Source organism: Lithobates pipiens, unplaced genomic scaffold (genome assembly GCF_037356315.1).
Source record: "Lithobates pipiens isolate NorthernLeopardFrog02 unplaced genomic scaffold, aLitPip1_a1.2 Scaffold_18, whole genome shotgun sequence".
Taxonomy (NCBI): Eukaryota; Metazoa; Chordata; class Amphibia; order Anura; family Ranidae; genus Lithobates; species Lithobates pipiens.
In genome coordinates, this window is record NW_027507758.1 from 551,840,853 (window position 1) to 551,985,031 (window position 144,179).

Consider the following 144,179-nt stretch of genomic DNA (forward strand, 5'->3'; position numbering starts at 1 on the left):
AGTTGCAGTGCACCGCAAAGCGTGAAAGACTAAAATTGAGCAACAAATCGGCACGTTTATTTGTTTTTGAAAGGTAAGCTTCCCCTATTCATATTCTTACAAAGGCCCATTTCTAACTGGTTCTGCTTAAAGTGGAATTCTGGGATAACCCTGACTACTCGTAAAACTGTTCCCCTTCTCCATTACCAACCTGCGTGAAAGAGATGAACATACTTACCTATTTTCAAGCCGCTCCAATCCGGTCTAGTGATCACCTCTACGCCAGCCAGCGCAAGCTGCAGGGGAGATGAAAGAGCACTTCAACGGCTGGTTGTCTTGTCACCTTTAGCCTTCAATGACCCATCTGTTGTGGTCACTCCCTCCTCTCCCCTGCAGCGGAGCTGGCTAACACCGGAGAATTGAATCATGTGACTTGACTGGAGTAGCCTGAAAATAGGAAAGTGAATAAATCTTTCCTACACAGGTTAGTATAGATGTTAGGAGGAAGGAGGGGACAGTATTAAGAGTAGTTAAGGTTATCCCAGAAGTTCACTTTAAATGTATATTTATTATATTATATTAAAACTGTAGAAAGGTGACATTTGATTGCTACAGGTTATGACCCTGTATGTATCTTGCATGGTTCTGCTCCCTTCCTTTCCTGCGGTGTAGCAGGGCTGCGCCATTCACAATGCTCAGAAGGAATAATGAAAAGGTAATTGATCTCTTCACAAGGGTTTGCTGAGGACAACATCTTTTAATAGAGAAACACAATGGCTTTCCACTGAAATGCTGTAATAGTTACCTTGATGTGAAATAAATCACAAGGCGAAGAATGCCATTATGTCCCAGCTCTCTACAATTTAAACATTTTACATAATTTACAATATGCAGCAAAAAACTGAGGGTTGGGATGCACACATGAAAACACACAATATCTCTGATGCTGGCAGAATATGTTCATAAATATTCTCAAAAATCACTTAAAATAGCTGCTAAAAATAGAGATCTTCCAGAAAAAAACCTGTGCTGTAACAAAAATATAATAATCTTAAAGTAGCTCTAAAACTTAAACTGCATTTAGTTTCGCTAAAATATGTGTAATAATCAATTGCCATGGTTTTTTTTTTTTTATTACAAAATGTATTGTTTTCACCTTTTTTCATCCTCACATCCCAATGATGCTGATCTCCTTCTGCCTATACTTATTCCAGCGTCAGTTGCATACCATAAACCAATGTGTGTTGGAATGACCATTTGTTGTCACAGGGGATGAGCTTTGAGATTGGCTTGAACATGGATGCAAAGTCAGTTCACAGTTCACGAACGTGCAAACAGTTTGGCCATGTCTGGCAGTTTGTCTGCCCCCCCCCCCCCAAACCTCTAGCTGGCCTCTGTAACACCCTGATGTTTAGGCAAGGTTGCTTCTAAATCTTCCTGCCAGGTGTAGTTACCTTGGCTTATGGTTAGGGATCAATTGGTTTCGCCCTAAATCTAGAATTGCTGCACTTCTCTTTTCTGTCACTAGATTGCCTGCTATCTGGTGGCATTAGATAAGAGATGGGCAAAGCAAGGACAGATTATGAGTATATGGGGGATTTCAGCCAATGGGCAGGGGTTTTCTTAAATCCCTTGGCCTGCTGGGAGAACCTATATATTTGGGTGGAGTTAGGTGATCAGGGTTCTGTGCCACCGGGACGGCTGTCTGGGTGGACATGTTTTGTATTGCCTGGGCTACTAGGCTGGAGTTTAGGCCTATCCCGGGCATATCTATATAAAACAAAGACAATTCCATAGCTCAACTCACCAACCAGTCTGCTGACCAACCAAATTAACCTGTCTAACCGTCTGTTAAAAGCCTTGGATTCCCGGGCATATCTAGCTCCTAGGCTGTCTGAAGGCCTATCCAGAAGCAAGTGAGCAGCGTAGGGTGTAGACTACGGCTTGCAGTCCAACCAGAAGTGACGGTTCTGCCGGCCGGAGAACCTGTCGTGGTCAGAGGTAGAGGGGAAGCTGTTGCCGTTAAGGGACCATCCACCTTGTTACCAGGGACCACAGTGAGTAGCTGAAGCAAGTATTCTCACCAACCGAGGACGGTGAAGAATGGGGAAACCGAGGCAGGCATCAAACCAGGGACCCAGCCAGCGGAGGTGACGCTTGCAGAGCAGCCTTGTGTGGCAAGCCAGGGACCAAGCAGGCCAGTGGGGTGAAGGTTGAGAAGTATCTGGAGTGCCAAGCTAGGGACCCAGCAGGGAAGCGGGGGTGACACATTTAAGGAAGATACTACAGTGAACATTGGAAGAGCTCAAGGGATCGTTGGTAGTGAATCAGCAAGTCTAGTGAGAGAGACTGGGAGCTCAGTGGGTTGAGAACCTACAAGAAGTAATTGTAAAGAAAGTGAAGGAGTTTGTTACAATTTGTGTTAGGAACTGTTCTAAGACTGTTGCCATAGGAGACAGAATTCCTACACATGCAAATGTGGTGTCTTGCTGGATGCCTTTGCCTGCATGGTTGTCTACCTGTGGAAGACTCAAGTCTGCTAATTAACACTGCATCTACCTTAAGGGTGTCCTGGCCCTAAACTCTCTCTCCTACAGTTCTGTTCAAAAGAAATAAAATCTCTTTGCATTCAAGAAGTGTCTGGCGCCCATGAATCTACACTACACCCACTATGCCTTAAAACCCACGCTATACAGAAGGATGTCAGCAACTCTTGATTCAGGAGGTTCTTATTAGACTAAAGGCAGGGCCGTCTTAAAGGCAGGGCAAAAGGGGCAGCTGCTTTGGGCCCTGTCATTGTTGTGGGGCCCAAAGCAGCTTCCTCATACTTGCCAACTATCCCAGTTTACATTCCCTTGTCCCTTGAAGTTTTAGTCCTGTGCTGCTACTAATGCTGCCCAGCTCTGCCCTATTGTGTACAGATGACTCACCTGCTAACCCTGTGTTTACATGTAAATACTGGCATTCATATGTAAATAGCAGTAACATGCATATGTAAATAGCTGAGGCCAACTGCATTGATATGTAAATAAATGCAGCATTCATAGGTATATCATGCCCCCCTGCAGTGAGGAGAAGATGTGTTGTAACCTATAGCAACCAGTGAGCAGTATTACTGTGCAGCAATCTCTACCAGCCAATCAACAAGCAGAAATGTGCTGTAACCTCTAGCAACCAGTCAGTAAGCAGTAATGATATGCTGTAACCTCTGGCAACCAATCACTGCCTGATCTGATACAGTAAACTGATTTTAAGTCTATAACACTGGATACACACTTCAAAATACGCCAACTATGTGTATCATCACTGCGCCAAATTCAAACCCTCCCCCAGCCGCCACTTAAATATATAACTAAATAAACAAGAAGGTGAATATAAATTTATTAATGAAAATTACTACATAAAACCACCTTGTAGCGCTAAACTTGTGTAGAAAATAACCATTAATTTTACCCCTCAACCAGGATACCGTGTTTCTCCCGACAATCTATATAGTTCCACATGTACAAATTCAATTACTCAAACATGTACAATTCCTTATAAGAAATTTGTGAAAAAAACATTTGTGAATAATAGACTGAATATAGTTATCATAAAACAGCAAAATATAAATACAAGTGTTTATATTCTTAAATCAAAAAGAGGAAAACAAAATAGTCCATAGGAAATAAAAAATCCTCAGATCAAAAGTCTTTCCTTCTGCAGATATTAATCAGTGTCCATATAATAAAAGCCTTCACCACACCCTTGGTGTTCGTGACCCCCCTCGTTGGAGCACTCACCAGCTACGGTGCCCAGCACTCTCGCGCCAAGCTGAATAGGCGTTAAATCTCTTAAATGGTGTTAGCAGATGTTCAGCAATCAATCACTATACAATCTCCCTTAAGGTATCAATGGAGCTATCCTTCAAATCACCTCAAAGAAAAAGAGAGACCTTCCATAGTGCAACACTGTAAAAAATCTTTAATTTCAATAAAATCCACTCATTAATGCACTCACATGAACACAACTTGAACGAAAGCACTTCAAAATCATTTCAATCCTCAGCAACAGTGCACTCTACTCCAAGGCATTGGTGGTCACAATAGATACTGGTTAGAATAGCAGCACAAATACTGTCTCTCACCCTTACTTTCTGCTGTTTGGTACCTAACAGCGAAGCACACAGTTTGAATCCAGCGCCACAATCCCCCAGTACTATCTCTCGTGTTAGACACCTCCTTCCGCCTCGGCTGCAGTGCTCAGTGTGTCAAAGATAGTTGCCAGATAGCCATGCCCCCGACATGTTTCGTCATAGGACTTAATCATGGGATTGGCTATCTGGCTCCCAGTTCCGCCTTTTTATTCGAATGGCATCCATCCCATAATATTACTAAGGCTAACCACGCCTGCGCCACCGCAGACTATTGGAAGCCTGCATAATCTAGTTAGCCAATCAGCGCTTAATATACCCCGCCCACGTCTGCGTAGGTCCACTCACTGAACGTATACACTGCAATGGACCAGCGAAACGCCCAGGAACTTGCCGCTGATCACCTGTCCCCCTTCCGCACGTCTCACCCGGCCGCGCATGCGCAGTTTCCCATTCACAATCCACAGCACCCAATGCGTCCCATATTGCGCAAGCGCCATCCCCTTCATTGTACTACCTAAGGCCAGCGTGACGTGACAGAGCACTCAGCTCTATCCCTACCATCGCCAACCCCGTTCGGTCGCGCATGCGCTGTTCTCCATTAAACGTCAAGTATAGATGGCAGCGACACCCTCCAAGCACCCACCGCCAACCAGCCACACATCACAGATACACAAGCAAGCAGACCCTCCCTTTCCTAGAAGCGGCTCACCCAGCGGTAGCACACCTCACAGGTCCAACAGACATGAAAATCAATGTCAAAACAACCCTCCCCATGTATCCGTGGCCGTATAAGTCCCTATCGAATCCCATACATGAGAACATATATCTCCTTATTAAGTTAGCAATATGTAAAAGCTTATCATACTTATTACATTAAAGCCCCCATGTATGCAGACTCATACTGAGTGCTATTCAAAGGAATAGAACAGATTCCCATGTCCCCATCCATTAAAAAGGTAGCGTATCCCTGTGTCACCAATGCCTCAGAGTTTACATTAGCATATTTGACTAAAGGTATACAAATATAGTGGTGCATCTCAATATCTCAGGGATGCGCTTCATCCCAATAATCAATAAAACTAAACCTAAAAATAAAAATATTTTTGAGTAATTGAATTTGTACATGTGGAACTATATAGATTGTCGGGAGAAACACGGTATTCTGGTTGAGGGGTAGAATTAATGAGGTTATTTTCTACACAAGTTTAGCGCTACAAGGTGGTTTTATGTAGTAATTTTCATTTATAAATTTATATTCACCTTCTTGTTTATTTTGATTTTAAGTCTAGCTGCTATTTATGTATTGTCTCAGAGAAGGTGGAGAGCGAAATTGCATGGGGGAAGGGGGGCCCTAAGAAAATGTTTGCCCCGGGTCCAATCAATATTAAAGACGGCCCTGACTAAAGGAGGCCTGGGACCTTGCCACACTCAATAGGGTTTAGGTCTGGAGACATGCTTGGCCAGTCCATCACCTTTACCCTCAGCTTCTTTAGCAAGGCAGTGGTCGTCTTGGAGGTGTGTTTGGGGTCGTTATCGTGTTGGCATACTGCCCTGTGGCCCAGTCTCTAAAGGGAGGGGATCATAATCTTCTTCAGTATGTCACAGTACATGTTGGCATTCATGGTTCCCCCAATGAATTGGGCCCAATTTGGACATTTTCACTTAGGGGTGTACTCACTTTTGTTGCCAGCGTTTTATACATTAATGGCTGTGTGTTGAGTTATCAGCTCTGTGATGTCGTCATGGAGGAGTGGAAGAGGACTCCATTGGCAACCTGTGAAGCTCTGGTGAACTCCATGCCCAAGAGGGTTAAGGCAGTGCTAGAAAATAATGGTGGCCACACAAAATATTGACATTTTGGGCCCAATTTGGACATTTTCACTTAGTACTCGCTTTTGTTGCCAGCGGTTTAGACATTAGTGGCTGCGTGTTGCGTTATTTTGAGGGGACAGCACATTTATACACGCTGTACACTCACTACTTTACATTGTAGTAAAGTGTTATTTCTTCAGTGTTGTCACATGAAAAGATAAAATATTTACAAAAATGTGAGGGCTGCACTCACTTTTGTGAGATACTGTATGTATATATATGTGTGTGTGTGTGTATATATATATATATATATATATATATATATATATATATATATATTTATGATTTTTTTAAATAAAGTTTGGGCGTTTTTATTTACACGTTTCTGTTTGTTTGCTCTGTACCCCATAGTCATTCATGTAGGAAGTGGGATAGTTATCTGGGGGGCTCTCTTATTCTAAAAGGATCTTTAAGATTTCAACAAGTCCCCTCTGAAGACTCTCAAATCTCTTTTTGGGGGACAGTTGTGAGGATAAAGCCCTAGTCTCCATCAACATGTAAGGTACTTTCCCAATGTGGAGGACATGTGACCTGGTACTATATGTTGTGGAGGGGCTGTACGCTCACTGTCACCACCTTTCCTGGCCAGCTAGGCTGCATGCCTTGATAAGAGTATTTTATGAATTTTTAGGGGCCATTGCACCAATAAAAAGGTTTTTAAATTGTGTGGGGTCCTTTTAAAAATTCATACAAGACCCTTATCTAAGCATGCAGCCTGGCTGGCCAGGGAAGGGGGCAGTGAGCATGAACGATACCAGGCAACATGTCCTCAACATTGAGGGGGTACCTTGCGGGCTGGCACTGTAGCCTTTCTCCCTTTCATGGCACCTTGTCCCCGTGTTGATGTGTACTATTTTACTACCAAAGGTGTTATGATGCTCTAAACTTTTTATCCAACCTCTGTATTATTGCTTTTGTTATAATGAAAAAATAGAGGTCAAAATAGCACTTGCATTGTTTTGCCAATAATTTTCTGAATTTTAGATCTTTGTGTAATCAGGGCCACGGCCATGGCTAATATATAATAATTAAAGTATATTTCTGTGGGGACCGAGTTGAGTTTTTGGGTAATTAAACAAAATGAATCTTACCTCTGTATGTCATGTGCACAATGTTCTACCATGGAAAAAAGTTACTTCATCTGCCCCACAACTGTACCCCCCTTTCTTATCTGCCTCACTGCTGTACGCCCTTCTTTTCTGCACCACCACTGTACTCCCTTTCTCATCTGCCCCACTGGTGTACCCCTATGCTTATCTGTTCCACTGCTGTACTTCCTTCTCTTCTGCCCCACTGCTCTAACCCCTTTACCATCTGCTCCACTGCTGTACCCCACTTCTTATCTGCCCCACTGCTGTACCCTACTTCTCATCGGCCCCACCACTGTTCCCAACTTCTCATCTGTCCCACTGCTGTGCTTCCTTTCTCTTTTGTCCCATCACTGTACCCCCCCCCCCTCTACTGCCCCACTGTTATACTCTCTGCTCATCTACTCTACTGTTGTACCCACTTCTCATGTGCTCCGCCGCTGTAAATTTTGTTTATCTGCCCCACCACTGTACCCCACTACTCATCTGTACCTGGCACTGTACCTCTTGCTTATCCACCCACATCACTATACCCTGTTTCTTATCTGTGCCCGACACTGCACCTCCCATTCATCTGTTTCGGGCACTGCATCTATTGGTTGCTTGTATCTCGTACTGCACCTCCCGGTCATCTATATCTAACAATGAGCCTCCTTCTCTTTTTTTTCCTGCCACTGTTCTCTCTGAGCAGCTGTCGCTTCCAGCATTTCCTGACAGGATGTGGCTGTGCTCTCTGGGGGCAAGAGCTGGATGTCTGGGGCAATACTGAGACTCCATGCACACTAGCTTTTTTTAAGCTCCTACAAGCTGTTATTTAAATTTTTTCTGCTCCTAGAAGCTAAAATAGTGTTTCCAACCACACTACCTTAAGTTATTAGCATTTTTTTAAGCTTCAGCATCTAGGAGCAGAAAAAAATGTTTTTTGTAGAGCTTTTAGAGTGTTTTTCCAGCAGAAAAAAAAATATGAATGCTCCTAACTACTTCTTAAATGCTACTAAAATGCTACTAGAATCTGGCATAAAAATACTAGTATTAGCATTTTTCATCCAGCGTTTTTTTCTAGCTTTTTTTGGGATGATGAAAAATGCTAGCGTGCATGGAGCCTTAAGAGACAGGTACTGTGCTAGGTCAGTGGAACTGTCCAGGAAGCTAACGTGTGAAGGCAGCACGTGCCATCTGAGGCACATATGCCGGGGGTTACCAACACCTGAACCAGGTTATAACAAGCTTGATACTAATATCATCAATTGTATATATGTTTCGTCTTTTATTGTGATGGGTGGTATAATGATACCATCTATATATGAAATTCTGTATGTAAAAATATTTTTCAATAAAATCAGATTAAACGTAATATTGTAGCTTGATACAAAAGAGACACATAATTATAAAGTCACTAGAAAATTCAATAACAAAATAAAGAAAAAAATCCCAAAAGAAAAAAATAAGAAACACAATAAAAAATGAAACACTTAATAAACCTTTAAAAAAAACAAAATTCATTATACATATACATACTGTATATACAGTATATTTTTTGGCAGTAATGAAATATTTATTGCTTTAACATTACTCTGTCCTGCTGTAAACTATTGATCTATATTGGCAACGTTCCATCAGTGTCAGACACATACAGTATTTTGCTCCTGCTGTTTATTCTGTGGTCACCTAGGACACACCATTGTTCACAAGAAGCACTAGTTGTCAGGTTTGAATGGAGAGTCTGTTTACCACAACATGATGAGTGCGTTGGAGGTTGTGTACACAAGTTGGGGAAGTGCTGATCTCTCCCATAAAGACGAGCTGTGGAGGTCATGACAATGCTGCAGGACCCCCTATCCCATAAAGGTATGTTCATGGAATAATGGATTTACATTATGCCGATTCTTGCCATCTGCAGGTTTTAACAGTAAATACGAACAAGACTAAATATGAATAATCTTGAGCGTCGCAAAAAAATAAATAAAAATTGAATGTTTTGCGAATTACATTTTTTTATTTGCTATAGCATATACCACTTAAGGACCAGGCCTTTTTCTGACATTAAAAATCAGTATTGTTTGCCAGAAAATTACTTAGAACCCCAAAACATTATATATATTTGTTTGGCATAGACCCTACAGAATAAAGTAGCGGTGGTTGCAATATTTTATGTCACACCGTATTTGCGCAGCAGTCTTTCAAATGCAATTTTTTGCATTCAATTTTTTTCCCTGTGATTTAAAAAAAAAAAACATAAGTTATCCCAATTTTTTGTATAATATGAAAGATGATGTTATGCAAAGTAAATAGATACCTAACATGTCATGCTTAAAATTGCGCATGCTCGTGGAATGGCGACAATCTATCTCCATAGGCACGTCTCCCACTGCTGGAATCACTTTTATCTGAAAGCCGGCTGTCTAAGGGGAAAAACAATACTGGGGTTATGACATCTAGCTGCTGCCATAACAATGGTATTTAAGATCAAAAGCGTGACACATTCCCAGTTAGGTGGTCGGCAAGTATGTCGTATTTTTCTTTTATGTAAATCAGGTTTCTCCAGTTAGGCAGCAGTTGGGGGTCACATAGCTGTTTGTAGGTAAATCTTGTTCAGCACATATGTGTTAAAAAAAATGCATGGTAATGTAATGCACAATAATGTTCTGTATATGTAGATTGTGGTTCACAGTCTTAATGCCACCCACATGCTCATACATAAAATAAAAAGTATCCATAGTATTATAACACATCACAAAACAGGATATGATTGTTCTGTGTGGGGCACAACTTTTCAATAATAATCTTAGGCAAGTTTTTGTGCATTAGGAAGTATGGGCTGCCTTAAAAGTGGTTGTAAACCCACTTTGAAAAAACAAACAAAAAACGAACACCTGCAAGACAAAGGCATAACGAGCTAGTATGCATAGCATACTAACTCATTATGTAATACCTGAGATCGACGCCCTCGCTGCGGTGTTCGTACACAGCACTGGCCGGCAACATCACTCCCGAGGGTTACTTCCGGGTATCGCAGCTCCGGTGCTGTGATTGGCCGGAGCCGAGATGATGTCACTCCCGTACATGTGCTGGGGGGGGGGGGGGGGGGCTGCGGGCAATGGCACACTCACGGAAGCAAACAGCACGCATGTGCTTGTGTTTGCTTCAGTGCGCATGTGCCGATGACATCAGCACATGCGAATACAGGGGATATCTCGGAGATATCCAGGGAAGCTACAGGTAAGCCTTATTATAGGCTTACCTGTAGCAAAAAGTGTTGTGTAAGGGTTTACAACCACTTTAACTTTGCACACATTAACATGCATTTGTTACCATGTGAATGACTCATTAAAGAGACCCTGTCATCAACTTAAAAATTGCAGGTAAAAACACAGAAAAATCGAATACTTTAAATACTTACTTGCAGTGTTTCTTTCCTTTGTATAAATTATCTTTTATTCCCCATGTCATTGAATGTGAAAATGTGATTAATCCAGGAAAAGTAAATTTATAGACATGTGCAGAGTAAAATATTTTGTTTCGGAATTTCGTTTTCGTCCGAAAACTTAATTTATTTAGTTACTCCCGAAATTCGTTTTTATTTATTTGGTTTTTCGTTCAAAAATTGCATTCGTCCGAAAATCCACATGAACTACGGTCGAATCTGTCTTTGAAGGCTTATGGTGTCTGTCGAATATATAAAGAAGATTCGACGGAGCTAGTATATAGCATACTTTAGAACCCCTGTTAAAGTCTATGGGACTCCAACGTTCAAAATCTAAAGTGCTAATTTTAAAGACTAATTTGCAAGTTACTGTCCTAAAAAGTGTTTGGGGACCCGGGTCCTGCCCCAGGGGACATGTATCAATGCAAAAAAAAGTTTTAAAAACGGCCGTTTTTTCGGGAGCAGTGATTTTAATAATGATTAAAGTCAACCAATAAAAGTGTAATATTCCTTTAAATTTCGTAGGGGGGGGGGGGGGGTGTCTATAGTATGCCTGTGAAGGGGCTCATTTTTCTGGTGCTTAGAACTGTCCCTGCACAAAGTGTCATTTATGCAGGAAAAAAAGTCCTTTAAAATCACTCGCAGCTATTATGAATTGTCGGCTCCCGTAATGCAGAGAACACTCATTGAAAGTCATTGATAAAAAAATAAATTAAAAAAAAAAGCGTGGGGTTCTCCCTAAATATCCATAACCAGACCCTTCAGGTCTGGTATGGATATTAAGGGGAACCCCGCGTCAAATTAAAAAAAAATTGACGGGGTCCCCCTAAAAATCCATACCAGACCCTTTATCCGAGCATGCAACCTGGCAGGCCGCAGGAAAAGAGGGGGGGGGACGAGAGAGCGCCCCCCCCTCCCTCCTGAACCGTACCAGGCCACATGCCCTCAACATTGGGAGGATGCTTTGGGGGTCTGTGACCCCTCAAAGCACCTTGTCCCCATGTTGATGAGGACAAGGGCCTCATCCCCACAACCGTGGCCGGTGGTTGTGGAGGTCTGCGGGCGGGGGGCTTATCAGAATCTGGAAGTACCCTTTAACAAGGGGACCCCCAGATCCCGGCCCCCCCCTGTTTGAAATGGTAAGGGGGTACAAAAGTACCCCTACCATTTCACAAAGAAAGTGTAAAAAATAGTTAAATAAGACAAACACACTTTTGAAAAATTCCTTTCTTAAAAATAAAAAAAAGATTCCAGCGGCGGTAATCCACTCTTGCTATCCAGCGACGGACGGTCATCTCTCCAGCGATAACTCATCTCATCCAGCGCAGCGAATCCATCCTTCTTCTGTCTCCGTGGAGGAGACACTGCAAGGATTCCGACGGCCTGACGTTTCTTATATACGGAGGGCGGGGCCACCCGTCACCTGACACTGCCCCCCTCTGACGCAAGGGGAAACCCGGGGTTCCCTGTGACGTATGGGTGACCCCGCCCCCCTCTGATGTAACGGAAACCTGACTGTGTTACATCAGAGGGGTGCGAGGTCACTCATACGTCACAGGGAACCCCGGATTTCCCCTTGCGTCAGAGGGGGGCGGGGTCAGGTGACGGGTGGCCCCGCCCTCCGTATATAAGAAACGTCAGGCCGTCGGAATCCTTGCAGTGTCTCCTCCACGGAGACAGAAGAAGGATGGATTCGCTGCGCTGGATGAGATGAGCCATCGCTGGAGAGATGACCGTCCGTCGCTGGATAGCAAGAGTGGATTACCACCGCTGGAATCTTTTTTTTTTTTTTTTTTTTTTAATAAAGGAATTTTTCAAAAGTGTATCCTGAAGGGCCTGGTAATTGAATTTGGGGGATCCCCACGCTTTTTTTTAATTTTTTTATTTATTTATTTTTTATCAATGACTTTCAATGAGTGTTCTCTGTATTACGGGAGCCGACAATTCATAATAGCTGCGAGTGATTTTAAAGGACTTTTTTTCCTGCATAAATGACACTTTGTGCAGGGACAGTTCTAAGCACCAGAAACATGAGCCCCTTCACAGGCATACTATAGACAACCCCCCCCCCCCCCACAAAATTTAAAGGAATATTACACTTTTATTGTTTCACTTTAATCATTATTAAAATCACTGCTCCCGAAAAAAACGGCCGTTTTTAAAACTTTTTTTTGCATTGATACATGTCCCCTGGGGCAGGACCCGGGTCCCCAAACACTTTTCTCTCTGTCAAATCTTTTTTCTCTGTCGAATATTTTCTCTATATAATCTTGGACTAATAGAGGTAAGGTTAGGCACATTCGACCACAGGTTCTATAGACAGATTGTTATTGTCAGAGTCATGTCGAATCTCCTATTCTATATCGAACTGTTGTAACAATGAAAACGAAAATAAAGCATTTATTTATGTCGGATCTTTCGTTTTTCGGATTTTGTGCTTTCGTTATCGTTTGTCAAAATAAAAATAGCTGAAATTCGGACGAAAATGCATTCGGACGAAAACGAATGCACATGTCTATAAATTTATAATGTGGAAATAAATAAATTAGTAAATAAATATATGTGTATATATATATAGATATATATATATACACACACACACAATATTACCAAAAGTATTTGGACACCTGCCTTTACACGCACATGAACTTTAATGGCATCCCACTCTTAGTCTGTAGGGTTCAATATCGAGTTGTCCCACCCTTTGCAGCTATAACAGCTTCAACTCTTCTGGGAAGGCTGTCCAGAAGGTTTAGAAGTGTGCCTATGGGAATGTTTGACCATTCTTCCAGAAGCGCATTTGTGAGGTCAGGCACTGATGTTGGTCGAGAAGGCCTGGCTCGCAGTCTCCACTCTAATTCATCTCAAAAGTGTTCTATTAGGTTGAGGTCAGGACTCTGTGTAGGCCAGTCAAGTTCCTCCACCCCAAACTCGCTCATCTATGTCTTTATGGACCTTGCTTTGTGCACTGGGGCACAGTCATGTTGGAACAGGAAGGGGCGATCCCCAAACTACAAAGTTGGGACCATGAAATTGTCCAAAATGTCTTGTATGCTGACGCCTTAGGAGTTCCCTTCACTGAAACTAAGGGGCCAAGCCCAACCCTTGAAAAACAACCCCACACCATAATCCCCCCTCCACCATATTATTTGAACCAGTGCACAAAGCAAGGTCCATAAAGAGATAGATATAAAGACATTGGTGGAAATACCCCCAACTGGGAAACAAAAATAACAACTCAGCAATCTTCCTACTCAGGTTTTTTTTTTTTTATTCAGCTAGAACTTTGGTCCAGCACTGTACTATTTTTGTGGTAATCTGTATATATATAATCTGTATAATACAATATAGTTATTATCTTATAGGCTTGAGAAGTATTTTAGATCAGTTTACTTTGTGCACCTTTTTTATATCTTTTTCTATTGAATATTATGTTGTTTCTTTAGATTAAGAAAAGTGGTGTACATTTTTTTCAGATGAAGGGGAAGGCCATCCTAAAGAAAAGCCGAGTAAAGGAATCAGCTTACCTCTTATCCGCAACACTGCACTCTCTTATCCTAAGTAAGTTGTAACATATATATCCTATCCTTCTTCAAGGACTAGTTAAATGAGGTAACGTTCAATGCAACATACAGAGAAAAGACATTAGATATAAAGACATATCCTTGAGGAATTCCTTTTTATTAATCAGTTGACTAAAGTTTTCTTTTTATGTATGCCATGGTGTATATCCAGGGCTTACTATTATCATTTTGAGCCTACTTACACCCTATAGATGTGAATGAATGGAACCTGCCATTAACCGAATTTGCATGGAGATATCTGAATGATGCCTGCAGCTGCTCCTTTTTTCAGCCAGAAATTCCCAGCAAAGTAAGATCCCTCATCATAGAGCTGACTGTGGACCAGATGGTCCCCAGCCATCTCTATGACCCTCGGAAGCCAGAAGCAAGGTCAAGACCTCACTTCCGGCACTGGCGTTTTTATTTTTTATTTTGCTGGCAAGCCTGAGATCCTTTATTTTTTTTTTTATTTTTTTTTATCTCAGGCTTTTCAGCATAAGGGACTTATAAACCCCAGACCTCTCTGTAAAGAGGACCTGTCATGCCTAATTACAAGGGATGTGTACATTTAATAAAACTTTTTTTTAAAGCACCCCTGTCTCCTGTCTCCTCTTGCTTGCATGCAGAAGCGAATAGATACATAGGCCGCACCCGCATATGTACAGGGCCTTGCAAAAGTATTCATCCCCTTGGCTTTTTACCTATTTTGTTACATTACAGCCTTGTAATAGTTCAATGTTTTTTTTTAATCTGAATTATATGTGATGGATCAAGAACACAATAGTCTAAGTTGGTGAAGTAAAATTAGAAAATATATACTTAAAACTATTTTTCAGAAATAAAAAAAATTATAATTGACATGTGGATATGTATTCACCCCCTTTATTATGAAGCTCTGGTGCAACCAATTACCTACAGAAGTCACATAATTTGTGAAATTATGTCCACCTGTGTGCAATCTAAGGGGGTTATTTATGAAAGGCAAATCCACTTTGCACTGCAAGTGCACCTGAAACAGCACTGAAAGTGCTCTTGGAAGTGCAGTCACTCTAAATCTAAGGGGTAGATCTGAAATGAGTGGAAGCTCTGCTGATTTTATCATCCAATCATGTGCAAGTTAAAATGTGTTTTTTTATTTTCCTTGCATGTCCCTCTCAGATCTACAGCAACTTGAATTCCAAGTGCACTTTCAAGTGCACTCGCAGTGCAAAGTGTATTTTCCTTTAGTAAATAACCCCCTAAGTGTCACCTGATCTGTTATTACATAGACACACCTTTTTGAAAGGCCCCAGAGGCTGCAACACCTAGGCAAGAGGCACTACTAACCAGTCTTGCCAACTTACCAGATTGAAATTTACTGACAAACACCCAAAATTTACTGGCACAGCCAAGTTTTCACTGGCATTTCCAAAAGTTACAAAATTACAGTTTTAATTGCAAATGAGAGTATTTAGGCTACAAACTAATACAATGTGCAATTAGCAATATGATTTAAAGTAGATAAGGCAAAAAACATATTTCTTATTTTATTTTCAATATAGTAAGTAAGTAGCCCAGGGACAGGACTTAGGAGGACAAGAAATTAGAATGGACGCACACGCACATTAAATTGACTCTCACAGTGACACTGACAGCAGTGTGCAGCAGCACAGATGATGATGAGATCTCACTGACACAACACGTGCCCTCCTGAGTCACAGTGACAGTCTCTCTCCAAGCCAAGTGGTCCCTCCAGCCTAAACAGCACTGATGGTACTGGTCCCAGCCTGCCTTGTTCTCATACTGCAGATCTGCACACGAGGCTCTGGCCGCTCTCCTTGGCTCCATTGCACCATGACATCACATGACATGCACAGGCACCGCCTACGCCAGAGCCGCCCATCACTGTAGCAGGCACTGGGATGGTCTCAGCCCAAGCCGAGCATCAGAGCCATAATTTTTTTTATTGGCAACCTTTTACTTTTACTAGCAGGAGAAAATTTCCTGTTTTTTACTGGCTGCCAGTAAAAATACTGCCGGTTGGCATCACTGCCACTAACCAAACCCTGCCATGAAGACCAAGGAGCTCTCCAAACAAGTAAGGGACAATGTTGTTGAGAAGTACAAGTCAGGGTTAGGTTATAAAAAAATATCCAAATGTTTGATGATCCCTAATAGCACCATCAAATCTATCATAACCAAATGGAAACAATATGGCATAACAGCAAACCTGCCAAAAGACGGCTGCGCACCAAAACTCACGGACCGAGCAAGGAGGGCATTAATCAGAGAGGCAGCACAGAGACCTGAGTTTGCAAAAAAAAGGCATGTGGGAGACTCACAAAATGTATGGAGGAATGTATGGAGGAAGGTGCTGTGGTCTGATGAGACCAAATTTGAACATTTTGGCCAAACCATTGTCTGGCGCAAAAAACCCAGCACATCACATCATCCAAGGAACACCATCCCCACAGTGAAACATGGTGGTGTCAGCATCATGCTGTGGGGATGTTTTTCAGCAGCCGGGGCTGGGAAACTGGTCAGGGTTGAGGGAAAGATGGACGGTGCTAAATACAGGGATATTCTTGAGCAAAATCTGTACCACTCTGTGTGTGATTTGAGGCTAGGCCGGAGGTTCACCTTCTAGCAGGACAATGACCCCAACCACACTGCTAAAGCAACACTTGAGTGGTTTAAGCGGAAACATGTAAATGTTGGAATGGCCTAGTCAAAGCACAGACCTCAATCCAATAGAAAATCTGTGGTCAGACTTAAAGATTGCTGTTTCCAAGCTCAAACCATCCAACTTGAAGGAGCTGGAGCAGTTTTTCCAGGAGGAATGGGCAAAAATCCCAGTGGTAAGATGTGGCAATCCAAAACGACTCGGAGCTGTGAGAGCTACAAAAGGTGGCTCTACGAAAAATGCCGGGAGGGGGGGGATACTTTTGCAAGGCACTGTAAATGCTGCTCAAACCACCAATATGAGGTATCGCAGTGAACATTAGAGCAGGAGCAATAATTCCAGTGCTAAACCTCTTCTGTAACTCTAAATTGGTAACCTGTAAAAAGGGTTAATGCGTCGCCTATGTAAATTTTTAAGTACCAAAGTTTGGCGCCATTCCACCGGTGTGCGCAATTTCAAAGAGTGACATGTTTGAAAAATACCAGGTGACATAAAAAATTGCAACGGCCACTATTTTTTTCCCTAGGGTCTCTGCTAAAATATATATATAATGTTTGGGGGTTCTGAGTAATTTCCTAGCAAAAATCATGATTTTTACGTGTAGGAGAGGAATGCTAGAATTGGCACGGTATGGAATTGCCAGCATGGGTCAATTACAGTGAAAACACATATTTTATTAAAAGCCGGTTACATTTTACTGAAAACTGTATATTTTATACGTTAGTCAGCAAGCCAGTCAGCAAGTACTATACTGTACACTCTATAGTCTATTATGCCATCCTTTCTCAACCAGGGTTCTGTGGAATCCTGAGGTTTCTCCAGACATTGCTAAGGGTTCCTTGAGCTGTGAACAAACGGAATATATACAGAAAAGACAATACATGTAAATAATTATCTTAGGTAAGGCATTTCTTGTAGATGGTTACCAGATTTGCACACATTTCAGGAGGGATATTGGTCCACCCTTTTTTATTCCCTTATAGCAGATTAAACAACACAGTGTTTGTGCTGTCTAACCTGTCCCTCTCTAAGTTGTAAAAAAACTGGCTGATCCTGCCTGTTCCTGTGTTCCCCTTGGTGTGCTGACCACATTAATTATGGCTGCTGATCCCTGACTACCGTGGTCAGTTTACGTGCCTTGGCATCCGCTGCTATCCCCCCCCCCCACCTGTCAGCTCCTGTGTGTGAGCCATCTCTGCCCCTCCCCCTCATGCCACTATTAGTAGTAAAGTAAACTTAAAGTGGATGTAAACCCTCACATATACCCAGTGAAGTGAACAGCCTCAGATGATACACAGAGAAAAAACAAATCGTCCTACATAAGTTTTATTTGTATATTTGCTGCCTTCAGCTTATTACACTGTTTAGAAAGTGAACATCGTGTTAGAAATTTTTCTTCCTGTTCCACCACTGGGTGTGGAGGCATACACTGTGTGAGTGCTGATTGGAGGAGAGGCAAGGAAATAGCGGCGCTTTACCGCCAACGCATCTCCCATCCCAGTGTGAACGGGGCCTTAAGGCATCAGCATACCAAGACATTTTGGACAATTCCATGCTCCCAAATTTGTGGGAACAGTTTGGTAATGGCCCCTTCCTGTTCCAACATAACTGCGCACCAGTGCACAAAGCAAGGTCCATAAAGACATGGACTTAGCAAGGGTGGCAGAAAATTAACTTCAAGTGCAAAAATTCACATTATAATAGTAAGTAAACATATAGAATTAAATGTAACAACCTAAAAAATAAAAATTCCAAAGTGCTATAATGGTGTGAACCTCCCAACTAAAAAGTTGTTGCACTAGAAGATTGTATTGCAGTTACCTTTAGAGGGGTTTCCACCATCCCTGCTAAGTTTAAAAAAAAATGTTTTGTCTTATTATGATTTTGATTTTGTGTATTACATGTGAAATCACATATCACTGGAATTATTGCACTTGAAGTTAATCTGTATGGCAAATATCTATAGGTGGGGTTTCCACCATCCCTGCTAAGTTTAATTTTTTTAGGTGTTTTTTTCAGTTTGATTTGTATTATATGTGAAGTTACAGTACATATCACAGAGACCTGTATTGTGGAAATATTGAAGTTTATTGAGATTTCCATAGATTAGAGGATTTCACCATTATTGTTACGTTGTTGATTAGTAAGTTAGTGGTGCGCTTTTTATTTTTGTGGTGTGTGAACACATAACAGTGCTTAGCAGCAAGCCTTTTACTGATACTTTTTTATTTTACCTCCAGTAGTTTATTGTAAATAGTAATGATTACCTATTTTACTAAAGATTGGCATGTGGAATTAACCACTTCCCACCCGGCCAATGTACACATGCGGCCGGGTGGGAGCTCTCTTCCTGAACATCCTTCAGAAGTAGGGTGATCGCGTGCACGCTCAACGGCACAATCCCGATGCGCTCGTGTCACCCGGACACGACGCATCTCTGATCGGCAGGAGGGCTCTGCAATTGGCCTTCCTAATCACATGAAGGCCGTGTCCAATCACGGCCATGATGTGATGTAAACAAACAGCCGGTTGCTAGGCAATCGGCTCTCCTCACATGGAAGTCATCGCTGAGGAGAGGAGAGCGGATCGCTACAGCCGGCTGGTGATCAGTGAGTATGAGCTGTTTTTTACAGCTTTTTACTCACTGATCACCAGTCTAGTGAAAACACACAACACACCACACAGTATAAACATAGTCCCCACATATGTCCCCAAAACACACATGTCCCCAAATAATAAAAACACATGTCCCCAATAATAAAAACACATGTCCCCCACGTATGTCCCACTGAAATCACATGTCCCAATGATTATCTGCACACATATGTCCGTGATCACCTGCACACATATGTACATGATCATTTGCGTACATATGTCCAAGATCACACAAACCAATTATTATACACTTAACCAAAAATTTTTACCAAAGACATGTAGCAGAATACATTTTGGCTTAAATTTATGACAAAATTAGATTTTATTGGATTTCTTTTAAAATAGAAAGAAGAAAATAATGTTTTTTTTCCAAATTTCCGCTCTTTTTTTTTTTTGCTTATATCGCAAAAAATACAAAACGAAGTCATGAATAAATACCACCAAAATACAGCTCTATTTGTGCAAACAAAATTATACAAATTTCATTTGGGTACAGTGTAGCATGACCGCGCAATTGTCATTGAAATAGCGAGAACGATGAAATCTGAAAATTTGGCTGGGAAGGAAGGGGGCGAAAGTGCCCTGTATTGTTGTGATTAATAAACATTAACATATTTCAAATCTAATCTGGCAGAGGTATGCACTCAAAACAATTGATATGCTCACCTCTACTCCCAGCGCTCAAAGGGTGCAGTCAACTTACTCCCACCTGGGGATGGTTCTTAATACTTAGCTGCCATTATAAAATAAAACTTATCACGCATAAGTGGGGGGTCGGCCTGGTGGGGCAAAACTGAAATATGTTAATAAAAAACAAAAGAATTGGTTAACCTGAGGATTCAAATATAACCACTAACAGCGCTGATACCACATCTCCATATACAACAAACAATTTGTCTATGTTAAGCATGTAGTACTTTTTTAAAAAACCAGCAAGTCTTTTATCAAAATTGGTGTCCAAACACCAAGTATTAAAGAACCAGCAAGACTTTTTGTCAGGAATTAATGTCCATACACCAAGAGATCACACTCTATTCCTCATCAATGAGTGCAGTCCTTCATATTGATATTCATACAATCTTCTCAGATATCTGGGTGTGTATGGGTATGGTCCTACACCTTCACCATGTGCTGTTCCACCTCCGTGAATATGTATATAGATGGCTGCTTACCAGATTCCAATCACTTTAGAGCCTATCTCCACTATGTGGAACTCCTCTGTCTGGTTCTGTGTGTCCCGCTGATTGCTCTCACATTGGTAGTAGACATGCAAAAGATTCAAGGGGTCTCATATAGTGTGATACCTTTTATTTAGGATTGAAAAAATTCCTTTCCCCCCCTTACATAATATGCTTACATTTAAAACAACTTAAAACCAGCGTATAACATATGTGGTGTAAGTGCTGCCGCACGATCGTCTCACCGGTAGGCTGCAGATCTCATCCAACACAGTCTCCGTGTGTGGACCCGGGTCCTTGTCGGCTAACACTCACCCTCTTGCTCGTGTGATCACCGCTCTGACGCGTTTCGTGTTTTCACGTCTTCAGAGAGCGCTCTCTGAAGACGTGAAAACACGAAACGCGTCAGGGCGGTGATCACACGAGCAAGAGGGTGAGTGTTAGCCGACAAGGACCCGGGTCCACACACGGAGACTGTGTTGGATGAGATCTGCAGCCTACCGGTGAGACGATCGTGCGGCAGCACTTACACCACATATGTTATACGCTGGTTTTAAGTTGTTTTAAATGTAAGCATATTATGTAAGGGGGGGAAAGGAATTTTTTCAATCCTAAATAAAAGGTATCACACTATATGAGACCCCTTGAATCTTTTGCATGTCTACTACCAATGTGAGAGCAATCAGCGGGACACACAGAACCAGACAGAGGAGTTCCACATAGTGGAGATAGGCTCTAAAGTGATTGGAATCTGGTAAGCAGCCATCTATATACATATTCACGGAGGTGGAACAGCACATGGTGAAGGTGTAGGACCATACCCATACACACCCAGATATCTGAGAAGATTGTATGAATATGAATATGAAGGACTGCACTCATTGATGAGGAATAGAGTGTGATCTCTTGGTGTATGGACATTAATTCCTGACAAAAAGTCTTGCTGGTTCTTTAATACTTGGTGTTTGGACACCAATTTTGATAAAAGACTTGCTGGTTTTTTAAAAAAGTACTACATGCTTAACATAGACAAATTGTTTGTTGTATATGGAGATGTGGTATCAGCGCTGTTAGTGGTTATATTTGAATCCTCAGGTTAACCAATTCTTTTGTTTTTTATTAACATATTTCAGTTTTGCCCCACCAGGCCGACCCCCCATGGACAATGTGCCTGGCTGCTGAGTTCATGCTGATGGGCACTGATTGGCACTGATAGGCGGCACTGATTGCATTGGTTAGCACTGATTGGCAGCACTGATTGGCACTGACAGGTTGCATTGGTTGGCACTGATTGGAAATGAAAGGTGGCACTGATATGTGGCTTTGATTGGCACGGATTGCCACTGATAGGTGGCATTAATAGGTGTCATTGGTTGGCACCGACAGGTGGCCCTAATTGGCACTGATGGGTGGCATTGGTTGGCACTGATTGGCAAGGACATGTGGCACTGATTGGGTGCATTGATTGGCACTGACAGGTGACACTGATAGTTGGCACTGACAGGTGACACTGATAGTTGGTACTGATAGGTGGCATTGGTTGGCACTGATTTGTGGCATTGGTTGTCACTGACAGGTGGCACTGATAGGTGTCATTGATTGGTACTGACAGGTGGCATTGGTTGGCAGTGATTGGCACTGACAGTTGGCACTGATAGGTGGCATTGATTTGCATTGATTGGCACTGACAGGTAGCACTGATAGGTGGCATTGGTTGGCACTGATAGAGGCGAGGGGGAGCAGATTGCCAGGCTTGTAAGAGCCAGTAAGTGTGTTAAACTGTCATGTAATGTCACTTCCTGCAGAGACTAGCTGTCAAAACTCGGCAGTGATGTTGGGGGTGGGCGGGACAAAACAGCTATCATACAACAGCCAATGAGATAGCGGCCGGGTGCCCCTTTCTATCAGCTATCAAATACCAGCCAATGATTGGGCTGCTTTAAAAAGGGGGCGGAGCCACATGCACGAAGTGGCCCACCCAGCCCCTATCCTGTTGGCTTATGTTTGATAGGCTAGCTGTTTGGTCCTGCCCACCCCTGACATCACAGGTTTTGACAGCTAGTCTCTGCAAGCAGTGACAGTATATGATAGTTTAACGCACTTAGTGGCTCTTAGCCTGGCGATCTGCTCAATGTAAAAACGCTATACACTCTCTTACAGCATTTCACAGGAGAACCCGGGAGATGGCCGGTGTTCTATCAGATAGTGCCCACTATCGAGAAGTGACTGGGATGTACTGCGCATGCACTGTACGGAACAACACAACAGCTGATTTTACGATCAGCTGTTGTAACGGTGAGGCGGCACCTGCGCACAATAGCCGACGGAAGAAATCTCTGTCAGATTGTGGCTCACGCTGCCGAGGCGTGAACATGTCGGTGAAGGGCGGATTTGTACACGTTGGGGCCGGATGTTTAAATGATGGGCAGTGCTGCAAAGATGGAGGCATTCACTGTAATAATAGTATACACTCCATAGTTTTGGGAAAGCTAACCAGTGTGCAGCAGCTTATTTATTTATTTACCCAATAAGCCCTTGTACACACGGTCGAAGATTCCGTCGGAATGTGTCCGATCGGAGCGTTTTGTCAGATATTCTGATTGTGTGTGGTCTACATCGGACTGTTTCCGTTGGAATATCCGTTGGACCAACTTTTCCAACTTGCCGGAAATATTTTCCGACAAAATGCTCCTATCGGACATACTCCGATCATGTGTAGCCTACTCCGACAGACAAAGTGCCACGCATGCTCAGATCAAATTCCTAGACCAAAGCTATTGGCTACTAGCCTGAACGTAGTCCCGTCGTAACGAAATAACGTCATCACGTTATGTACAATCGGATTTTCCGACAACTGAGTCCGACCGTGTGTATGCAACATCACTTCTGGACCTCTTCTGGAATTAATCCGTGGGAATTACTCCGACGGATTTGGTTGTCGGAATCTTCGACCGTGTGTACAAGGGCTAAGAGTGTTAGCGCAGGAGTACCGCTTATTTATTTATTTTTTTACAATATTTTTAGGGGTTCCATTGAACAGACTGGACCCCCTAAAAAATCGGGAGATCCTAGAAGTAATTCTGAATGCTTCTGAATATTCCTGATCCCTCATATCGTATTTTATACAGTAAAGAAGAGGGATTCAGGATTCATAGGCTACACCTCTGTTTAGTTTGAATGCCCTTACTTGCAGTATGGTAATCTTGGCACCATTAATTGCAGAGTTGGCTTAGTCACACCAGGAATGTTGACACTAGGAGGCACCAGTGTTTCAAGACATGTTCTCATTCAGTTTCTCATGTACAAGTTTGAAGAATGAATGTGGTGACTACCAATTACATTTGTCATTTCAAAATGGACTGCAAGAAACTGACGAATTTCGTTGGGAGTCACCAATTTCAAACTGGTCCTGGAGCAACTGAAGTGTGGTTTATGTTTTTAGGTCATTGGTGCATTCTAGCTTCAGGATCCCTGGTCTGGATAGGCTAATGCCAGGTGATGCCAGGTTTGACACATTCATCTTTTCTGTTATTTTTACACGGCTACCCATAACATTCCAAATCCCTGGGCAGGTATGGATCTGACTGGTGGCTGAGGGGAAGTCTAGCTACTATTGAGAGCACACCGATGTACCAGAACTGTAGCTAAGGACTATATTGCCACTTTTTCATTACAGCTGTGATCTAGATTGGAAACCTTCTGTAAGATGGTTGCCCTCTCCAAGATACTCAGATGCTCCACTGCCACACATCAAAGAAAACAAGTTCCCGGATCGAATCAGACTTCAACGTTCTTATCCAAGTAAGTCTCCTTAATTCATTGGGATTATTTAGAATCTTAGAAAATTCAGTTGTTCAAAGCTTTTAGCTTTCATATTCTCTTCATATTTTAAAGTGTAACTCTAGCCATGGAGTAAGGAAGAGCAAGAACCTCTGTCTGAGATTAGATTTTTTTTTTAACAAGTAGAAAATGTTTATTAATAAAAATTAAATAGGAAAATACGAACAGGGCAGCAGGTTGTCTGAAAATTAATCAACAGGGGAGATGAGTATAGACAACCTTAAAGGGGTTGTAAAGGTTCGTTTTTTTATTTTCTAAATAGGTTCCTATAAGCTAGTGCATTGTTGGTTCACTTACCTTTTCCTTCGATTTCCCTTATAAATGTTTTTTTTCTTTGTTTTCTTTGTCTGAATTTCTCACTTCCTGCTCATCCTCAGTAAGCTGTTCAGTAAGCTGTTCTGGCTGACTAACCACCAGCTCGGATGATGGTGAGAAGTTTACTTAGGAGAAACAGGACGTGAGATATTCAGACAAAGAAAAAAAACATTTAGAAGGGAAATCGAAGGAAAAGGTAAGTGACCCAACAATGCACTAGCTTAGAGGAACCTATGTAGAAAATAAAAAACAAACCTTTACAACCCCTTTAAGCATATGCAGAATCCCCGGTAGATGGGCACATACCAAAAGACTGAAAAGGTATTCCAATCATGATAATAAGGACAATCTAATAAAAATCACATCAAATAAACCATACAAAAGCACAGGTCTAGAAAATGAGATCCGTGTGGAAGTCTATGGAAGACTGAAGTCAGCAGAGTTTCTGGGCACTGTGTATATGTAGGAAGGAGTGTTCATACTGTTAAGAACAAAGTATACAGCAAGAATCAGCAAGTGTAGCCCTCAAACAATGCCATTAAACATTTCTAAACTAAAACCAAACCTAAAAGACAGTTCTACCTATTTCTTTCACAGGCAGGTCAGACCAACATCTAGAGAAGAGAAAAAAAGAGGGCGACCCGGCCTTGTGCATTATCCTTTAGGTACCCGTTTATTGAAGAAATCAAACAGAAAACTACTCCCAAAGGATCGTATAAAATCTTGCAGTAAGACGGTAAAAGTAGTCATCGAATAGCAGCATCCCTTGATTCAGGGACTGTTGAAGGAGAGCCCACTACTGAGCTCTGAAGAAGAGGGATTGGTCCCCTCGAAATGCATCAGTGGGTGGTGAGTGGTGCAACCTCCGGAAAGTCCTGTTTGTCTAAGTACTAGATGCTGCTATTTGATGACTACTTTTACTGTCTTACTGCAAGATTTTATACGATTGTTTGTGAGTAGTTTTCTGTTTGATTTCTTCAATAAACACGTACCTAAAGGATAATGCACAAGGCCGGTGCACCGTCTTTTTTTTCTCTTCTCTTATTGACTTTTAGCGTTCCCCACCCTTGAGGGCAGAAAGGCTAGTGTCTGTTTTTCCATAGCCGGTCTGGTGTTCCTCTTATGCGCAGGAGTGTTTTCGTTTTGCTGTTGTCATACCAACATCTATCCTGAATCTGTCTACCAGTGACGGGGCATCCATAAGGGTGCACAGACGCCGCCCTCTCTCTCCTGCCACCCCCGCTAGCACCAATAGATAGATTCATGCATTGCATAAATCTATCTATGGCCACTGCTGCCACCCCCTATTCAGGCGTCTGGGCCCTTTTCGGGCGCAGGGTGCCTGAATTGCAGTGGCGGGGGGTGGTTTTGAAGCACCTGATTAGAGCCAAAGGCTCTAATAGGCATCAAAAAAAGGTGACCTCAGGTCACTCAGCTGTGTTAGAAAAGCAGATGAATATTCGCTTTCCTAACACTAAATTGCCTCTCTGCCAATCAGGTGCTCGGATCTGTTACCCATCACCTGATAGGCTGAAACGACAGGCGTTGTGATTGGACGCCAGGCATCCAATCATAAGCGAGAACGGGAGAGCTGTCCCACCGAGACAGGTAAGCGCAGCCGGCGGGCCGGCGGGGGGGGGCACACTGGCAGCATTTGATATGGCACAGTGGTTGCGTTTGATGGGGCACAGTGGGAGCAATTGATGGGCACAGTGGCGGCAAATGATGGGCACATTGGTGGCAATTGATGGGCATAGTGGTTGCAATTGATGGGCACAGTGGCTGCATTTGATTGCACAGTGGTGGCAATTGATGGGCATAGTGTCTGCATTTTATGGGGCACAGTGGCTGCATTTGATGGCACAGTGACGGCAATTGATGGGCACAGTGGCTGCGTTTGTTGGCACAGTGACTGCATTTGTTAGCACAGTTGCTGCGTTTGATGGGCACAGTGGTGGCAATTGATGGGCAGAGTGGCTGGATCTTATGGGGCACAGTGGCCGCGTTTGATGGCACAGTGAACGCGTTTGATGGACACAGTGGCTGTGTTTGATGGCACAGTGGCTGCGTTTGATGGCACAGTGGCGGCAATTGATTGACACAGTGGCTGCGTTTGATGGCATAGTGGTGCCAATTGATGGACACAGTGGCTGCGTTTGATGGGCACAGTGGTGGCAATTGATGGGCAGAGTGGCTGGATCTTATGGGGCACAGTGGCCGCGTTTGATGGCACAGTGGCTGCGTTTGATGGACACAGTGGCTGTGTTTGATGGCACAGTGGCTGCGTTTGATGGCACAGTGGCGGCAATTGATTGACACAGTGGCTGCGTTTGATGGCATAGTGGTGCCAATTGATGGACACAGTGGCTGCGTTTGATGGTACAGTGGCTGCGTTTGATGGGCACAGTGGCTGCGATTGATGGGCACAGTGGCTGCGATTGATGGCACGGTGGCGGCACTTGATGGGCAGAGTGGCTGCAATTGATGGCACAGTGAGGCTGCAATTAATGGGTTTTTTTTCTGAATTTTTCAGTTTGTTTGCACCCCCCCAAACATTTTGCGCACTATGTGCCACTGCTGTCTACATAAGCATACCTGAAATAACCTTATAAGCCTTTCAAGATTTCTCAAAGACAAGCGCTATTGGAGCTAACCCAGGGGTCCTGTAACCAGGGGTTCCATAGTTTAATACATTTAAAAGGGGTACCTTGGGATATGCCTTTCTTTGAGTAAGGTAGTACTTACTTTGGTGTGCCACTGTTTAAAAGTAGGGGGAGAGGTGCTATCCATTTCAACAGAATGCATTTACGAGCCAGGTACAGTAGGCGACAAATAGCAGTTGGGGCATGGGGCGTTAAGTAGTTCTTCATCAAGAAATCCCAGGATACAGATCAGGGGATCATTTTGAAGGGATGCCTGAAAAGCTTGATTAATGACTGAGATTATTTTGTTCCAGTAGCGTACAAGTTTGGGGCACCTCCAGAACATATGTAGGTGGTCAGCCGGAATACAATCTTTTTAATACTGATTCCCAATAAAATCCAAGGAAACAATTCTGTGTATGTATTCAAATTTGCAACCAAATTAAATCCCCGTCTATGCTGAAAAAATAATGTTTAATGCTTTAGAGTAGTCTACAAATGCTAAAAGGTATAATATGCATGAGGTATCATTGATATGAAAAACAAGCTCTGGGACTCAAGAGGATTTAGGAAGTAAAAGGCTTGAGAATTCAAGTGGGAATTCTCACAGCATGCATCAGCTACAATGTGTAATGTTCTATTGAAACCAGCAGATGGCACCATCTCACTCCTAATGAATTAATGGGACACTACAATTTTCTTGTTGGAGACTGTACAGTTTATGTAATTTGATCAAATCTGTAAATACAATCCTATGATTTTTTGTTTTTTTTAAAAAAAAGCTTGATTCTACTTTATAGTAGTTGAAATTATAATTAGGCCTCGTGCACACTGGACATTTTTAAAGCTGCTTTTAGGGGTGCCTAGCAGGGTTATTTTTCTGTCTCTAAATGCCCCTGAATGTTAGCCTGTGTCCAAGTGCATCCAGTAGAAGCAGTGCTTTGGCAAAAAAACAAACTTGACATGTGTAAACGTGTGTAAACAAACACTGACGCTAGGTGCGTTTAGCGCTTAATCGTTAATTCATTTCAATGGCCAGAATTATTATTCTGGCCAATTAAATAAATGAATGCCCAAGTACTTGATGCGCTTAAACGCATTACGCGTGTTTACAAGCATCAATCTTTTTTCTGTTAAAACACAGCTGCCAGGAGGAAAGGTGTCTAGGAGAGATGGCCAGAGATGGCCAAAGCATCCAGTGTGCATGAGACCTTATAATGTACATGAGTGCAGCTAGATTTATTCTTTACCTGCTGCTTATCAGTGCTACACATGGTTTGCATCTTTACTGCTCCAAGTCCAGCAGTCAGGTCTGACTGATTGGAAGAAATGCACTCATTCTCATGGCTCCAGTGAGTTGCAGTGCATTAAAACACGCATGTTTAATGTACAGTATTTTGCATTAACGCACATTGCTCTAAGGCAGCCTATTCATTTTGAAAGAATACGCAATTTTTTACAATATAGGATGCCACAAAGCACATTTTGTTCACGTGTGTTCATTGCAGTGCACTATATACTGTAGCATATGCATTGTGGTCACTGGCTAGGTCAACCCTTCTCAACTAGGGTTCCTCCAGACATTGCTAGGAGGTTTCTTGAGTTGTGGCTGATTGACCCCCCATCTGATAGTGCCCGCATAATTCTGGGTACAACACCACTTGATAGAGCCAACAGCTTGACACCAATTCGCTTTTTTAAGCAAGCTATAGGACACATCTGAATATGTATTACAACAGTGGAAATATGAGGCAGCAAACATGTAACATGTCTTAGCACAGTTCTCCATTACAATGAAACATTAAAATAACTTAGAACTCACTCCCACCAGCTGTGTTGGACAGAGTATTTCAATTTAGTCCCAAGAACATAGCAATTTAGCCTATGTCTTGTGATGCATGCTAAAAAAATAGGACATGTTGCATGCCTGCACTGTTGTGCATGGCAGCACACATTCCCATAGCACAGTAATGTACTGTAAATGAGCCTCAAAGATATGATTGCTGTCTATATACTATAGGTTTTCGAACCATGGCTGCCCTATAGCCAATTAGAGTAGAGTATGATTAAAATGGCCTATGATTGGAGCAGAGTATAATTATATTAGAGTATTATTAGAATAAAATATACTTTGAGTAGACCATGATTTGAGTAGACTATGACTGGAGTAGAATATGATTGGAGCAGCATTTGATTATAGTATAGTATGATCAGAGTAGAATATGATTGGAGTATAGTATGATTAGAGTAGAGTATGATTACTGTGGAGTATGATAGGAGTAGGGTATGATTAGAGTAGAGTATGATAACAGTGGAGTATGATTAGAGTATGATTGGAGTAAAGTATGGTTAGAGTAGAGCATGATTGGAGTAGAGTGTGATTAGAGTACAGTATAATTAGAATACAGTATGAGTCGAGTATGATAAAACTTAAGTGTGATTACAGTGAAGTATGATTGGAGTATGATTAGACTAGATTACAATTGTAGTAGGGTGCGATTGGAGTAGAGTATGATTGTAGTAGGGTATGATTGCAGTAGAGTATGATTGGAATGTTGGAATGGGTTATGATTGGTGTAGGCCATTGATGACGAACCTTGGCAACTTAATTTCCCATGATACTACACTGCAGAGTGCATGAGCATCATGGGAAATGTAAATCCAAAACATCTAGGGTTCCAAGGTTCGGAACCACTGGTGTATGGTATGATTAGAGTAGACTATGATTAGAGTAGAGTATGATTAAAGTAAAGTATGATTGGAGTAGAGTATGATTAGAGAAGGATATGATTGGAGCAGGGTATGTTTGGAGCAGGGTATGATTGGAGTAGGGTATGATTGGAGTAGGGTTTGATTGGAGTAGGGTATGATTGGAGTAGGATATGATTGGAGTAGGATATGATTGGAGTTGGGTATGACTGGAGTTGGGTATGACTGGAGTTATGGGTATGATTGGCGTTGGTTATGAGTAGAGCAAAGTATGAAAAGAGTAGATCAGGATGGATGAGTGCTGATAGACCAAGTGGAGTGAAGTTTTGGGAAATTTATAAAGCATTTTTATTCTGTATCTTTTAGGAAGCGGTTTAGCTGCTGGAGCTGAATGGAGCTTTTACCCCAACTTGGGATTCCCCTTCACTTATCACAACGGAAAACGCTGCATTATTGATGGAGTTCATCAAAGCAATCAGATGTCTTCACGTGTACAGTCATTACCAAGCTGCTTGGGACGGAAAAAGAAAGGTAATTTTCAGATCTTGTTATCGAGTATAGAAAACAAAATATACATTTAATTTAGTAGGGCAGACAGTACCTTCACTTTTACATCAGGACTGTGATGAGCGCCATTTACATTTGAAACCTGTTACTGCAGGCCGACTGTTCACATATACTGGTGCTCTATTAGTGTCTGCTATTCATTTGCTACTCATTTGCTTTCTGGAGCCCCTATTGTATTATGAATGCTATCAAAATACTTGAATGGCAAGTACATCCAATCAGATTTTCAGCTGACAATTTTCCGTCCAGCTCCTTCGAACTTTTAATCACTGGATATTAAAGGAGTAGTAAACCCTCATGTTTTTTCACCTTAATTCATCCTATGCATTAAGGTGAAAAAACTTCTGTCACTCAACACCTGAAAGTAGCCAGGGAGAAGATAACAGTAACCAGCTAGGGATGTAACTGCTGCATCACTGGAAGATGGAGGTGAGCATAAGTGTAGACCCCCATGTCCTAAACAGGAGTTACTACAGTGCCTTGAAAAGGTATTCATATCCCTTGAAATTTTCCACATTTTGTCATGTTACAACCAAAAACATCAATTTATTTTATTGGGATTTTATGTGATAGCCCAACACAAAGCGGCAGGAAAATAATAAATGGTTTTCAACATTTTTAACAAATAAATATGTGAAAAGTGTGGCGTGCATTTGTATTCAGCCCCAAATACTTTGGAGAACCACCTTTCACTGCAATTACAGCTGCAAGTCTTTTTTGCACATCTAGAGAGGGACATTTTTTTCCCATTCTTCTTTTCAAAATAGCTCAAGCTCTGTCAGATTGGATGGAGAGCTTCTGTGAACAGCAATTTTCAAGTCCTGCCTCAAATTCTCAATTGTATTTAGGTCTGGATTTTGACTGGGTCATTCTAACACATGGATATGCTTTGATCTAAACCATTCCATTTTCACTCTGGTTTTATGTTTAGGGTCGTTGTCCTGCTGGATGTCGAACCTCCACCCCAGTCTTTTGCAGACGCTAACAGGTTTTCTTGTAAGATTGCCCGGTATTTGGCTTCATCCATGTTCCCATAAACTCTGACCACTTCCCTGTCCCTTCTGAAGAAAAATAACCCCACAACATGATGCTGCCACCACCATGTTTCACAGTGGGGATGGTGTGTTCAGGGTGATGTGCAGTGTTAGTTTTCCACCACGTTTTGCTTTTAGGCCAAAAAGTTCAGTTTTGGTCGCATCTGACTAGAGCACCTTCTTCCACATGCTTGCTGTGTCCCCAATATGGCTTCTTACAAACTACAAACGGGACTTCTTATGGCTTTCTTTCAACAATGGCTTTCTTTTTGCCACTCTTCCATAAAGGCCAGATCTGTGGAGTGCCCGACGACTAATAGTTATCCTGTGGACAGATTCTCCCACCTGAGCTGTGGATATCTGCAGCTCCTCCAGAGTTAACATTGGCTTCTTGGCTGCTTCTCTGATTAATGCTCTCCTTGCCCGGCCTGTCTGTTTAGATGGACGGCCATGTCTTGGTAGGTTTGCAGTTGTGACATACTCTTTCCATGTTTGGATGATGGTTTGAACAGTGCTCCAATAGATGTTCAAAACTTGGGATATTATTTTATAACCTAACTCTGCTTTAAACTTCTCCACAACATTTTTCTTGACCTTTCTGGTGTGTTCCTTGACCTTCATGATGCCGTTTGTTCACTAATTTTCCCTAACACACCTTTGAGGGCTTCACAGAACAGCTGTATTTATACTGAGATTAAATTACACACAGGTGGACTCCATTTACTAATTAGGTGACTTCTGAAGGCAATTGGTTCCACTAGATTTTAGTTAGGGATATCAGAGTAAAAGGGGCTGAATACAAATGCATGCCACACTTTTAAATTATTTATTTGTAAAAAATGTTGAAAACCAGTTATCACTTTCCTTCCACTTCATAATTATGTGCCACTTTGTGTTGGTCTATCACATAAAATCCCATTAAAATACATTTGTGTTTTTGATTGTTACATGACAAAATGTGGAAAATGCCAAGGGGTAGGAACACTTTTTCAAGGCGCTGTATGTCAATTTAGTTTTTGGAAGGACTGTAGTAAGCTCAGACTGATTGTATAGTTTTTTTTTTACCTAGTTTCTCCAAGCTTAAGTTGGCTTGTGATTCTCACTGTCACCAGTGGATGTCACTGTATCAGTGGTCATAGTATTATATTTCACAAACAAAACTAAGTTACAAATATTTATATCTTGTTCAGCCAATCCAGTAAGAGGTTTATGCTACTAGTGCATACTGGTGGACTATATAATTATTTGGCACAGGCCATGTGCTCTCTCTTTTTCCCTGGGCTTAGGCTTAGGGGGGTGTTAATGGATAGAGCTCTGTTGTTAGGCTCAACAGATCAACAGAGGTTTTGGAGCCTAACGTGTGCTAAAGTGGTCCTGAAGCTGGCCTGCCTTGTTCAGAGGAAACTGTGCCAAGGAGGAGGCCCCCTGCTAGAGAGCCAGGAAGAAGGCTGGCCTCTCAAAAGGGCTTGATGACTGACTTGGAGGACTCACTGAAATTTGGTAACATGCTTACAGTGTTGCCAGGTCGGCTTAAAGGTTCTGACACTGCGCTGATGGACATTGGTCTAGATTTGGAGAGTGATCTGCTACGGTATCTGCTACCCCTAACCCTCACCTCCTTAACAATTTATGCAATAAAATGTTAAAAGACTAAAGTGACTGGCGCCCAATATCCTTTCTTTATCCCCCATTTTAGCCATGAACTCATCCCTGTGAGAGAAATGCTAGCGCAAGTAAAGAAATGTCACCATCACACCAAGTATTCCTCAAAATGGGTCCAAAGCTTTATTTTCACGGTCACATGGTAAACACAAGGCAACGTTTCGGAGCCATGCAGGACCCTTTAGTCAGGCAAGTGACCGACAAAGGGGTCCTGCGTTGCTCCGAAATGTTGTCTTTTGTTTACCATGTGACCACAAAAATAAAGCTTTGAACCCATTTTGAAAAATCCTTGGTGTGCTGGTGACATTTCTTTACTTGGATTGTCTACAGTTCCCAGCCTGTGGTCATTATAGCACCCAGCAATATTGAATAGCCATTTTCAGGAACGTGTGTGTGTGGGGAGTATTTTGAAGTGCTAATGCATCCCGGCCTCTGGAGGTGTCTTCCTGCCTTTTGGGTGTCAGAGGGGTGCTTCATATCTCAGCCCTTGTATACACGGTCTGAGATTCCGATGGAATGTGTCCTATAGGACCGTTTTGCCGGATATTCCGACTGTGTGTGGTCTCCATCGGACTGTTTCTGTCGGAATATCCGACGGACCAACTTTTCCAACTCGCCGGTAAAATTTTCAGACAAAATGCTCCGATCGGACATACTCCGATCATGTGTAGCCTACTCCGACGGACAAAGTGCCACTCATGCTCAGATCAAATTCCTAGACCAAAGCTATTGGCTACTAGCCTGAACATAGTCCAGTTGTAACGAAATAACGTCATCACGTTATGTACAATCAGATTTTCCGACAACTTAGTCCGACCGTGTGTATGCAACATCACTTCCGGACCTCTTCCGGAATTAATCCGTCGGAATTACTCAGACAGATTTGGTTGTCGGAATCTCCGACCGTGTGTACAAGGGCTCAGAGTTTAGTTTAATTTAAGGTCCTTATCTCTTATACATACACACACCTACTAGGGCCAGTTTAGATAGGAGCCAGCTGGCCTACCAGCATGTATTTTGAGTGAGAGAGGACACAATGCAATCACAGGGATAACATGCAAACTCCATGCAGGCTGTGTCCTGTTTTGATATTTGAACCAAAGACCCCAGTGCTGCAAGGCAGGACTGCTAGCCACTATGTCACCGTGCCGCCCCACCTGAACAGTTTGGTGTTTAAATAGACTTTAATAGGGATTTTTAGTTTAAATGGATAACATCTCATTTGCTTCCTATGTTTGAATGGCTGTGCTGCAATACATGTTTCTGCCAGGAGGTGGAAATGCTGTATTTATCACCATATAACACGCACAGGCGTATAACACGCACATTCATTTTAAGAGGGAAGTTTCAGGAAAAAAACTTACATTTTAAATAAAGAACTTTGAAGCAAAATAAGGGTCAGTGCCCATCTGCAGCCTGATCAATGCCCATCTGCAGCCTCACAAGTGCCATCAATGCAGCAGCCTCATCAGTCAATATCAATGCAGCTTCGCAATTGCCATCAATGCAGCAGCCTCGCAATTGCCATCAATGCAGCAGCCTCGCAATTGCCATCAATGTAGCAGCCTCACAAGTGCCATAAATGCAGCCTCACTATTGCCATCAATACAGCAGCCTCACCATTGCCTTTGCTATTAATGCATCAGCCTCACCATTGCCATCAATGCAGCAGCCTCCCCATTGCTATCAGTGCAGCCTGATCGATGCCCATCTGCAGCCCAGAGGGAACAGGGAGGGGGCGGGACGAGCGCTGGCGGATTATATACAGTGAGAATCTCCTATGATGGACAGAACAGTGGTCCAGTGGTGGCCCAGGAGACAGGACTTCCTATTACAGAGGCCGCCAAGTAAACAGGAGATTCTCGCTGTATGTAATCTGACGGCGCTCATCCCTCCCTGTCCCCTCAGAGGCAGCTAAAATTGAAGTATTGGTGTATAACATGCACATGCTATTTGCACCCGATTTTCAAGGTGAAAAAGTGAGTGTTATCAGCCAATAAATACAGTGTGTGTGTGTGTATATATATATATATATATATATATATATATATATTGGATGTGCAGCTGCCAGTCCTGTCAAAACTCAGAAGCCTCAGTGACTCATGATCTTATGGAGATTTTCCATTTAGAGTATAACATCGGTTTAAAAGCAGCTGCCTTGCATAACATAGTAGTGCACTTAGTTTATTACTTTTAGCAAATGCAGTCATTCCTCATCTTTAGAACTGCATGCATACATAATATAGTTATATAGTTCTAAGAGCCAAGAAAAATTCTTACAAAAATTAGCAAAAGTGTTAGAATTACAAGTAAAGAAAAAATCTGTGTATAAATCTTACAAACTGTCTGTTTCTTAAACGCAGGAGAAAAAAGTAATTACTGCCCACAGTACTCAATCAGGTTTCATCATTTATTTCTTTAGAAGATTAAAATAGGAATGTAAATGGTCTTTTTTCTTTTTGTTAATGTTTTTTATAAATGTTTGCAGTTGAAGAAAACTAGATGTACTAGCAGATTTAGATACACTAACAGATTAAAGCCCAACTCAAGCTCACCTTTTATAAACAGTTACAGCAAACTGTTTTTTTTTTCTTTTTGGTATGAAGGTTTTCCATAAATAAATGCTAATCATTGTAAGCACCCCTCTCAGTGGTAATTGGTTTGTCTCAACCCTGCAACTGTTACATCTACTGAAGAGCTTGTTCTGTTGAAAAAAAACAGACTTACTGGCCAGATCACCGGGTGAAAATAAAGGAAAGAAATCATAAAAAAGAAAACTGCTGCATCACATCTAAGAATTTGTAAGCTGCAATATAATGATTGCTTTTGGTTTTAATACCACTTTAACAATCATTTTCTACATTTTTTTTATCTTTTTATATAACTTTATTGCTTTCACATAGGGGGCTGGCAAGCCACATTGTACATTGGCATTGAAAGTGCCAGGTTCTCTTTAAGGACAAATTAGGGGTCTATTACACCTCTAATGTCACCTCACCACTATATTACAGCTAATCAAGCACATATCAGGTGCTTCTTCCCTGGCCACAGTGGCTGGGGAATGACAGCTCTGAAACTGGAAGTGAAGAAAAACTTGGGTATGCAATATAAAGGAAAACAGCTATTGGCCCTCAGTAAGCTGGATGGAGTGGGCATAAGGCAGAGCTTGGTCACTAGAACAAGTCTGTGTGGACAATAAGGTCCACCAAATAAAGTGACAGTCTCTGGAGGTATGAGAAAATTATATATATATATATATATATTACAGTGCAGCACAATTCATTTTTATATCTTCTAATATAATATAAAAGTTTCTTTTAGTCTCTTGGCTATAGAGGGCCTTATAGATGTATTCATATCCTTTGAAATTTTCCACATTTTGTCAGGTTACAACCAAAAACATAAATGGATTTTATTGGGATTTTATGTGATAGACTAAGGCCGCGTACACACGGGCGGACTGTCTGACGGACTTGGTCCGCTGAAACGTGTTTCAGCGGACAATCCGCTCGTGTGTGGGCTTCAGCTGACTTTTTCAGCGGACAGTCTGGCGGACTAAGTCTTTCGGAATTTCCGTAATATTGTCCGTCCAAACTTGGTTTCAGCGGACAGTCCGCTCGTGAGTAGGCTAGTTCGACGGACTAAGTATGGCGCATGCTCAGAAAGGATTTACACGGCCGAAGGTTGCATTGCAGTGTATTGGACGTCGAATTTCTAGTTCCGTCGTACGTACTGTACACTTCATCGCGCAAGCTTTCAGCGGACTGTCTGTTCGTCGTGTGTGGTCAAGTCTGTTCATTCAAAAGTAGGACGGACTGTCTGTCGGATTGTCTGACGGACTTAGTTGGACGGATATTCCGCCCGTGTGTACGCGGCCTAACACAAAGAAATGGAATGAAAATGATAAATGGTTTTCAATATTTTTTTTACAAATAAATATTGGAAAATTGTTGCGTGCATTTGTATTCAGTCCCCTTTACTCTGATACCCCTAACTAAAATCTAGTGGAACCAATTGCCTTCAGAAGTCACCTAATTAATAAATAGAGTCCACCTGTGTGTAATTTTATCTCAGTATAAATACAGCTGTTCTGTGAAGCCCTCAGAGGTTTGTTAGAGAACCTCAGTGAACAAACAACATCATGAAGGCCAAGGAACATGCCAGACAGGTCAGGGATAAAGTTGTGGAGAAGTTTAAAGCAGGATTAGGTTATAAAAAAAATATCCCAAGCTTTGAACATCTCAGGAATTACTGTTCAATCCATCATCCAATAATGGAAAGAGTATGGCACAACTACAAACCTAACATGGCCGTCCACCTAAACTTACAGGCTGGGCAAGGAGAGCATTAATCAGAGAAGCAGCCAAGAGGTCCATGTTAACTCTGGAGGAACAAAAAAGGAGGATACCAAATAGGTACCAACAGGTCGGACTTTTAAGACATGGAAACAAATGCGAAAGTAGCAAAAAAAGTTAATTCATGAAAAATGCATAGTATCATAACAGTGTTCAAAATAAATAAAAATCATATAAAATGATACATTTTGTACATTGAGCCCTTGACGCGACGCACAAGGGCTCAATGTACAAAATGTATCATTTTATATGATTTTTATCTATTTTGAACACTGTTATGATACTATATATACTACTTTTTCATGAATAAATGATTTTTTCGCTACTTTTGCATTTGTTTCCATGCCTTAAAAGTCTGGCCTGTTGGTACCTGTTTGGTAGCCTTCTTTTTTGTTTCCACTGATATATACAGATGTGGCACTGTGGGTGCTTTCCCTTTTTTTCCTAGTAACTCTGGAGGAGCTGCAGAGATCCACAGCTCAGATGGAAGAATCTGTCCACAGGACAACTATTAGTCGTGCACTCCACAAATCTGGCGGAAGAGTGGCAAAAAGAAAGTCATTGTTGAAAGAAAGCCATAAGAATTCCTGTTTGCGAGAAGCCATGTTGGGCACACACCAAATGTGGAGGTGCTCTGGTCAGATGAGATCAAAATGTAATTTTTTGGCCTAACAGAAAACACTATGTGTGGCAGAAAACTAACACTGTACATCACCCTGAACACACCATCCCCACCGTAAAACATGGTGGTGGCAGCATCATGTTGTGGGGATGCTTTTCTTCAGCAGGGCCAGGAAAGTTGGTCAGAGTTGTAGGGATGATGGATGGAACAAATACAGGGCAATCTTAAAAGAAAACCTGGTAGTCTGCAAAAAAACTGAAACTGGGGTGGAGGTTCACCTTCCAGCAGGACAACGACCCTAAACATACAGCCAGAGCTACAATAGAATGCTTTAGATCAAAGCATATTCATGTGTTAGAATGGCCCAGTCAAAGTCCAGACCTAAATCCAATAGAGAATCTGTGGCAAGACTTGAAAATTGCTGTTCACAGATGCCCTTCATCCAATCTGACAGAGCTATTTTGCAAAGGGGAATGGGCAAAAAATTCACTCTCTAGGTGTGCAAAGCTGGTAGAGACATACCCTTAAAGACTTGCAGCTGTAATTGCAACAAAAGGTTCTACAAAGTATTGACTCGGGGGGGGGGGGGGGGGGGGCTGAATACAAATGCACACCACACCTTTCACATGTTTATTTGTAAAAAATGTTGAAAACCATTTATTATTTTCCTTCCACTTCACAATTATGTGCCACTTTGAGTTGGTCTATCACAAAAAAAATTGAAAATATAATACATTTACATTTTTGGTTGTAACGTAACAAAATGTGGAATATATCAAGGGGTATGAATACTTTTTCAAGGTGTCCTCCCTTTTTGCACGTGTTCAACACGTGACAAGTGAAACAATCTTCTAAAACTGTCTTCAGTGAACCTCCACCACTATACCAAGTGCCCGCTCAACCCCTGCATCAGACCCCACTACAGAGTCTAATACACCTTATTCATTCCTCCTTTGCATGTCTCCGTATCTCTCCGCCTTCTTCTGGATCCAGATCTGAGTGGTCAGAGTTAACTTTTACTAATCCTGGACTATGTCTAGACTACTCCAAAACCTTTCAAGAGCATGTCGATGATCTTAGGCAAGTGCTTTGCAGAATCCATAAGAATGGCCTCAAACTCCGACCAGAGAAATGTGAACTTTTCAAACATCAGATTCGATACCTTGATCGGATGGTTTCACGAGAAGGCATCAAAATTGTATGTATTACAGCTCTTCAAAGGAACAGGGGTGTCACCATCTAAGTGCAGCAGAACAATTAGTTTATTGGGTGTGCAATGTAGCTTTCAGTCCAGGGAAGGTGGGAAGGAATGTACTTGTCAATCCAGGGAGTGTGGTGTAGGATGTACCTGTCAGTTTGAGGAGTGTGGAAAGGGCTGTAATTGTCAGTCAGGGGGACAGGCTCAACTAGTATTGGCAGTGGTAAACCATACACAACAGGAACACCTAGGAGCCCTTCAGGCATGTTTATCCTGCACTTTTATTAAAAAAAACAACAAATGGACAGGAAGTGGAGAGATTTTTTTTGGGGGGGAGGCATTTGTGCAGATGGGGGCAACCAATTGTGCTGGGAGGGGGATTTTCAGCAGGGGGCAGATTGGTACTGCTAGGAGAGGGAATTTATGTTTAGGGGTAAGCACGCAGATTAGTGGTCTTTTTTTAAAATTTCTTTTGCAGGGGGGGGGGGGGGGGGGGGTTGATGACACATACATCTTGGGGGGAGGGGGTGCAGAGTTAGGCATGCCTGCCCTGGGATCTAGATGACCTTGTCCCAGCACTGCCTACATTTACCACCATTTTGGATCCATGAAATCAGAATTTGGTGTTCCAGATTAGGTACAATTGATTAGAACCTCTTTAGGGAATAACTAGGTGAAACTTGTCTTATATAAGCCTCATATATGTAGGGTCTAGTGTTGTGGTGCCATCATTCCAGGATCAAAACAGCTCCCAAAGGTCATAAGAAATTTGTGGATGCCTATGAGTTTGAAAAGAGATTTTTAAAGGATGACCAAATTATTTTAAATGATCCATTACTCTGTAAGGAAAATAATCTCCAAGTGGTGTAAAGTTCAAAAGACTCGTAATGTTTCCAGCATTGGCCAACCCAGTAAATTTTTCCCAAGAACTGAATGTTTCATGCATATACAATCAGAAGGAAATTGCATGAATTTAACTTGCATGTGAGATGTATCAGGAAAAAAACCTTTGCTGTAAAAAAAAAAAAACACTAGTGCAAGACTACAGTTTGCCATTGAAACTATAGGAAAAGGCCTGGCTTTGTGGAAAATGTACTGTGGACTGATAAATCAAATATTATTATTATTATACACGATTTATATAGCGCCAACAGTTTACGCAGCGCTTTACAATGTATACGGGGCACAACACAATTACAGTACAGGTCAATACAAAAGGTACAGGAGGGCCCTGCTCGTAGAGCTTACATTCTAAAGGGAGGGGGTGGTACAAAAGGTAATAGCTGCAGATAATGATTTGATGGGGGTGGCTCGGGGACAGTTAGGTGGGTGTGGGTTAGGCTTCCCTGAATAAATGAGTTTTCAGGGATCTCATAAAGGAGGGTGGGAGTTAATCGGATATACTGGGGCAGGGAGTTCCAGAGGATGGGAGAGGCTCTGGAGAAGTCTTGAAGGCGAGCATGGGAGGAGGTAACAAGGGAGCTAGAGAGCAGGAGGTCCTGTGAGAAGCGTAGGGGGCGATTTGGGTGATATCTGCAGATGAGGTTGGTGATTTAGATGGGGGTGATGTTGTGAATGGCCTTGTATGTTATGGTTAGCATTTTGAATTTTACAGGGTGGGGTAGGGGGAGCCAGTGAAGGGATTGGCAGAGAGGAGCATTTCACATTTAGGGCACGCTCGTGTTCCGGTCGGGACCCCCGTGAGTCTGGTCGTATACCCACGATCGTCTCACGGGACGGCTGAATGGAGGAAATGCCGTGTAAACATTTCTCCATTCTGCCTAGCAACTAGTGACGCTGATCTCTGCTCTATGTGATTGGAGCAGAGATCATTGTTCACTAAATGAAAGCCCAACCCCCCACAGTTAGTAACACACCCCTAGGAACACTTAACCCCTACACTGCCACCCACTGGTTAACCCCTTCACTGCCAGTGTCATTTACACAGGAATCACTGCATTTATATAGCAGTGATTACTGTAGAAATGACAATGGTCCCAAAAAAGTGTCAAAAATGTCCGATGTGTCCGGCATAATGTCGCAGTCACAATAAAAACCGCTGATCGCCGCCATTACTAGTAAAAAAAAAATTATAAAAAATTATTAATAAAAATGCCATAAAACTATCCCTATTTTGTAAACGCTATAACTTTTGCGCAAACCTATCAATAATCGCTTATTGCGATTTTTTTTTACCAAAAATATGTAGAAGAATACGTACCGGCCTAAACTGAGGGAAAAAAATGTTTTTTTATATATTTTTGGGGGATATTTATTATAACAAAAGGTAAAAAATAATGCGTTTTTTCAAAATTGTCGCTCTATTTTTGTTTATAGCGCAAAAAATAAAAACCGCAGAGGTGATCAAATACCACCAAAAGAAAGCTCTATTTGTGGGAAAAAAAGGACGTCAATTTTGTTTGGGAGCCACGTCGCACGACTGAGCAATTGTCAGTTAAAGCGACGCAGTGCTGAATCGCAAAAAGTGGTCTGGTCTTTGACCAGCAAAATGGTCTGGTCTGTAAGTGGTTAAGGTAGGCCATTAAGGAGAGAGTTGCAGTAGTCAATGCCAGTCAAATATAGAATTGTTTGCCAACAGTAATAATAGCATTTCAGTATAATAATAAACCCTATGATAAAAGTGAAGCATGCTGGTAGAAATCTTATGGGAACACTTTTCTGATTCAGGGCCTGGGCAGCTTGTAGTCATCTAACCAGCTATGAATTCTGCATCATATAATGCTTGATGAGAATGAGAGGCAATCTGCTTGAAAGATTAATGCCGCGTACACATGGTCGAACTGTATGACGTACTTAGTCTGGCGTACTTTCCGCCAGACTGTCCGTCGGACTTTCCGAACGGGCTACTTGTCCACACACGGCACTTTTTGAGCGGACTAATACGGCGTACTAAGTCCGCCGTACTATCCGCCCTACTTTTGAAATGAACGGACTCGCCCACACACGCGGAGGAAAGTCCGCTCATTTCGAGCGCGTCTCCAGGTAGGCGGGGCCCGCGAAGGAGACGTCGCTGGCCCCGCCGCCTGTTATGGACTTAAAGGGGAACCTCAACGCCGAAAAAAACGGCGTGGGGGTCCCCCCAAGTCCACAGCAGACCCTTGTCCAAGCACGCTACCCGGCCGGCCAGGAAAGGGGGGCGAGCGAGCGCCCCCCCCTTCTGAGCCGTACCAGGCCGGGTGCCCTCAACATGGGCGGCCCCCCCACCCCAAAGCACCTTGTCCCCATGTTGATGAGGACAAGGGCCTCTTCCCGACAACCCTGGCCGTTGGTTGTCGGGGTCTGCGGGCGGGGGGCTTATCGGAATCCGGGAGCCCCCTTTAATAAGGGGTCCCCCGGATACCGGCCTCCCACCCTATGTGAATGAGTATGGGGTACAATGTACCCCTACCCATTCACCTGTAAAAAAAAAAGTACAAAAAAAAACACAACACACGAGATAAAATACTTTATTGCACAGCTCCGGGGGTCTTCCGTCTTCGGGGGTCTTCTCGCCGGACTCCTCCGCTATCTTCTTGTAGCTCTTTTGCTAGCGGAGGAGTCCGGCTTTCTTCCTCGCCGCCGGCCTCTTCTCCCGACTTCGGGGGTCTTGTCCCCCTCTTCGGTTCTTCTGCCGGGCCACCGCGCCTTCTTATAGCTCTTTTACAGGCGGTGGCCCGGTCTTCTGTCGCCGCCGCCGCCGCCTTCCATTCTTCTTCTTCTCCTTCTTCTCCAGGAGATGCTGACTCGACGTTCTCTCCGGCCACAATGCCAGGGACGGGCTGCGTGGCCACTTATATAGGGACAAGGGGCGGTGTCACATGGCTTTATGTTACATGGGTTGGTCACATGGGTTGATGTCACATGGGGACTGTGACATCGTAAGGGGGCGGGGTCACCATGTGACACCAACCCATGTGACATAAAGCCATGTGACACCGCCCCTTGTCCCTATATAAGTGGCCGCGCAGTGCGTCCCTGGCATTGTGGCCGGAGAGAGCGTCGAGTCAACATCTCCTGGAGAAGATGAAGAAGAAGAAGAACGGAAGGCGGCGGCGGCGACAGAAGACCGGGCCACCGCCTGTAAAAGAGCTATAAGAAGGCGCGGTGGCCCGGCAGAAGAACCAAAGAGGGGGACAAGACCCCCGAAGTTGGGAGAAGAGGCCGGCGGCGAGGAAGAAAGCCGGACTCCTCCGCTAGCAAAAGAGCTACAAGAAGATAGCGGAGGAGTCCAGCGAGAAGACCCCCGGAGCTGTGCAATAAAGTATTTTATCTCGTGTGTTGTGTTTTTTTTTTTGTACTTTTTTTTTTTACAGGTGAATGGGTAGGGGTACATTGTACCCCATACTCATTCACATAGGGTGGGGGGCCGGTATCCGGGGGCCCCCTTATTAAAGGGGGCTCCCGGATTCCGATAAGCCCCCCGCCCGCAGCCCCTGACAACCAACGGCCAGGGTTGTCGGGAAGAGGCCCTTGTCCTCATCAACATGGGGACAAGGTGCTTTGGGGTGGGGGGGGGCCGCGCGATTTTTTTCGGCGTTGGGGTTCCCCTTTAAGTTCATACCAGGCGGCAGGGCCAGCAACGTCTCCTTCGCGGGCCCCGCCTACCTGGAGACCCGCTCGAAATGAGCGGACTTTTCTCCGGGCGGGAAAAGTCCGCTCATTTCAAAAGTACGGTGGACTGGCATACACACGGCCGGATTGTCCGCCGAAATGCGAGTACGACGGACAGAATTTCGAAAAAAAAGAAATTCTTAGTACGTCGGACTGCACGCTGAAAAAGTCCGCTGAAGCCCACACACGAGCGGATTGTCCGCTGAAATGTGTTTCAACGGGCTAAGTATGCCATACAGTCCGCTCGTGTGTACGCGGCATAAGTTGAACCAGAAATAGATCTTTGAACATAATAATGAATTGAAGCACACAAAAAAAAAACACCAAGGAATTGCTCAAAAAGAAAAAATTAAGACTTATGAACTGGTCTAGTGAATACCCTTATTCATTCCCATTTAAATGTGGTGGTAGGATTTTTGGTCAAATCATTCAATGTAGGGTGACATAATTGACAATATTTGGTCAATGACATAACTCAGGATCCCTGGCCAGTTTGCAGATATTCAGCAGCCAGCCTTAGAGCTGGTATTTGTGAGGGGAGTTAATGGAATAGAATCGATGTAACGTGGGTCATTGGGGCAACGTTCATCTGATTTAAGATGGACTCTGTTTGCCATTGGATTTACACTGGTGGACAATGTTTATTATTTTTTTTAAAACAGGAATATTTTAAGTTATCTCTGTGTTTTTCTATATTTCTATTTTGTATGAGTAAAAAGGGGTACTATGTAGCCCTTTCTATTTACATAGGGGAGGGGATTGGATATCCGTGGCCCCCTAATCTTTAAGGAGATTCCAGATTCTGATAAGTCCTTCTTGCAGATTCCCACATCAACATACAGTAGGTACAAGGTGCCTTGCAAATTGGGCAGGTTCCTTCAAGGTTACACTCCAGATGTTGAGAGGGCATGTGGCCTGGTATGGTTCGGGGGGCTGCATGCTCATTGCCCCCCTCCCCCATCCTTTTCTGGTTAGCCAGGCTGCATATCTGAATAAGGGCCTAGTATGGGTTTTGGGGGAAACCCTTGCCATTTTTTGGGCTGGGGTCTCCCTCAAAATCAACACCAGTCTCTAAGGGTTTGGTATGAAATTTAAGGTGGTCCTCATGCAGTTTTTTTTTAAAAAAGACAGAACAAACAAGCAGGGAAATCCCTTTTGTGGGAGTACATCCTACAAGTATGCAACTTCATGTTCAAGTATAAGCTATCCCCCAAGCAAGTTATTTAAAGGGATTGTGTATTTTTATTTGGCACGTTAAAAGTCCCGCTCCCCACTGAACCCCCTATGGGAAAAAAACCCTATTTACTATGCCTTTTGAATTGCCTTGCAAAAAGACTAGAAAATAAGATTCAGTTGATTCTAGACTTCAACATGATTTGGATGCCATGTTTAGGGATTAGCAGATGTCCAACAAACTAAACTTTACTTTGTTTGCTCATTCCTAGTGGATAGTTTTGGCCAAGGGTATACTTACTTTTTAAATGGAACACCATTTTATCTCTAGATATTTTTTATGAAAAAGGCATATGTTCCTTGAATTAGTTAAGTTAACTTATACTAAGTTAAGTATATCACCTTTATTTGATCTAATGTTTGCTTCTTCAAATATGTTTAAAAGTTTACAGATTCCATGGAACATACTCACTTTTTCACTATCTACTGCATACAGAATTGCCAAGTAAAACGTTTATTGCCTGCAATGCTGCTATTCATCCTGAAGAGGGACCTTATGTGTTATAGTTGTACAGAAAGGGCCATATCATAAAAAGGCTATTTCATGAGAAAATCCGATAACCTTTCCACAGAAATCCTTGTGTACTTCATCCAGTAATGAATATTTCATGCTTCTTTTTATATCTCAAAAATTGAATGAGCCAGCAGAAAGAGAGAAAAACAGCCCAAGACATAAACACATTGCCCATTAAAACATAGCGCAAAATAGGATTGCTCTAAAAGTCAGAAGTCATCACTTTCGAACATGTGTGACCATACAAGATATATGATGTTCAATTATAAATGAATGGAAGATTCCTGGGCTGTGTTGGGAGAAGACATGCATGTGAATTTTCCATAGATATTACTTTTGGGAAATGAATGATAAGGAGAGATTGTAGACCAGCATTGCTCTGTATCATCTCTTTACCTCTGCAGGAATCGTTTTCCAACAGCTGGTCCTATGTCCCTTTTCTATTATTCTATTACTTTTTCATTTACCTAGTTCTGCATTAGAGCATTTTTTTAAATCTTTCTGTAAAAATCCTAATTTTTGACCATAAAATTACTTAAACCCACAGAAGATTATACATTTTCTAAAAGCAGAGACCCTGTAGAATAAAAAGATGATAATTAAATTTTTTTGTCACATAATATTTATGCAACTGTTTATAAAACTAAAATTTTCAGGAAAAATATGATAAAAGGAATTCTAGTGCAGAAACACAACCTAATACTATTTTTGTAAAATATAAAATCTGTGGTTGCTTTGAGTAAATAGATACCAAACATGTCAGGTCTTAAAATTGTGTGTGCCTGTGATATTGTATAAAATCTCTATGGGTGTTACATTAAAAGCCTTTACAGCTCACCAGTTTAGAGTTAGGCAGGAGCTCTTGTGCTAGAATTATTAGGCTGTATTTACACCAGAGATTGCAGCGGCTCACAGCAGGAGTCCGGTGCGTCTCCATTCACCATTTCAGGTCCAATTTCAGCCCTAATTTTGGACTGAAGTCGGACCTGAAATGGACCAAAAGATGCACAGGGCTCCTGTGCAATTCGTAGCGGAGCCACTGCGGCGATGTGTGAACCGGCTCCATAGCGGGCTGGTCACAATCTCCTGCTATGCGAATTGGAGGCAGGGAAACCTGCAGTGTGACCCCAGCCTTACTCTTAAGCCCCGTACACGCTATCAGATTGTCTGCTGAGTTTTTCCTTCAGATTTACCAAAACCATATAATATGAGGTCAAACCTTAGGAGTTTCAATGTGTATGCAATCAGGCAGGCCCTTCTACTACATGGTTTTGGTAAATCTGAAGGAAAAACTCAGCAGAAAATCTGATAGTGGGTATGGGGCTTTACTCTGATGTTCGAGGAGATAGATATGTGTGGTGCCACCGCGGTTTAAATACATGAGCGTACCTAGGGTCTGTGTTTGTGGGTGTGTGCAGAGCAAGTGGGGTTACGCTTGTTTTTTTATTTAATACTTTTTTTTATAATTTTTTTAACTTTTTTATTTTATTTATTTTTACATTAATACGACCACAAGGGGTTAGAAAATCCTTATGTGATAACATTGGGAAGGTGACAGGTACGCTTTAGAGCCCAATGTCTCCCCTGTTCTCCAGTGTAACACAAGCACACAAGCACAGATCCGCTTGGTTACATGTTCCCTGGTTGTACTGGCCAGGAATTGGTGGATCTGAAACTGGAAGTGACTAAATGATTATCACTCCCATTTTCTTTGTTTACAGAGTTGATAAAGGCATGTATGTGCCTCGGTCGCCCACCCCCTTTTTCCATCCTGAATCAGCTTGATGTGGTCCCAGGATCCCAGGAATTACACAGGGGTGCGCCAATGGTGGGGGGGGGGGACACTGTTCCTCCCCCTCTGTGAAAGTGATTGCCGTTGGATCACTTTCACATTTAGGGAGCCAGCTAAACAAAACAAGGACAGGCTAATGGCTGCAACCCTTCACCTCTTAACTCTTTACTCTTTGAACATACATAGTACCTCCAAATAACAAAATTGGTTAAAGTAGACTTGAACTTAAAGAAATAAAGATTGGCTATGTTATTGGGAACATCTAGAACAGAGGTCTCCAAACTGGCCGTGGGACACTATTGCTTCAACTGACACCAGAGAGGAGGCATTATTCCTCCCACTGACACCAACGATGTATGTTTTTTTACTCCCAATTGACCACCAAGTTTTCAGCATTGTTTACTCCCACCGATGCCAAGGCATTTTCTACTCCCACTGGCAACTAGATTTTAGTTGGAGGTATCAGAGTGAAGGGGGCTGAATACAAATGCACGCCATACTTTTCAGATATTTATTTGTAAAACATTTTGAAAACCATTTATAATTTTCCTTCCACTTCACAATTATGTGCCACTTTGTGTCGGTCTATCTCATAAAATCCCAATAAAATACATTTACGTTCTTGGTTGTAACATGACAAAATGTGGAAAATTTCATGAGGAATACTCAAGGCACTGTAATTCCTCTTTAAGCGATGACAACAACATTTCCTGTATACAACCTAAACTTTAGTGTCTCACCTCTCTTCACACCTACTCTATCCATTATGGTGCAGATTCCCCTTGTTGCCCTTCCCTTCAGCACTTCCAGCTTCCCTCCACTGTGGGCACACGGGGGATATTTCATGATGTAAAGCGGGGGGAAGGGGCTGGTAAATATGTTATTTTTTTGAATGAATACCCTGAGTGATTGGTAACGATCACTCACTGTGTTCATGCATAACTGAAGCATAGTATATTGTGTTACTATGCTTCAGTTAATGAATGAACAGGAAAACGCTCAGCACAAAGCTTTTTCCATTCACTGTCCAGTGCAGCCGAGGCTGCAGAGAAATGGAATGGGGAATTTCTGTCCTCAGCCCCTTCTCTGCCTCAAAAATGAGACATCAGGGGTCTGTTTAGACCCCTCATATTTAATCAAAGCCCCCCAACGCTGCTCCTAAAAAAATGTAAGAAAAAAAAATTATGATAAAATTGTAAGAAAAAATAAATATAATAAAAATAAATAACTACTGACACCATCCACTGCCCTACTTATTCTAACTCTGCCCTACTAATAAAGTCCACTGTCCTACTGACACCATCCCCTGCTCTACTGAATGACACCATCCAAAGCCCTTATGACAACCTCAGTACAAACAAATGACAACCAACCCAACCTATAACTGACCTTTGACACTTGGTTTGTATGTGAACTGTTCGGGTCAATTGAGTTTGTTGCAGTCTGACGGGTAAGTGAGCTGGGAATTATTTGTTTGTTGTTTTTTTTACATGCATTGCCCCTCCATATGCTCCTTGCTGCAAAGGCCAGTTATATGTTTGGGTAGTTGCCATTTGTTTTTACTGTTTGTAATTGATGAGGGGAAGGGAAAGCAATGGATACCTTCACTGCCATTGTGCTATTGCTGGGTGTCCAGTGCGTCCTGGCACCTTTAGGGAGAGGTGGGCTCCCCCCAGGCATACCTGCCCTTAATCTATCCATTCCTATATATGTGCTCCAACTCAGGAGCCTCTCAAAATGATAGGGTTAGGACTGCAGTACACTGAGGTGTGTGATGTGGCCGCTGCAGCTTACACATGTAATTGCAAATGTCTGCAAACCCTTTGTGATCTGCTAGGATGAATTCTGTTTGTTGCAGTTTGGCTGGTAAGTGGGTGGGAATTTTTTCTTTGATGTTTTATGACATTGCTTACACTTTCATGTCTTCTTTGCTGCAAAGGCCAGTCATAGGTTGGGGAGGTTGCCATTTGTTTGTACTGTTATTTGGTTAGGGGACACACTGGATAACATTTCTGCGAGTGTGCTATTGCTGAGCGTCCTGTGCTTCCCTATACCTTTAACCACTTAAGGACCGCCTCACACCGATATACATCGGCAGAATGGCATGGCTGGGCACAAGCACTACAGGTACGTTGCCCTTTAAGAGCCCAGCCATGGGTCGCGCGCACGCCGACAGCGGCGCGCTTGTGACCTGGTCCTGAGCTCCGTGACCGTGCCCGCAGGACCCGTGGACCCGATCGTCCCTGGTGTCCCACGATTGGGTCACAGAGCTGAAGAACGCAAAGAGGTAAGTGTAAACAAGCCTCTCCCCGTGCTTCCTAGTGAGCCTGCCACTGATCGTCTGTTCCCTGTCATAGGGAACGACGATCAGTGATGTCACACGCCAAGCCACGCCCCCAACAGTAAGAAACACACATTGGGTCACACTTAACCCCTTCACTGCCCCCTAGTGTTAACCACTTCACTGCCAGTGACATTTTTCATTTTTAATCGCACTGATCGCTGTATTAATGCCAATGGTCCCAAAAATGTGTCAAAATTGTCAGACGTGTCCGACATAATGTCACAGTCACAATAAAAATCGCTGATCGCCGCCATTATTAGTAAAAAAAAATTAATAAAAATGCCATAAAACCATCCCATATTTTATAGACACCATAACTGTTGCGCAAACCAATCAATAAACGCTTATTGCGATTTTTTTTTTTTTTACCAAACATATGTAGAAGAATACGTATGGGCCTAAACTGAGGGAAAAAATGCTTTGTTATATATTTTTTGGGGATATTTATTATAGCAAAAAGTTGAAAAGTTTCAAAATTGTCGCTCTATTTTTGTTTATAGTGCAAAAATTAAAAGCCGCAGAGGTGATCAATTACCACCAAAAGAAAGCTCTATTTGTGAGGAAAAAAAGGATGCCAATTTTGTTTGGGAGCCACATAGCACGACTGCACAATTGTGAGTTAAACCGACGCAGTGCTGAAAGGGGCCTGGTCCTTTAGCTGCAAAATGGTCCGGGGCTTAAGTGGTTAAGGAGGGATTGGTTCCCTCCAGGCCTACCTGCCTTAATTTATCCATTATTATATACCGTATGTCCTCCAACTCTGGAGAATTTTCCAACTCTGCAAATTTTAGAGTTAGGACTGCACTGCAGTACACTGGGGTGCTGTGACGTGGCCACCGCAGCTTACTCATGCATTTGCAAATGTGTGCATACGAAACCCCTTGGTTGTTAGACAGGGTCAATTCAGCTGGGAAGTGAGCTGGTAATTTTTTGTTTTTTGACACCAACCTCAGCCCTACTGACACGTCCACTGCTCTACTGACACTGTCCAACTAACACTGTTCATGTTTTAATACATTTTAAAATGTTTGTTTACAGATATGTATCTGCGTGTGTGTGTGTTTGTGTATATATATATATATATATATATATATATATATATATATATATATATATATACAGTATATCACAAAAGTGAGTACACCCCCTCAAAGTTTTGTAAATATTTTATTATATCTTTTCATGTGACAACACTGAAGAAATGACACTTTGCTACAATGTAAAGTAGTGAGTGTACAGCTTGTATAACAGTGTAAATTTGCTGTCCCCTCAAAATAACTCAACACACAGCCATTAATGTCTAAACGCTGGCAACAAAAATGAGTACACCCCTAAGTGAACATTTCCAAATTTGGCCCAATTAGCCATTTTCCCTCCCCGTGACTTGTTAGTGTTACAAGGTCTCAGGTGTGAATGGGGTGCAGGTGTGTTAAATTTGGTGTTATCACTCACTGAGCTGTCATCTACAGTATAAGGGAAGGGGCAGGGATAGTGGTGACATCAATGCTCAAATATGGGCATGTGGTCACATTTAGGCAATGATGTCACCATAGGATTCCTGGCCATGTACACAAATGGGGCTGTGTGATGCAGTGGTTGCTGAGGATGCCGTGGTGTAGGCACCTGCTGCATCCTTAGCAATCACTAACATCACCTGGTCTATTCACTTACACAGCCGAGGATTAATGTTTACCATGATTAAAGTGTAACTATGGTCAAAATGTAAAATCATATATTCATTTAGTCATTTCCAGATTGTATTTAAATTGTTTCAAGTTCCAAGATTGTAAGCTCTAAGGAGCAAGGCCCTCTGATTCCTCCTGTATTTAATTATATTTGTAACTATACTGTCTGCCCTCATGTTGTAAAGTGCTGAGCAAACTTCTGGTGCTAAATAAATCCTGTATAATAATAATAAGTCTACTTTTCTACTCAGGCTGGGGCTGTTTTTCAAAGAAAAAAAAGTGTAAAGGCCCCTATACGCGATCAGACTTTCTAACAGGAAATGTTCGATGACAGGCTGTTGGCGGACAATCCGACCGTGCGTACGCTCCATTGGACATTTTGTAAGATTTTCCACCAACAAATGTTGGCTAGCATGTTTTCAAATTTTCCGCCAACAAATGTGTGTTGCCAGACTTTTCCGATCGTGTGTACACAAGCCCGTCAGACAAAAGTCCAAAGTACAAACACGCATGATTCGGAATCAAGGACGAGTCAGAAGCTGTCAGTCTTGTAAACTAACATTCGTAATGGAGAATTAATATTCGTGACGCAGCAAATTATGAAATCTTAAAATGCAGCACACAATTCTCTTCTTCTTTAATGGGATAATAATGAAGCTGCTTTGCCGGTGATACTGATGGAGTTATTGCAAACAAATTTTCAAAGGCTTTTTTTTTCTAGTGATATCAAGAATAATATTATTATGTTTTATTTTTATTTTTGGGGCAAGTTACCACAACACCATTATCCTGTAGTTTTTAAGATCAAAGAAACAACTATGTTGGTGTCCCTTGTCAATTTTACATTGTATTTTTTTAAATGTAACTGCCTACTCCCAAACTGTCATTTGAAGTAAAAAACATAGCCAAGTATTATTCTCCACAATTTTTTCATTGTGCATTAAAAAATAAAAAGTGCATTCTATGAATCCAAAAATATAGAAAATATAACAAATCAAATCATTATTCAACCAAAAAATAATGTCAAAGCAATAACTCCAAGGCCAATAATAGATAACACGTTATCTCCTCCGATTCCGCAACATGTCTGGCTGACGAACGGCTATTCAGAAACGAACTGAAAGGCGTGAAATGAAAAGTGCAAAATGAAAAGCGCGAATCAACACTCACCAAACTTCTACTAACAGTAAATTAGCAGAAGGAGCCCAAAGGGTGGCGCTAAAGAGCTGAAAAAACATGTAGTACGTCTAGTACATGACTACGTTTGTAATTGTTGGCCAACATTTGTGTGACAGTCTGTATGCAAGACAAGTTTGAGACAACGCCCTTCGGACAAAGGTCTACGGTTTTGCTGGTGGAAAGTCCGATCGTGTGTACAAGGCATAAGATTTAAAACACCCTTTTACCACCTGCAATGCATTTAGATGAATTAGACTCAACATTCAGGCCAGGTTCACACTGGTATGACACGACAGTTGTACCACTTTAATTCTGACTTTGCCCTGCGACTTGAAGTCTGACATGCATCTGACTTCAACAAACAGGGATCCATCTTTGATCCCTGACTTCATCAGGAGTCACGTGACAGTGACGAACACGCGTCGGAAAGAGAGAGAGAGAGAGACACCGGAAGTGACGTCCGAATCTGCTGTCCGTCGTGTGTTTATACTTGATGCCTGTTTTGATCTTACCAAATGTGAGTAACCTGACAATTTTATTAAAAATTGGAATATCAAAATTACTACACTATTTGGTACCATCTCTTGCACTTTATGAGGTATACCTGCCTTAAGACAACGGGTACAAGAAGTGAGGAAATATCCATTGTGGCTAATATATGTTGCTATACGCTGTAACCTTACAGCGGTAAGGTAAGGGGACACCCATCCATTTATCCCACGGAGGGGAAAGAAGGAGTGTGACACTGAATTGCCTGCATGATCTGCATAGCACATTATGTTGGAAAGTCTTTTGTCTGAATGCTACATCAGGAACAGTTGCACTTATCCCACCATTTAGACTGTTTTTACTATTTGATTAATTGCTTGGATTTATTGGCACTAAGCACTTTATTTTTATGGATCTAATTTTTAGTTTTAATTATTTGGTTTGAATATTTTATATATATGGTGTGCGCACCATTCACTTTATTTGCTCATCTTTTTGCACTATTAAGCTTTAGCACTTGACGTTTTATTTTATAGTGAAACTATATGTTTAGCACAATTGCACTTTGATCTATATATGATAAGTCATATTGTTATTATTTGATTATTCACAACTTTGGTTGTTGCTATCATTATAATTGAAAATAGCAGGGTATACATGGCGGACTAATACCAGTCAAAATTCATGGTGTAGCACTTTATTTATTTGCTATCCCCCCACCCACCCCTAAACCCCTCCCCCCTTCCCTCCCCCTCACTTCCCCTATTCCTATAGGGCGCAGCACTATCATACACATATTATATTATTCTATTAGGGTAGGAGTTTTTTCCCTTAATCAGTGCATGCAGCAGTATCCCATGCTCCCCTTACATTGTACCAATTGGGCCAAGCGCAGAGGTACCACACACAAAATAATACATGCCAGACCCTTACCGGAGCACACAGCCGGCAGGTCAGGAAAGGGGGTGGGGATGAGTGAGCAGCCGCATGCACTCAAAATGAGGGGGTGGATGTTTTGGGGCAGGGGGGCCTTGCGTTGGGGTTTCCCTGAAAATCCATACCAGACCAAAGGGCCTGGTATGCTCTTGGAGGGGGATCCCATGCCGTTTTTGTTTTTTTAATTTGGCAGTGAGTTCCCATTCAAGATCATCAGAGCACAAGTCGCATGCCAAAGTCGGATCAGTTAAGACGGCGATCCGACTTTAATCCGACTTCAGTGATATTCAATGGGCTGAAGTAAGATCAAAGTCGGACCAAAGTGGTGCAGGAAGCATTTTCAAAGTCAGACCAACTTGTGTCGGACCGATTAAGATGCCTCCCATAGGGAAACACTGATTTTCACACGTCATGCGTCATGAACTCCCAATGTCCAAGCGTTTGTCGTAACAGTGTGCACCCGGCCTAAAACTGCTCATCTATTAAATGAAAAACTTGGTAAACAGACAAGTGCTTAAATAGAAAAGGACATCATATTTGGATGTCAGGTACAAAAAGATTCAAAGTCTGGTATTCAGAATTACAGTGCCTTGCGAAAGTATTTGGCCCCCTTGAACTTTTCAACCTTTTGCCACATTTCAGGCTTCAAACATAAAGATGTAAATTTTTTATTTTTTGTGAAGAATCACCAACAACTGGGACACAATTGTGAAGTGGAACAAAATCTATTGGATATTTTAAACTTTTTTAGCAAATAAAAAACTGAAAAGTGGTGCGTGCAAAATTATTCGCCCCCTTTACTTTCAGTGCAGCAAACTTACTCCAGAAGTTCAGCGAGGATCTCTGAATGATCCAATGTTTTCCTAAATGACTGATGGTGATAAATAGAATCCACCTGTGTGTAATCAAGTCTCTGTATAAATGCACCTGCTCTGTGATAGTCTCAGAGTTCTGTTGAAAGCGCAGAGAGCATCATGAAGACCAAGGAACACACCAGGCAGGTCCGTAATACTGTTGTGGAAAAGTTTAAAGCCGGATTTGGATACAAAAAGATTTCCCAAGCTTTAAACATCCCAAGGTGCACTGTGCAAGCGAACATTTTGAAATGGAAGGAGTATCAGACCACTGCAAATCTACCAAGACCTGGCCGTCCCTCTAAACTTTCAGCTCAGACAAGGAGAAGACTGATCAGAGATGCAGCCAAGAGGCCCATGATCACTCTGGATGAACTGCAGAGAACTACAGCTGAGGTGGGAGAGTCTGTCCATAGGACAACAATCAGTCGTACACTGCACAAATCTGGCCTTTATGGAAGAGTGGCAAGAAGAAAGCCATTTCTCAAAGATATCCATAAAAAGTCACGTCTAAAGTTTGCCACAAGCCACCTGGGAGACCCACCAAACATGTGGAAGAAGGTGCTCTGGTCAGATGAAACCAAAATCAAACTTTTTGCCCACAATGCAAAACGATATGTTTGGCGTAAAAGCAACACAGCTCATCACCCTCAACACACCATCCCCACTGTCAAACGTGGTGGCAGCATCATGGTTTGGGCCTGCTTTTCTTCAGCAGGGACAGGGAAGATGGTTAAAATTGAGGGGAAGATGGATGCAGCCAAATACAGGACCATTCTGGATGAAAACCTGTTGGAGTCTGCAAAAGACCTGAAACTGGGACGGAGATTTATCTTCCAACAAGACAATGATCCCAAACATACAGCAAAATCTACAAAGGAATGGTTCCCAAATAAACGTATCCAGGTGTTAGAATGGCCAAGTCAAAGTCCAGACCTGAATCCAATCGAGAATCTGTGGAAAGAGCTGAAAACTGGTGTTCACAAACGCTCTCCATCCAACCTCACTGAGCTCGAGCTGTTTTGCAAGGAAGAATGGGCAAGAATTTCAGTCTCTTGATGTGCAAAACTGATAGAGACATACCCCAAGCGACTTGCAGCTGTAATCGCAGCAAAAGGTGGCTCTACAAAGTATTAACGCAAGGGGGCTGAATAATTTTGCACGCCCCACTTTTCATTTTTTTATTAGTTCAAAAAGTTTCAAAAATCCTATAGATTTCGTTCCACTTCACAATTGTGTCCCACTTGTTGGTGATTCTTGACAAAAAATTAAAATTGTATATCTTTATGTTTGAAGCCTGAAATGTGGCAAAAGGTTGAAAAGTTCAAGGGGGCCAAATACTTTCGCAAGGCACTGTACATATCCAGTGAAGAGTGTGAGGAATAATATAAAAGATTTTTTCATTTATGTTCAAGCTAGTAAATTTGCCCACACTAATTAGCACCCATGTTACCAGTAATCATATATTGTGGCAGTTTATATAGCATGCATCAGATTTTCAGACAGTTTAATAAATGCTGATATGTTTCTCTACCAACAGATGCATTCCTCTTAATATTTTGTTACATTCAACTGCAAAGTAAGCACCCATATATGATGCACACTCACCAACCACTTTATTAGGTTCCATTGCTTGGTAACACAAATTACTAATCAGCCAATCACATGGCAGCAACTCAATGCATTTAGGCATCTAGACGTGGTGAAGACAACTTTCTGAAGTTCAAACCGAGCAACAGAAGGTGGAAGAAAAGGGGATTTAAGTGACTTTGAACGTGGCATGGTTGTTGGTGCCAGACGGGCTAGTCCGAGTGTCTCTACTGGGATTTTCATGCACAACCATCTCTAGGGTTTACAGAGAATGGTCCGAAAAGAAAAAATATCCAGTGAGCGGCAGATGTGTGGAGAAAAATGCCTTTTTGAGGTCAGAGGAGAATGGGCAGACTGGTTTGAGATGATAGAAAGGCAACGGTGACTCAAATAGCTTCTTGTTACAACCAAAAGTATACAGAATACAATCTCTGAAAGCACAACACATCGAACCTTGGAGCAGATGGGCTACATCAGCAGAAGACTACCCCGGGTGCCATTTCTATTAGCTAATAACAGGAAACTGAGGCTAAAATTTGCACTGGCTCACCAAAATTGCACAATAGGAGATTGGAAAAACGTTGCCTGGTCTGATGAGTATCGGTTTCAGCTGCAACATTCAGATGGTAGGGTCAGAATTTGGTATAAACAACATGAAAGCATGGATCCATCCTGTCTTGTAAGAATGGCTCAGGCTGGTGGTGGTGGTGGTGTAATGGGGTGGGGGGTATTTTCTTGGCACACTTTGGGCCCCTTAGTACCAATGGAGCATCATTTGAATGCCACAGCCTACCTGAGTATTGTTGCTGACCATGTCCTTCCCTTTATGGCTACAATGTACCCATCTTCTGATGGCTACTTCCAGCAGGATAATGCACCATGTCACAAAGCTCAAATGATCTCACTACTGATTTCTTGAACATGACAATGAGGTCTCTGTACTCCAATGGGCTCCACACTCACCAGATCTCAATCCAATAGAGCACCTTTGGGATGTGGTGAAGATTTGTGTCATGGATGTGCAGCCAAAAAATCTGCAGCAACCGTGTAGTGCTATCATGTCAATATGGACCAAAATCTCTGAGGAGTGTTTCCAACACCTTGTTGGATCTATGCCATGAAGAATTAAAGCGGTTCTGAGGGTGACGAAAGGGAGTCCAACCCAGGTAATAGCAAGGTGTACCTAATAAAGGGGTCGTGAGTGTATCTACTATAACTCACTACTGTGACTATCTTCTATTGTAGGTTTAGCCCTAGCCTCGGACAAAAGTAATACCTGTACTGCCCTAGTGGCAGCCTTGTCATTGTTAGAGGGGTAACATCCCCTATATAAACTTCATAATTTAGTAAATATTAAAACGTAAAGAAATCATGCCTATTTTATGCTGTATAGCCTTTAAATCCACCATTCTTTAACCTGAGTGTGCTTCTATTTGTGTAACATTATGGGTTGCCTTAACCTTTAGCATATACAATATATATTTATACTTTTTATATATAGACATTTGGCCTATTTTTATGAAGGGTGCATAATGTATTTTTAGTTTGATATATCCTAGGTGTTATACAAAAACAATTTCTTAAACATGTAGCTTTACATTTGTCACACTAAACATGTTGAATTTGAAGGCAAGTGGGGTTAGACAGCATATGCTCATGTGACTGATTAACATGAATTAATTTAACTAATTAATGGAAGTTGTAGTTTTATAGGAAAAGTAATTCACACTAAAAATAAAATCACCCTTCAGGCTGGGTTCACACTATCTTCGCATGTGGCTCCCAGCAGGGGTTCGGTACGTTCCCGTTCACCGTTTCCGATCTGATTTCAGCCCAAATTTTGGGCTGAATTCGGACCTGCAATGGACCAAAAAACACACTGGACTCCTGTGCAGATTTGCACCGGAGCCGCAGTGCAGAAGAAGGCCTCTTGAGTAGTGATGGACGAACTTCCGACGGGACGTTTCGCGAACGCGAAACGCGAACGGACACAAACGTTCGCGAAAACGACCGTTCGCCGCGGGCTCCATTGACTTCAATGGGAGGCGAATTTCGCAAACCTTTAGGTCGAATTTGCGGCCACGGGGTAATTATTAGGGGGTAGCACGTAGTCCCACCACCTGGACAATAGCATAATACATGTATGAGGTGAATTTGGGATCGATAACTACAAGCATTTTTTTTTTATTTGGGAAATTGTTCTGACAATTCAGGACTATGGAGCTAATGAAGGCAATGGAGGAGAGGGAAGGTCAGGGACCAGGGTAGGCAAACAAGAGGGTGCAGGAGATACAGAGCACTGACAGCAGCACCGTAATACAGAGCACTGACATCAGCACCGTGACATACAGCGCTGACAGCAGCTCCGTGACATACAGCGCTGACAGCAGCTCCGTGACATACAGCGCTGACAGCAGCTCCGTGACATACAGCGCTGACAGCAGCTCCGTGACATACAGCGCTGACAGCAGCTCCGTGACATACAGCGCTGACAGCAGCACCGTGACATACAGCGCTGACAGCAGCTCCGTGACATACAGCGCTGACAGCAGCTCCGTGACATACAGCGCTGACAGCAGCTCCGTGACATACAGCACTGACAGCAGCTCCGTGACATACAGCGCTGACAGCAGCTCCGTGACATACAGCGCTGACAGCAGCACCGTGACATACAGCGCTGACAGCAGCTCCGTGACATACAGCGCTGACAGCAGCTCCGTGACATACAGCGCTGACAGCAGCTCCGTGACATACAGCGCTGACAGCAGCTCCGTGACATACAGCGCTGACAGCAGCTCCGTGACATACAGCGCTGACAGCAGCTCCGTGACATACAGCGCTGACAGCAGCTCCGTGACATACAGCGCTGACAGCAGCTCCGTGACATACAGCGCTGACAGCAGCTCCGTGACATACAGCGCTGACAGCAGCTCCGTGACATACAGCGCTGACAGCAGCACCGTAAGCAGCCCCAGGAGGAAGTCAGCACAGCACAGGGATGGTGTGATCCCCTCATAATAAGAACCCCCAGGAGGAAGTCAGCACAGCACAGGGATGGTGGGAGCCCCTCATAATAAGAACACCCAGGAGGAAGTCAGCACAGCACAGGGATGGTGGGAACCCCTCATAATAAGCAGCCCCAGTAGAAATATGACACCGCTCAACCTCTTCAAAGAGGAGGGTAGGGGCATATAGTACGGTGTGCTTTTTTGGGTCAGGGAAGTGAGCCAAATGAATTAAGAAGGTCTGTGTGCTTGATTCCAAAAATTGTTTATAGACATATACATGGTCTACTGATCACATGTGTTGAATTCCTCCGAGATCCATGCCTCATTCATTTTTAGAAATGTGAGGTAGTTAACACTGTGGTGAGCTAGGCGAGTACGCTTATCGGTCACAATCCCCCCTGCTGCGCTGAACGTCCTTTCGGACAGGACACTGGATGAGGGGCAAGCCAACAGTTCGATTGCAAATTGGGCAAGCTCTGGCCAGAGGTCAAGCCTGCCCACCCAGTAGTCTAGGGGTTCATCACTCCTCAGAGCGTCCACATCGGCCGTTAACCCAATGTAGTCGGACACCTGACGGTCTAGGCGTTCCCTGATGCTGGATCCGGATGACACCTGTCGATGGGTCGGCTGAAAGAATGACCTCATATCCGAAGTCACCAACACATCTTCAAACCGGCCTCTTCTTGCAGGCGCTGTTGGATTGGTACCCGCAAATCCTTCTCTGGGAGTGGGAATTGCTCCTCTGCCAGCGCACGCAAAAGCAGAATGCAGCATTTCTCGAAGCAAGGCCTGGAAGTGCTGCATTCTGACAGCCCTCTGCGACGGCGGTAACATTTCCGCCATTTTGTGTTTGTACCGGGGGTCTAAGTACGTTGCCACCCAGTACTGGTCCTTGACCCTCATGCTTTTTATACGGGGGTCCCTATTAAAACACTGGAGCATGAAGGCCCCCATTTGCACTAAAGTGGAAGCGGTGTGGTGGCCTGGCTCCTGCTCATCATCCAGGATAATGTCGTCCTCTTCATTCTCCTCTCCCCATCCTCGCACAACAGGGATCCCAGAAAGGTTTAAAGCATGCTCTTCTTGCTCCTGCTCATCCGCCCCGGCACCATCCTCCTCTGACTCCTCATCAGACTCCTGTTGTTGACTTGTCTCAGATAGAGTAGCCCCCCCTGGGAATTCATCCAGCATTGCGACTTCCTCATCTTCCCGCTCCTGCTCCTCCACAGCCTGATCAATGACACGACGCAATGCACGCTCCAGAAAGAAGGCATAAGGTACCATGTCACTGATGGCGCCATGGCTGCGACTGACCAGTTTGGTGATCTCCTCAAATGGCCGCAGAAGTCTGCATGTGTCGCGCATGAGCAGCCACTGGCGCGGTGAAAAAAAACCCAGCTCCCCAGAACCGTTTCTTTCGCAGAGTTCATACAGGTAGACGTTAACTGCACGTTTCTGCTGGAGCAGCCTATCAAGCATATAGAAGGTTGAGTTCCATCGCGTCGGGCAATCGCAAATAAGACGTCTGACCGGCAGATGGTGTCGCCGCTGAATGTCAGCAAGGCGAGCCATGGCCGTGTAAGATCTTCTGAAATGGGCCGAGATTTTCCTTGCCTGCCGCAAGATGTCCTGGACCCCAGGGTATTTGACAAGGAATCGCTGCACGACCAAGTTTAAGACGTGTGCCATGCACGGCACGTGCGTGATTTTGCCCTGTTTCAATGCGCTAAGCAGATTGGCACCGTTGTCACACACCACTTTACCAACTGTCAAATTGAGCGGTGTTAGCCACTCATCTGCCTGTGAACGCAAAGCTGAAAGGAGTGCCGGGCCAGTGTGGCTCTTTGCTTCCAGGCACAACAGACGCAGCACGGCATGGCAACGTCTCACCTGGCATGTGGAATAGGTTCTGGGGAGCTTGGGCGGTGCAGTGGAAGAGACGCTAGCAGCGGAAAAGGAGGAGGCAGCTGAGGAGGAGAGGGAGGAGGATGGAGTAGGAGGAGGAGAAGAAGAGTCAGGCCTGCATGCAATCCGTGGCGGTAAAACCAAATCTACACGGGTGCCACGGGTTACATGCTTGACGGCCGTCAGAAGGTTCACCCAGTGGGCAGTAAAACTGATATACCTTCCCTGCCCGTGTTTGCTAGACCACGTGTCTGTGGTCAGATGTATCTTGGCACCGACACTGTGTGCCAGAGATACATTCACTTGCCGCTGAACATGGCCATATAGCTCTGGGATGCCCTTCTCTGAGAAATACTTCCTTCCTGGGACCTTCCATTGTGGTGTTCCAATGGCCACAAATTTGCGAAAGGCCTCCGAGTCCACCAGTTTATATGGCAGTAGTTGGCGGGCTATGAGTTCTGACAAGCCAGCCGCCAACCGTTGGGCAAGAGGGTTATCCGGCGTCATCATTTTTTTACGCTCAAACATTAGGCCCACGGAAGCCTGCCTTTTTGCAGAAAAATGTGAGCTTGGCGTGATGGAAGGTGGAGTGGAGGACAATTGTGAGGAGAGAGGAGAAGGAGAAGTAGAAGACGAGGCTGGACGGTGAGAGCCTGCAGTGTGGCTTTGTGTGTTCCGTTGCTCCCACTGGGCTCGGTGATGGCTGCTCATGTGCCTTCTTAAGGCGGTCGTCCCTAGGTGAGTATTGGGCTTACCGCGACTAACGCGTTGACTGCAAAGATTGCAGATGGCAACGCTATTGTCAGCAGCGGACACGTTAAAAAAAGCCCACACTGCGGAGCCATGTGCCGGTGTCCTGGGAGCGCCAGATGTGACCGTACATGGTCGATGACTCGCTCCTGATACATTTGCAGTCTGCTTTGTCCCTGCTGTGCAATGTAAGTCATTGCTGCTTCTCCTCCCTATCTGCTGGTCCATATCTCCCTCTGAACTCCCCTCCTCTTCCTCTCTTGTGGGCACCCACGTGACATCACTAGACACGTCATCATCAACGTCACCTTCCCCACCGCTATAAGTAGAGTAGGCAGCAACACCGGGGACCAACCTCCTCCTTGGGCTGATCTGGGTACTGGCGTCAGACTGCTGAGTAGCGCTTGTTGCTACCTCCTCTTCCTGATCCAATACCAAGAGTGGCTGCGCATCAGAAATGTCCTCTTGATATGGATCGGAAAATAATTCCAGTGACTCAAGCGGAAGGTATGTGGTGGTGGTGGTGGTGGTCGTGTTGTTGGTGGTAGTGTCTTTGGGGGTGCACATAGCAGAGAGTGAAGAAGAGGGTGCAGATCGAGAGGATGAGGAGGGTGCAGAAGAGTAAGGCTGAGCGAGCCACTCAACCAAGTCTGGTGCATCCTTTAAAGTAATTGAACGCACCTTCTGCAACTTCCCACTTTGGCTCAAGCCTGTTGCTCCTGCCCTACCCCTACCACCCCTGCGGAAGGGCCTGCCTCTTCCTCTGCATGTCATTTTTTAAATGACCCTGTGACAAAACTCTTAGTCCCTATACCGCTGAAGGACTGCTGCAGTATAGGTGAGCGGTCAGCAGTGGTGCACGTCAACCCTATCTATTGTGGACCGATAGCGGTCCTTACAGAACAGCAGACTGTACCGCACTCAAGCCTATGTACCGTAGCACCCTATACCAAGTTACCAGTCCTTATAAGAACTTTTGTGGACCAAGCAGGTTGTGTATTAGTGTTTAGCAGACTGTACGTCAGTCCCTATACCGCTGAAGGACTGCTGCAGTATAGGGCAGCGGTCAGCAGTGGTGCACGTCAACCCTATCTATTGTGGACCGATAGCGGTCCTTACAGAACAGCAGACTGTACCGCACTCAAGCCTATGTACCGTAGCACCCTATACCAAGTTACCAGTCCTTATAAGAACTTTTGTGGACCAAGCAGGTTGTGTATTAGTGTTTAGCAGACTGTACGTCAGTCCCTATACCGCTGAAGGACTGCTGCAGTATAGGGCAGCGGTCAGCAGTGGTGCACGTCAACCCTATCTATTGTGGACCGATAGCGGTCCTTACAGAACAGCAGACTGTACCGCACTCAAGCCTATGTACCGTAGCACCCTATACCAAGTTACCAGTCCTTATAAGAACTTTTGTGGAACAAGCAGGTTGTGTGTTAGTGATTAGCAGACTGTACGTCAGTCCCTATACCAATGAAGGACTGCTGCAGTATAGGGCAGCGGTCAGCAGTAGTGCACGGCAACCCTATGTATTGTGGACCGATAGCGGTCCTTACAGAACAGCAGACTGTAACGCACTCAGGCCTATGTACCGTAGCACCCTATACCAAGTTACCAGTCCTTATAAGAACTTTTGTGGACCAAGCAGGTTGTGTGTTAGTGATTAGCAGACTGTACGTCAGTCCCTATACCAATGAAGGACTGCTGCAGTATAGGGCAGCGGTCAGCAGTAGTGCACGGCAACCCTATGTATTGTGGACCGATAGCGGTCCTTACAGAACAGCAGACTGTACTGCACTCAGGCCTATGTACCGTAGCACCCTATACCAAGTTACCAGTCCTTATAAAAACTTTTGTGGACCAAGCAGGTTGTGTGTTAGTGTTTAGCAGACTGTGCGTCAGTCCCTATACCGCTGAAGGACTGCTGCAGTATAGGGCAGCGGTCAGCAGTAGTGCACGGCAACCCTATGTATTGTGGACCGATAGCGGTCCTTACAGAACAGCAGACTGTAACGCACTCAGGCCTATGTACCGTAGCACCCTATACCAAGTTACCAGTCCTTATAAGAACTTTTGTGGACCAAGCAGGTTGTGTGTTAGTGATTAGCAGACTGTACGTCAGTCCCTATACCAATGAAGGACTGCTGCAGTATAGGGCAGCGGTCAGCAGTAGTGCACGGCAACCCTATGTATTGTGGACCGATAGCGGTCCTTACAGAACAGCAGACTGTACTGCACTCAGGCCTATGTACCGTAGCACCCTATACCAAGTTACCAGTCCTTATAAGAACTTTTGTGGACCAAGCAGGTTGTGTGTTAGTGATTAGCAGACTGTACGTCAGTCCCTATACCAATGAAGGACTGCTGCAGTATAGGGCAGCGGTCAGCAGTAGTGCACGGCAACCCTATGTATTGTGGACCGATAGCGGTCCTTACAGAACAGCAGACTGTACTGCACTCAGGCCTATGTACCGTAGCACCCTATACCAAGTTACCAGTCCTTATAAGAACTTTTGTGGACCAAGCAGGTTGTGTATTAGTGTTTAGCAGACTGTGCGTCAGTCCCTATACCGCTGAAGGACTGCTGCAGTATAGGGCAGCGGTCAGCAGTAGTGCACGGCAACCCTATGTATTGTGGACCGATAGCGGTCCTTACAGAACAGCAGACTGTACCGCACCCAAGCCTATGTACCGTAGCACCCTAGACAGACCAAGTTACCAGTCCTGATAAAGAGCTTTGTGGAACAAGTGAGTTGTGAATGATTAGCAGACTGCAGCAGAAGGGCAGCAGTCAAGTATAATATTCTTTCTATATTTGGAAGAAAGAATATTATACGTGTACAAGCCTATTACCGTACCACTGATACCAGTCCTGAAAAGAACCTTTGTGGAACTAATAGTAACAGCAAGTCTTTAAAATTATCCTCACTGCCTGACACACTGCTTCCTGCCTGTCCCTATACAAATTGGCAAAAAAGAGTAGGCTGGAACGATTAGCTGGAACAGCTCTTTTGTGGACCTGATAGTAACAGCTAATGATGATGATGATGATGATGATGAAGAAAGACTAATCTGGCTGAGCTGTCCCTAAAATAGCAGCATACAGCGCTCTGTCCCTTTATCTAAACTGACAAAAGAAACTCAGGCTGCTGACCTAACACCTATACCAGTCCTGAAAAGAACTTTTGTGTACCAAATAGCTAGCGTTTTCTCTGTCCCTACTCCACACAGGATCCTTTCCCTACAGTGACAGAAGAAAGAATGTAAAATGGCCACCGGATCGGGTGTATTTATAGGTTAGGGGGAATGTCCAAGTGTCCATGAGCTGTCATGTCTCAATTGGTTGTCCTGTAACACATGATAAACGTGTCACGAAAGGTTAAAGTTCTTGTATACATTAAACACGTAAGTCCGCCGGGGCGAACGACGGAAAAAGGCGTTCGAACCCGCGGACGGCGAAAGTCGGAAATTCGCCGCGAAACGACCGCCGGGCGAACCGTTCGGCCATCACTACTCTTGAGCCCCCTCCCTAGGGATAGAGAGCCTTGACTGATGAGGGCATGGCCAGGTACCAGTCAAGGGGAACAATTGGATGTAACATGGGTATGGGATGAGCCTAAGCTCAGAGAGCGTGTGCCCCGGGGAATTCTGGGTCTTTCAGAAGAGTTGTTTGGAAGAGCTGTCCACCCTCCCACCCCTTTTTCCTCACACTTTCATAAAAAGAACATTATACCAACAGTAAAATATGGTGGTGGTAGTGTGATGGTCTGGGGCTGTTTTGCTGCTTCAGGACCTGGAAGACTTGCCGTGATAAAAGGAACTATGAATTCTGCTGTCTACCAAGAGATCCTGAAGGAGAATGTCCGACCATCTGTTCGTGTACTCAAGCTGAAACGAACTTGGGTTCTGCAGCAGAACAATGATCCTAAACACACCAGCAAGTCCACCACCGAATGGCTGAAGAAAAACAAAATGAAGACTTTGGAGGGGCCTAGCCAAAGTCCTGACCTGAATCCTATTGAGATGTTGTGGTATGACCTTAAAAAGGCCGTTCATGCTCGAAAACCCTCTAATGTAACTGAATTAGGACAATTCTGCAAAGATGAGTGGGCCAAAATTCCTCCAGGACGCTGTAAAAGTCTCATTGCACGTTATCGCAAACGCTTGGTTGCAGTTGTTGCTGCTAAGGGTGGCCCAACCAGTTATTAGGTTTAGGGAGCAATCACTTTTTCACACAGGGCCATGATGGTTTGGATTTTTTTTCACCTTTAATAATAAACACCTTCATTTACAAATTGCATTTTGTGTTTACTTGTGTTGTCCTTGACTATTGTTTAAATTGGTTTGATGTTCCGAAACACTTAAGTGTGACAAACATGCAAAGGAACAGGAAATGAGGAAGGGGGCAAACACTTTTTCACACCACTGTATGTCACAGCTTGCTGCGGTATCTTGACCTTGCCAGCAGTTAAAGTAGCTGTAATGGGCTATGCCCTTGATGGAAAATTGGAAGTGGGTTGTCTGTCCAGCACTTATGATAAGGACAGGCCCTACTTCCCTCTTTTGGTTGAGTTCTCACAGTACGACTGTGACACTGGTTAAATATGTTCACATGTTATGTGTTGGAATTTAATAAAGCTGTGGCCTTGCCCTTTCCAACCAACATGGTTGTAAGTGTCCTATTAATGGGGTAAAAGGGAAAGGGTGGTGGGGGATTTGATTTAATTGTGGTACGCTAATTGGGACCCAGACCCATTGCGCCTCAGCAGTCATGTGTGAACCGGCTCCATAGACAGCCGGTCAAAACTTCCTGCTATTGTGAATTGGATGTGGGGAACCCACATCCAAGTCACAATAGTGTGAACTCAGCCTCATTGTGTAATTTGATGGAAAAGGGCAACCAATAGATAAATATTTTGAATCTTGGACTGGTCCAGCAACTAGTCACATCAAAATACCAAGGAATTGGCGACCTGAATTCTGCTAGAAGATCTTAGGGAGCATTAACGAGAATGGGAAGGTGGAGGTGGCAAGTCATCAATCCAACCCAAAAAGCCCTCTGAATTCAACCCAGCACATTCCTGCAAACACCACATAAATTCTTCAACCCTGGCATGCCCAGTGTAGACTGCATGACTACATGACCTGGTGCCAGGCTGATCAGAATTCACATTATTAACCGGCAAAGGTAAAGGATATTTAAAACCCAAAAATCTAAATGTAATATTTTGCAACTCACCAGTCCTTAGATGTGGGTCTGCCTTTGTTTATTTCAGTTTTTTCTCCTTTATTTCACCTGGTAATCCTGAAAATATTACAGTACACTTACATACCTCCCAACACTTTGAGATGGGAATGAGGGACACCTACTAGAAAACGTATGTAGGCATAGGACACGCCCCCATCACACCCCCTCAAAGGAGGCTTTACTGAAAAAAAATGGTTAATTAAATCCTCAAGGGCTTTTTTTACCACTACTATTGCTTTATATTGGCTTTTAAAATTAAAAAATGCAGCAATTTAGAATTTGGATGAAAGGTTTAGCGCTGGGAAACACTTTTTGAAAGATAAAACGTACATTTTATATACAACTATATAGATCAGACCAAAATGAGGAACAAATGAGGAAGAAAGAGAGACAGAGGGGAATTGATCCCAATCAGGGACAGTCCCTCAAAATCAGGGACAGTTGGGAGCTATGGACTTTGTTTCCCAGAGTGACTACTCTCACTCCTCTTCTGTATAGATCGAGGTGGGCATGGTTGTCACCCAGGCTTGACTTCAAAAAAGTCTTCCTTTCTTCATCTCCGATACATGAGGAGTGGGGGATTAGTAATTCACAGAATCAAAATAATATTGTTTTATTCTTTTAGTTCACCACTACATTTCTAGCAACCATAACAGGTATTTTATGTAATTGAAAATGTTGTTAAAGTATAACTAAAGGCTAAACTTTTTTTTTTCTTTTTAGGAGGGGGGTGGGATTAGAACACCTGCCAGTTTTTATGGCTGTCTGTGCCTCCATTAAAGTGGAGTTGAAGGCTTTTTATGTTTATTAAAAGTCAGCAGCTACAAAAAGTATAGCTGCTGACTTTTAATAAACAGACACTTACCCGTTCCATGGTCCAGCGATGCGGCCAAACTGAGCGTCGTTCCTCTCCGCTGTGCTTCCATTGCCACTCTGGGCACCCGGCCATGGCAGCTTTTGGCTTCATGGCCGGGTACGCACGGCGCATACGCGAGTCGCGCTGCACTCCTGGAGTGGACAGGTGATCTCCTGGGGCCTGTCACATGTCCCAGGAGATCGCCTAGAGGGAGGTTGCCGCCTAAGGTGAAAGGAGGAGTCGCCTTGGCTTTCCCTGGGTGGAAGGAAGAAGTGGGACAGGAAATCCCCCTCCTAACGAAGCCCCCGCTCCCCCCCCAAAAAAATGACATGCCAAATGTGGCATGTAAGGGGGCGAGGAGTGCTTAAAGTGGAAGTTCCACTTTTCATCCTCTCAATTTGTCCTGTTTACCATTATCATTGAAAGTGAAAGTAAAATAAAAGCCCAAATTTTGTGTTGTCTTAAGAAAAGTAATAGAGGGCAAATCTTCTAGTGGGGGCACTGGTTCTGGTGACCCCCAAGGAATTCCTTTAACCTGCAGGGATTTCCTCTCACTTTCTGTTTTTGACTATTGGATAGGACGTGAAGGTAAATCTTCCTAATGGGACAAAGAGGGCAACAATAAACCTTATAGGGGTTATAACCCTCTCTTAGCCCTTGTACACACGGTCGGAGAATCCGTCGGAATGTGTCCTATCGGACCGTGTTGTCGGATAATCCGACTGTGTGTGGTATGCATCGGACTAATTCCGTCGGACCCAATTTTCCAACTTGTTGGAAATATTTTCCGACCAACTGGTTCGATCGGACATACTCCGATCACGTGTAGAGAATTTTGATCAGACCAAGTGCCACACATGCTCAGATCAAATTCCTACATCAAAGCTATTGGCTACTAGCCTGAACGTAGTCCCATCGTAACGAAATTACGTCATCACGTTCTGAATGATTTTTCAACAACTTAGTCCAACCGTGTGTATGCAACAGTTTCGGACAAGGTCCGACAGGCAAAATCCGCCGGATTTGGTTTTCGAAATCTCTGACCGTGTGTACAGGGGCTAACTCTATTCAAAGTGGAAGAAAAAGTTTTGCATATAGTTCTACTTTAACCTAAAAAATAAATCTAATTCTACCACCCTGTCAAAGTACTGGAAACCTGAGCCTGCAATATACTACATTTCTGTTCTTGGGTTTAGAAAACCTTTAAGATAAGCATTTTTTTCTACGCTTTTAGGTACAGCACAGAAGTTCATTTTTTGTTCTGTCTGACAGAAATTACAAAAATAATTTTTTTAATCTTTTCGCAATCTGTCATACTAGACATGTTAACAGACATTACATACCCAGGTTCTATTTAATAGGCCTTTATAAATTTACTTAGGACTTTTAGTCTGCCTGGAGTTCTTTAAATTTAGCATACACAACATAAGCTACTTATTACAGTAATCACAATGACAGCTCCTATAATGCAGCAGCTGTGATCGAAAAACGAAGTCAGCATATATATCATCCACCATTTATCACTTTCGTAGGCAATCAATAAATATCATGCATGGCTTTTTAATAAAGGCTTTTTTCAGACCCAGCAAAACCACTCTGAAGCATTAACCATGATGATACAGTATATATCTATATACAGATATATATCTATAGATATATCTATAGATATAGATATGTTAGAAGGCTTGCCGCAGGCTAGCCTGAACTTGTAGGAGGAGTCTGAGGGCTATATATCCGTCCTCCTCATCTATTAGATGCTTTGTCAGCTTGTCTCTGGGTTACGGCCGATGCATGTCACTTCCGGTTCATCACAGTGCAGTGTTCGGTGGCAGCAGTGGTGGCGGTTCCTCTACCGGTGCTCACACCGGGTACCATCGGGGGACCGTCCACCCACACATCCAGTGCGCAATCCGGCACCATCGAGGGGCCGGCCCGTTCTCCTGGTGCTCACGCCGGGCACCATGCATACATGCTCTATCCGGCATCTGCGAGGAGACGCTGCCTGCTTTCCCCTGTGCTTGCGCCGGGGGAACATCACCCACTAGGCACGCCAGCATCAGGGAAAGGGGGCCGGCCACACATCCACTTCTCCCAGGGTTTGCCGTGGTCGGTTTCACCTGGGGGGTGGTGTCCCCTGGCTTTCAGCTGGGGGCGGAGCTCTGCCCCTCCAGTTGACTGCATTCAACTCCTCCTAGTCACCGCCCCTGTTCACTGCAGCTCCTCCTGCTCTCCCTCAGAAATCCAGTTGCTCTTCTGCCCCCATGCACACCCCCCTCTTCAAGCTACAGAGGGGGAGGGGGAAGGAGTCACCGAGGGCAGTTCCAAGATGGGGGGGCCAGTTGGTGGGTTAGCTCCACTGCCATGACCAGCTACAAATAGTTTTCATGATTGGTAGGAGTACTGTTTTATCTGATGGGATGATTTGGCCACTCGTGGAATTTTTGTGATGATAAATCTGAGTCCCACCTCTTTCTGTGTATTTCCAGTATTTATCAGATGGCTCCATCCCCACTGCCAGCGTCACGATCTCCCTCTTTTATCAGAATTTGGAGATACCAGGAGAGGAAGTTAAATCCTCAGCCGGTTCTCCAGCTCCAACCTTCAATAATCTGGTGCAGTTCTCAGTAGGGCATTTGGATGGTCATGTGTTAAAGTTCCAGGTGAAGAGTAAAGGGGCTTCTCTGGGGGAGCTGTTTGTCTCAGTGAGTACTGTCCCACTAAACAAGGATGTCTGATATCGCCTGGAGGGGGGGACTCAACACATCTGCAGCTTCAGGTATAAGGGGGATGGATCTGATGATATTTATATGGGTGGTTACCAGCACCTAATGGAGTAATTGCTATCAGATGGTGCTATTCTTGGCATTTGGCAGCAGTGAGAAAGTTTTTTTTTTTTTTCCAGTCATAGCAGTTCAGTTACAGCATTTTTAAGTCATAGTGGTCCCGTCCAGCGTGTCAGTCATAGGGGGTTATTTATGAAAGGCAAATCCACTTTGCACTACAGGTCTTTGGGTTGTGGGAGGAAGCCGGGGTGCCCGGAGGAGGCCCACGCAGGCACAGGGAGAACATGCAAACTCCAGGCAGGTAGTGTCATGGTTGGGATACGAACCAGCGACCCTTTTTACTGCTAGGCGAGAGTGCTAACCACTGTGCCGCCCCCATATGGGCTGAGGTTTAGTTTCTTTAAATGATTGTTGACCACAATCTTCTCGCCCCTATTACATATGGCATAGGATGCACGCTTATTTCATTACACTTGTATGACTACCCACCAGGGTCTGTGAGTACACTAGCCCTGAGGGTTTTAGTTTTGCTACCTGCCTGTTTTTTCTGTCGTAGCATTTAGTTTTTAGCATTTTTGTTTGCTAGTGCTCACATCCAGGGTCTGTCACATCAACAGATCCATACGGGCTGAGGTTTCGTTTTTACTTGATTGTATTCCCACATTCTTCTCGCCAGTATACCATACGTCATAAATGCACATTCACCGTTACACCTTTACTACTACCCACCACACTCTGTGGGTACCTTAGCCCTGAGTGTTCTTTTTTAGTTACCTGTCTTGACGCTGCAGGTTGCTCAGGCTCGCTCACTGCATACACTAGGGTCGTGTCATCATTAGGTTCACATTCACGCACTGTTGGTCTTGTCATTTCTGCACCTACATTCTCATACTTGTCAGGTACATAGGGGTGTTTTTGTTTCATGAGTTGGTTGTCTGTTCTCATTTCTCTAGTTTGTGTTTCCTTAGATCAGGGCATGTCGCGCTTTTTGGAAGCGACAAATTCGCATTTATCTCTCCAACGCCGCATGGGGGTTCAGTGCATGGTAGCACCCCATCATTAAGGGGTGGGGCCATACCAAACTCTTAGCTGAGTTGTATCACTGGTGTACCCCTTTCCTCATCTGGGGGTGGGGGGCAGTATTTTTTTTTTAGGTTGTTATTCCCAACTCCGTCCCAACATCATCCATCCACCAGCGCATAACATATTTCTATGCATGGTTCTTTAACCCAGATTAATGCGGTACTTAATGCGCTCTTAATGTCCATGCTAAAATTGTTGGACAGGGTAGAGGGGTTCATAGCCCACTCGGCTAGAGCGGAGGGGTCAGCTGCAACTCCTGCTCTTCTCCGGCAGGTGATGTTGGAATTTCTTCGTAGTGGCATGTGGAACTGGGGGCAAACCTGGTCACAGGCGATCGATCTGGCCAATGGTTCTTTATCCAGAGTATTCCATGGGCTTCTACCTAGGGTGGGAAGGTTTCATGGGTTCATGTCTCTGGCTTTCGCTGCACATTGCCTCTGCATTTGGCCTCATCTGCCAGCACTATCAAGTATATATCAGGTGACCAGCATTTAAGGCCCCTACAAACACCTGTCTGTCTGTCCATTTTTCCAGCTCACCCTCTCTAAACCAGGTTAAGGGGTATTCAGAGTTAGTCGGGGATGTTCTCTTTGGCACGGCTACCAGTTAATGGCCAGGTTTTCATGGCATGTCAGACTTCCTGTCTCCTACCCTTGGCGCAGTTCCCATTTAGTGCTGTAGGCAGTTCCCTTGTACTACACTTACAGTTTCCCCATAATTAGAATAGATGGACAAGCCAGGAGTTGGTGGTCATATTACTATACCACAGTAACAGTGTCGGATTAAAGTATATGTCCTTCTCTGCAATATTCCTCTGATCAGCTCTTTCTCCCTTTCCCCATGCATCCTCTCACTACAAACAGTTTGTTCTCATGTCCAGGTTTATTTTCCTAATTAGGCTCACATCCTAAACCCTTTTCTGGATGTTCATCGGGATCGGAGGCAACTTTCGTAGGTCCCGAACAGGGGATCTCTTCTTTTATCATCAGGTACATGGGGCGCTGGAAATCCTCCTGTTTTAGAAGTTACATATGCAACCCCCTTTTCTATAGTCATCCGGGCATTCACTATTTTCTGGACTGATGGTTCTTGCTGGCCCTTCATTGAAGCTTTCACATCACACCTACTTCATGTCTCTTTTTTCCCCCTTTTAGGCATACTGACCAGCTAGGTCAAGGCACACCTCGGGTCTTGGTTAGGATTATCACATTTCCAAAGGAAGACTCTGACTACAAGTTAGAAGGCTGGCCGCAGGCTAGCCTGAATTGGTAGAAGTCTGAGGGCTATATATCCCTCTTCCTTTTCTATTAGATCCTTTGTCGGCTCGTTTCTGGGTTCCCACCCACCCGTTACCCCCATGCTTTCATCATTTTATTCACATTTCATACATATTCATTCAGGGTATGCCCTCTTTTAGGCATACTGACCAGCTACGCCAAGGCACACCTCAGGTCTTGGTAGTTAGGATGATCACATTTCCAAGGGAAGTCTCTGACTACAATATATTGATATATACACTAAATTACCAAAAGTATTAGGGCGCCTGCCTTTACCTGCACATGAACTTTAATGGCATCCAAGTCTTAGTCCTTAGGGTTCAATTATGAGTTGGCCCACCCTTTGCAGCTATAACAGCTTCGACTCTTCTGGGAAGGCTGTCCACAAGGTTTAGGAGTGTGTCTATAGGAATGTTTGACCATTCTTCCAGAAGTGCATTTGTGGGGTCAGGCACTCATGTGGACAAGAAGGCCTGACTCACAGTCTCTGCTCTAATTCATCCCGAAGGTGTCCTGTTGGGTTAAGGTCAGGGCTCTGTGCAGGCCAGTCAAGTTCCTCCATCCCAAACTCGCTCATCCATGTCTTTGTGGACCTTGCTTTGTGCACTGGTGTGCAGTCATGTTGGGACAAGAAGGGGCCATCCTCAAACTGTTCCCACAAAGTTGGGAGCATGAAATTGTCCAAAATGTCTTGGTATGCTGACGCCTTAAGAATTCTCTTCACTGGAACTAAGGGGTCAAGCCCAACCCCACACCATAATCCTCCCTCCACCAAATGATTTGGACTAATGCACAAAGCAAGGCAGAGACATACTTCATTCGATTTTTTATTTTTTTTATTTTTATTTTAACACATACTTTAACATGTAAATTTTAAGCATTTATTTTTTATTTTTTATATTTTTTAACCACTATCAGAATAGTGGCCACTAATTGCCAAAAGTTTTCCAACATTCCCATTCAACAGAAGTTGACTTCTGTTGAACAGGGATACCCGCACATGGTCTGAATTTTGATCCTTCCATGGGTAGATTAAGATTTCTTTCTGGGGATATCACATATAGTTATTTTTGAAGCTAAATAAACTGCTAAGTGGATTTTGCCTAAAACTTATAATAGATGTAAAACCAATCACTAAAATCTCATAGAAGCATTCACATGTTAATGCAATTTTAAAAGTCATTTTCAATTTCAATTAAAGCAATCCCTAGTGATCCTTCCCGAAGATCCATATTCAGGCATTTTCTGTTATAGGGTGACAAGGCTCTATTCTTGTCTCCTAATGGTACTCACTCAATAGTTGTCACCTTGCTGCACAAGCTTTCAAAGGAGACTACAAGTGGTTGTTTCAACTTGTATTATACAGGAATGGTCCACTGTTGGTAACCCACTAAGAAATGCTATGTAGCCATTGCTGAGGTGCATTCATGTAGACAGGAAGTGTCTGAACGCAGGTTATGGGACTGCTAAGATACATCAAAGCATAAAAAAAAAAAGTTAGAAACAACACCCTAATTAAAAAAAAAGAAAATGATTCACAATACACAGCACTTTAGCAACTAAATGTCATTCTATTAGGATTTACATCTACTTTATGCTATGTAACTTTTTAAGTGCATTTCATCCCAGTATGGAGCTCTCCTCTCTGAAAGAAATACTGGTACATCATTTGATTTATTCAGTATACCAGTCCAGAACTGGTAGAAAAATGCCTCCTGGGGAAATAACATCTGGTTATTACAGTAGCTAAATAGAATAGCGATTGGGTTTAGGTTAATGCTTAGATGTGCATTTTCTGTACAACATATTAGAATTGAAGTCAAGAATAGCTTGGTTGTACTTAAAGCTGTATTAAATCCAAAAAACAAAATGTATTGTACTAGGCTTGTATATATATATATATATATATATATATATATATTTATATCTATATCTATATCTATATCTATAGATATAGATATATATATCTCCATACATACATCCCATAGAATAAAATGGGTGTTGCAATTCTTAAGTCACATGGTATTTGCGAAGCGTTTTTTTCAAACACAATTTTTTGGGGAAAAAAACACTTTCATGAATTAGAAAAACAAAACAAAACACTAAAGTTAGCCCATTTATTTGTATAATGTGAAAGATGATGTTATGCTAAGTAAATAGATCCCTAACATGTCAAGCTTTAAAATTGCGTCTGCCCGTGTAATGGTGGCAAACTATGGTGCTTAAAATTCTCTATAGGCAGCTCTTTACAAACCTGTTGCACAGAAGGTCTTGTGCTAGAATTATTGCTCTTATTCTGATTGGTCTGACCGGCTGCTTTTCTGGTCGCTGGCAGCCAGGTAAGCAAATAGGTGGAACCGGAAGTGACAAACTACTCGCTGCTCCCATTTTCCAGGGTTACAGAGAGAAAGGAACGATGCCAGTTACACTCTCTCTGTTTGGGGCAGCCATCCCCGCTGGCCGCATCACTCCCGGGCTTTGCAATGGGACAGGAGAGCCCGGGAAAGGCGGGGGTGGGACCCCCTTCCGCCACCCACAGAAGTGATCAAGTGGCTAATTAGCCACTCAGATCACTACTGTCTTGAAGGGAATCGCTAGCCGAAAAAGATACATACTGGGAAGATGCTTGTAGGTGCAGGCATCATCCTGGTATAACCACTGAAACACAAGGACGTCCATGGACGTTCTATGGGTGGCAAGTGGTTAAGTGTTAGCTGGACTTTGACTTTGTTATTCAGGTTCATAGTGCATCTGAAACTATGCTCTCCTGAGTCTGTCAATGTTGCTGTCCAAAGGTATCACCATTGCTCCTCCATCTAGAGTCATAAGAAAAATAGCGCTGCAGCTCAAAATCCTTGTCATTTCCAGGTTCTTTGTACCTAGAGGAGACCAATTAATTGACATTCACTTGTCTCCTTGCCCTCTACCCATTGATACTTATCATATCAGTCCTGGGCCCAGAGCAGGTGTTGTGCAAAGAGGTCTTTGGAACCAATCAGGCATCTGTGCAGTCGACTGATTGCTTCCATATGAAAGCCAATAACGTGTCAGATTTACATGGATTGTAGTGTGCGTAAAACCCCCTGATGCTGACATCCGTTGGTTGCAGAAAAAAAGGTTAATGATATCCCAGATAGCAGAGAAAAAACACAGTAGGTGTTCTCACAAAAATATTTTTTATTTGAATTCTTGAAAAGGTTACAAGGGCAGTATGCCATACAGTACAGACAACAGAACATTTTGTAATGCGTTAAACAGATAGATATGACATTGGGATAATACTATACATTGTTCAAGGCAACTAGTCTTGTATTTGAGCGTACCAATACGGCTTGCTCTCAGTTCGTGCCGCCGCCCGAGGCTAGCCCTCATCGGCAGCTGAACCAGTGTCAGTGGGGACATTGCTAACAGGCCCAAGCAGTGGAAGATGTGGTTCCAGAGGGGTTAATCTCTATTTCGCGACCTGGGCGAGCAGAGAACTCATTAGTGCAGAAGGGGCCAGTCACGGGCAGCGACAAGAAGGGAGGAATGGGCAGGAAGGGGAAGGTAAGAAGTATAGTGAAAGATGAGGAAAGGAAAGTGGTGGGAGGATGAGAGAAGGGAAAGGAGAAAAGGGTAGGGTCCGCTATCCGCCCCAGCCCTCACCAAGGGTTTGTGGGCGCGGTGTCCCACTAGTTAGGTCCGGATCACATGGTAGGGGGTGCAAAATAGGATTTGTAGTGCTCTGTGGTTTTAAAATGAATCCAGCAGGCCCAGGTAGCCGTAAAACTTTGCAGGCGCTCTTGGGAAATATGAATCAGTTCCTCCATTTCCTCGATCTTCGAGACCCTCACTAACCACTCCCTAATGGATGGTGTGTCCTTCGATCGCCAATGTACCGGAATGCAAAGCCTAGCGGCATTGACCATATGCATTGCAAGTGACTTGTGATAGAGTCTCTTAGGCAGGGTCGAGTGATGTAGAAGGTATTGCGCTGGGCTAAAATCTAGGGGGAGTGTAGTGACACGTGTTGTTAGGGCATGCACCTCTCTCCAATACTGTTGGATTAGAGTACACTCCCACCAGACATGGATCATTGAGCCCACCGCCCTCCTGCAGCGCCAACAAACGTTAGAGATTGTAGGTGAGAATTGGTGTAGGAGGGCCGGGGTCCTGTACCATTTGGTAGCAATCTTGTAGCAATTTTCTTGTATTGCTACATTCAATGAGCCTTTGTGAATGTGTGCATATATGTCTTCCCAGTTGTCATCCGTAAGGGGCACCTGAAGGTCCCTTTCCCAGGACAGTCGCGACGCGTCTCCGCCGGATGTGGGACAGTTACCCTGCAGTAGGGTGTATATGAATGATATCAGGTGCCTTTGAGGGGTAGAGCGTGTGAGTAGGGACTCAAAGGCAGTAAACTGTCTGCTCCACTGCGATGAGGGATCTGGCGACACGAGGAAGTGTCATAGCTGTCTGTAGGTCCAGAAAGGGAATGTTTCAGTGCGTGATGAGGATACTAAGTCCTCATAGGGACGTAAACGTCCCCTGTAAAAAAGTTGGTGTGCCAGTACATCCTCGTGAGGCCATTCCCTTTGAAGAAATGCTCCAGAGTCACCAGGGGGAAAGTCAGGGTTCCCTCGCAGGGGGGTCAAGGGGCCTGGGTAAGAGGACAAATGGAAAGGCACCATGGTCTTCCTAAAGGTCGTTAACGTAGGGTAGATAAAGGGGTGCATCACCAAGTCTCGGGGCCATAGAGAGGGTTTCGTCCAAGGGAGTAGATGTAAAAATGAATTTGTGAAAGAATTCTCCAATATGACCCACGGCTTCTCGTGTTTGTGGACTTTCCAGTCCACCAGTCTAGTTAAGTGACAGGCTAGGTAGTACTTATGTATACAGTAGGTGTTCTAATGTTTTCCCACTAAAATGTTTTGGCTGAAGGTAAACTTTAATTTTGTAGGATATTTTTATATGTTTTTTTATTTCTTGTGAAATATTATTACATTTCCATAGGAATGATGCTGATGCTTTTCTGAAATTGTATCAGGGTATGGAAATAATTGCTTGGTGGAATGATAAAGGGTAAGAATAAAAAAATGACAATGGCCTTTTTTTATATATATATTTAGATGAGCTCTCTGCCTTGCTTTTAAATAAAGCTGTGTTGATTATCTTTCATCATGCATTATCATTGTCACAATCATTTTGTGTAGGCAGTGGTAATCCTAATCCACCCCTGTTGATGAGCTGTACTAACCCAGGGTGCTTGTTTCTTACAAGGAAACCTAATGGTGAGTCCCACAGAAGATAGATAGTTGCAGCATGCGTGTCCAGATTAATTATTCATATAGAGGGACTCTGTGAAAGCTAAAGAGAGTGGCTTGTCCCAGCCATAAATTACACCATTACATTGGAACTGCAGAGATATATTCTGCAGACCACACAAGTAGTAAGTTGCTTTTTATATAGCGAGTACAGTGAAAAAGAAGAAAAACCCTCTTCTGAAATTACTATAATGCCACCGTCTGCCTCTAAAGTGTTTTCTTTTTCTTGACGGCTAGTCTTTGGTTCTATCAGTGTGCCTTGTGTTATATGGTTGATTTAAAGTGGACCTTTCCTTTACAAGTCTGCATGATGTGTCACAATATATAACAACAGTTTTAGTTCTAAAAAAAAAACATCTTTTATCATTGTTTACATTTCAGGAAGATTTTCAGCCCCTAAGCAACTCTACATCTACTGAATAGTAAATACCATAGATCTTCCTGTTGGACATGGTGAGGGTCCTCCCATGGCCAGATGCAGCTCTTCTGGGTCAGGCTGAAATTGACTGTATTGCGGCCTCTAGTGGCCACTCTGGGCCATTCAAACTGTGTACATGCACAGTGCACCTTCTCATACCTCCCAACCTTTTGAGACTGGAACGAGGGACACCTATTAGCAAAAGTATGTAGGCGTAGGACACCCCCATGCCACGCTCCCTTAAAAGAGAATTATATAAAATAAAAATAAAATAATAAAGATATATTACAAGTGCTTTTTCCCCCCTACTATTCCTTTATACTGGCTTCTGAAAATTACAAATGCTGTCATTTAGAAATTTGGATGAAAGGCTTAGCATTGTGAAACACTTTTTGAAAGATATAAAGTATGTTTTATATACAACTTTATAGATCAAACCAAAATGAGAGACAATTGAGGAGGACAGAGGGACTTTGTTCTGAATCAGGAACAGTCCCTCAAAATCAGGGACAGTTGGGAGCTATGCCTTCTCCTGGATTCAACTAAACTTTTGGTCTTGGCTGCACACATGCGCAGATATTGAACAGGCAGCAACCACCACTACTAAGTGTAGCCAGGTGTTGGGCTGCAGCAGTATGGAGGTGGAGACATTGCCTTTTAATCTTCTCTCCCTGTAGGCTTTCTCAACCTTTTCAACACAGAGGAACCCTTGAAAAGTTCTTCGGTCTCGGGGAACCCCTGCTAAAAATTTGAAATCTGCAACTCGTGATACATTAGTGTGATGGTCAGTGGGAAGAATGGTCCTCACACTTGTGGTCATTGGGAAGAACTACCTCCTTACAGCTAAAAAGATCAGTGGGAGTGGGAACCTATTTGAGAGGCAGAAATTGCCCAATGCTGAAGGAACCCCTAGCAGCCTTTGGAGGAATCCTAGGGTTCCACAGAACCCTGGTTGAGAATCACTGCTCTACTGAGATACTGATGTTATGCTGCATCATCTTACTCAGGCCAGCAGGGAGAGCGCTAAAGCCAAGTAAGCCCAAAGACTTGTATGCAGAGCACTGAGAAACCAGAGTTGTAGATTGAGACAGTAGCCATATAATGGCTACACTATAATGGTTACACTACATTTTCCAATATGCACTATGCAGTAGAAGTAGAGAGAGGATTTTTATTAAACTGGCTAGGAAAGTACTTCCTCTTGGTACCAAGGGAGTTAGCGAGAAAGCACCTCTGCGTGAATAGCCTGCCAGCTGGCAGAGATCCGAGCCTCAGACTGAAAGTGAGGACACCTGTGGGCAGTGCAACACCAACCACTTTTGCAGCACAGCTGCAGTAGGGAGACTGGAGACATCCACTCACCCTCTGCATCCCACTGCTGATCACCAGAAGCTTTTGAGGAGAGACCAAGGGGGCCCCCCTTCCACATTAAGAGGTCACTGCAGCATCCCAGGGATTGGTAAGAGGGCTATTCACCCATTGTTGATACTACTAGCAGGGACTGAGCCGTTGGGAGCAGGATACCAGGTGTACCCAATCCATAGTACACCCATACTGCAATCAATACTGCACATATTCCAAACCTACAGCTATACCAGCCCTATACCGCATTATACTGAACCTTTACCGCATCTGAACCACATCTACCTTGCACCAGTGTCGAGACTATACCGTACTTATACTATACCTATATTGCAGGCAGGTTAACTGAGACTGCCGTTAAAGCAAAAGTAAAGGCATTTAAAAAAACTAAACTAAAACGTACCCTGCAAGGTAAAGGTATAATATTCTAGTATGGCTTTACCTTGCGTACCCACATACTAGCACATTATGAAATATTTATCTTGAAACAAAGCCCTCCAGCAGGGAGCTGTCTGCTACAGAGGCTTCCATCTTCATCCACTCTTCCTTTCATGGTTCAGGGACTCTGGCCGCCTAAATGAATGAGCCGTGAGTCTTGACCCCAGCACACAGGTCTGAAGGAACTGCACAGGCATGCCATTCCTTTGGAGCGCATAACATCATCAGCTGCTGCTCACTAGAATATCTCCTAAACAGTGCACGTTTAGGAGATATTCATTTTATCTACAGGTAAGCTTTGTTATTTGTTGCGGGTTGTCAGACTGACACCCTGCAACAACGAATGCCGCAATGCATGCCCCCAGGCTTAAAATCCTGAAGACGTCATATGACGCACAGTCAGGATATTGAAACCACTTTGCCAACGTCATTCTGCTTTATACTTGGTTTGGCGATTGGATACTACCAGTCCTACCACTGGGTACTAAGTATTACCTTCAGTGATTTCCTGTGATATTGTATGTTTGTAGACTCAACCGTGTGTGTTAGAAAGTCTGAGGCTTTTTGGAAAAGGTCAAGACAAAGAAGAGAGGACCCATCAGCGGATCCTATGGGGGTAGTGCTACATAGGCTTAGCTAATGCCAGGAGGGGACACACTGCACATGCATGCAGTGTGAATGCCCCAGAGCGGCCACTGAGGGGGGAAATATAGATATGTCATTCATCCTGCCTGCAAAACAGCAGGATAGAGAGGTATGAGGGATCAACGCGTTTCCTGGAGAGGACCTCAAAGAGCTGCATCTGGAATTGGTGGACCTTCAACTCTTTCAACAGGAGGAGTTATGGTACGTACTATTCATTACATGTAGAATTGCATAGGACAATTTTCTGAAAATCTTCCTGAAAAATAAACTTACACTTTAAGACTTGTTCCTCAACTCCCATCCAGCGATTTTGTCTTAGCTGAGATGATGTCATCTGTCTGATCCAGGCAGCATTTTCTTAGTTTCTACTGACCAATGATCAGTGTATAGCAACTCTGTAGCAAGTCATAAAATGGAAAAGCTGCAGCATGTGTTGATCTTTGTCAGATATTTGTGAACATAGCTAAGCCACTGTCAACAGCTCAGCTCACAAAGTAGATGGTGACCCTTGATGATACATGAACAAAGATGGCTCCATCCTTCTTGAGTACTGTGATCTACCCGAGAGTTAACAAATACATGCAAGTGTTGTACTTACACATTACTTAGCATCCATTTACTTAACATTCAAACTATATCTGATGCTACTGTAAGTCCACTTTAATCTGAAGAATCAAGCGAAAGGGTTAATAGTGCCCTAGATAACAGCAATTGGACACTAACTGACACTTTTGATACTTTTTGGAGACCAGTGACACTATTACAGTGATCAGTGCTAAAAATATGCACTGTCACTGTACTAATGACACTGGCTGGGAAGGGGTTAGCATAAGGGGCGATCAAAGGGTTAACTGTGTGCCTAATATTGTGTTTTTTCACTGTGTATGAGGTGCTTTTACTGTGGGAAGACATTGATACATGTTCCTGCTTTGCAGGAACACAGGATCAATGCCTTCTCTACTGACAGAATGACAATCAGCCTTGTTTACATAGGTAGATCGCCGTTCTGGCTCTCTGCCCAACAATCGGTGGGTACTGGAGTACATCAAGTCTGCAGTACCCGCAGATAAGCTCCCACTGTCTCTAATCACAGCAGGAGCGGGTCGCCGGCAGCACTCATGCTTTCTCTAGACCCAGAAATGCAGGATCACCCAATATATACAGTATACAGTCAGCAAGTGGTTATTTTCCTCTTGCAGTCCCTGAACAACAGGGCTGGAGTGTGAGAGGAAGAAGCAGTGCAAGGACAAGAAGTATGCTGATAGGAGTAGAAAACAGTGTGACCAGGGACAAGTTCATCACTATACTGCTTCTTCTTTCACTGTCCAGTCACAGGCTGGGGAGGGTCCATGGCAACTTGAGTTTAGAGCAGGAATCTTCAAACTACGGCTCTCCAGCTGTTGCGGAACTACAAATCCCATGGTGCTTTGTAAAACTCTGACATTCACAGACATGACTAGGCATGGTGGGAATTGTAGTTCCTGAACAAATAGAGGGCCATAGTTTGAAGACCCCTGGTTTAGAGGAATTGGGTTGAATGATGCTGGCAATCAGACTGTGGACATCTGATGGCTGAAAAAAGTACTATGGGGAAAATCTCTGCATTGAAGCTGAATATTAAATCAAATGCTGTTTTGTATTACATCTTGTTATTTTTGGCTGGAGTTCTGTTTTAAACACTATTGCATATTATTAAGGTGATCTTCCTTTTCTGTTTGTTTTTCAAGTCTCTGATCTCAGAAATGGAATCCCTGAGGCCCAACCAGGTGATAAACCTTTCCATACAGTGGAATACAGCGCTGACTTCCATAAATTTGGATCAACAATGCCGGTGGTGAATTTTAGGTGGGTGTTTTTATTAGGTGTTAGGTCTTTTTATTGGCATATCTTTTGTGTACTGAGCCAAATTACTTGTAAATCCAGCTTTTTATTGGTAACTAATTTTTTATTTGCTGCAATGCTATATTTGCAAACAAGCACCAAAATCCTCATCTCCAGAGCAATGAATGTGTGCAGCATTGTGTTGGCTGGATCAGGTGACCAGTCATCCATAGGAATCTTTTATTAAATGTTAAAAAAAAAAAAAAACGATTCGCCATTTTGATAATGCGAAATGTTTAAAACCAAATAAAGCTGACTGATGTAAATTCCACTTGCCGTTCACTACTTATTTAATGTTGTCATGAGATGGAGCAGTAATTGCCTAAAGCTGAACTTTGGATAGGTATATAAAAAAAAAAACAACAGAATTTATTTTTTACAGATATTTATATAGTGCCGATAATTTACCTTGTTGTACATTTGCCCTTAAAGGTTAACTTCACATTTAGGAGCATGTTCCATGTTACACCTAAATTTAGGGTGTAACATGCAACATGTCCCTAGTGACCCACCTGCCAGACCTAGCACAATTTGAAAACAAAGCCGCTGTGCGGGCTCCGCTCACAGGGCCACATCATTCATTCACAATTTCCTGTAAAAAAATGAATCTACAAGTACCATCATCTATCCCTTGTGACAGCAATAAAAGTAATATTTTTTTATTTTATTTAAGGGGACAGTGTTAAATAAAAATAAAAAAATGTTTTAAAGCGCACCAAAGAAAATGCATAGGTAAGTCACAACCGCAAATGTAAACGGTGTTCAAATCACACATGTGCGGTATCGTCGCAATCGTTAGAGCAAAAGCAAAAATTCTAGCAAAAGGCCTCCTCTAACTCTAAACAGGTAACCATTAAAAAATGTTAAACTTTGCCTATGGAGATTTTTAAGTACCGTTGTTTGTCGCCATTCTACGAGTGCATGCAATTTTAAAGCGTAGCATGTTAGGTATCTATTTACTCGGCATAACATCGTCTTTCACAATGTGCAAAAAAGTGGACTATCTTTAGGCTGCTTTCACACTGGGGCGGTATTCAGGCGTTACAGCGCTAAAAATAGCACCTGTGTAGCGCCTGAAAAAAACCGGCCCCTTTCACTCCATTGTGAAAGCCGGAGGGCTTTCACACTGGAGCGGTGCGCTGGCAGGACAGTGAAAAAAGTCCTGCTAGCCGCATCTTTGGAGCGGTGAAGGAGCGGTGTATTCACCGCTCCTAAACCGCTCCTACCCATTGAAATCAATGGGACAGCGCGGCAATACCGCCGGCAAAGCGCCGCTGCAGCGGCGCATTGCAGGCGGTTTTAACCCTTTTTCGGCCACTAGCGGGGCTGCAGCGGCGCATTGCGGGCGGTTTTAACCCTTTTTCGGCCGCTAAAACGACGGTAAAGTGCCGCTAAAAATAGCGGCGCTTTACCGACGATGCCCGCACCGCCCCAGTGTGAAAGGGGCCTTACTGTTTCCTTAATTTTTTATTCAAAAATGTATTTTTTCCAAAACAAAATGCGCTTGAAAGACCGCTTTGCAAATACAGTGTGACATAAATATTTCGACCCCCATGTTATTCTCTAGTTACATCTAGTTAGTCAGGTTGAAAAAAAGACACAAATCTATCTAGTTCAACCATAAAAATAAATAAATAAATGAAAACATTTCATGCAATCCCATATACCCAATCCTGTACCCACAGTTGATCCAGAGGAAGGCAACCCCCCCCCAGAAAAGCAGGATCCAATTTGCTACAGCAGGGGAAAAATTTCCTTCCTGATCCCAGAAAGTCAATCGGATTTTCCCTGGATCAACTTTACCTATAAATGTCAGTGCCCAGTTATATTATATACATTTAGGAAATAATCCAGGCCTTTCTTAAAGCAATCTACTGAGCTGGCCAAAACCACCTCTGGAGGAAGTCTATTCCACATTTTCACAGCTTACTGTGAAGAAACATTTCCGTATTTGGAGATGAAATCTCTTTTCCTCTAGACGTAAAGAGTGCCCCCTTGTCCTCTGTGTTGACCGAAAAGTGAATAACTCAACACCAAGTTCACTATATGAACCCCTTATGTTTTTGTACATGTTGATCATATCCACCCTTAATGTCCTCTTCTCAAGAGTGAATAAATTCGGTTCCTCTAATCTTTCCTCATAGCTGAGCTTCTCCATGCCTCCTATCAGTTTGGTTGCACTTCTCTGCACTTTCTCCAGTTCCCCAATATCCTTTTTGAGAACTGGTGCCCAAAACTGAACTGCATATTCCAGATGAGGTCTTACTAATGATTTGTACAGGGGCAAAATGATACCTCTCTTAATCATCACTGTTAGTGTAGCACCAGTCTTATGGGGCCGACTGGGCTGAGAGGCAAATTCGTCTAGTACCCCCATAAAGCAGCTGCACTGCTTCCGGTATGTGGGAGGCCGGTATTCCGCAACTGGGGTGGTTCTAATTTTGACTGTACTATCATCCTGGACCACAAACCTTCCTCACTGTGCTATATTTTTTCTGCTGCACCATTGGCATGGTTATATCTTCTTAGTCCTTGACAAGAAGGGGTGTGTCATATTTAAATTAGGGGTGCACAAGTTTATTCAGGCCTAGAGCAGCACAAAACCTAAATACAGTACACTACTGCTCTTAATCAGGGTTCAAGTCCTGGGGAAAAAAGTGTGGGACCTCCCACCCAAGATCCCCTTCCCCACTAAAAAAAAATGATACAGTCTAATGCGCGAACACTTCAAAAGTGGTATTTTTCATCCACTTTTCGTATTGTGTAGATAAAAAAATAAAAACAATCCTCAATAAACATAAATACGGTAATTCTCTGAATAATCAGCATTCATTCAATTGTGCGTCCATGCAAATGTGAACATCATGTTCTGATCTTGGAGAATGTTATTTTGTATATAGAGTGTTTATGTGGTGAGTTTACACTTTTCATTGAATAGAGTTTGGATAACAAAGGTTTAAAGGGAAAGGTCATAAACTAACTGCAGATTATCTGGACAGAACGCTTGGGGAGCTAGTGATGTGTTCCTGCTTAGGAGATGTATGTTAGCTTGGGGGGCTCCAAACTCTGCAGGGCTCCAACACACACTCTCTGCTATTCCAACCCTTCACATATTTTCACATAAACTTCCCTCCTGGCATTCAACTTTTCCAAGTATTGTGCTCAGCTTGCCACCCAAACTGATGTTCCTCCCTCAGCTCACCTCTCTCCCTGCATGTCCTGTGAGCAGAATAGCTGTGCTCCTCCTCTGGGTTCTCTCATCATATGGCACTGAAGATAGAGGAGGGGGGGATTCAGCAGGACACACAGAGCAAGTATGCAGGAGACTGGGGTGGGGGGGGGGGGGGTGAGGAGACAGAAAATCAGGAGGGGCCGGCGGGGAGGTGCGCATCAAGAGAGGCCTGACTAAATACAATCTCTTAGCAGCAGGGACCTGATCTACCCATCAGCTAGCTGTGATTGACAGGTAGATCGAAGAGGAAGCTGTCATGGGGCCCCCTACTGGCAATGCCTGAATGGTGAGTCCATCCCTGGTGTGCAGCAGTTACTATTGCGAGCTGTGTCGGCGGCTGCTGGTGTAGCACCTGCCACACAGCTTGCATACTTCAAAGTCTTGCAGGACATGGCTGCTAACGCGAACTTAGTTCCTGTTGTGGAAAAAGTACAGGAATTCCCATGAGTTCCCGCAGGACTTGAGCCCTGCTCTTAATACAAGAAAGGACTTTGCTCGCTTTGGAAACTGCAGCTTGGCATTGCCAAATTCTACCAAAACCCCAGATCTTTCTCCACCATTAATTCCCCCAGTTGTACTCCCCATAGTATTTATGATGCATGCATATTCTTAGCCCTCAAGTGCATACATTTATAAACATTAAACCTCATCTGCCACATAGTCGCCCAATTAGACAGTGCATTGAGGTTGGCTTAGTCGGCTCTAGTGTCTCTGCTAAAAAAATATTTATAATGTTTGGGGGTTTTAAGTATTTTTTTTGCAAAAAATACAGATTTTATCTTGTAAGCAACAAGTGTTAGAAATAGACTTGGTCCAGAAGTGGTTAAAGAGCTTACAATCTAAGGTCCCTGATTCATATTCACACACTAGGGCCAATATACCAAGAGCATGCCTTTGGAGTGTGGGAAGAAACCAGAGTACCCAGGGGAAACCAATACAGGCAAAGGGAGAACATGCAAACTCCATGCAGGTAGTATTGTGGGTGGAATTACAAACCGATGAACCTAGTGCTGCTAGGCAGAAGTGCTATTCATTAAGTCACACTGCACATATTTATTAATACATTGATAAGAAACCAGTGTAAGTACCTGAATTTGACCCGAGATTAGCCTATTTTAGTCTACTGTACAGCAAAGCTCATAGAGGGTGATTCAAAAGCAGCTTAATGAGCCAGTCAGGTGTGCTAAAGAAATCGGAGTGGTAGTGAGCTGAGCTTATCAGTCTGCTGCTTCTCATTTCGCTGTCCACTCACAGGGTGGGGGTAATGAGGAGACCTGTACGTGAAAGTGAAACTGCAACATGGAAGGATCAGGGCTCGACCTGCCAGGCAGGACTGTGTTGTGTGGCAGAGCTGTGTAAATCCCATGACTGGATAAACAGAAGTACAAATCCCTTAGCAGATAAAACTAGTTTTACATAACGCAGCAACATCTACACACACAGGACACCTAACATTAGAAGTATGTTTTTTCTCTCAAAGCAAATATAAACTGGTACTGACCAGTCTTCCAATGTTTCTCTTCTCCCTCAGTTTCTCTCCCTCACTCAGCTTACGTGACCCCAGTGCTGATGGAGAGAGGCAGGTGAGGGCAAAGAAGGATGCTGTGTATGAACCCAATGTCCTCCTTATCAACTGATGATGTCAGGGCAGGATTAACATAGGGGCTATTGGAGCTGCAGCACCAGGTCCCTACCATAAAATAGACCGGGGCTGTTTTTTAAGCCCACTGGATTGAACAAAAAAAAAAAAACTGACTGTGTGTACCAAGCTTAACAGTATACAGGGCCTAGGATGAAGCTAAGAAAGCTGAACTATCCAGTCAGCTAAGCTGACTGAAGCTTAGCACTACTACTAAATTTAAATAGTCACATCTGGTTAAGACAGGTTGGCTACACTTGCAAATGTTGGAAAAATGCAAAAAATAAAACAAAAAACTACTTGTATCTCATCTGAAAATAGGGATTTTGTCCAGTGTGATGCAGTATCTTTGCAGTGGAGAGATGGGTTGTACCATACCTCCCAACATTTTGAAATAGGAATGAGGGACACCTACTAACAAATGTATGTGGGCATAGGACATGCCCCCACCACACCCCCTTAAAGGAGAATTGACCAAAAAAATGTTAATTAAATCCACAAGTGCTTTTTTTTACCACTACTATTCCTTTATATTGGCTTTTAACCCACTTGCCGACCAGCCACCGCAGTTGTTCTACGGCAGAATGGCACGGCTGGGCGAAACAACGTTATGTTCGCCCTGAGGCCACTGGGGAAACACATGCCACCGGAGGCATGTGTGAGCCCCTCCTGCTCGCCCATGAAGCCGATGTGAGTGCCCAACGGTCGCCATCACCACTGGACTCCTGCGATTGCTCGGGGCACGCAGAGAACCGGAATCTGTGTGTGTAAACACAGTTTCCGTTTCACTGAGGGGAGAAGCGACAGATCGTCTGTTCATACAGAGTATGAACAGCGATCTATCTCTTCCCCTATACAGTCCCCTCCCCCCTGCAGTTAGAACACACACCAGAGAACGCAATTAACCCCTTGATCGCCTCCTAGTGTTTCTCTGTAGTCTTTTACATCAAAGGAATAGATTTCTGTATGTAAATTAGGAACGTTTAACCACTTAAACACTAAACCTTTTTCTGACAGTTGTTTTCAAGTTAAAATCATTTTTTTTTGCTACAAATAAAATGGTGGTTGTTGCAATATTTTATGTCACACTGGAGGTTATTTACTAAAGGAAAATCCACTTTGCACTGCAAGTGCACTTGAAAGTAAAGTCGCTGTAGATCCAAGGGGGACATGCAAAGAAAAGAAAATAACAGCATTTTAGCTTGCACATGATTGGATGATAAAATCAGCAGTTTTCCCTCATTATAGATCTACCCCTTAGATTTAGAGCGACTGCACTTTCAAGTGCACTCACAGTGCAAAGTGGATTTGCCTTTCGTAAATAACCCCCACTGCATTTGGGCGGCCGTCTTTCAAATGCAATTTTTTGGGAAAAAAATACTTTAATGAATAAAAAAAAAAAAACTAACCAGTAACGTTAGCCCAATTCTTTTTTTGTATAATATGAAAGATTTTATGCCACGAGAATCGTGATATTCTAAGCAAAAAAAAAATGTGATTCTCATTTTGGCCAGAATCGTGCAGCTCTACCTGCCAGTGACATTTTTACAGTAATCAATGCATTTTCGCTGTAAAAATGCCAATGGTCTCAAAAATGTATCAAAATTGTCTGACGTATCGGCCATAATGTCGCAGTCCCGATGAAAATCGCAGATAGCAGTCATTACTAGTAAAAAATAATAATAATAATAATAATAAAAATGCCATAAAACTATCCCCTATTTTGTAGACGCTATAACTTTTGCGCAAACCAATCAATATACGCTTATTGCCATTTTTTTTACCAAACACATGTAGAAGAAAACATATCAACCTAAATATTTTTTAATATATATTTTTGGGGAATATTTATTATAGAAAAAAGTAGAAAATATTGAATTTTTTTCAAAATTGTCAATTTTTTTGTTAATGGCACAAAAAATAAAAACCGCAGAGGTGATCAAATACCACCAAAAGAAATCTCTATTTGTGGGGAAAAAAAAGGACATCAATTTTGTTTGGGTACATCATTGCATGACCGCGCAATTGTCAGTTAAAGTGACACAGTGCCGAGTCGTAAAAAGTGCTCTGGTCAGGAAGGGGATAAAATCTTCCGAGGCTGAAGCAGTTAAAATGTACAAATGCAGCAATTTAGCATTTGGATGAAAGGTTTAGCACTGGGAAACACTTTTTGAAGGATAAAAAGAGCATTTTATATACAACTATATAGATCAGACCAAAATGAGGGACAATTGAGGACAAAAGTGGGACAGAGGGACATTGTTCCAAATTAGGGACAGTCCCTCAAAACCAGTGACTGTCCCTCAAATTCCGGGACAGTTGGGAGCTATGGTTGTACTACCAGTCAAGTGTTAATATACATCATGGCAGCAGTTTTAGATTTAAGGTCTTCTGCATAGAAAGAGACACCAGTTGGACAAAAGCTTTTATTAGTGTGTGAAAAGCCTATTGCCTCTTTTATTTCTTGAAAAAGAAGTATAAATCTACCAAATAACTTTCTGATGGCATTATGCAACATGCAGCTGTTCCCGAAGTCTTACACATAGTAAATAGGAGGAAATTCACTTATATCAGCACTATATTTGTATCTCAGGAACTTCTTGGCCAGGCTGAGGTCTCAGCAAAGCTGCATCATTATTAGTGAAATGCTAACGGTGCAGAAGTTTAATGTGACTAAATTTCTTGGGCAGATGTCCACATGACCAGGTAATTGCTTGAACGCAGCATGATTTATAGCAGAAAATAATAAAATTATGGCATTTTTGTAAAATAGTGTCCCTTGATGTTTGAAAAATCGGGTTAAGTTTCACGCAAACTAATTAAAGCGGTAGGCCAAACAAACAGCTAAAGACATGGAAGAAATACAAATATGGGACCTGTTTTACCTGCCAAAGGTTTTCTGCTTCTCTCCATCCTGTCCTGAGATCTACACAGCTAAATTATGTCACAGAGGCAGCAGGACTGGAGACCTGATTTTTTTTTCCCACTGAAGTTAAATCAAAAATAAAGTCTGCAATACTTACTTCTGCACCAATAGTCAGACCCCAGACACATCCCTTGTTGGTGAAAGTATCCTCTCCCTGGCTTCTTCTGAGTGCTGGTTTTAGGCTGTCTTGATTGGCCAGTGTGGGATGACATAACTTCTGAACATGCGCAGGAGTTCAGTCAGCATGGATCAAATGATGAAAAATTAAGTGTGGATGTACACTCACCAGATGTTGTAGATCCCGCCCCGGTCTATAGCAGAATGACGGCCAGGCGGGGGTTCAGTTATCCGGACTGGGCCTCATATGATGTCCAGCAAGATAAAATGCCGGCACACGCCCACGGAGGCACACAGCGTGGCGATCAGTGGTGCTGTGTGTCACTCTGAAACACTGCATCTCCCATCATAGTAAGGAGCTTTTGACAGAGGCTCCTTACCACGTGATCAGCTGTGACCAATAACAGTTGCTGATCACAGAGTGAACTAGGAAGTGCCAGTAAACAGCTTTCCTCGGTTTACGCTGACGGGCTTGAGGCAATCAGTTTCTCTCCCTGTCCGGGGGGGGGGGGGGGGGGCCTGTGCAGATTATCAACACAGTCCCATCAGATGTGCCACAAACCATACCGATCAGTGCCCATCAGATGTCATTCAGTGCCCCATCAGAAACGCCAGTCAGTGCCCATCAAAGTGCCAATCAGTGCTCACCACAGTGCCAATCAGTGCCTATATCAGTGACCATCAATAAAATCTGTCAGTACCTCATCATCAGTGCTGCCCATCAGTGCCATCTATTAGTGTCAATCAGTGCCACCCATCAGTGCCAATCAGTGCCGCCTGTCAGTGCCCAACAGTTTCACCTGTCAGCGCACATCTGTGCCGCCTGTCAGTGCCCATCAGTGCCACCTATCTGTGCTCATCAGTGCTGCATATCAGTGCCGCCTATTGGTGCCCATCAATTCTACATATCGGTGCCTCCTCATCAGTGCCACCTTATCAGTGCCAACTCATTAGTGCCCATCAGTGCCGCCTCATCAGTGCCCATCAGTGAAGGAGAAAACAACATTTTTTAATAGAAACAAAGAAAATCTTTTTTTTTTTTAAATCTGTCTTTTTTAGTTTGTTTAGCAAAAAAATAAAAACCCCAGAGATGATCAAATACCACCAAAAGAAAGCTATATTTGTGGGAAGAAAATGATAAAAAATTTACTTTGGTTACAGTGCTACATGACAGCGCAATTGTCATTCAAAATGTGACAGCGATGAAAGCTGAAAATTGTCCTGGGCAGGAAGGGGGGAAAGTGTCCAGTGTTGTAGTGGTTAAGAAAATTCTCCAGTATACTCCTTGACTTAACTTCAAATGGGATATCACCAGTTGTATAGATAAGGAAAAAGAGGGCAGGGGATCTAGTGAGTGTACATCCACACTTAATTTTTCATTGTTTGATCCATGCAGGAGGAATTATTATTATTTATTTATTATATTGGCGTATTTATGATTTCACCAATTAACCTCCCTGGCGGTATGATTCAGTCTGGAATTAGGTGCTGAAAGCGGAATAATTATTTTGCACGGAAATCTGGCTTTTATTTTGTAGTCCTGTAATTCTTAGGAATAACGCTCTTAAATCTGTTCAAACCAGAGTCTAGCAGACATCCTGGGTATGATAAAGTTTATAATATAATAAAGAATAATTAAAATTATTCAATAATGTAATCAAATCCAAAAACACTGAAAAATTTACACTTTTTGGTTGCTATGGACAATCTCCAAATTCCAGGCAGTAAAAAACTGTATTTATAATATAAAAGTGCATGCAGGGCACTGCACAGACCACTAGGGACAAAGGGGGTGTGTATTTTGTAATACAGCACTGTGCTGTGTGTGTTTTGTGTACTTTTACTTTTTTGAATTTGCCGCCGCTCTCCGCTCCTGTGCGCCGTAACGTCGCAGGGAAAGGAGCTTGGCGGCATTCGGCACTGTGAATCGAGCGCAGGACGGCTCGATCACACAGCGCGGCGGACATCGCTGGATCCAGGGGACAAGGTGAGTAACTCTCCCTGTGTCCTCCCTGCATCGAGCGAAGCCATCCCGAGTCTGGCTCGGGGTTACCGCTCCTATCAGTATATTCCTAACCCGAGCCAGACTCGGGATTACCGCTAGGGGGGTTAAAGGTTTATTTATCCTAACAGTCCCCTGGTTTTCTATATCCATACGCATATTTTTGTCACGTATTTGGTTGCTCTCAGTTTATGTAGTTCACGTGGCACACTTTTTCACTCATTAATGTGATATTAGCAAGCACTGTTTGCACAATAGGTTTTGTGCACGATTAGTACTTCACTGGATACAGTGTGTTGAAAAAGTATTCCTACCCCTTAAAATGTTTCACATTTTATCATGTTAAAAACCAAAAACGTAAATGTTTTTTATTAGGATTTTATGTGATAGACCAAACACAAAGTGGCACATAATTGTAAAGTGGAAGGAATATGATAAATGGGTTTCAATGTTTTTTATAAAATACAAATAAATATGTGAAAGTGTGGTGTGCATTTGTAGAACTACCTTTTGGTGCAATTACAGCTGCAAGTCTTTTTGGGGATGTCTCCACCAGCTTTGCAAATCTAGAGAGTGATATTTTTGCCCCTTCTTCTTTGCTAAATAACTTAAGCTCTGCCAGATTGGATGGGGAGCGCCTGTGAACAGCACTTTTCAAGTCTTGCCACAGATTCTCCATTGTATTTGGGTCACGACTTTGACTGAGCCATTCTAACACATGAATATGCTTTGATCTAAACCATTCCATTGTAGCTGTGGCTGTATGTTTAGGGTTGTTGTCCTGCTGGAAGGTGAACCTTCACCCAGTCTCAAGTCTTTTGCAGACTGTAACAGGTTTTCTTCTAAGATTGCCCTGTATTTGGCTCCATCCATCTTCCAATCAACTCTGACCAGCTTCCCTGTCCCTGCTGAAGAAAAACATCCCCACAACATGATGCTGCCACCGCCATGTTTCACGCTGGGGATGATTTGCAGGGTTAGTTTTCTGCCACACATAACATTTTGCTTTTAGGCCAAAAAGTTCAATTTTGGTCTCATCTGACCAGAGCACCTTCTTCCACATGCTTGCTGTGTCTCCCATGTGGCTTCTCGCAAACTGCAAATGGGACTTCTTATGACTTTCTTTCAACAATGGATTTCTTCTGGCCACTCTTCCATAAAGTCCAGATTTGTGGAGAGCACGACTAATAGTTGTCCTGTGGACAGATTCTCCCACCTGAGCTGTGGATCTCTGCAGCTCCTCCAGGGTTACCATGGGCCCCTTGGCTGCTGCTCTGATTAATGTTCTCCTTGCCCGGCCTGTCAGTTTAGGTGGACGGCCATGTCTTGGTAGGTTGCAGTTGTGCCATACTCTTTCCATTTTCAGATGATGGATTGAACAGTGCTCTTTGAGATGTTCAAAGCTTGGGATATTTTTTTTATAATCTAACCCTGCTTTACATTTCTCCACAACTTTATCCCTAACCTGTCTGGTGTGTTCCTTGGCCTTCACAATGCAGTTTTTTCACTAAGGTTCTCTAACAAACTTAAGGGCTTCTTAAGGGCAAATTACATACAGGTGGACGCTATTTACTAATTAGGAGACTTCTGAAGGCAATTGACTCCACTAGAGTTTAGCTAGGTATATCAGATTAAAGGGGGCTGAATACAAATGCAGGCCATTTTCAGATATTTATTTGTAAAGAAAAATTGAAAACCTTTTATCATTTTTCTTCCACTTCACAATTATGTGCCACTTTATGTTGGTCTATCACATAAAATCCCAATAAAATACATTTACAGTTTTGGTTGTAACATGACAAAATATGGAAAAGTTCAAGTGGTATGAATACTTTTTTAAAGCACTGCATATGTAATATTTTACAACCACTTTAGGGTATGTTAAAAATGTATTTTTGGATTTTTTTGTTTCAGTGACAGTGATCAGTAGGACAAACAGGGTACAGTAGTACAAACCTTATACATCCACACTCTATCCAAGACGAAAAAAATTTGGCTATACACACTTTAACCAGTTCCCAACCCGCGCACGCCGATGTATGTCGGCAGCATGGCACGGGCAGGCATATTGGCATACAGGTATGTCCATTTTTAAATGCCACCCAGCCATTGCGTGCGTCTCACGGGGCGGCTGAACGGGGAGATGCCGTTTTAATCCACATCTCCCCGTTCTGCCTAGCAACAAGTGACGCTGATCTCTGCTCCATGTGATTGGAGCAGAGATCAGTGTTCACTAACACAAAGCCCAGCTCCCCACAGTTAGTAACACGCCCCTAGGAACACTTAACCCCTATACTGCCACCCCCTGGTTAACCCCTTCACTGCCAGTGTCATTTACACAGGAATCAATGCATTTGTATAGCATTGATTGCTGTATAAATTACAATAGTCCCAAAAATGTCCGATGTGCCCACCACAATGTCGCAGTCACAATAAAAATCGCTGATCGCCGCCATTACTAGTAAAAAAAAATTATTATTAAAAATGCCATAAAACTATCCCCGATTATAACTTTTGCGCAAACCAATCAATCACTTATTGCAATTTTTTTTTTACCAAAAATATGTGGAAGAATACGTATCAGCCTAAACTGAGGGAAAAAAAACTTTTTTTATATATATTTTGGGGGGATATTTATTATAACAAAAAGTAAAAAATGATGCGTTTTATTCAAAATTGACGCTCTATTTTTGTTTGCACAAAAATAAAAACCGCAGAGGTGATCAAATACCACCAAAAGAAAGGGAGCCACATCGCATGACCGTGCAATTGTCAGTTAAAGCGACGCAGTGCCGAATCGCAAAAAGTGATCTGGTCTTAAGCCAGCAAAATGGTCCGGTCTGAAAGTGGTTAACTTACGAAGCCGAATACAAAACAACAACTGGTGTAAAACCAAATGGTTAGCCATAGTGATTTCCCAAAGATAGTGTGCCTGTGTTCCTGTTTTTTTTTTTCTCTTTCTATCTGCTCATGTTATTAATGCATTTAATGTTGTTTTTCAGGGAGTCATTTAAAGTTAAAGCTGACACATTTATTCCTCTTCAGAAAATGCCCAAGACACCAAGGTAAGTTTGATAGCCATCGGCTAGGGTATAGTATGGCTATGTCGGTATTACTTGCTATGTAATTCCTGCAAAGAAGTAAACTTGGTTTAAACACCCTCCCAGGTAGAATTTTAATTGTTTCTTCTGGGTTTATTTTCTTTTTTTCAACCCTGCCCCCTGCATTCATCCTAGTCTAGACCACACAGAGTGGTTGGGGGAGACAGAGGGTGGGCTGGAGTGTGGGCCCGGTGCATTATTGGTAACTGGGTGCCTGTACCCAGAAGAAACAGCCAGCTGACCAAGATGTGTTTTGAAGAGAATGCAGGAATACAGGTGAAGTAATTAGGACACAATAAATATTATTGTATCCGTATATTAATTTGTCTAATTCCTATAGTTAGTTATAGTCTATAGAAACTCTGACCACATGTTACTGTTGATATCACAATAATACAAGGTTAGCTATGAAACGAAACACACGATTTATAAGTAATAAAGTCTTATTTATTTCCCAAGGAAATAAGAAAGCTAGCATGAAATACTAGAGAAAGATATTACAAACACAGACCAACAATCAGAACATATAATACAAGAACACCATAGATACTTATCACAAGGCCCTCCGCGAGGCCTGTTTTTTCCAGCTATGCTCAGATGTTGAAGAAAGGTCCAGAGCAATGAGGCATAGGCCCAAGCCATGATCCAAAGGAGAAGGTCTCAAGATGGCAGAGCCATAAGGTTTCATGCAAAGAGCAGCATCGGAAGAGAGAAGCAGCAGAGAGAGGGCTCTTTGCCTGTGTGTGCTCCTTTTTACTCAAAACATACACCCCCATTCGTAGCCATCCCCATTTGCCTTCCATCCAATAGATATTGCCAAGAGGTAGTCCTTCAAATATCTGCCAATTCTCCAGAAAGCATGCTGTATTGTCAACTAGGAGCAGCGTTTTCCATGAATCATCTCATGATCTATTAGCCCTGGGCTGTCTTATCTAGCTCTTATTCTCTTTGAAGCCTGCAATCACAGCAAGTGGGCTTGAGCCAAGCCATTGTTATTCTAATCTTAGCCCCCCCTGGCTGTATCAACCAGGAAATGAAATACCAGAAGTATGATATTAAACCATGTTGCTATGCAACAACAGGTAAGAGAGAAAAAGAGGGGGCGTGGCTTGGCGCGCGGCGGAGATGGCAGCCTGAACGAGGAGCTCCGTCAAGCCCGAGGCCCTTAGCACCTCTCTGCCGAAAGCCTAGCGAGGATGAACAAGCAGTTCCGCGGGTCTCAGCACACACGATCCCGCAGATCCACGGCGGTGTCTGCGGGAGGATCCATTTCGGAGATCTTCCAGAAACAAACAGCAGCTCAGCGGGCCCAGGAGGGTGGCAAGATGGCGCCGTCGCACGAGGACGGGGATCTTAGTGAGGACTCTCAGTCGGCCTCAGAGGACCACGGTAGGAGACCTGCTCGTCCCGATCACCCCCTCACATATGCAGACATGTCCGGCTTCGCGGCCGACATCAAGGCATCCTTCTCTGCGGCCATAACGGACCTAAAAACCAACTTGCTGGTTCTAACAGAAAAGATGGCCGCGGCGGACACCGCGGGGAAGCTCCGAGACAGAGCAATACTCAGACTGGATACAGTTACCTCTTCACACGCTCAACACTTTATTGACCTAAATAGACACATGGAGGACCTTGATAATAGGGAGAGACGGAACAATATTAGGGTCCGTGGAGTGCCGGAAACGGTGACTGCTGACCAGATTATGCCTGCCCTCCAGAGGGTCTTTAACAGCGTGCTAGAACGACCCGAGGATTCAGCCATCGAATTCGTCAGGGCTCATAGAGCCCTCCGAGCCAGAGGACCCGATGCTCTACCACCTCGCGACATTATATGCTGCTTGCAGAACTTTTCGTTAAAGGAAGAGATTATGTTTAAGGCGCGCAGGAATGATCACATCGTGTTCAACGGTGAGAACATTAAACTGTTCCAGGATCTCTCGCAGATAACTTTGAAAAACCGCAGAGCCTTGCGCCCTTTATTAGATGCACTCAGAGCGAGAGATCTCCGTTATACCTGGCGTTTCCCTTTTGCTCTCTCAGTGACACACAATGGCAAGCAATACCTGCTCCGCACCCCGAGCGACCTCCCAGAGTTTTGCAATGCTCTACACCTTGACCCTGTGGATCTCCCGGACTGGTATCAGGAGTTCTCCCTACCGCCTAGAGAGAGGAGTCCACCCCACTCTCCTCTAACTACACCTGACAAGCGCCTCGCCAAAAAGCAGCGTCCAGCCTGGCAGGATGGTCCGGGCGCAGGGACACCACGCAGCAGAGCACATTCTTCTAGACCTCCACCAGATGATTAACTGTTGGCACTACGGTCCCCTGTGATCGTGTCCCCCCCTTGTTGTGGTCCGCCCTCACCATATATTTCCTGGGCACGTTTGTTTTTGTTTTAAGCGATTCCCCTGAGACCTTTTGATCCCGACTACAGATTCCACCGGAGCTTGGTACCACTAAGGCCCTATGACTTTTCTGATTTTGGGAACTTGCCCAGGGGCATTTTTCCCCCATGCTCTAGGTTTGTATTCAAGGCTCTCCGGGTCGTGTTTCCCTAGCTATCCAGCCCCGCTGCTATGGAAGGAAGGTTGAGAATCCCACATGAACTAAGGGAGTTCTGGCTAGGTGGCTGGTGGGATTTGCTTTTGAACAATGGGGATCTTAAGTCAGTTGACACATTGTTGCAGTCTGGCCATGGACGTACACTTACTATTCGCACGTGGGTGAGGCCTTTAGGACTTGGGGGGCGGAGGGGGTTTGCCCCTGAGGCACATGCTTGGGGATGCTACACGGGGGGGGCTGTTTGGGGGGGGGAACGGGCTGTCTTCCCCTCCCTGTCCGGCTGCACCTCTTGGCACCCGACTTTCATTTTTATCGGGTCACTGCTTTGTGCTGAGTTTCTCTTTATGCTTGTTTGTTTGTTCTACTCGTTCAATTTATATATATTTTTATGGTGACTGTGGGCAAAGCCTACCATCTCTCTCTGTCCCTACAGATGGCTTACTCAGCTCTTGGCACGTCGCCAACGCTAGTGTCTCACAACGTGAAAGGCTTGAATATACCGGAGAGGCGTTCTACCCTGCTCCGGGAACTGAAAAAAGGTAAACCGCAAATTGTCTTCCTGCAGGAGACACATTTCAAAACTGGCCAGGTCCCTAGGCTCACCGACTCCTACTTCACAGAGGCACACCACGCAACTAATGATACTTCCAAATCCAGGGGGGTCTCCATTTTACTAAGTAGAGGAGCCTCCTTTGAACTCACAGACAAAAAGGTGGATCCAGAGGGGAGGTTTATTTTCCTTAAGGGTACCCTCGGAGGGGTTCCTACGACGCTTGCCAATGTGTATTTCCCTAACACCTCGCACTTGACGTTCTGCAGAACGCTGGTGCGACAGCTTGAAGAGTTTGGGGCGGGCTGTTTGCTTTTAGGGGGTGACTTCAATATCCCGCTAGACCCTCTCTTAGATACGTCCACAGGGAAGACGGCGGTTTCCTTCCATACTTTGAGGGCCATTAAACTTCTTCTCCACTCCCTGGACTTAGTGGACACTTGGCGTTACTTACATCCATCCGACAAAGACTTTACGTTTTACTCGATTCCTCACGACCGTCACTCTAGGATTGACTATTTATTTATTACCCAAAGAGATCTACACACGGTGCAACATTCACATATTGGAATTCAGTCTCTTTCCGATCACGCTCCAATTTCTATTAGCCTCAATCATTCTGATACTCCTAAAAAGACACCTATGTGGAGGCTGAATTCCTCCCTATTGACTGACCCATCTTTGTTTCCCAAAATTGAATCGACCCTGAAGGAATTTTTTGAGCACAATGTGACCCCAGGTATGGACCCCTTTTCGATATGGGAGGCCCACAAATGTACGGTCAGGGGGTTGCTGATGTCATTAGGGGCACAAAGGAAAAGAGATAGGGAGAAAGATATAAGCAGACTTACCCACACGATTCGACGTTTAGAAACTCTTCACAAACAATCTTTGTCGGAGAGGTCAGCGAAGGAGCTTCTTGAGGCCCGGTTGGCCCTCCGACAGACGTTGGACTTGCAGACCAGGAGACTTTTATTTCTGCGGAAGAAGATGTATTATGGACAGGGGGATAAAGCGGGCCGCCTACTTGCCAGGGCACTGAGAGACCTCACCACCAAGACCGACATCCCGGGAATTCGGAATCAGGAGGGACGTTTGGACAGAACGACTGATGCTATAGCCCAACATTTTCAAGAGTTCTATACGAAACTCTATAACCTCCCACCACAACATAGGCCCCCTGACATGGGTAATGGGAGACTTCAAAACATACGGGACTACTTGGAGGGATCGGGTCTACCCTCACTTGCAAAGGAGGATTCGGAGATACTGGATGCCCCTATAGATCAGGAGGAAATCAGATTAGCTATTAAAGGACTTAAAACGGGTAAAAGCCCTGGGCCTGATGGCTACACAGCCATTTATTATAAGACATTTATAGACACCCTGACCCCGCATTTACATTCGGCGCTAAACTCCTTGACGAAAGGTGGGAGGGTCCCTCCTGAATTTTTGTCTGCACACATTGCAGTCATCCCAAAACCGGACAAGGACCCTACACACTGCGCGAGTTATAGACCAATCTCATTGTTGAACTTAGATGTTAAGATATTGGCGAAAATAATTGCAACGAGATTGTCCCCCTTCCTCTGTAAACTGATTGGACCGAGCCAGGTTGGCTTTATGCCAGGTAGAGAAGCTAGGGACAATGTCACCAAGGCCTTGGATTTGATACACGCTGCCCATGTGCGAAACATCGAGGGCCTTCTCCTGTCTACCGACGCGGAGAAGGCCTTCGATAGAGTAGCCTGGGACTACATGTTTGAGTCATGTAGACACATAGGGCTGGGACCTGGTTTGATGAACTGGATAGCAGCCCTGTATCAGAATCCTTCAGCTAAACTTAAAATCAATGGTGCTTTATCAGATAGGGTAGACATAAGGAATGGCACGAGACAGGGTTGCCCCCTGTCTCCTCTGTTATTTATTATCTCCCTGGAACCCTTTATTAGGAGAGTCTTGGCTAACAGCTCAGTGCGGGGCTTCAGGGTGGAAGGAAGGGAGTTCAAAGTGGGGGCTTATGCCGATGATCTCCTGTTTTTCATTACTGATCCGCACATGTCTATACCATCACTTGTGAAGGAATTTTCGGTCTACGGGTACATCTCTAATCTCAAGATTAATTACTCTAAGTCGGAGGCGATGAACATTACTCTGCCAGCCCCAATATTGCACAGCTCGATGGAGAATAGCTCTTTCAAGTGGGTGTCCCATGCCATTAAATATTTAGGAGTGTGGCTAACACCCAAGATAGACTCCGTTTTCGCCCGTAACTTCATACCTCTACTTAAGACCATTGACAGAGATTTACAACACTGGCATACTAAGCCTATTTCCTGGTTTGGAAGAACGGCCACATGCAAAATGAATGTCCTGCCCAGGGTATTATACCTAATTCGAGCCTTACCCATTAGGATCCCGCAAAGTTTTTTTAGATCTCTCCAGGCCATATTGCTGAGATTTATATGGGCCCATAAAACGCCCCGTATTAAATTCTCTTTACTAATGAAACCCAAGAGTTTGGGTGGACTGGGAATACCTAATTTTCGGAACTACTACCGAGCCTCCCATATTGCGAGAATTGTGGACTGGCATTGTCATGCTGCAATAAAGGACTGGGTGACGCTAGAGAGGGACTCAGTCCCGGTACCCCTGCCTTTCTCCCCGTGGATTCCGAAAGCCACATACCCTTTGGCACTGACGAAACACCCTTTAATAGGGACCACCCTTGAAATTTTTCATCAGCTGTCCAAACAAAACATGCTCTCCTCCCCTAGAGGCCCGCTTACTCCGTTACAACATAACCCTGACTTTGCTCCAGGACTGGGGAATCAAACACTAAGGTCTATCGACAAACGACTTCCACTTTTAGCTATGCACTGCTTTGATAAGGGGGTGATGAAGGACTTCGCGAGGTTGAAGTCGGATAATGACATCCCCTCTCTGCCCCTATGGGCGTATTTTCAAATACGATCCTTCGTTAACAAACCACCACGCAGGGAACATTTTATTAGAGAACTTACAGAGTTGGAGTCGGTGTGCCTTAAAGGGGAACAGGTATCAAAAACTACCTCTACAGCATACGATTGGTTGCAACACCTGGCGACGGGGACGAGAGATAGGTTTAGAGAGAGATGGTCGGCAGATTTAGAAATAGATTTCTCAGACGCTCAATGGGAGAAGGCCTGTATATTAGCCCACAAATGCTCTATCAGTACAAGACTGCAGGAAACTGCGTATAAAGTACTTACCCGTTGGTATGTCACACCTGACAAGACTCATAAATGGTACCCCCAATCCAGTGATATGTGTTGGCGTTGTCTACAGGAAAGGGGTACTATGCTTCATGTATGGTGGAGTTGTGACAAAATAAGTACATTTTGGGATGATGTTAAGAGGTTGGTGCATCGAATCACGGAGACCGTCATTACCTTAGACGCTGCATGTTGTCTTCTTAACATTTCTGATTTTTCTTTGAAAAAGCACGCGAATTCCTTATCAAGGCACCTATTAAATGCGGCTAGGTCGCTTATACCTCTATATTGGAAAACCACGCACACCCCTTCTCTGAAAGAATGGTTGTTAAAGGTTTCTCATATATGTGAACTGGAAGATACTAAGGCACAATCAGAGGAAACTGTAGCACGATACCACAAAACCTGGTCTCCCTGGTTCGAGTACCGGTACTCTCAAGAATATAAGTTTCTGGTTGGGTGACTTGTTCGCCAGAGGAATGCATATGAATTGCCAAAACTGACTGGTTGATGGAATCGACCTACATGCCACCTTTCATAGGTTACCAGATGATGCTCCTATGCAATGAACAATCTTACACTATGCATATGGTTCTCTTCTTTCCACTCTCTCTTTCTACCATTTATTTCTTTCTTCTTTACCCTCTGCATTTCCATTTTCCCAAGAAGTACAGTTGTTGCTCGCAGCTTGGTATTATCACTTTTCAAGTGCCGTTTGGCGTTGTTTTTTGTAACCAATCTGTGCATAGGTATGGCTCCGGACCAAAAGATGAGGGCAGTCTTACACTTTACTGTTGGTATTTTATGCGAATGTTTGGTCTCCTATGTCTATGTCCAATTTTTTCTTTTTGTGCATTTTCTGTTTTACACGCCTGTACTTTCTCCTGTATTGCCTACATTTTTGAATAAAAACCTTTTCAAATGTGAAAGAAAAAAAAAAAAAAAGAGAGAAAAAGAAAAATAACATGGTGGGGGAGTTGAGCACTGCCTTAAAGTGGTTTTAAAAGCAGTTTTTTTTTTCTTAATGCATTCTATTAATGCAACTCCCCCTCAGCCCCTCTAATACTTACCTGAGCCCACCACTATACAGCGATATCCATGAGTGCCTCGGCCATCCAGGTGCCTCGGCCGCTGAGACAATCAAACTCAGTTAGCCAATCAGAGAGAGATGGGCCAGGGCCGAACTGTGGCTCCGTGTCTAAATGGATACACAGAGCTGCAGCTCGGCTTGCGTACCCCCATAGCAAGCTGCTTGCTGGGGGGGGGGGGGCACTCAACAGGAGAGAGGGACCAAGTGCACCGAAGAGGGATCCAAGAGGAGGAGGATCTGGGCTGCTCTCTAAAAATGCACTGCACAGAGCAGGTAAGTATGACATTTGTTATTTTAATAGAAAAAAAACCTCAACTTTACAATCACTTTAAATTCTCAATTGGAATGAATGAATGAATAGATAATTTGGAGGACTGACAAATGACAATGACATGGCATGCTATAAACTTAAAGTAACTTGTACTATGTGTAAAGCAGTAATAAACCCAAAAGTACACATATGTTGCAGCTTAACAATTCTTAGATGTGATAAATGCATTTTTTCTTTTTTAGGCTTTCTTTCCTTTATTTTTCACCTGGTGATCCAGCCAGTAATTCTATTGTTTTTGAACAAAACAAATTGCCCTGCAGATGTAGCAGTCAACAGGGTTGAGACAAGCTATTACCACTGCCAGGGGTGTTTACAATGGTCATCTTTTATTTATTTATATAAAACCGTTATCCTGAAAGGAACAATGCTGCTGGTGTCACTGCTTATAAAGTGTTATGCCGCGTACACACGATCGGACTATCCAGTGGACTTAGTTCGACTGTGTGTGGGCTCCGGCGGACTTTTTCTTCCCAAAAGTCTGGCGGACTTTGAAAGAAGACTTGACTCAAAAATGTCCTCCGGACTTGGCTTTCCGGCGGACAATCCACTCTTCTGTGTGCTAGTTCGCCGGACTTTCCAAATGAGCGGACTAGCCCACACAGGGACTAAAGTCCGTTCATTTTGAACGTGACTTCAGGTACGACGGGACAAGCGAAGGAAGTCAATGTCGCTGCTTCCATCGCCGAGATTGACACCTCACGAGCCCCGTCACCTGGTATGGTCCCCCCAAAGTCCATACCAGACCCTTATCTGAGCATGCTGCCCGGCCGGTCAGGAAAGGGGGTGGGGACGAGCGAGTTTACCCCCTGAACCTTACCAGGCTACATGCCCTCAACATGGGGGGGTGGGTGCCCCCTTTAATAAGCCTCACCCTGTGTAAATGAGTATGGGGTATATCGTCCCCCTACCCATACACCTGGGGGAAAAAGTGGCAATAAAAAAAACACACTACACAGGTTTTTAAAGTAGTTTATTAGGCAGCTCCGGGGGTTTTCTTCTGACTTTGGGGGTCTTCTTGCCGGGCTCATCTGCCATCTTCTTCTCTTTTGCCACTCTTTTGCTAGCAGAGGAGCTCGGCTTTCTCCTCCGTCGCCATCCGGGGGTCTTCTTCCGACTTCTCCGCGCTTTCCGGCCTCTTCTCCCGCTCTCTGGTTCTTCTGCCGGGCTCTTCTGCTATATTCTTCCAACTATTTTACTAGCATTGGCCTGGGCTTCTCGTTCATCGTCGTCGCCGCTGTCTTCTTCTTTTTTCCTTCTTCTCTTCTTCCGTTGTTGACACAACGATCTTTCCAGCTATAATGCCGGGGATGCATTGCGCGGTGACTTATATAGGCATAAGGGGTGGGGTCACCATGAATGTCACTTACGCCTATATAAGTCTCCACACTCCAGCATTACAGCAGGAGAGAGCATTGTGTTAACATCGGAAGAAGAAAGAAGAAGGCGGCGACATCGATGACGACTAATGAGAAGACTGGGCCAACGCTAGTAAAAGAGCTGGAAGAAGATAGCGGAGGAGCCCAGCAGAAAAAACAGAGAGTGGGAGAAGAAGAGGCCAGAAACCACGGAGAAGTCGGAAGAAGACCCCCGAAGTCGGAAGAAGACCCCGGACGACGACGAAAGAGAAAGCCAGGCTCCTCCGCTAACAAAAGAGCGGCAAAAGGGCAGAAGACCCCCGAAGTCAGAAGAAGACTCCCGGAGATGCCTAATAAACTTCTTTAAAAACCTGTGTAGTGTGTTTTTTTTATTGCCACTTCTTCCCCCAGGTGAATGGGTAGGGGGACGATGTGCCCCATACTCATTCACATAGGGTGGGAGGCCGGGATCTGGGGGCCCCCTTATTAAATGGGGCTCCAGGATTCCAATAAGCCCCCCGCCTGTAGACCCCGACAACCAATGGCCAGGGTTGTTGGGAAGAGGCCCTTGTCCTCATCAACATGGGGACAAGGTGCTTTGGGGTGGGGGGCCCGCAGCACACCCCCCTTTCCCAAAGCACCCACCCCCTGATGTTGAAGGCATATGGCCTGGTATGGTTCAGGAGGGGGGGTGCTCGTCCCCACCCCCTTTTCTGACTGGCCAGGCTGTGTGCTTGGATAAGGGTCTGGTTTGGACTTTGGGGGGACCTCCACGCTGTTTTTCGGCATATGGGTTACCCTTAAAACCCATACCAGGCGACGGGGCTCGCGAGGTGTCAATCTCGCCGATGGAAGCATTGAAGTCAATTGACATTGACTTCCTTCGCTAGTCCCACTGGGACCTGAAGTCACGTTCAAAATAAATGGACTTCAGTCCGTGTGTGGGCTAGTCCGTTCATTTGGAAAGTCCGACGGATTGTCCGCTGGACCTAGTCCGCCAGAAAAGTCAGTTCGTATGTGGTCGTGTGTGGGTAAGTCCGCTCGTTCGGAAAGTCCGGTGGACCCCCACTGCAAAGTCCGGTGGATTGTTCGCCGGATAGTCCGATCGCGTGTACGGGGCATTAGCTGGCATTCAGCTTGGGTTTGTTAGTGTATCTAAGTCTGCCAGTACATCTAATACCCCCTCCCCCTAGATTAACAATGCTGCTGTCTAGGGGGGCCCTGTTCTCCTTCATCCAGAGTGGTGGTGCTATAATACAGGAGGGTTGTGTTACTGGTGAGATCACCAGGTGAAAACAGAGAGAAAAAAATTGGAAAACAAAATGAATGCAGTCACCACATCTAATGATTAGCAAGCTCCAATATATTACATTTTTGGTTATTTATTATATTATTATTATTATTATGATAATCATATTATTGATTATTGCCCCTGTATTTGGGGGGACAAAATTGAGAGCTAAAGGAAGAAAAGAGTTGAAAAAGACTGGATGAAACAGCATTATTGAGAGTAATGAAATTGGTCTGTTTGGAAGGCGGGAGGAATTCAAATTTAGGAGATCAACTATACAAAGTGAAGTCTCCCAGAGACCTAGTTATGCACCACCAGGGCCGTCTTTAAGGCAGGGCAAAAGGGGCAGCTGCCCTGGGCCCTGTCATTGTTGTGGGGCCCAAAGCAGCTGCCTCATAATTGCCAACTATCTAAGTTTACATTCCCTTGTCCCTTGAAGTTTTAGTCCTGTGCTGCTACTAATGCTGCCCAGCTCTGCCCTATTGTTGTGTGCAGATGACTCACCTGCAGACCTGTGTTTACATGTAAATACTGACATTCATATGTAAATAGCAGTGACATGCATACGTAAATAGCTGAAGCCAACTGCATTGATATGTAAATAAAGGCAGCATTCATAGGTATATCATGCCCTCCTGCAGTGAGGAGAAGATGTGCTGTAACCTATAGCAACCAGTGAGCAGTATTACTGTACAGCAATCTCTAGCAGCCAATCAACAAGCAATGTGCTGTAATCTCTAACAACTAATCAGTGAGCCTCAAGGAGTGCTGTAACATCTAGCAACCAGTCAGTAAGCAGTAATGATTTGCTGTAACCTCTGGCAACCAATTGCAATCGCTGCCTGATCTTATACAGTAAACTGATTTTAAGTCTAGCTGCTATTTATTGTATGTCTCAGAGAAGATGGAGAGCGAAATTGCATGGGGGGGGGGGGGGGGCCTAAGAAAATTTTTGCCCAGGGTCCAATCAATAATAAAGACGGCCCTGTGCACCACACTTACAAATGTTGTTAAAAATCCAGACTTGGGTAAATAATACGATATAAAGAGTAAACTGCGCTATTCAGAAAAAAAATAAAAAATGTAAATAAATTCACTACAAGCAGCAACCCTAATCGTAATACTCCGATAATAGACTGAATAAGTGAAAAAAGTGAGCTGCGCTTAAAAAAAAAAACTCTACTCAAAAAATCTCTAATCACACACATATTAAAAAATTCATCAATAATCGCAAAGGAAAATAATGACAAAAAAAGGATGCAAAAATTGGCTTAAGAAATTTAAATAAATTATATCAGTGAGTAATAACTTATTATAGTAAATATGCAAAAAAAAAAACAACAAAGAAATTAAATAGGAATAAAGTCAGAAAAAGTCCCAGAAAAAATGATCCAAAGGATGGTGATGATTCTTCCATATTTTCACTTTGGAAGAATCATCACCATCCTTTTGGATCATTTTTTTCTGGGACTTTTTCTGACTTTATTCCTATTTAATTTCTTTGTTGTTTTTTTTTTGCATATTTACTATAATAAGTTGGTGGTGTGTGCTCTATTAATTATTTATATCATTGATAATTTATGTGATTTTTATATAAGGGATATATAATTTATGCTAACTATATTATTGGCACTGGTGAGTTTTTTGTTACTTATATGCTCAAGATATTACTCACTGATATAATTTATTTAAATTTCTTAAGCCAATTTTTGCATCCTTTTTTTGTCACTATTTTCCTTTGCGATTATTGATGAATTTTTTAATATGTGTGTGATTAGAGATTTTTTGAGTAGAGTTTTGTTTTTTTAGCGCAGCTCACTTTTTTCACTTGGGTAAATAATAACAATTTGCCAACACTATAATTTGTGATTCTTAATATATATATATAAAAAAAAAGTGCAGCACTTAAAGTATACCATTGTATCCACATAGAATACCTCAAAATGGTGAAAGCCTAATTAGCCATGTGAGAAATGTAGCTACAGATAAATCGAGTCCATAATGTAAACAGTCCTTGTAAGCTAAGAAACCATCTGGATAACATCCAGGATGACAAACCATACCTCTTACTGGAATTCAATAACCCCCTATGCATGAGTGGTCATAAGGAGCTTGATGTTAATAGAAATAATCAACATGGACATCTATGAAGAAGCTTCCGCTCTTTCTTTCTTGAACTGTGAACCAAATGTCAAGAAGGCGGTATGCAAGACAAAAAACGGTGTATTATGTACTGTAACACCACCATGATTAAAGACAAAGTACACACTCACATGTGAATAATCAAATGTGAACAAAGCCTAACACACACAGCAAACGTGACACTGCAACAGGTGTAGTCCAACCCACTCAATAAGAATTATTCATGCTCAAGGAACATCCAGTGGTTAAAAGTGTGACATTCAAAAAGAACAGCCCAACCACTTACCAAAACGCCACTGACCATCAGCAAATGATCGTTCGACTCAGCTCAGTAATATGTAGCAAGAAAATGATAAACATAGAGGAAATGCTCCTTAGTGTAGTAGTTGCTCTATTACAAGATAAGTAGTGCTTTCCAAATAAAAACAGATCAAATATGGTACAACTACAATATATGAGAACAATCTGCCTGAGGTTCCTACAGATCAGTCAGTATATGCAATTATGTCAGTACGTCCTGGCTCTGTCCTACGCATTTCATCACAAAATAACATCATCATTGGCTCCACACCTGCTGTAGAAGGCAGCTATGTCTTTTGAAACTTCTGGTGTCGTCTCTTGGCCTGCATTGTAGTGGTCGAGCCTAGCTTTGTATGTAGTATTGTAAGGGGAGCAAGTGTATCCAGGGAGGATGAGGGGGTGTTGTTGTAGACAGAAGAATCCAGGTTAGGACAGTGCTGGGATTTTCTCATAGTGATAACCGCTTGTGACTGTATTTTGTTAAATTTCTGAGATAGAATTAACATAAAAAATTGAATAGTTTTTAAGTACATCTGTGAACCATCTATACATTGGATAATTTGGGATGGAATCTTGGTAGGTCCTGGTGGTGGAGTTATCAGGATATTTATTAGACAATCTCACTGGTGACAGTGAAATAACTGTCCATGTATGGTTGCTTGTAAATTGCTTTATATTATAATGCTATACAGACACTGTAGCAAGTTTTCTCTGCCTGACATCAACTTGATTTTTTATTTATTATTCTCTCATTTCAAATCTTCCCAGTCTGATAGGTCTAATCCATTTAAAGTGACCTTGCCAGGCTAAAAAGAGATCAAAAAGGAAGATCCCTGGAATATAAGAACATTTATACCCCCCCCCCCCCCCTTCAGTGGCCTGTTTCCTACCTATCCTCCGTTTCAGTGCTGCAGCCTCCATCAGGATCTTCAATATTTGAAACTTTGGGGAGTGTCAGATTCTGTGTCCCCACTACACACTTTGGTTCCATGCTCTGATCCTACAGGACACTGCAATGACATAAGGATCAGAGAATGGAGCCACAGTGTAAAGCTAGCATCTGACACTCCTGGAAGCGTCAGTTGCTTTGATGGAGGAATTGTAGAAGACACAGGCTACTGGAGAGGTGAGTATAGGGGCCCTTTTATTACAGGTACCTTTCTTTAGGTTTTTTTTTTTGCTTTCTGAGGTCACTTTAAGTAAAGGGCATGGTGATCTTTTTTTTTTGATGATTTTCACCAGCCCTCAAAGTGTTATGATATTTCAGGGGAGCAATACATTGGAATGTTGAGATCTTTTTGATAAATATACAATTAAGTTCAGGTTTTTATGAAGAGTATGCAGACATTGAAGGATGACATATGTCATATATTACATTTTATGTTTTCTAAATTGAATAATAGTGACTCTGTACATCCCCAGTGTTCCTTATAAAGTCAGAGTTCAGAAGAAGAGTCTGGAAGAAGAAATGAGAAACGTGAAAGAGCTTAACGTTTGGAAACCTGCCAAGCGAAACTTCCTCCTTGACGTACCCAGCAACTGATGCAACATAATACAGGGAAACAAATGTAGCACTGTGCAATACTTTCTTTTATCCAGTCTTTCATTCTTTGTATTGTTGTTGCATTGTTATAATATTATGTTTATTGGGGTAATATTATTTTTAAATCTGTGGCCAGTATGAACGTACAGTAAAACACCAGTGCCTGGTTTCTTTCAAGTTCAAAACACTGCCTAGGGCTGCTTTGACCAGGACAGTGCAATACAGCACAGGTCTGTATTTGAGGTCTCTGTAAGGGTTGATCCTTTTTGTGAAGAGGTGTGAGCTTTGGTATTAAAAGTAGAATTATCCTTTAGGTGTCAGGGTTAAAGGTTTGGGTAAGAGAAAGCTTATCTACACACAAGAACAAAAATGTAGTATAATGTAGCTTCTTGGTGTTCTATTTTCAGGATTTTTCCCCATAAATTTTCACATGTTGGTCCTTTAACCTCCCTGGCCGTATTCCAAGTCTGGCTCAGGGTGAAATTTCAGAACCAAAATCGGTAACCCTGAGCCAGACTCAGGATCGCATCGCAGGATCCAGGAAGAGTGTGCTTACCTTGTCCCCTGGATCCAGCGATGTCCCCTCGCTGTGTGAGCGGCTCATCCGCCGATTGATCTATCACAGAGCCGAGCTCCGTTCCCTGCGAGCGTTGCGACACACGGGGCCAGAGAACAGTGCCAAATTCAAAAAGTGAAACACACACATTACATACAGTATAATGTAATCTTACAGATTACATTGCTGTATGAAATTATTTCACATCCATTTTGTCCCTAGTGGTCTGTCCAGTGTCCTGCATGTAGTTTTATATTATAAAAACTGTTCTTTCTGCCTGGAAACTGGAGATTGACCATAGCAACCAAAACTGTCCCTTTACATCAAAAGTGGTTTTAGACCAGCTAGAAAGCAGCAATAATAAATTGGAATCACTCGCAGAATTGAGGGAGATCCGTCATCAAATACTGAAAAGTAATGACAGTGACAATTCTGCAACTGAGCAAATTTCAGTGTTTTTGATTTGATTACATAATTGAATCATTTTTATTATTATATTATTATTTGGTATAATTATTTATAGTTATTTATTATATTTTAATTTATGATTTTGTTTATCAAATTTTATCATACCCGGGATGTCTACTAGACTCTGGTTTGGACAGATTTAAGTGAGTTATTCCTAAGAATTACAGGCCTACAATATACAACGCCAAATTTCCATGCAAAATAATTGTACCGCTTTAAGTATCAAAAATCTGAAATAATTATACCGCCAGGGAGGTTAAGTTACAAACCTCCTGTCATAGGATGACAGCACTCACTATACTACACCTACAATGGAGCAGAATTATCACCCTGGGCTGCTCTCCTGATTGAACTATAAGTACATCCCCTCCCTTCATCTTTATAAAAAGGGGGGGGGGGAGTGTTCCATAGTCCATGGAATATAAATGGGAAGGCTGATAACATTGCTTGAGATTGCACAAAAAGTTACAGGGACACACTGGATATCTTGAAGTCAACAAGAAGTTTTCTATGCTTGCAGAAAACATTCTTACCTTGAAAAAGAAACACATGCAGCCACCATATCTGCAGCCACAGGACTGGTAAGCTGAATTTTTGTTCTTGGGTTTAGATATCCTTTAAAGGATAATTTTCAGGAATAGGCTTAGACGTAGATCCTGGACTCAGGTTGAGCTATTCTTAGTTGTGAGGAGTTAGGTTTAGGTTTTGGATAGCGGTACTTTACTAAGTATTATTTTTTGAGTGTGACACTCCATGTATTAATGTGAAAGAAAGGGTTTAGGACTAATAGTTATGAGAGGTTCCAGTTACAATCAGGCCTCTGCACCTGGGATAGGGGCTGCACTCGAAAAGAGGGATCATACTTCACAAAGTATAGATGTTTATGGAAATAAATAACTTTTTTGTTCTGAATAAAGTTGGGAATTGTCCAAATGTGTCCTTGTTGCTTTCTGAGGAGACTAGCACAGGTAGATTTTCCCTATCTTTGGTACAGCTTCACCAGCCAAGGTTCTGCCGTTAGCTGAACAACATTTGAATACTATGCTAAAGATCTCATTAGCAGAATCAATGAACTGTGATGTCCACTTTCTCTAATGGAAATTGCTCCCTCTTTGGCCAGAATGCTGCAAAATCTTCATTAGTAGCAACTGAGAAGTTACAGAAAGACACATCGCTCATTCAGACAGCTGAAGGAGATAGAAGGTGGGGAAAATGTCACAATCAGAGGATAAGACCACCTGGGACTGTAACTCAAGATCTAACAGACCAATGGATAACTAACCAGGTGTACATGGGAACGTATCCCAGGTGTACCAGGGAACGTATCCCCATAGCTGCGGGAGCAGTGTGTCCGTGCACAAGCGGAGGTGTGCCAGAGTTGCAGGGTCTAAGGAGCCACCAGGTTTTCACCAGAGCCACTGGAGGTGTGGATATTGTGCTGCAAGGCAGCCCCCAAGTTTCAGCTCTCTAGCACACTGGTGCAGGCACAGTGCAACCAGATAACACATTGGAAGGACACAGGGTACACACAGACACTATACTGAGAGAGACACATACAACAGGAAATAAAGGGATCCACAGACAGAAACCAAAAGGGAATATAACTGCACAGCCAGAGGGAAACACTGAGAACAAAGACAGGATCAAACAACAAACTGTAATAGAAAGAGATTCTGTGACTGATGAACTATCTCCATCTACACAACCGCAAGTTTTTCATGGACTTTACCATAGACATCTACTGAAGACAGATACTCAAGTTTTTTAAATGTGAAATTACTTATTTTGTGAAATTACTTCTTATGTTGTCACTTCCTTGCTGCCCAACACCGAGATGTCACGTCTTTTCCTTTTAGTTAGTGATTGAGATTCTGAAGCATTTTGAGGATGTATTACTCCATGGAGCTTTCAGATACAGAGTTTAGTGAGATCTTCTCTTACAGCATTTTTTTACTGCTTGTTAAGAATATGTAAATACAGGCATACCCCACTTTTAAGTACGCAATGGGGTTTATTTACTAAAGCTGTAAAGTGCAAAATCAGACTCACTTCTGCATAGAAACCAATGAGCTTCCAGGTATAACCAAAGCTTAATTGAACAATCTAGGGTTAGAAGCTCATTGGTTTTTTATCCAGAAGTGAGCCTTATTTTGCACTTTCCAGCTTTAGTAAATAAACCCCATTGTGTACTTAAAAGTACACAGGGAATATTTGTAATTTTGATTGTTTATTCACCAAAACTATCAATAGATGTTATGGTGTACTATGAGAAAAGTATGTGCATCCTAGTCTTAGACGTTTGTACTGCTCCCCTTTAGCAGAATATACTTCTAGACCTTTTGTTTAATTGCTCGTCAATCTCTAACATTCTGTGTGGTATATATGATCATTCCTCAGTGCAAGATTCCTTCAGTTCTAGGATGTTTGTGGGTTTTCTTGCATTAACTGCCAACTTCAAATCCCCCATAACATTTTGATAGAATTCAAATCAAGGATTTGACAAGGCAAGTCTAAACCCGTCTTTCTTCTTTTTGAGCCATCCCTTGGTGGATTTGCTAGTGTGCTTCTGATCCTTATCACATTGAAAGATCCATTTACAGTTCAACTTTAGCTTTCAGATAGATGGCCTCACATTCTCATTGTGCACACCTTTTCTCAAAAACATGTTGTGGAGCTGTATATTTTCAGTAAAAGGTAAGAAACAATACAGCAACCTCAGTCTTATTCTATTGTGATCAACAACATAGTATTGAGTGGCATAAAGGAGGGTACAGTGATGAAAAGGAATGCCCAGAACATCATTCAATAAGAAACAAGTTAATCTCAACACCCTGCGTGAGTTATCTTCTGTCTAGCAATGGCATGGCCAGGTAATTTGGCAGTATAGGGATAGTCACATTAAATGTAACAGAGGAATTATAATTAAAGACAATCATGTTTTCCATCTTTTCTTGTGTGTTTTATTTATATTCTTATTGTGGTGGCATTTTTATAGGATTACCTAAGAGCCTTTCTAGGAAGTGACCCAGGGGGCTAGTGTGGGTGGGTTAAACTAGGCCTCCCACACTTTATGAACAATTTGTGGGTATCCCTTTTGTTGGTATGTACATTTCTATTTCTAGTAGAATCAACTGTATTTTGTAATTTTTTTTAAAACAGTCTTGTAATTGGAACATTGTTAGGGTCTGAGACTAAGTACTCAGGCAGAATTCCCAATATAAAATAGAGATTTTCATTGCCTAAAAAGTTTGAGGCACCTCCACAACGTGAATAAGTGTTCCTGTATTCTGGCCACCTTTGGTACAACCTGTGGAATTAATATGCCTCCATTTAAATTGCTTCTGTGGTGTGCTGTAGACTCTATGGAAAGAGCAACTTTTAAGATGGTGTTAAAGAGGTGGAAGGTATTATTTCTAGAGTTGTGGCCAATCATCATATGTAAGTGGGCAAATATCCCATCTGCATCCCTCCTTTCTTTCTTTTCATTGTAGATTTTGTTTGTTTAGATGGGAGCAGGACAACATATACCTGTATTTTAGCAGCACATCTTCTCTCTGACAAGCTTGTGTTGTCAAAGAGTTCAAAGAGAATGGGCATAAAAAAGAAGTTGTACGTGTTTGGGTATGTGTTACATGTCTCAAAACTCTAACTGAAGCGGGTGCTGAGATTTAGGAGTGTTTCCTTGGACTATCTGGCAAAATAATGTTAACCAAGCAATCTGTCATACTTCAAAGTCCTTAAACTTGATGCAGTGTGAGGGTTGGATAGACTGAGCACTTCTGGAAGTCTCAAGAAGGTGAATGAGAACAATTTGAGAGAACACCATGGAAGTTATCCTCTAAACTTGGTCTTCATTATCTCATTATCCCATCCTGCCATGTGTTGCAATTTGAATGCAAAAAATGTATGTTTGGCATTCAGCACTTTCTGCATCCTTTGGTGACTGGAGAGTTTATTCCTACACTACAAAAGTTACATCATCCAGATTATTAACCCTGTACACCAATTTTTACATTTAGTCTACGATTTTCATTACATTAAGCTAGGGATCTGACATATAACCTACTGTAAGAGCAGTAACGTATCATCCTTATAAAGCACTAGCTTATCCTTGCCGTTAGGTCGGTGGAATCCTACTATGTTGTCTGTAGCTTATGGTAATGGCTCTAATGTCAGAGCAATTAGCAGAAGTGACAAGGTGAACCCCTGCCTTGTGCTCCTATATAGGTGAAAAGACCCCCAACAGCATGTAGTTACCCCTAATGAGGGCAATGGGAGTGGAGTGTAGCATTCATTCATTAAATAAATTGCCACTGAATAAAAGCCAAATTTCGATGGTATGTAGACCTTTGCCAGAACGCAAGGCAAATCATCTATAACACAGTACAGGAAAACATACCCTCAGAAGAGGTCTGTCCAAAACTGTTTGCAGGGAAATTCCAAGTTTGAGTTTAAGACTAACCCCATGTAAGTAAGATGTGTAATTGGAATGAAAAATGAAAATGTGTACCATATTGGCACCCTATTAAATGGGGGATGGTGTCAGCATTAAAGCCAGACTCCAGCTTCCTGTCACTATAAAATAGAAACAAACTATCACCTTTACTAACTAATGCTGTAAGCATTGTATCGTAGCATCTGCTGCATACAGTATACAGTGCTCTGTTCTGGCAGTGGGGCAGAGACTTCCTTTTACTCTGCCAGAACAAAATCAGGTCAGACTGAGTGCTGCTTAACCATTCACAGAAAGCTTTGTATTTTTAGAATGAGTACAAGGTTTCTTCTGATTGGCTGAGATGGAGACTGTGACATCATCTGCCCACCTCTCCACCTCAGCCAGTAAGTGGAAGCCTTGTATTTATTCAGAGATAAAAAGCTTCCTGTGAATGGCTGAGCAGGCATTTAGCCTGACTCAATTTTGCCCCAGGAACACAGTGCTGTATACTGTATGCAGCTGACACTACATAAGGTTTTTAAAGCATTCACAGTGCGTACATCTGTTAGTGAAGGTAATAGTTTGTTTGAACCAGCTCAGTCCAATTATTTTTAATTGACAGAAGGCTGAAGTATGCCTCTAATGTGCATTCCAGAAGGCACATTAAAGCTGGAGAATGCCATAGTAAGGCAGTAAACATAGCCAGACTGGGTCCTCTTAGACCTCCAATATTCCAAGGGACTGGAGTCCTTCAATCAGCCATTGTTGAGTTCAAGTCTATGGGTGTAGGATATACGTTTATAGCATGAAAGACAATAGACAGCAGTAGTGGCAGTAGGAGTTGAAATAAATCATAATGATAATAATGTAAGGTGAACAATTGATTGTAAGGGTGGTGACTTTGTTATAGTACCCAGTTCCAGCACCATTGCAGACCAGTAGTGGATGATCTGCAACTCTTTGTGGAAGCATTGATTAAGAGGCAATCGATTAGAACTTGAAAAGAAAGTCAGCTGCCAGACTCATAACATTAACCAGGGAGGTAATAGAACTGTAGCGGCCATAACCCTTTGTAGGGCGGCCTTGACTTATTGGGCTTACCAGTTACCTCCGCTTGGCTTGTTCTTCCATGTCTAGGGGTTCCCAGGGTTGATACCCAACAACTTAGACGCTGACACCAATAAAGTCCCTTTGAAAGGTTTTATTTTGCTGGGGTAATATCCAACAACACAGTCTCGAATAGGAACAGAGGGCAAGGGTGAAGAACTCAGGCACCTTGAGCTGCAGACATAACAAAGTCTCTAATACCACCTAGAGAGTAGCCACTCGCAGCTGGGCACTTCAAGGCTGAACAGAGATCATGGTAATCAGCAAGTTGATTCAGAACTTGTAAAATCTCTGAACGGGGACAAGTTGTAGCTGAGAGTGAACAGGAACCTTTTTCCTCAGTACCTGGGACATTCTCTGTCTGCTTGATAGTACTGGAAAAAGCGTGGATTTGTCAATGTCCTTCCCAACTCAGTAACCAGGCACTTCTCAGGATGCCACTTGTCGCCCCCCCTCCCCCCAAGAGTCCTCCCCGGTCACTTTCACGAGCTGTGGTGCCCCTCCAAGCCGAGAGCACACCCCGTGACTGGGACCCCTCGCGGGGCTACCCCGATCCTGGAAACAAGAACAGACCACATGGGCCTCACAAACTCCTACTGAATACGTGACCTCAACATCTTAAGTACCCCTTCCCAGACTCCTCAGCGGGGCCCGGCACCCACTGATTGGTTCCAAGAAGGCTGATACCCAAAATGTCCAACCAGGTCTGGTTCTGGCTTGTCATGTGCACCTCACTGTTCACATGACCAAACAGAACTTTTAACACAGCCCAGCCAAACTGATGTCAAAGTTAACCTACATAATTAACCTTCAGAACCCCATTACTGAGGCAAAAACTAAATTTACACATGAATGACACTTTGTCCAAAATGTCATCCCCTACAGAACAAGTAAATAAAATATAATAAAACAAAATAAAAATAAATGTAAATAAATATTGTGTATAGCGAGATGTCTTGTGAGCCCCCAATGAAGAGTGTCCAAATAATGTTTTAAAGGAAAGAAAACCAATCCACAGCCGCTAAGTATATTCACACTCCCATAATCTGTGTATAAAATATAAAAAATTAACTATTGCAGTGCTATGTGATATATCACTCACTCCGGTGAAAAATATATATATAATTGATGTGAGCAATGCTCAAGTGAATGTTGGAGCAACTTGAATTCCCAAACAAACAAAGAATGAGAAAGATAATATAAACATAGTACAAAAGTACTAGAGGAATAGTACAAAAAATGGAGCAAGAATAAAGGACTATCCCAAAATCCTTTAAGGGGGTAAATGAACGAGGGGAAGAAAACACATACTATACCTTGACCAATCCCCATAATTCATTTGCAGTAATGTGTCATGCCTCATTCAAAATTCATTCCATTTGGGATCCAAGTATCTAACTCAAAGAGGATCTTCAGTCCCCCCAAAAATGTTAAAGTCAGCAGCTACAAATACTGACCTTTAATAAAAGGACACTTACCAATTCAGGGGTCCAGCTCTGAGCTCACCGGGTCGGCTCTTTGCTGGCCTTCAGATTCCCAGTGCTGGCATGTTACTAAGGGAAGCAATTACTTGAAGCTTCACAGCCAGCTTCCCACTGCACATGTGCTAGCCACACTGCACTGTGTAAATGGTCCCATAGCTTTCTGGGACCAAAGTGTAGCGGGTACCTGGGAAAACCATTACAACATTACAGAGGCTTAACATATTTGGTGTCTATTTACTTTACACTACCTCAGAGTTTATTTTGTACAAACAAATGAAGAATTGAATTGTGTTTGTGAGCACTAAAATTAATTGTAGCATATTTTTCATGAAAATATTGGACTGATAAACAAATGCACAAATGTCATGCAACTATCATTTTTTTATTCTACAGGGCAACTGCTTTCAAAAAATATATAATGTGAACAATTGCTTTCAGAAAATATATAATGTTCTTGGGGTTTTAAGAAATGTTATAGACAAAAATGCTTATTTTAACATGCATGAAAAAAATTTAATCCAGAACGCAAGTAGTTATGATAAATATTACAATTATTTTACCTACTCTTAAAATAATATGATGTGCACACAAAAAATACACTACACATCCCCATTAAAATACACATAAAAGCAGACCCAATCGCTCCTAGGTCTTTGAAATATCATGTCCCTGTACCTTCCTCTGTCCTCATTACAAACAGGCAGCTCATAAATAAGGGTTCAGTGTGGAGACAGCTCCTTTATGATCATCATCCTGTTCCTTAAGGCCTTTTTAGTTTCATAAACATTATTTGTGTTTCATGTAACAGTTTTCTCCACTCTGAGATCCTATACTGAAAACTGCCTGAAGTTATCTCTTATTAAAGCTCTCCGCCAAGCAATAATCACTTTTCAAATAAACCTAAAGCAGACATTTTGTTCAGGTAGAGAAGCAGACATTTTTTTCAGGTAGAGATATGAATGCCTACAATTTTACAGGTCTAAATCTGGCCATGCATTCTTATATATTTTTTCCATTCCTCCATCGTCGCTGTAAAACACAGATGGACAAATCTTCTGCTACCACTAGCAGTGGCTACCAGAATAGCATCTGAAAACCCAAAAGGGCAGCTGTTCTGCTGGACATTTTCCACCAATCTCCTTTGATTTTTTAATCAAACAATGTCAGGCAGAAGGATGCTGGCAGGGCCATCAACAGAGTGAATTTCAGCCTGTTCGTAAGGAACCAGTTGAAGTTTGCATAGTGTATGACCAACTATAGAAAGGTGTGTTGGGTTTAGGTGATTTCTTATGTAGCTAGTAGATACCAGTATCACAACAATATACTCAGCAGTCCACATTGCTGTAATGGGGCCTGGGGTTAGGAAGGGGCCCTATTAGGGATGTTGTTAAAGATTAATTTCAGGTAAGGATAATTTATGCATGGTTACATTGATCCAGATTGGACCCATGTAACTATGTATATATCATACCTGGACTATGGCCCCAGAAGCTAGTAGCTGTGTCTAATTCTGTAATCTCCACTTGCTTCTTGGTCCCACGCCAAGTGGCTTCCCTACTGCATTCTGAACACAAGTAGTCAGCCGATTGGCTTGAGCACCATTCAGAGAATGCTTTTTATCTTCTAAATGAATGCAAAGCATTTCGAATTTGACGATGTGGAGAGTGTAATGTCACCACCCCGCCTATCCACCTCCATGCCAAGCGCCCAACCTCCTTGTCATGGGATCCAGAAGCAAGTAGAGATTACTGGACAAGCAGTATCTACTTCAATGATTTCCACCTTCCAGGGGCATCGGCGTGGTATGGTATATACATAGTTACATGGTTCCAAGCTGGGCCCATGTATATAACTATGTATAAAATATCCATATCTGAAATTCAGTTTTAAGGAAAAATAAACTGTGAAGCTTCTAGTATAGAAGAGCTGAAGTCAGACCTTAGGATCACCAGTGACAAACTCCTTCTGTCCAGTAAGAAGCATTTGTTTAGCTAGAGTAATAATGTGCAAGGGCGATAATCATTTTATCCTAATAAAAGCACAGTGGTGTAGTGGTTAGCACTCTCACCTAGCAGTAAGAAGGGTTGCTGGTTTGATATCCCAACCACGTCACCACCTGCCTGGAGTTTGCATGTTCTCCCTGTGCCTGCATGAGTTTCCTCCGGCTACCCCAGTCTCCTCCCACAATCCAAAGACATGCAGGTAGGTTAATTGGCTTCTGTCCAAAACTGGCCCTAGTATATGAATGGGGACCTTGGATTGTGGGCTCCTTGAGGGTAGGGGCTGACGTGAGTGTGCAATGTACAGGGATAGGGATAATTGTAGACACTCATTCAGGTTGAACTGGATGGACTGATGTCTTTATTCAACCTTACTAACTATGAATAAAATATCTTTTTTTTTGTCTTTTTTTTTGTCTGTCCCATTAGAAATTCCTATTTGCTCAGCTTTCCATTATCACAGAGAGTGAAAGAAAATCCCAAATTTTGAGCAGTGTTAAGAGCTGTAATAGAGGGAAATTTGATAATGGAGACACTAGTTCTGGTGACCCTGGTGATTTCCTTCACTTTGGAGGGATTTCCTCTCTCTTCCTATGTTGGCTAAACAGGAAGTGAATGGAAATCTCCCCAATGGGATACAGATGGCAAAAACAACTGATCCTCCTTTACTCTATCCAAATTGAAAAAAAACATTTTGCATTTAGTTCTGGATCAATCACACCTATTGTCACAATGGACACTGCCAGCTGATACACATAGTTATCCGAAGGACCACATTAACTTGTTGCTATGGGCCTCCAGGTATCATAGTGATGCCCCTGGTAGAAACTTTACTTCTCATAACTCACATTTTTCAGACTTGTGGAAAAATCTTTAAATATTGCCCTTGTGAACAGAGAAAACATCAGTTCAGTATTCATCTTGGTTGTGGTTATATTATAGGGTTATTTGATGTATTTCCAGCAGTGTTTAATGACAGTCATCAAATCAAATTACTATTGAATTATAGCCTAAAATATTGCATTTTATTTGCTTAAGCAAATAGCAAAACTGTTATATATTATCTAAATATATATTTGAATGTCAAGAGCTTTTAACAGTTAATGATTGCACAGAAGTGGGCTGACCTAAGCAGACTATTTTTAAAGTATGTTGGAGAATTGATATTATAGTTTTGGATGGACGCCAGAGGTATGACTAATACACATTTAATACTACACACGACCAGACTTTCCAGCAGACTAAGTCAAACGATCTTCCCAACGGACTTTTCAGCGGAGTTCCAACGAACCTCAGAACGAACGGACTTGCCCACACACAATCACTCCAAAAATCTGCCCATTTAGAACGCGATGACGTACAGCACGTACAACAGGACTAGAAAAAGGAAGTCCAAAACCCAGTACTAGGTTAAGGCGCTAAACCCAAAACTATATATTTAGCATATGTATATATATATATATATATATATATATATATATATATATATATATATATATACTATTAGTGGTCTATCTGCAAACTCTGTGATATTAAGAGTACTAATTAAATCATGTAAGGTTAAAGTGGAAAATAATTGGTATGTGCAAATACGTGCTGACACTGCTGTGTCAAATTAATATAGGTACCATATAATAATAATATTAAACTACAATCAAAAATTCATACAAAAATAATCAATGCCAAATCCTTGTGCATAAGAAGAGCCTTTCAAAATCACATAGGATCATTGCCAATGTCCTTTACTAATGTCCTGAATAGCCGTGACACAAAATAAAGTGACTAGTGCAAAAAGTGCCAATATTCAAATGTAGAGGGAAAAAAAATTGCATCAGATCATTACAACTGTCCTATATTATTGGCCTAGGTGATAGTGACACGAAATAAAGTGATCAGTGCAAACAGTGCCAATCTTCAATGGAGAGAAAACATTCGTCCCCGGTGCGCCACTCAGTGTTGTGGTAATGTGAATGCTCTCACCAGAACTCGTAACCCTGTGGGGTTGGATGGGCTTTCACAGTATGAGCCACTGTGCTGCTATCTGGATGCTGCTGCTGGTGCGCTGAGGAGATGTTCACTCTTCCATTTACTTAGACTCCATTGTTATATGCATATAAGGGAAAACATATCCATGGTGTAGTATGTTTTAAACAATCTTTTTATTTATTGAAATAAAAACTACTCACATTTGCAAGTTTAAACAGTTTGCGTTATGTGTAAATAATCTCCGCCAGCCGCTTCTAGCTGTAGGAAGGGTGCACGTAACGTAACCAGGCCCTACGCGTTTCGTCAGAGTGACGTCTTCTCGAGCCTAATAGTATATATATATATATATATATATATATATATATATATATATATATATATATATATATATATATATACATACATATGCAAAATATATAGTTTTGGGTTTAGCGCCATAACCTATTATTTATATTTTTCAAACTTAAACCCCCCCCCACACTAGGGAGTGGAGGTTCTAGTTAAAGGCAGCTCTAACCCCGGCAAATTTATTATCACTAGTTCACTGCTACACTTTGATTTCAATTTCCTATTTGGTTTTAAATTTTAGTACTCACAGGGAGGGTAGTCCGTAGCGCGACTTTGTTTATTCATTTACTCCCAAAACCCAGTAGGCCACCCTTTGGGCTCCTTCTGCTCATCGCGTGTTTATCTCGTGTTAGTAGAAGTTTGGTTAGAGACGATTCGCTCTTTTCAGACTCCAGCTTATTCAGATAGTTTTACTGTGGTTCAATTTGTGCTTGTAGGGTATGTATCTGGTTTTCAGTGTATTCTGGTCTGCTTGTTCCTGTTCTTCAGCTCGCTCTTCACAGGCCTTGCTGTTCTTCAGTGTGTTTGTGTAAGTTTGTTTTTCACCGTCTGTTGGCTTTGCTGACCCCTTATATCAGCAGGCAGGATATCTGCATGCGGCAAACCATCACTCCGGAGCAGAGGCTAGTCTCCACATTATGGTACTTGATGGCTGGGAGAAGCCTGCAGGACCTCAAGTTCTCAACAGGCATCTCCCCCCAGGCTCTAGGGATCATTATCACAGAGACCTGTTCTGCCATAATTCAGGTCCTGCAGGAGGACTATATTAAGGTAAGTTTTATCCTTTAACATTATTATTATTATTATGTATTTAATGTTTGCTAATGTATTGTATTTATTTCATCATTACCTAATTACCATCATTGGAATATGTTGTGAATGTCCCCTTTATCTTCATGCATGCTGGAAGCTTTTTTAAGATTCCTTTTTTGGCCTACATGCATATTTGCCTTTACTAACCTCCCCAGCATGTTATCCTGGGCCCATATACACCTATAGCCTAGTCCAGTGATGGCAAACCTTGGCACCCCAGATGTTTTGGAACTACATTTCCCATGATGCTCAACCACACTGAAGAGTGCATGAGCATCATGGGAAATGTAGTTCCAAAACATCTGTGGTGCCAAGGTTCGCCATCACAGGCCTAGTCCCTTTAACAATGTGTATTGTCAGCTCCATTGTACTGCTTTCCCCGAAACACCCCCTAAAATGTGTCCAAATGTAATGTGTGTCCTTAAATGAATTTATAACCCTCCCCCACCCCATAAAATGTGTCCAAATGTCAATTAGCTGATTAGTGACGTCATCCCCCCGTGTCCCGCTCGCAGCAGCGCTTCAAGCCTCATTTTCGGATGACAACATTGCATCCACCGTGGCCAGCAGCTTTACATCTAAACGGTGGATGCATATAGAAAACGGCTAGGCATACTGTGAATCGGTGGAGGTTATGACTGATCTGAAGTGTTTGAATGGATCATATTGCTCTTAATTTTCGATGAAAATTTGAGTTTTTTACTTAAAAGCTTAAGAATAAAATCGTATTTTAAAAAAATCTGCACCCAGAGGCGCCCCTCTCTTTGTGTTTGTACAGATATGTCATCTGCTGCTTGTCCTTATCTCTGGGATTCCTGGACCAGATTGTACTCCCGATTATATGGATTCCTCAAGATTCCAATTTTGTTTTCCACTGACTTGATGTGTAAAGGCTTTACAAATTCCAAAAGTTTTTCCAGTGTTGCCTTCCTCTTTATTTTGTTAACCAGAATAAATGGATATTTTAATTTAACTAAATACTTTCCTATGTGTTTTTATTCAAAAAGGACAGTTTGTTTGTGATTAGGCAGGTACATTTAAAATAAACTATGGGGGTTATTTACGAAAGGCAAATCCACTTTGCACTACAAGTGCAAACTACAAGTGCTCAGTGCACTTGAAATTGCACTGCTGTAAATCTGAGGGGTAGATCGGAAATGAGGGGAAGCTCTACTGATTTTATCATCCAATCATGTGCAAGCTAAAATGCTGTTTTTTATTTTCCCTGCATGTCCCCCTCGAATCCCCAGCGGCTGCACTTCCAAGTGCACTTTGCATTTGTAGTGCAAAATGATTTTGGCTTTCATAAATAACCCACTATGTCAAATTAACAAGGGACACCAACCTCCTTAAAGAGGGATTTCACTGTAAAAAAATTATTAAAAGCCAGCAGCTACAAATATTGCAGCTGCTGACTTTTAATAAATGGACACTCACCTGTCCCAGGATCCAGCGATGTCGGCAGGCGAGGCTGATCGATCGCTCGGCTCTCAACTGCTGCCGCCGCCATTCTAGGTGAGGGAATCAGGAAGTGAAGCATTGCAGCTTCACTTCCCGGTTCCCTACTACGCATGCGCGAGTCGCGCAGCGCAATAGGAATGGTCCGTGCTGTCTCTGGGACCCGTCTGTGTCCCAGCAGACAATCCGATTGTACATAACATGATGACGTTATTTCGTTACGACGGGACTACGTTCAGGCTAGTAGCCAATAGCTTTGGTCTAGGAATTTGTTCTGAGCATGCGTGGCACTTTGTCCGTCGGAGTAGGCTACACATGATGGGAGTATGTCCGATCGGAGCATGTTGTCGGAAAATGTTATAGACAAGTTGGAAAACTTGGTCCGTTGGATATTCCGACGGAAACAGTCCGATGGAGACCACACACAGTTGGATTATCCGACAATACGGTCCGATCGGACACATTCCGTCGGAATCTCCGACCGTGTGTACAAGGGCTTAGACAGGTATCTGGGGTTCCGATGAGCGGAAGTTCCACTTTAGGGTGGAACCCCGCTTTAAAGTTAGGAAAAATACAAGATAATAATATTGTGATAACTTGAACCTCAAAAAAAAAAAATTATATGGAGATCACTAGAAAATAATTTTTAAGTAATTGTAAAATAAATATTGATGAAAATAAAAAATTATAAAAGATGAGTATAAAAAATAATTGGAAACATTATTTATGGAGATGGGGCTTTTAAAACCTAGAATATTAGTCATGAGATGAGGATAAATAATAAAGAAATACGTTTGTGAGAACTCTGTGTGACTATAAGCAGCAAAACAACTTCATTCTTCTATCATTCTAAAGAAGAAAAAAATGTGCTGTATTAAAAGATCACAGAATTGACAGGAATGTGCTAACTTCAATACAAACGCTAGTTTTACCACACCGTGCGCTTCTGTCTTGTACTTGCTTCAGATCATGCGTCCTTTTTGGTCAATTGGACTAGCAGACGAATGGTTTTTCCAATAGAAAATTTGAGTCCGTCGGACAGATTTGAAACATGTTCTATTTCTAGGTCCGTCTGAGTTTTGAAGTAAAAAGTCCGCCGGAGCCCACACACAATCGTAATATCCAACGGATTGATTCCGTCTGACCTTTTCTACCGGAAAGTCTGGTCGTGTGTATGCAGCATTACTCCCAAGCTCTAGAGAGACATAAGACATTACTGTTTATTCCTATTTTTAATTGCTGCTAGTGTAAGGTCGGCCATACACAGAGCAAATTTTGCTCGATTCCCCCCATCAACAGAATCTGTCAAGCTGATTGTACCCAAGTTGATCAATCGATCAGCTTGCTACATTCAGCCTGCCCATTAATGGTTCGAATCTTGGCCGATTCCTGCTGAACCGGCTGAGGTTCGAACTGTGTATGGCCAGCCTTAGTTTCTTGGTCTTTTTTTTTTTTTTTTAATTAGCCTACTTTGATCTCAGAACCAAGATTGAAATTGGAGTTTGCTCTGTCAGTCAGTGTAATGTTTTGTTCGCTAGCAAAATAATTATATAGCAGAGTGATGACTTTATCAGTGTGGGAAAGTTCCTTCAGTGTGCAATCAGTAGATTGAGGGTAGATCAGTGACTTCATTTTTTGACAGAAAAATTTATCACCAACCTATGCTGTCTGGCAGAAGTACAAAACAACCTGCATTAAAAGCCTGGCTGAATAGAATTCTTTGGCAGGTAAGACAGTTCTTAACCACTTCCCGACCAGCGCACGACGATGTACGTCGACAGAATGGCACGGGCAGGCATATTGGCGTACATGTACGTCCAATATTCGTTGCCGCCGTGCCATCGGGAGCGCGCCGCCGGCGGCGCGCTCCCGTGCTGGTCGGGACCCCCGTGAGTCCGGTCGCGGGACCCGCGGACTCGATCGCCGCGGGCATCCCCGCGATCGTCTCACGGAGCGGCCGAATGGAGGAAATGCTGTATAAACAACATTTTCCCATTCTGCCTAGCAACTAGTGACGCTGATCTCTGCTCCATGAGATTGGAGCAGAGATCAGTGTACACTAAATGAAAGCCCAACCCCCCCACAGTTAGTAACACACCCCTAGGAACACTTAACCCCTACACTGCCACCCACAGGTTAACCCTTTCACTGCCAGTGTCATTTACACAGGAATCACTGCATTTATATAGCAGTGATTACTGTATAAATGACAATGGTCCCAAAAATGTGTCAAAAATGTCCGATGGGTCCCCGACAATGTCGCAGTCACAATAAAAATCGCAGATCGCCGCCATTACTAGTAAAAAAAAAAATAATAAAAAATTATTAATAAAAATGCTATAAAACTATCCCTATTTTGTAAACGCTATAACTTTTGCGCAAACCAATCAATAATCGCTTATTGCGATTTTTTTTACCAAAAATATGTAGAAGAATACGTATCGGCCTAAATTGAGGGAAAAAAATGTTTTTTATATATTTTTGGGGGATATTTATTATAACAAAAAGTAAAAAATAATGCGTTTTTTTCAAAATTGTCGCTCTATTTTTGTTTATAGCGCAAAAAATAAAAACCGCAGGGGTGATCAAATACCACCAAAAGAAAGCTCTATTTGTGGGAAAAAAAGGACGTCAATTTTGTTTGGGAGCCACGTTGCACGACCGCGCAATTGTCAGTTAAAGCGACGCAGTGCCGAATCGCAAAAAGTGGTCTGGTCTTTGACCAGCAAATTGGTCCGGTCTGAAAGTGGTTAAACATGTAATGCTATTGCATACTAGACATGTGCACACTGAAATATTTTGTTTCGGAATTTTGTTTTCATCCGAAAAATACATTTATTTAGTTACTCCCGAAATTCGTTTTTATTTATTTTGTTTCGTTAAAAAATGCATTTGTCCGAAAATCCGGTGTCTGTCGAATGTTCTAAGAAGATTCAACGGAACAGCTAAACTGTACAACGCCGCAATCGTACATTTCCGGTCGAATGTTCCGCCTACAAGCTATAGTAGAATTCTAATGTTGTATGACACTAGTAATAATTTTATTTATTAATTATTATTACTAGTCAACCAACATTAGAATTCTTCTATAGCCTATGGGCGGAGCAATTGACCATAAATGTCCACTTGTGGTGACTGCTTCGTCAAATCTTTTCTCACTATTTTGAATAATCTTGGACTAAGGCTGGATTCACACCTATGCAGTTTTAGTGCTTTTTGCATTTTGCAGATTTGCACTACAGTCCATTTAACATGGTTTCCTATGGAATGAGATCTGCAGTGCAAATCTGCAAATTGCAAAAAGCACAAAAAATGCATAGGTGTGAATCCAGTCTAATAGAGTTAGGTTAGGCACATACAACCTTTTTTACTATTGTCTCTATAATGTCGAATCTTTTCTCTCTATGTCAAATCTTTTCTCTATATGTCAAATCTTTTCTCTCTATGTGGAATAATCTTGGACTAATAGAGTTAAGGTTAGGCACATTCAACCACAGGTTCGATGGGCACAGATTGCTACTGTCAGCGTCATGTCAAATCTCCTATCTATATCGAACTGTTGTCACAACGAAAATGAAAATAAAGCATTTGTCGAATCTTTCGGGTTTCGGATTATGCACGTTCGTTAACGGTTGTGAAAACGAAATTCGGATGAAAACGAATGCACATGTCTATTGCATACAGCACACATAAGAAGTACTGTAAGTGCACAGCCATAATATATCCTCATCGTCCATATCAAGCAGTAGTGCTAATACCAGAAGTAAAGCATCATATCATTGTGCAATAGAATACAACTGAGCACACACAGTTTCCTTAACCACTTGCCGACCGCCGCACGACGATATACGTCGGCAGAATGGCACGGGCAGGCATATGGGCGTATATATAAGTCCCTGCCTGCCCGCGGGTGGGGGGCCCGATCGAGAGCGATCCGGGATGAGGGGGCGGCCATTCATTCATGGCCACCCCCTCGCGATCGCTCTCGACGAAAAGAAATCCCCCGTGACATCACTTCCTCTCCTGTAATGTAAACACAGGAGAGGAAGTGATGTATTCTCTCCTCCGTGTCGGTATTTTTCGTTCCGACACGGAGGAGAGCGGATCGGTGAGTTGCACCAACACTCTACACACACAGTAGAACATGCCAGGCACACTCACACCCCCCCCTTTACCCCCCGATCACCCCCCCAATTACCCCTGCCCCCCAGTCACAGTGACACCAATGTCATTTTTTTTTTTTTTTGCATTGGTGTCATTTGTGACTGTAATAACTGTTAGGGCAGTTAGAGTTAGCCCCCTTTAGTTCTAATGTACCCCCCTAACCCCCCCAATAAAGGTTTAACCCCGTGATCACCCCCCGTCGCCAGTGTCACTAAGGCTGGGTTCACATTGCAGCGGTTTATGAGAACGAATGTGATTCGCACCGCACTGCAGTGCAAATCACATCCGATCTCTGTGCGATTCGAGTTCAGCCATTCGCCGCACCCGCCACACCCGCCGCACGGGACCCTTTTTTTGGCCCGCAGCAGAATCGGATCGCATGGGTGTTCACACCATGCGATCCGAGTTTGCAGATCGCACTGCGATATGCGAACTGATCTGGGGGTGTCAGTAACATTTCACTGACACTCCCAGCAGTTCGCATAGGGCAGTGTGAACTGCCGCCGGGAGGCATGCGATGCGGGAACCCGCCGCGCATTCGTGGCGTTCCCGCATCGCTCCAGTGTGAACCCAGCCTAATAAGCGATCGTTTTTCTGATCGCTGTATTAGTGTCACAGGTGACGCTAGTTAGGCAGGTAGGTATTTAGGTTCGCCGCAGCTTTTTATAGCGCCAGGGACCCCCATATACTACCGCATAAAGCCCCCTGATTGCCCCCTAGTTAACCCTTTCACCAGTGATCACCATATAACTGTTACAGGTGACGCTGGTTGGTTAGTTATTTTTTTATAGTTTCAGGGCACCCGCCATTTATTACCTAGTCTCACTAGTGTACCCCTAAATTTAGGGGTGTCTACTTTCCAAAATGGGGTCATTTGGGGGGGGTTTGTGCCATCTTGGCATTTTATGGCCTTCAAAACTGTAACGCCCTTAGAAAGCCTGAAGGCGGTGCTTGGATTTCGGGGCCCCGTACGCGGCTAGGCTCCCAAAAAGTCCCACATATGTGGTATCCCCGTACTCAGGAGAAGCAGCAGAATTTATTTTGGGGTGTCATTTCACATATGCCCATGGCATGCGTGAGCAATATATCATTTAGTGACAACTTTGTGAAAAAAAAAAAAAAAAAAAAAGTTTGTAATTTTCCCGCAACTTGTGGCAAAATATAAAATATTCCATGGACTCAACATGCCTCTCAGCAAATAGCTTGGGGTGTCTACTTTCTAAAATGGGGTCATTTGTGGGGGTTTTGTGCCATCTTGGCATTTTATGGCCTTCAAAACTGTAATAGGTAGTGAGAAGTGAACTCAAAAATTTACGCCCTTAGAAAGCCTGAAGGCGGTGCTTGGTTTTCGGGGCCCCGTACGCGGCTAGGCTCCCAAAAAGTCCCACATATGTGGTATCCCCGTACTCAGGAGAAGCAGCAGAATTTATTTTGGGGTGTCATTTCACATATGCCCATGGCATGCATGAGCAATATATCATTTAGTGACAACTTTGTGAAAAAAAAAAAAAAAAAAAAAAGTTTGTAATTTTCCCGCAACTTGTGGCAAAATATAAAATATTCCATGAACTCAACATGCCTCTCAGCAAATAGCTTGGGGTGTCTACTTTCTAAAATGGGGTCATTTGTGGGGGTTTTGTGCCATCTTGGCATTTTATGGCCTTCAAAACTGTAATAGGTAGTGAGAAGTGAACTCAAAAATTTACGCCCTTAGAAAGCCTGAAGGCGGTGCTTGGTTTTCGGGGCCCCGTACGCGGCTAGGCTCCCAAAAAGTCCCACATATGTGGTATCCCCGTACTCAGGAGAAGCAGCAGAATTTATTTTGGGGTGTCATTTCACATACGCCCATAGCATGTGTGAGCAATATATCATTTAGTAACAACTTTGTGTAAAAAAAAAAAAATATTTTTTTTTTTGTCATTATTCAATCGCTTGAGGCAAAAAAATAAAATATTCAATGGGCTCAACATGCCTCTTATCAATTTCCTTAGGGGGTCTACTTTCCAAAATGGGGTCATTTGGGGGGGTTTTGTACTGCCCTGCCATTTTAGCACCTCAAGAAATGAGATAGGCAGTCGTAAACTAAAAGCTGCGTAAATTCCAGAAAACGTACCTTAGTTTGTAGATGTGACAACTTTTGCGCAAACCAATAAATATACAATTATTGACTTTTTTTTTACCAAAGACATGTGGCTGAATACATTTTGGCCTAAATGTATGACTAAAATTGAGTTTATTGGATTTTTCTAATAACAAAAAGTAGAAAATATCATTTTTTTTCAAAATTTGCGGTCTTTTTACGTTTATATCGCAAAAAATAAAAATCGCAGAGGCAATCAAATACCATCAAAAGAAAGCTCTATTTGTGGGAAGAAAAGGACGCAAATTTTGTTTGGGTACAACATTGCATGACCGCGCAATTACCAGTTAAAGCAGCGCAGTGCCAAAGTGTAAAAAGACCTCTGGTCATTTACCAGCAAAATGGTCCGGTCTGAAAGTGGTTAAAGCGGAGTTCCACCCACTTTTAAAACTTTTTCTCAAAAGTATTATTAGAGCATATATTTTCTGTAATGGAAAGTTTTTTTTTTGTGTCAGCTTATCCAGATAATAAGGTTTTCCATGTCTCTTCCGCCTTCTGCTACCCGCGGATATGTCCGTCATATCCAGCTGGGCACTGTCTCCTGGGAGCTTCATGTCATAATTCCCAGGAGTCAGTGTGGATTGATGCTGATCATCATCACGATATTCCGAAACCAGAAGTGACGCGATGACGGAAGTGACATCTGTTGTTTTTAGTTTTTTGCTTATCTTCGTTGCCATCACAACGGGGAGGGCACTTCCGACGATGCCGCCCGTTGTGGCAGTGTCGGAAGTTTACAGCGCTGCGATCCTTTCATACTGCGCGAGAATGGGCAATGCATGCTGGCCATTCAGCTGCACCGTATACTGGAAGATTATGCTTGTGGGCTTAACATGCCCACAAGCAATATGGGAATTGCCAAGACAGGAAAATGTAAGGTATTTTTTTATCTAAAATCTTAAATCTAGCAATGAAATTTACTAAAATGGTGAGTGGCATTAGTCTATGTTATGATCCTGAGATATGCATTATAAAAAGAAATCAAAGCTGTCGTTGGAAATCCGCTTTAAAGCATATTTCCACATTTGTAGTCAAATGTGAGAAAACCTTATAAATGTTATGTGTTCCCATTCACACAGCATGCCTACATCTTGTTTTTAATATTTCTTACCTTCTCTTACCTAAATCTATCAGTAGTCGGTAAAATGGCTGACTGCAACTTTTTTGAACAATATCAGAATGAGTATATCCTAAGTCTGTCCCAATATCTTACAATGCAAGAAGTCCAACCTACAAATCTTTAACCCTTTGTTAGCAGTGGCAGCCCGTGCATTGTGGGAGCATGGGCACTGCCCCCCCAACACCTCCACCGCCCTCCCTATCTATGCGCAGGGATGCTACTACTACTACCATGGCAGGGATAAGGGGGGGTGTATTTTGAAGCACCTGATTAGACCAGAGGCGCTAATAGGTTTCAAAATAGGGTGGGCTCAGGGAGCAGAACACTGCATCCCGATCCCACCCTATTGTGTGACAATAGCAAATACATTTTCGCTACAGTCACACTACAGTTCCTCCCCTCCAATCAGGAGGCAGGTCATGAGACCTGTTTCCCAATTGGCCAAAGCACCAGGTGATCCTATTGGATACCTAAAGCTTTGGCAGAGGAGACACACTGAAGCTACTACACACCACACCACAGCAGCCCGTACAGAACCAGTAAGTGCCACGGCTGCCTGCATGGAGGAGGAGGAGAGCACACTGCCACTGCCAGCATGGAGGAGGAGGAGAGCACAGCGCCACTGCCTGCATTGAGGAGAAGGTGAGGAGAGCACACTCTGCTGCCTGCTGCATGGATGAGAGGAGAGCACAGTGCCTCTGCCTGCACTGAACAAGTAAGTCCTGGTCCTCGGGGGGGGGGGGTGTTAGCAGCTGTAAGGGTGGCCAGCCCCTGGGGGGTGCAACAGCGCAGCTTGTTGTTGAGGGGTGGTAGTACTGGTTGTTTGCCGCCCCCAAGAGAAAAGCCCACTAGCCACCACTGTTTGTTAGGACAGACAGTGTTCAAATATAGTTACGAATGCTAATGAAGATCTGCCTGCCCAGTATAGAGAGGGTTATTTATGGCAAACACAATTACCCAGACCTCTTATAAACAATGAGAACTAGTATGATTTTCCTGGCTGGAAAGTCCAGAAAAAAGCATCTAAGGTAAGCTGCATTTTTTAAGTTATGCTATGTTAACTTCTTCATGATCGTACTATAGCCAAATGATGGCTGCAGCACAGTCGCACATTTCCGAGAGGGTATCTATGGACTTCCCAACAGTGCCCATCAGTGCTGCCATTCAGTGCTCATCAGTGCTGCTGTCGGTGCCCATCAGTGCCACCTATCAGTGCCCATCGGTGCCACCTATAAGAACCCATTAGTGCTGCCTATCAGTGCCCATCAATGCTGCCTATCATTGCCACCCATTAGTGCTGCCTATGAGTGCCCATCAGTGCAACATAGCAGTGCCCATCAGTGCAGCCTGATCACCACACCTCAGTGAAGGAGAAAAATTACTATTTTACAAAATGTTATAACAGAAACTAATAAAATTGTATTAAAAATTTTCTGTAGTTTTTAGTTTGTTTAGTGAAAAATAAAAAACCCAATAGCGATTAAATACTACCAAAAGAAAGCTCTGTCTGTCTAAAAAGAAATTATAAAAATGTAATATGTGTACCATGTTGCATGACTGCGCAATTGTCATTCACAGTTCAACATCACTGAAAGTTGAAAATTGGCTTTGGTAGGAAGGAGGTGAAAGTCCGGTAGGCAAGTGGTTAATAGTGACATGTAACAAATACAAAGCATGTGTTATGAAATGTTAGCTGCAAAAGTGGAAATGCACTTCATGGTTAAAGTATATATCATGCCTAACAATGAACTGTTCTAATTTGCTCCCTTTCGGTCTGGTAAATATGTTACTGAAAGCATTGTGTTACATCTGTTTAGTAAGTTAAAAAATATATCTGTTGATTCTGCCAGAAATCCAGTTATTTAATAACTTGCTGTGCTCTCTGCCAGTGCTGACCTCCAGCAATCAGCATGAGTGTGTTAACCCTAGGACATGAATTGTGTTACTATTATGCCACGTACACACGACCGGACTTTTCAACGGACTTGTGTGGGCTCCAGCAGACTTTTTCTTCCCAAAAGTCCAGCGGACCTAGAAATAAAACTTGTTTCAAATCTTCCCGACGGACTTGACTCCGGTCGAAAAATCCGGTCATCTGTGTGCTAGTCCAACAGACTAAAACCGACGCTAGGGCAGCTATTGGCTACTGGCTATGAACATCCTTATTCTATGTCATCACATTCAAATCCATCTGACTTTTGAAGTGATCGTGTGTCGCTAAGTCCATTCGTTTGAAATTCCAGCGGACCTCAGCTGCAAAGTCTGTCAGATTGTCTGCCAGACCAAGTCCATCGAAAAGCCCGGTCGTGTGTACGCGGCATTAGAATCAGGAGAAAATAATAGAAAAAAAGCCTGACACAAGGTAAATTAATGCAGACTTCACATTGAGGGACCTGTAGACTGCAATATATTACATTTTTGTTCTTGGGCTTAGATACAGTTTCAAGTGTCCAAGACTTTATTGCACTTCACTTAAATTCTACCAATAAAGAGCAAGATTCAGAGAAGCGAGGGAAAAACAGTCCTGCTCCTTCTCTCCCTGGTTCTTGTGAGTATAAATCAATGTATTTTTATAGTTACTGCTATCTCTGATGACTGCTAAGCATCCTTGAAGCGATGAAATGGTCACATTAAGCTTCCCTGTGAACATCTGATCTGAGGTATTTCAGATCTAACTTCACACAGGATATCTCATGCTGGCTTCAAGCTCCTGAACTAACACTTCCACCCATAAAAAAACACTTTTTGGTGCCTGCAGGGAAACGCAGCTTTTTATTTTTTTTTAGAGATCCAAAACACTCTATGGTGCTAATCTTGACTTAAAGTCTATGTTTAATTACATATAAAAAAATTAAAAAAATCAGCACAAGGGACAGTACGGAGGATGTTTTTCCAGTCTTTTGAAGTGTAATGCCCCGTACACACGATCAAACTTTCCGAAAACAAAACTGTGGATTTTTGTCCGAAGGATGTTGGCTTCAACTTGTCTTGCATACATGCGGTCACACAATTGTTGGCCAGGAATTACGAATGTGGGAATGTGGTGACGCAGTACGAGCCGAGAAAAAGAAAGTTCAATAGCCAGTGCGGCTCCTTCTGCTTGATTCCGAGCATGCGTGAACTTTTGTGCGTCAGACTTGTGTCAAAACTATTGGAAATTCCGACAACAGTTTTGTTGGCAGAAAATTTGAGAACCTGCTAGCCAACATTTGTTGGCAGAAAGTCCTACAACAAATGTTCGATGGAGCATACACACGGTTTGGACTTTCAGCCAACAAGCGCACCTCCAACATTTGTTGTCGGAAAATCCGATCGTGTGTACGGGGCATAAGAAGTCAACGGATTTCCTAAGCCTTGTTTCTGGGAAGGACTAACACTAACTGAAGGAGCTTGGAAGAAACAGAGAGGTTCTGATCTAACTTGCACCAACAAAGAGGGAAAGGCAGATGGGGAAACCAAACCACGTTCAAGTGATCCTAAACCCCCACTAGAAGTCAGTATATATCAAACAATAGTAACCTGATACAGTTTAATACAACTACAGAAAAAATACATTCAGGTGGGACAGAATCCCACCAGCCTGAAGTAAACACGTGACAATTAAAAGTCCATAAAGGATGACTTGTCCTTAGACCTAAAAAACAAAAGAAGGAGAACATATACAATGTATACACAAGGTCAAAAAAACAGCAGATTAAATCTCAGATGATCTTTGACTTTGCAGTCTTAATACCTGAAATAGTCCTTAAAGGCATCATGTTATTTTTCTATGGGTGGGAAAGGATGCAAAACCACTTAGGCCGCGTACACACGCGCGGACTGTTCGCCCAACTTTGTCCGTCAAACAGTTTCGGCAAACAGTCCGCTCAAACTTAGCATGGATGGACATGGCCACACACGACGGACGAACAGTTTGCTGAAACCGTGCGCGATGACGTGAACGGCACGTACGACGGGACGAAAAATACGACGTCCTATACACTGCATTATAACTTTCGGCGTGAAAATCCTTTCTGAGCATGCGCGGAACTTTGTTTGACGAACAAGCCTACACACGAGCGGACTGTTCGCTGAAACAAGGTTTCAGCGGACAGTTTTTCGGAAATTCCGAAAAACCTTGTCCGTCAAACCGTCCGCTGAAACTGTCCGCTGAAAGCCCACACACGAGCGGACTGTCCGCCCAAACACTGTTCAGCGGACAAAGTTGGGCGAACAGTCCGCCCGTGTGTACGCGGCCTTACAGGTTGACATAAAAAGGTTTCTCCTGTTGACCCACAGGAAAACGTGGAGGTCATAAATGTAACAAGCATTTTCAGTGTAGGGATTTCATCCCTGTCATTAAACTCAATATGTGTCGGAAAATTAATTCCTTTGAAAATAATACATTTAGGTGAGAAAGAACACATTTAAGTTAGCTTAATCTTTTAGGCCACGTACACACGCGGGGACTGTTCGCTCAACTTTGTCCGTCAAACAGTTTCAGCGGACAGTCCGCTCAAAATTAGCATGGACGGACTTGCCCACACACGACGAACGAACAGTCCGCTGAAACGTACGACGGGACGAAAAATACGACGTCCTATACACTGCAATGCAAACTTCGGCGTGTAAATCCTTTCTGAGCATGCACGGAACTTAGTTTGACGAACAAGCCTACACACGAGGGGACTGTTCGCTGAAACAGAGTTTCAGCGGACAGTTTTTCGGAATTTCCGAAAAACTTTGTTCAGCAGACTGTCCGCTGAAACTGTCCGCTGAAAGCCCACACACGAGCGGACTGTCCGCCGAAACACTGTTCAGCGGACAAAGTTGAGCGAACAGTCCCCGCGTGTGTACGCGGCCTTAGAGAAGCACATTTACACATACAGAGGCTGAGTTTTTTTCTTTTAAAATAATAAACATCTCTATACTTACCTGCTCACTGCAGTTGTTTTGTACAGAGCAGCCAAGATCCTCCTCTTCTTGGGCCCCCCACCGGTGCTCTTGGCCCCTCCCCCTTGACCAGTGACCCAATAGGAAACCGATTGCTGGGGGGGCACTGGTGCATGCTTGCTCCCAAGCCCAGCTCTATGAGTCCATAAGACACCCCCTCCCCCAATCTCTCCTCATTGGCTCACTGGCTGTGATTGACAGCAGTGGGAGCCAATGGCACCCGTTGCTGTCTCAGCCAATGAGCAGAAGGAGTCTGGAGACAGCTGAGCCTCTCATGCACATTGCTGGATCAAGAGGGGTTTCAACTGAGTATTAGGATGGGCTGTGGGGGGAGCAGCACACATAATGTTTTTCCCTTCATGCATAGATTGAATCCTTCAGGCTTTACAACCACTTTAACCACTAGAGGCAGGGTTGATGATTGTTTCCAACTGGGTGACTGTTGGGGTAACATATCAGCCACAAAGGGAGTGCAGCTGACTCATAGACTAACTGTGAGAAGTAGAAGTAAAGCACTAAAATTGGGTAGCACTGCAAAGTAGTGCAGCATATTAACCAATAAATGATGTTGTGTAATTCAGGGGCTGAACAGGCCTAATCAGACCTTGAGGATGGATTGTCCGATACGACCACCCCCTTCATACCTCGAGTCTCATCTTAGGTATCCGCCTTAATTGGCCTTATAAGCGGCACAATCCTGAGCCTATGCATTCAGCAATTGCTTTGCTTTAATATAGAAGTGAGGCATATGCTGTATAGTTATTTGGGACAAATATGGCTATCTTTTGGTGGTATTGTCTTCAAAGATTTATTTCATTTTCTCAAAAATTCAAAGATGGGTGGCATAGGTATATAGGTATAAAGTATAGTTAGGTACTCATACAAAAATACTTTTAAATACAGTAAGCACTTTTTGATTCTGGCTTGGCATCAACCTCATCCTTGTAATCTTCTACAAAGCAGCACTTGGTTAGGGAGAGTAAAGTTCAGTGAGCCAATTAGCTGCCTGATAGGAGGAGAGGAGAGTGATGACTTTGTTATTTTACATAGTCATGATCCATGAACAACATCCATGTACTTGTAACCTCGTATTCATTACCAGCATCAGAGGTATTGATATCAGATGGCTGTAATCACAAAAGAATTTAACGCCAATACCAGTTGTATTCGTTTTAAGACTTGATAAAAACAGAGTCCCAACACTAAAACCTTGTTTTTTTCTTTTACACCCAAATACTCTTCCCTTTATCCGTGCAGTGTATGTTCAGTTCAACTGTACATAATATGAGTTGAAACGCATTTTGCATTGTTTCCGTACTGTGGTTACCTGATCACAATGACCTTTGCCGTTTGCATTTATAATCTGAAAACTGCTGTGACATAATTTAAATACTGTGCCACATATTTAGAGCAACACTTTAGGTGCAATTTTCTTTTTGCATTTGTTACATAGTTACATAGTTACATAGTTAGTCAGGTTGAAAAAAGACACAAGTCCATCCAGTTCAACCCTAAAAACAAATAAATAAAATAAAAAATAATCGTACAATCCAGATACCCAATTTTATGCCCACAATTGATCCAGAGGAAGGTGAAAAAAAAACCCAGCAGAGCATGCTCCAATTTGCTACAGCAGGGGAAAAAAATTCCTTCCTGATCCCCCAATAGGCGATCGGATTTTCCCTGGATCAACTTTACCTATGTTAGTACCTAGTTATATTATGTACCATCAGGAAAGTATCCAAGCCTTTCTTAAAGCAATCTACTGAACTGGCCAGAACCACCTCTGGCGGGAGTCTATTCCACATTTTCACAGCTCTAACTGTGAAGAAACCTTTCCGTACTTGAAGATGAAATCTCTTTTCCTCTAGACGTAAGGAGTGCCCCCGTGTCCTTTGGGTTGACCGTACAGAGAACAACTCAACACCAAGTTCACTATATGGACCCCTAATGTATTTGAACATGTTGATCATATCCCCCCTTAATCTCCTCTTCTCAATTGACCATAACAATATGACCACCCAGCAAAACCCATTGAGGCATGGACTCCACTAGACCTCTGAAGGTATGCTGTTGTATCTGGCACCAAGTCATCAGTCAGCATTTAAAGTGGTTGTAAACCCTTACATATACCCAGTGAAGAGACTGGTGACACACAGAGATTAAACAAATCCTCCTACATAGGTTGTACCTGTTTATTGGTGACCCAACTTCTCTATACCCATTAAAAATTCAGAATTCACAGAGCTTGTCTGAGCTTTCAGAAAGCAAGGGGGTGGTAAGCTTAAGTTACACACTGCAGGTCTCAGTGAGAGTTGTCTAGTGGGAAGGGACACACCCCCTTCACACAGCACACAGGAACAGAGCTGAGGTTGTCTATCACAGGCTGTGTGTTGGAGCTCCATCCCCTGTCATATTTTTACCTCTTTGTGTCAGGGAAACATGTCAGAAATGATTCATTCAGATACCAGAGGAATGAGGCAGCAAACAGAAATGACACTTTGGGGGTTATTAACGAAAGGTAAATCCACTTTACACTGCAAGTGCACTTGGAAGTGCAGTCGCACTAAAACTAAGAGGTAGATCTGAAATGAGTGGAAGCTCTGCTGATTTTATCATCCAATCATGTGCAAGCTAAAATGCTGTTTTTTATTTTCCTTGCATGTCCCCCTCGGCTCTACAGCGACTTTACTTCCAAGTGCACTTGCAATGCAAAGTGGATTTTCCTTTAGTAAATAACCCCCTTTAAATGTAAACAATCACACACTATAGGAGGATTTGCTTTGTTCATACTCTATTTCACAGGTTTACAACCACTTTAAGTACTGTAGGTTGCGAGTTGAGGTCTCCATGGATTGGACTTGTTTCTCCAGCACATTCCACAGATGCTCAATTGGATTGAGATTTGGAGAATTTGGATGCCAAGTCAACACCTTAAACTTGTTGTGTTCCTCAAACCATTCTTGAATTTATCAGACCAGGCCATCTTCTGCCATTTATGGCTTCCTCCGAGCGTAGGATGCTAGGTAAATAAATTTTTTGGCTCCTTTTGTAATCAAGGGAGTCGTGAATGTTTGGCCTGGTCTGTTCATGGTTTCACAGGTTTGATTGCTTTCCCCGCCTCTAGAAGGCTCTGAATATTGATCAGGGCCTAGCCAAACCCTGGGGAGGTGGGCCCAGATGGTAGCTGGGGAAGCTGATATATAGTCTGGAGCCCTAAAGAGATCTCTTCCCCCAGCAAGGAGAGTTCCAAGCCTCAGGGGGCTCATGCCCCTGAGGCAGCCTTGGGACTGTATGGCCATTCTGCGAGGTTTCAGTGAGGGCACAGCTGAGACCTGAAAGTGATCTAGACCTGACTGCAGAACTTTACCAAAGGGATCTGATCTAGAGAAGGACTGACTGGATTTTGTCCGCAGGAAGCTGGAAGGTTGCAGCAGTCCTGGGGACTTGTGAGTGATGGATCCGTGGTGACTGTGTACTTTTGGGATATAAATGCCAGAGGTAGCTTGGACTGAAATTGCTCTCATAAGGTCTCAGATACTGGCCTCAGCAGTGTCAAGGACTGTGAGCTTAGAGAAAAGTCATGGGTCATCATGGGCACCCTTTCTGGTCTTTGCAGCCAGTATGCAACAAATTGCAATGCATTGTTTGTTCTAACACCTTTTTTTTTAATCAGCATTTACGTTTCAGCTATTTGAGCTACAGCAGCTCTTCAGCTGCATCAGTGAGCTTAGGCCACCCATGACCCTGTCTTCGGTTTGTCGGTTTTTGTTCCTTAGACCACTTTTGGTAGTAGTACCAGATCACTGGAGCCGGGAACATCCAACAAAAGCTGCAGTTGTGGAGTTGTTCTTACCCAGTCATCTAGTCATTGCAATTTGGCTCAAAGTCACTCAAATCCTTACACTTGCCCATTTTTTTCTGCTTTCAACACATCAACTTCAGGGACAACATGTTTGCTTGCTGCCTAGCCTATCCCACCAATGTTTGCATGCCATTGTCATGGGATAATCAATGTTATTCAGTTTACCTGTCAGTGGCCATAAAGACCTTTGTGAGACAGCTCTCCGTGTATGTGTATGATTGCCTACATCTGATGCACAGGCTTTATCTTGTCTGTTTTTAATTGTGCCTGTCTAAGATGATTTGGAACATTACCTATTTTATGCACTTTGTCTGCTACAGCAATACGTTTTGATTGTGTCTAATTATAATTTTTGGAATATAATTGCTTGTGTTATTAATTTCACTTGTACTTTGTCAAGTTTATTTCCAATACAACTCTGCCACTATTCATTTTAATATATAGAGGAAAAAATCATAAATAGCACATTCACTTTCTAACAGATGGATTCTGTCTCCATTGCTGAATATAGTTCATTTATACTGAGCATGGCCTACTAGTGAAATCTACCCCCAGAAAACATAGTGGTTGTTTCCCCTATCTTGCCCCAAGTACACACACCTCACTTCCCAGTATTGGTGCCAGCATCAAATGGCCCCTCCACTAAAAAGAGATGACTGACCAGTACCTACACCAGCAGTGTATGCGCATTAACCCTTTAGTGGCCACTCCACAGCATATATCAATGTATACTCAGTGATTAATCACCAGCATATGTATATTAACTTAGAAAATGGGTATAAAATAATTAACTTACTTATAATTATTAACTTTAGCCTTATGTAGCCTATATGAAAATATTCAGGGTACAATAGTAGTATATACCCATAAAAAAGGTAATGCGACTGACCCCACCCTTAGTATAACATAAAAAGTCAGAGTTGTGTTTTATCTCCTATCCATCCTCTTCCCTGCTCTGTTCAGAGGGACATAAGGCATTTTTAATTAAAGAGTGAGAGTCTGAAAGTAAACAATGTCTGTTGTGCTATCTCTTTAGAAAACCCATAATATTCTGTGACTCTTGTGTCTTAAATTCATACCCTGGACTGATGCTGATAACTGCTGCAGAACTTCTTCCTTTGATGCTGCTGTTTTATCCTTCTGCAGTGTAGACAGGGTTAAACTGAATATTTATTAATGCAGCAACCATCTTTAAGGAGACCATCTTGCATTGCTTGTCTCCAGTTCAGCGGGCAGCCATCTTGGTTGGGTCAGGATTGATCCTGAAGAACTGTGACTGGCTGAGGCAAGAGAGGAAGGGGAAAAGTCAGAGAGGGGGAGAGAAGTAAGGAGAGGAATGGAGGCGGTAGTCACAAAACTGGCAGGGGGATGGTAAAGACTGGGCTGTCGGATGAATGGAACACTGCCATAACTGACCACAATCGAGTAAGACCTCATAAAAGCAAAGAGCCTGTTCATCACACAGGACCTTGCCTGAGAGACCAGAAACCTTCTCTCTGAGAGGGTGTGAAGTGTGGCTTGGATGTCGGGTGTGATCAGACTGTACTAGTGAGCATTCCCACCACTTATAAGGGAAAAAAACGGGACTATCTCAGCAGGATTGAAAGAGAGAAATTCTGGTATGAGAACTTAAACTGGATCAGTGCATGTGTCTGGAGACCCAGAAGAGACTAACATCATACAAGTTAATCTGTTGTCTGCTGGGAACTGTTGTGTTAAAAGGCCTGGTATGGATGGGGGGAACCCTATGCCATTTCTTTTTCATTTTTATTTCTATTGCTGGCAATGGCTTGCACCCGTGATAATCAATTTAAATGTAATTTTTTCTTTATAAATGTCAGTTTTACTGCAGCAGGTTCTATACATGGTACAGATGCCTCAAGGGCCCCAATTTTTCCAGCCAACATTTTTTTCATCAAAGTGGGATAAAACTGGGACTGTTAAAGCGGGAGTCCGCCGGGACTCCGCGTTTTTTTTTTTTTAACCACTTTCAGACCGGACCAATTTGCTGGTCAAAGACCAGACCACTTTTTGCGATTCGGCACTGCGTCGCTTTAACTGACAATTGCGCGGTCGTGCGACGTGGCTCCCAAACAAAATTAAAGTCCTTTTTTTCCCACAAATAGAGCTTTCTTTTGGTGGTATTTGATCACCCCTGCGGTTTTTATTTTTTGCGCT

The 144,179-nt window shown here is 43.0% G+C and overlaps 1 protein-coding gene across 1 annotated transcript; it reads left to right on the top strand.

The window, feature by feature from the left end:
* The first annotated feature begins 8,775 nt into the window (after positions 1-8,775).
* SPATS1 (spermatogenesis associated serine rich 1) lies at positions 8,776-114,170 on the top strand. The gene is made up of 7 exons (XM_077488897.1): positions 8,776-8,922; positions 13,975-14,059; positions 24,233-24,357; positions 30,429-30,593; positions 83,534-83,651; positions 96,606-96,668; positions 111,005-114,170. Exons 1-7 carry the CDS (start codon positions 8,889-8,891, stop codon positions 111,123-111,125), a joined length of 711 nt encoding a protein of 236 aa, XP_077345023.1. The 5' UTR covers positions 8,776-8,888; the 3' UTR covers positions 111,126-114,170.
* Positions 114,171-144,179: the final 30,009 nt, after the last annotated feature.

Excerpts from the sequence above, each read along its gene's own strand:
- SPATS1 (XM_077488897.1), top strand. The coding sequence starts at position 8,889 with ATGACAATGCTGCAGGACCCCCTATCCCATAAAG. Across the intron at positions 8,923-13,974 it reads GGACCCCCTATCCCATAAAG|ATGAAGGGGAAGGCCATCCT; the intron begins GTATGTTCATGG and ends CATTTTTTTCAG. Across the intron at positions 30,594-83,533 it reads CTTGGGACGGAAAAAGAAAG|TCTCTGATCTCAGAAATGGA; the intron begins GTAATTTTCAGA and ends TTGTTTTTCAAG.